Source organism: Phocoena phocoena, chromosome 6, assembly GCF_963924675.1.
Source record: "Phocoena phocoena chromosome 6, mPhoPho1.1, whole genome shotgun sequence".
NCBI classification, from domain to species: Eukaryota; Metazoa; Chordata; class Mammalia; order Artiodactyla; family Phocoenidae; genus Phocoena; species Phocoena phocoena.
In genome coordinates, this window is record NC_089224.1 from 4,073,676 (window position 1) to 4,217,854 (window position 144,179).

Genomic DNA, 144,179 nt, shown 5'->3' on the forward strand with positions numbered 1-144,179 from the left:
GTGGACAAAATGTTCTTTATATCTCTTCAAGGTACATTTGGTCTATCTTGTTCACATCCACTGTTTCCTTACTGTCTGTCTGGATGACAAATGGATATTAAAGTCCCTGACTATAATTGTATTACTGTTTATTTCTCCTTTTAAATCTGTTATGTTTTACTTAATATATTTAGGTGATCCAGTGTTGGGAGCATAAATATTTACAATTTTTACGTCTTCTTGGTGGAATGACATCTTTATCATTATACAATGAGCTCTTAGTCTCTTTTTACCATTTTTAGTTTAAGTTCAATTTTTTTTTTCTGCTATAAGTATAGCTACTCCTACTTTTTTCTTTTGGTTACCATTATCTTGAACTATTTCCATTCCTCATTCTCATCTATGTGTATTTTTAAGGCTAAAGTGAATCTCTTGTAGGCATCATATTGTTGGCTCTTGTTTTAATATCTATTCAGCCATTCTATGTCTTTGATTAAAGAATATAATCCATTTATGTTTAAAGTAATTATTGATAGGTAAGAACTTATTATTGCCATTTTGTTCATTGTTTTCTGGTTATTCTATAGATCCAGTGTTCCTTGTTTCCTAGTTTGCTGTCTTTCTTTGTGTTTTGATGTATTTTGGTATCAGTATGCTTTGACTTCTTTATCATATTCTTTTGTATAATTATCAAATAGCTAATAATGGATTATTGTATTTATGGTTATTTTTACTACGTTTGTTTTATAACTTTTAAACTAGACTTGTAAGTGAATTAGGTACTACTGTTATCATATTACAAAATATATCTTTGACTATATATTTACCATTACCAGTGAGTTTTATGGTGCCTTCTTATGTTTGTATGATGTCAATTAGTGTCCTTTTAGTTCCACACAAAGGACTTACTTGAGCATTTCTCTTAAGTCAGGTCTAGTTGTGATGAACTCCCTCAGCTTTTGTTTGTTCAGGAAAGACTTTGTATCTTTTTTATTTCTGAAAGACAGCTTCGCTGAGTATAGAATTCTTGGTTGACATTTTTTTCTTTCAATATTTTGAATATATCATCTCATTTTCTCCTAGCCTGAAAATTTTCTGTTGAGAAATCTGCTGATGTTTTATGGGGGGTTCCCTTGTATGTAACTTGTCTCTTCTCTCTTGCTGCATTCCTTTGTCCTTGACTTTTGATGATTTAATGATAATGTCTCAGGGTAGCCCTATTTGGGGTCAACCTCTCTGGGGACTTTTGGGCCTCATAGATTGAATGTCTGTTTCCCCAGGTTTGGCTAGTTTTCCACCAGTCCTGCTTTAAATATACCAACTGTCCTTTTCTCTTTATTTTTCTCCTCTGGAATGCCATTAATGTATTGTTTCTTTTGATTTTGTCAAACAAATCCCACAGGATTTTTTCACTTTTTTTTTTTCTCCTCTGACCGAATAATTTCTAAGTCATTGATTCTTTCCTTTGAATGGTTGAGTCTGTTGCTGAAGCTCTGTATAGAATTCTTGAGTTCAGTCATTATAGTTTTCAGTTCTAGGGTTTGTCTTTTTTTATGGTTTCTGTTTCTTTGTTAAACTTCTCATTTTGTTTATGCATTGTTTTCCTAATTTTGTTCAGTTGTCTGTCTGTGTTTTCTTGTAGATCACTAAATTTCCTTTAAGGGGATTATTCTGAATTCTTTGTTTGCTACCTCATAGATTTCCATTTCTTTAGGGTCAGTTATTGAAGCTTTACTAGTTTTCTTCAGTGATGTCATGTTTACCTGATTTTTCATAATCTTTTATTCCTTAAGTTGGTATTTGTGTATTTTAATAAGCAGTCTCTCTTCCAGACTTTACCAATTTGCTTCATTAGAGACGGTTCTTAATCAGTCAGCTTAGCTGGGTTTCTAGATGTGTCTGATAGTAATATCTTTGGGAAGAAGTGGCTTGCTGTCAGGGTCTATATTTTAGCAAGGCCACTGCTCAAGCACTTAAATTGGCAGGCTGACTGATGCTTGCTGAGAAGAGTTAGATAGGACTGCAGGCTTGATTCCCTGCCCAAGCAGGGCTGTAGGCTGTACTTTGAAGTTGCCTGTGTTTTCTGGTCAGACTTACTAGACAGTCAGGACTAGGTATTATTTCAGCTGCTGGTGGGGCACTGAATTAGCTTCTCTGTCCTGGTGGCACAGTTCACTGTTTTGGGACTTGAATCAAGTAAGACTGTGTACTGAATTCTCTCATCAGATGAGGCCACTGGATTTGCTTTGCAGATGGGGAAAGCCACAGGCTAGGCTTTCTGTTCAAGTTCCACAGCTACTTGTGTGCTCTGTTTAGGTTCCCTGGTTGGGCAGTTGAAGGCTGTATTCAGTATTGGGCAAGACTATGAATTAGTTTCCCTGCCCAGGCACAGGAGGAGAACCAGCTTCAAGGCAGGCAAGGCTCTTTGTTAGTGGTCTTGGCTCAAGCCAACCTGTGCCCCAAGTTCCCTGTCCTTGCTGTGTAGACTATGAGCTCTGCCTGTTGGTCTGTCTGCTTGACAGCTGCTATATTACACAGCTTTCCAGGTTGTTCTGACCAGGCTTTCCAGTTGAGCGGGGCTGGGAGCTTCACTTAACAGTGGGAGGGGCTATATCTGAGCTCCTCTGCCTAGGTGGGTTGGAGGGTCCAACTCCAAGAAGTCTCCCTGGTTTTCCTGATCAGGTTTTCTGGTTGGGAGCAGCCTGAAGCTACACTGAACAATTGGCACAGATGACTCAGCTCCCCTAACTGGCAGAGGCAGACCAGGTTACAGGTCAAAAAAGACTGTTTGAGGACCAGAATCAGACAGACCTGCACACTGCTGTGTTCACTGGTCGGACTGTGTCCCAAGTTGGATCTTCAGATGAGCAGAGCTGCTGGTTGGACTACAGTTTGGGTGCTGCATGTAGGAATTCTGTCTGCCAAGACCTGAGTGCTGGTTGTTGCAATCAGATTCCCAGTGGTCAAGCCCTGTACATTCTCCTGCAACCCTAGTGGGGTTAGACTGGAGTAGGGGCTGCCAGGAAGTGACCCACAATGCTGGGCAAGCTGTATGTCCACCCAGGGCTCTCTTTTCACACTGGAGAAATTGCAGGCTCAGGGGAGACTTCTTGGAGTGGTGCTGCACTGCACTGGACTGGGGGAGGGGCAATGAGGTCACATACAGCCACTCCTCTTACCTTCTAATGTGGTCTGTCTTGGTGTCTGTGGTACAGGGGGTGTTTCAGCCTCACCCTCATGTTCTAAAATTCTCTCCATAGTGTCTTGTCCATAAACAGTTATTGGTTGTTCTTCTTGTGAATGGGCAGCAATGTTAGAAATGACGTATGTCATCATCTTGGTGACTTCACTTCCCTCTTTTTACTTTCTTAGGGTGTTGTTTACAGCACATTAAATTATAATTTTGATTAAGTCCATTTTATTTATTATTGTTTCACTTGTGAATTTGATGTCATAATTAAGAAGCCATTGCTTATCCCAAGGTCATGAAGATTTAGACCTAACTTTTTCCTAATATTTCTATAGTTTTAGAATTTAGGTTTAGAGTTTAGATTTTACAGTTAGGTCTTTAACCATTTGGAGTTAATTTTTTATGCTGTAAGGAAGGGGTCCAGTCTGTTGTTTTGCATGTGGATATTCAGTTGGTCCAGTTCTTTTTTTTTTTTTCTGTTTTCCTATGCGTTTATTTAAAAATTTTTTTTGGTTTTCACTTAATTTAATTTTATTTTTATACAGCAGGTTCTTATTAGTTATCTGTTTTATACAAATTAGTGTATACATTTCAATCTCAATCTCCTAATTCACCCCCCCATCCCCCAGCGCTTTGCCCCCTTGGTGCCCATACATTTGTTCTCTACATCCCTCTCTATTTCTGCCTTGCAAACCGGTTCATCTGTACCATTTTTCTAGATTCCACATATGTGTGTTAATATATGATATTTGTTTTTCTCTTTCTGACTTACATCACTCTGTATGACAGATTCTAGGTCCATCCACATCTCTAAAAATGACCCAGTTTTGTTCCTTCTTATGGCCGAGTAATATTCCATTGTATATATGTACCATATCTTCTTTATCCATTCGTATGTCATTCGACACTTAGGTTGCTTCCATGACCTGCCTATCGTAGATAGTGCTGCAATGAACATTGGGGTACATGTATCTTTTTGAATTATGGTTTTCTCTGGGTATATGCCCAGTAGTGGGATTGCTGGATTATATGGTAATTCTATTTTAGTTTTATAAGGAACCTCAATACTGTTCTCCATAGTGGCTGTATCAATTTACATTCCCACCAACAGTGCAAGAGGGTTCCCTTTTCTCCACACCCTCTCCAGTATTTGTTATTACTAGATTTTCTGATGATGTCCATTCTAACTGGTGTGAGGTGAACCTCATTGTAGTTTTGATTTGCATTTCTCTAATAATTAATGATGTTGAGCATATTTTCATTGCCTCTTGGCCATCTTCTTTGGAAAGATGTCTATTTAGGTCTCCTGCCCATTTTTTTTTTTTTTTTTTTTTTGTGGTACGTGGGCCTCTCACTGTTGTGGCCTCTCCCATTGTGGAGCACAGGCTCCGGACGAGCAGGCTCAGCAGCCATGGATCACGGGCCCAGCCACTCCGCGGCATGTGGGATCTTCCCGGACCGGGGCACAAAACCGTGTCCCCTGCATTGGCAGGCGGACTCTCAACCACTGCGCCACCAGGGAAGCCCTCCTGCCCATTTTTTGATTGGGTTATTTGTTTTGTTGATATTGAGCTCTATGAGCTATTTATGTATTTTGGGGATTAATCCTTTGTCCATTGATTTGTTTGCAAATACTTTCTCCCATTCTGAGGGTTGTCTTTTCGTCTTGTTTATAGTTTCCTTTGCTGTGCAAAAGCTTTTAAGTTTCATTAGGTCCCATTTGTTTATTTTTATTTCCATTACTGTAGGAGGTGGGTCAAAAAAGACCTTGCTGTGATTTACGTCAGAGTATTCTTCCTATGTTTTCCTCTAAGAGCTTTATAGTGTCCAGTCTTACATTTAGGTCTTTAATATATCTTGAGTTTATTTTTGTGTATGGTGTTAGGGAGTGTTCTAATTTAATTCTTTTACATGTAGCTGTCCAGTTTTCCCAGCACCACTTACTGAGGAGACTGTATTTTCGCCATTGTATATTCTCCCTCCTCTGTCATAGATTAGTTGACCATAGGTGCATGGGTTTATCTCTGGGCTTTCTATCCTGTTCCATTGATCTATATTTCTGTTTTTGTGCCAGTACCATATTGTCTTGATTACTGTAGCTTTGTAGTATAGCCTGAAATCAGGGAGCCTGATTCCTCCAGCTCCGTTTTTCTTTCTCAAGATTGCTTTGGCTCTTTGGGGTCTTTTCTGTCTCCATACAAATTTTAAGATTTTTTGTTCTAGTTCTGTAAAAAAAAAAAAAAAAAAAAGCCATTGGTACTTTGATAGGGATTGCATTGAATCTGTAGATTGCTTTGGGTAGTATAGTCATTTCCACAATACTGATTCTTCTAATCAAAGAATATGGCATATCTCTTCATCTGTTGGTGTCATCTTTGATTTCTTTCATTAATGTCTTACAGTTTTCTGAGTACAGGTCTTTTACCTCCTTAGGTAGGTTTATTCCTAGGTAGTTTATTCTTTTTGTTGCAATGGTGAATGGGATTGTTCCTTAATTTCACTCTCTGATCTTTAATTGTTAGTGTGTATGAATGCAAGAGGTTTCTGCGCATTAATTTTGTATCCTGCAACTTTACCAAATTCATTGATTAGCTCTAATAGTTTTCTGGTGGCATCTTTAGGATTCTCTATGTACAGTATCATGTTATCTGCAAACAGTTACTGTTTTACTTCTTCTTTTCCAATTTGTATTCCGCTTATTTCTTTTTCTTCTCTGATTGCCGGGGCTAAGACTTCCAAAACTATGTTGAATAATAGTGGTGAGAGTGGACATCCTTGTCTTGTTCCTGATCTTAGTGGAAATGCTTTCAGTTTTTCACCATTGAGAATGATGTTTTTGGTGGGTTTGTCATATATGGCTTTTATGAGCCATATAAGGGCTCATAAAGGAGCCCTCTGTGCTCCTTTATGCTCCTCTGTGCTCCTTTGAGGGAGGTTCCCTCTGTGCCCACTTTCTAGAGAGTTTCTATCATAAATGGGTGTTGAATTTTGTCAAAAGCTTTTTCTGCATTTATTGAGATTATCATATGGTTTTTATGTCAGTTTGTTAATGTGGTGTATCACATTGTTTGTTTCGCATATTGAAGAATCCTTGCATCACTGAGATAAATTCCTCTTGATCATGGTGTACCATCCTTTTAATGTGCTGTTGGATTCTGTTTGCTAGTATTTTGTTGAGGATTTTTGCATCTATATTCATCAGTGATATGGGTCTGTAATTTTCTTTTTTTGTAGTATCTTTGTCTGGTTTTGGTATCAGGGTGATGGTGGCCTCATAGAATGAGTTTGGGAGTGTTACTTCCTCTGCAATTTTTGGGAAGAATTGAGAAGGATAGGTGTTAGCTCTTCTCTAAATGTTTGATACAATTCACCTGTGAGGCTCTCTGGTCCTGGACTTTTGTTTGTTGGAAGATTTTTAATCACAGTTTCAATTTCATTACTTGTGATTGGTCTGTTCATATTTTCTATTTCTTCCTGCTTCAGTCTTGGAAGGTTATACCTTTCTAAGAATTTGTCCATTTCTTCCAGGTTGTCCATTTTACTGGTAGAGTTGCTTGTAGTAGTCTCCTATGATCCTTTGTATTTCTGTGGTGTCCATTGTAACTTCTCCTTTTTCATTTCTAATTTTATTGATTTGAGTACTCTCCCTCTTTTTCTTGATGACTCCGGCTAACGGTTTATCCATTCTGTTTATCTTCTCAAATAACCAGCTTTTAGTTTTATTGATCTTTGCTATCGTTTCCTTCATTTCTTTTTCATTTATTTGGGATCTGATGTTTATGATTGCTTTCCTTCTGCTAACTTAGGGGGTTTTTGTTCTTCTTTCTCTAATTGCTTTAGGTGTCAGGTTAGATTGTTTATTTGAGATTTTTCTTGTTTCTTGAGATAGGATTGTATTGCTATAAACTTCCCTCTTAGAACTGCTATTGCTGCATCCCATAGGTTTTGGATCATCGTGTTTTCATTGTCATTTGTCTCTAGGTATTATTTGATTTCATCTTTGATTTCTTCAGTGATCTCTTGGTTATTTAGTAACGTGTTGTTTAGCCTCCATGTGTTTGTCTTATATGATTTATTCCCTGTAATTTATTTCTAATCTCATAGCATTGTGGTCAGAAAATATGCTTGATATGATTTCAATTTTCTTAAATTTACAGAGGCTTGGTTTTTGACCCAAGATGTGAGCCATCCTAGAGAATGTTCTGTGTGTAGTTGAGAAGAAAGAGTAATCTGCTGTTTTCAGATGGAATGTCCTATAAATATCAATTATATCTATCTGGTCTATTGTGTCCTTTAAAGCTTGTGTTTCCTTATTAATTTTCTGTCTGGATGACCTATCCATTGGTATAAGTGAGGTGTTAAAGGCCCCCACTATTATTGTGTTACTGTCGATTTCCTCTTTTATAGCTGTTAGTATTTGCCTTATGTATTGAGGTGTTCCTATGTTGGATGCATATATATTTATAATTGTTACATCTTCTTCTTGGGTTGATCCCTTTAACATTATGTAGTGTCATTCCTTTTCTATTGTAACAGTCTTTATTTTAAAGTCTATTTTATCTGATATGAGTATTACTACTCTATCTTTCTTTTGATTTCCATTTGCATGGAATATATTTTTCCATCCCCTCACTTTCAGACTGTATGAGTCCCTAGGTCTGAAGTGGGTCTCTTGTAGACTGCATATATACAGGTCTTGTTTTTGTATCCATTCAGCCAGTTCTATGTCTTTTGGTTCGAGCATTTAATCCATTCACATGTAAGTTAATTATTGATATGTATGTTCCTATTACCATTTTCTTAATTGCTTTGGGTTTGTCTTTGTAGGTCCTTTTATTCTCCTGTGTTTCCCACTTAGAGAAGTTCCTTTAGCATTTGTTGTAGAGATGGTTTGGTGATGATGAATTCTCTTAGCTTATGCGTGTCTGTAAAGCTTTTGATTTCTCCATCAAATCTGAATTTGATCCTTGCTGGGTAGAGTAATCCTGGTTGTAGGTTCTTCCCTTTCATCAGTTTAATTATATCATGCCACTCCTTCGGGCTTGTAGAATTTCTGCTGAGCAATCAGCTTTTAACCTTATGGGAGTTCCCTTGTATGTTATTTGGTTTTCTTCCCTTGTTGCTTTTAATAATTTTTCTTTGTCTTTAATTTTTGTCCATTTGATTACTGTGTGTTTTGGCATGTTTCTCCTTGGGTTTATCCTGCCTGGGACTCTGTGCACTTCCTGGACTTGGGTGGCTATTTACTTTCTGATGTTAAGGAAGTTTTTGACTATAATCTCTTCCAATATTTTCTCGGGTCCTTTCTCTCTTCTTCTCAGACCCCTATAATGCGAATGTTGGTGTGTTTAATGTTGTCCCAGAGGTCTCTTAGGCTGTCTTCATTTTTTTCATTCTTTTTTTTTTATTCTGTTCCATGGCAGTGATTTCCACCATTCTGTCTTCCAGGTCACTTATCCATTCTTCTGCCTCAGTTATTCTGCTATTGATTCCTTCCAGTGTATTTTTCATTTCAGTTATTGTATTGTTCATCTCTGCCCTTTAATTCTTCTAGGATTTGGTAAACATTTCTTGCATCTTCTCAATCTTTGCCTCCATTCTTTTTCTGAGGTCCTGGATCATCTTCACTATCATTATTCTGAATTCTTTTGCTGGAAGGTTGCCTATCTCCACTTCATTTAGTTGTTTTTCTGGGGGTTTATCTTGTTCCTTCATCTGGTACATGGTCCCCTGCCTTTCCATTTTGTCTATCTTTCTGTGAATGTGATTTTTTTTCTATAGGCTGCAGGACTGTAGTTCTTCTTGCTTCTGCTATCTGCCCTCTGGTGGATGAGGCTATCTAAGAGGCTAGTGCAAGCTTCCAGATGGGAGGGACTGGTGGTGGGTAGGGCTTGTTATTGTTCTGGTGGGCAGAGCTCAGTAGAACTTTAATCCACTTGTCTGCTGATAAGTGGTGCTGAGTTCCCTCCATGTTGGTTGGTTGTTCTGAGGCATCCCAGCGCTGGAGCCTACAGGCTCTTTGGTGGGGCTAATGGTGGACTCCAGGAGGGCTCATGCCAAGGAGTAGAGTACCTTCCAGAACTTCTGCTGCCAGTGTCCTTGTGTCCACAGTGAGCCACAGCTGCCCCCCACCTCTGCAGGAGACCCTCTAACACTAGCAGGTAGGTCGGGTTCAGTCTCCTGTGGGGTCATTGCTCCTTCCCCCTGGGTTCTGATGCACACACTACTTTGTGTGTGCCCTCCAAGAGTGGAGTCTGTCTTTCCCCCAGTCCTGTCAAAGTCCTGCAATCAAATCCCACTAGCCTTCCATCTTTGGGAATTCTTCCTCCCATTGCTGGACCCCCCAGGTTGGGAAGCCTGATGTGGGGCTCAGAACCTTCACTCCAGTGGGTGGACTTCTGTCGTATAATTGTTCTTCAGTTTGTGAGTCACCCACCCAGTGGTTATGGGATTTGATTTTACTGTGATTGCGTCCCTCCTACCATCTCATTGCGGCTTCTCCTTTGTCTTTCGATGTGGGGTATCTTTTTTGGTGAATTTCAGTGTCTTCCTATCGATGATTGTTTAGCAGTTAGTTGTGATTCCAGTGCTCTTGCAAGAGGGAGTGAGCACACGTCCTTCTACTCCGCCATCTTGCACAACCTCCCATGTCCAGTACCAGTTCTTGAAAAGACTCTTCACACATTAAATTGCCTTGGCACACCGATTAAAAATCAACTGGCCATAAATATATGGGTCTATTTCTGGACTCTCAATTGTATTTCATTAATCTATATGTCTATCCTTATGCAACTACCACATTGTCTTTATTCTTGTACCTCTCTATTAAGTTTTGAAATTTGAATGTATGAATGCTTCAGCTTTGTTCTTTTTTTTTTCAAGATTAGTTGTGTTATTCTGTGTCCCTTAAATTTCCATGTAATTTTTTAGAATTAGTTTTTCAATATCTATTTTAAAAAGTGACATTCATAATTTTGATATGCATTGCATTGAGTCCACAAATTAAGGACTGTTGCTATCTTAATGATGTTACATTCTGGTCCATGAGCATGGATGTTTTCCATTTATTTATATTGTCTTTAATTTCTTTTAACAATGTTTTAGAGTTTACAGAATACAATTTTTACATTTCTCTTTTAAACTGTATTCCTAAGTATTTTATTCTTTTTGATGCCCCTGTAAATGGAATTGTTTATTTCATTTTTTGATATTTCATTGCTGGGTGATTTTTCTTTATTAATCTTGAACTCTGACACCTTGATGAACTTGTTTATTGATTCTAGAGGTATTTTTTACCTGATTTCTTAACATATTCTACACATAAGATTTTATTTGCAAATACAGTTTTAATTCTTTGCAATTTGGGTGTCTTTTATTTCTTTATCTTGTCTAGTTGCCCTGGTACAATCAACATTACAGTGTTGAATGGAAATGACTGTGTAACAGTCACATATTCCTATTTCTTTGAATGTCATGAATTTTTTATAATATATTGTAGCAACTCTGGATACTTATTTACACCTCACTGCTAAAACGTGTTGTTGTTGGTTTACTTGCTTGGCTGGACTATTTCAGTAAAGTCTATTTTTCCGGCAATATGTAATTTCTGATATTGCTCTTTATAGATTGTAGCCTTGGACAGGACACCCTTGGATCACAGTGGTTTGAGCTGTATGCTCTTTGACTGTCTTTCCTTGATCTCATTGTTAAGCTATTCATGACTCTTGGTATCACACTCAGCTAATAGCCACTGATTATGTTATCATAATTACCAGCTCATCGCTTTACTGCTTTCCATAATGTGTAGCATAAATTTCTCCACTGCCTGATCTAATTAAATGGGGCTCATTTTCTAGGGCCTGTGCATTCTACATTTGAACATATTACTAAATATCTTGTGGATAATAAAAACCAGTTCTTGAAGAAAGGAGTTATAAATAAAGTAGGGAGAAAACCAGGAAACCCTGTGATGTTCATGAAATCAGAAATATCAATATGTACTAATAGTTTTAAAATAGGTATATAGACAGATAGATGTGGAAAGAAAACTAGATGCATGTAGACACATACACCTGTTGCTTAGCTATGTCCACTGAGAAGGTAGTAACATATCAATAGCAGTGAGCACATCTAACACTCCAATCTTGGTGTCTAAATGCCCTTCTACAATGAATGGAACTAGGGCTTCTTGGAGGATGATCTGATACCAGGGCTGGGATAAGCAATGTAGAAGATAAACTCATAACACCTTTTTGACCAAAAACTAAGAAAATGCTCAAAAGTAATTGTTATATAACAAAATTGCAAAGAAGTTAGCTTGACAGGGATACTTCTGGCAAAATAGGGAAAATTTTGTATTCCAAAAAAAATGATTACCGGAAAGAACTATAAATTCTTGAATATGCTATTCCCCTAGTCCACTTTAATATAAATAATTTTAATGTAGTGTGACTCAACTCATAGAATAAAATAAATATCCATGAGTCCACATTGGTATAAAGAGATAATTGGATAATCACATTCTTTTTTAAAAAAATTATTTATTTATTTATTTATTTATTTTTTGGCTGTGTTGGGTCTTCGTTTCTGTGTGAGAACTTTCTCTAGTTGCAGCGAGTGGGGGCCACTCTTAATCGGGGTGCGCGGGCCTCTCACTGTTGCGGCCTCTCTTGTTGTGGAGCGCAGGCTCCAGACGCGCAGGCTCAGTAGTTGTGGCTTACGGGTCTAGTTGCTCTGCGGCATGTGGGATCTTCCCAGACCAGGGCTCGAACCCGTGTCCCCTGCATTGGCAGGCAGACTCCCAACCACTGCGCCACCAGGGAAGCCCCAATCACATTCTTTTTAATAGAATAATGTTGGAAAAGAAGATGTGAAATGTCAGATGTCACTGTGAATAACCACAGATTATGACATATTTCTCCAAGTATTAATTTAGCATCTTCTATAATCCATCATTATTTTGTAAAATGATAACTCAAAATTTTCTTTTTAAAATAAAAAAATGCTATTTTCTTATTATATAATAATAGAAAATAAAAATATAACAAAATATAAAAGAAAATTAATAACAATATAAAAAAATGAACTCAGATTCAAATTTGAAATTATTTTCAAGGTATGTATATTACTCAATGCCTCTCTGAACATTCTTTGTAACCAGTAATTTGCTGTACACCTGAAACTAACACAATGTTGTAAATCAACTATACTCCAATAAAATTAAAAGTTAAAAAATTCCCAACAATTATAGTCATTAAACAAACACACATAATTTTAAGTTATATAAGTTTGATTTTTAAATGACAAAGAATAGAAAATGTTATAAACACCATGGTGTAATCTTGCAATAATAGTAAATATAAAACTTATTAAAAAGTTTTTTTCTCTTATGCCTGAAATAAATTGTTCTATTATATACTTCTTGGATTATACTTTAACAACATGCTTTCATTCTGATTATTGACTGCCTACTTAAAATTTTTAACATGCAAATATCTACAGCCACTGTAAATATTATAAATTCTTTATAGATTTTTGCTTTTATTATAAAGTAATCACAGTTATAGGGATGAAATTTCCTTTCCTGTGGTGTTTGTAAATAATAGTAATTTATTGAGATTTTTTAAAGGTCATAATTTCTTTCCAACTCAAGCCATTGTTTGGTATATATTCATCTCAGCACTTAAGGAATTATACCTGGAGCTTCTATTTACATAGAAATAAGTTTATAATAATTCTTTGCAAAATGTTGTTAAAGTATAATCCAAAGCATGTTGTTGAAGTATAAGCCAAGAAGTATATAATAGAACAATTTATTTTATTTCAGGCATAAGAGAAAAAAAATGTTTAATGAGTTTTATATTTACTATTATTGCAAGATTACACCACAGTGTTTATTATGTTTTCTATTCTTTGTCAATTAAAAATAAAAATCAAACTTAGAGATTTTCAAACTTGAATGGAGAAGAATGGTTTGATTTTATTTAAAGTTCTCAAAATGAGGCTGCTCGCCATTTTGTAGTAAATAGGGGACATTTTCAAAAAAGATTCAAAGGCTTAAAAAGTATTAAGTACTTTACTGTGTTGGATAGCCAACAAATTCAGGAACTTTCTGCATAACTGTAAGCTGATGTGAATAGTTTGTTAAATATAATGGATTCAGCTAAGAAAGAAAGCTAAGACACATGACATGTATCTATTCTCTTATTCTCACTCATATTTTTTTGTGGGTTTTTTTTTTACCATTATTCATTGTGCATCTAATTTTCAAAATCTTTCCTCAGAATAATAGTTAAGATTGGTAGAAAAGTTTTCTCTGAATGCAATTTATAATTCCCCTAGCTCAATCTCATCTGATTATCTTTAGTTCTTTTGTATAGTCAATCAACTTGAGCTCTTTAAAAGAGCTAGTGAATGAGTATGATATATGATCCTCAGTGTTATAAACCTGTTTTCCCCTGAAAGCACATTTCCATATGTGGATGGATTCCTGGTTAATTCAAAATTGTAAAAGCAAAGCTGAATTTTAAGTGCTTAGGTTTATTCATTTTTAATTTATTTTAAAAATCAAGGATACATTAAAATAATGGCACGTGCTAAATTTCACTTAGTGGATAGCTTTGGAGGAATGTATTATGAACAAATGTGGAAGTTCAGAGAACTTGTGTCTTCAGAAAGTATATGGAAATTAATAAATAAGTGTAATAATTAATATGAATGCACGTGGCAGAATTTTTTTCTAAAAGGCCCAGAATTTAAAATCATGGGCCTTAGTTTCGGACATACTTGGGTTTAAATCATAACTCAAACATTTAGAGACTCTCATGACCGATGGCGAATTTCTTAACCTCTTTAAACTTTATCTGTCTCATCTGAAGCAATACTTACTAAACCTTAGAGAATTACTTTAAATAATTAATGGGATAAAGTATTTAGCATATAAAGAAATGCTTCCTTTATTCAACAAATGTTTACTGAATGCCAGTTTCAGACACTTTTCCTAGCTCTAAGTATATTGAAAGAGCAAAAGACACAATTTTTGCTCTTTTTAAAATTTTACCACAGACACCAGGATCAGGTATTTTGCAGCTGAGGGCAATCTAACCTTTACGAAGCAAACAATTCCAATATGATTTAATATATTCTAGGTCATAAAAGTTTAATCCTTAAAACTTAGGAAGCTATAAGAAAAAGTTAGATATAAATTGATTTCTAGAGATGCATAATTTTAAAGAATTATAAAATAGAATAATCTACTGTTTGGTAAAGTGTTACATGTACAACAATTAAAACTTGCTCCAGGAAGATATAGTTGTAATCAAGGATTCAATCTACATATTCTATCAACATATTTCCTAAATCAACAAGTTAAGCAAGAAGAAAAAACAATTAATAATAAACTTAGAAATAGCATTCAGTAAAATTCAGCTGAGCAGGAAAAAAAGAAAACTAAATAGAAAGTTTAAAAGTCCTTTAAATAAAATGTAAAAAAAATGGTTTAAGTAAAAACCCAGCAGCAAATATCATAATAAAGTTTGTAACTGTAAATTTTTATTTACTTCTTTATATGTTTTTATGAAAATCAAGGGTAAGGTATAAATAACTTAATTTCCTTCAAATATCACAAATTCAACAGATAAATAAGAATGTGGCTCTAATTAAAATTCAGTAGTGATATTTTGTCAGGAAAAGGCATGGGAGAATTGTATAAAATCCCATAAAGCTATACATGGAAGCTTGATTTCTGAGCATAGCTAAGGATATAAGAAAAATAGAAAAAGGACTTGATTACAAGGAATGAGACTATATTATCAATGTGTTTCAATAAAATATTGGAATAGATCAGTGAAATTTAATATATGGGAGATACACATATTCATATCCCTGTTTAATGAGAATTTAATATATGAAAAAGTGGTATTTCAATTCAATAACAAAATATTTTTAGTCAATTTGCCTTGTGTTACAACTAGCTATGTGTCTGTATGAAAATAAACTAGTTGATTTGGGACCCTACTTTACATATTTAGACATACTTGACTACATGTAATGTAAAAATCCTTAAATTAAAAGTAAAATTTACAAATATTAGTTTGAAAAATACTTGACATGCATTTGAGAAATAGATAATATTTTTTTAATTGCTAAGGAAAGGACAATCCAAAGAAAAATCACAAAATTATGAAGAGAGAATTCAAAGAGGTACAAATCCTAATTCCTAAAATAAAACTTGAAAAGTACCCGGTCTAATTTTTAGTCAAAGAAATACCAATAAGGTAGCAATTAGCTTTTGTTTCTAATTCTCAGAGTGGTAAATATTTTAAATTATAACACCCACTACTGATGGGGATGTGAGGAAAGTCTACTACAAAATTTCTAATGGAATTGTGATTTGTCACATCTTTTGGCATACTCAATCATAATTGTTACTAATTAAAATAAAAATAAAACCTACCATTCAACATGAAATCCAAATACTTGGTAGTAGTCTATGAAAATAAGAGTTCTAGTAAGTAACAGTGTATGTACCCAGTTGTTCAATATAGGATTTTTAAAAAAATTTTATTGGAGTATAGTTGATTTACAAGGTTGTGTAAGTTTCAGGTGTATAGCAAAGTGAGTCAGTTATACATATACATATATCCACTCTTTTTTAGATTCTTTTCCCATATAGGCCATTACAGAGTACTGAGTAGAGCTCTCTGTACTATAAAGTAGGTAGTATTGTTTAAGCTGGTAGAAAATAGCTTTAAAAAATGGTATCAGTAGGTGATTTTTTTTTTTTTTTAGAATATTGTGTTACTCCATTCCAAGGGATGTCTTGAGGCCAAAACAAATAAGCAATACATATAGATATATATTAGGTGAACTGGAGAAATCTCCATTATGTATAATTAGTGAGAAATGCAAGGAAGGTGCCCTGATGATGACTCATTAGAATCTGACCTTCGTTTGGTCAATATTGATACCAATCTCCAACACAGTTTACTTTGTATTTATAACAGACACATGTTTATGCCTGTATATATGTGTGTATGTATAGTCATTTTTATTCATTCAACAAATATGTCTGAAGAACTTCTGTGCTGAACACTATTGTAGCTTCTGAGATAAAGGAAAACAATCCCTGCCTTCCTGGCTTCAGTTAGATGGGGTTGGGTACCATGGGAGACAACAGGACAAGATGTGACTGTGGAGTGCAGGATGGCTGTAGTATTTAACGGTGAGAGACAACACATCCATGCCGGGTATGCTGTCTTCCATCTCTGGTTCTCATGTCAATTCTCAAGTGCTCTTGGCAGTGACATTTCTACATCTGCAGTCTCATTAACTCATCTTTTTAGAACAGTATTCTCTACAGGTTAGTTTTCAAGGCAACCTGCCCATTGTCTGGTTTGTGAATCTGAATTGGGTCTCACTGCTCCCAGCCAAGAAAACTAGCCATGTCCATTATTTTTGTAGGAAGATGTTATAAGGGTCAAAGTCTGAGAGCATTTGTACAGTTATAATATTGCAAAATTGAAAAAAGTTTTCACATTATAGACTCTCTGACTTTTGAGATGTCTCATGTAAATTAAGGCGAATGCAAAGGCTGAGAAAGCTTTCTCCTCACTATGCACTCTTCTCTGACTGCGATGAGAATATTCTTATCTTTGGGTAGAAAGCAAAAACTACAAAAAAAATGTCAGTAATAAAACCAACATGTATGAGAAAATTTGATTAATATAAAATTAGAAAAAATATTTTCATAATGAATTAAAATTACGAAAAGATGTACATCTTTATGTGAGCATTTATGAATATTTATATGAGTCAGCAAAATAGAAATGATGGTTACTCTGTTAAGATGGTATGGAATTTCATGGGCTTTTGAACTTTTAAAATATTTTCTACATTGATCAATTTTGATAACTTAAATATTAAAAAATTCAAAATAACAGAAATATGCTTATAGGATATTTGCTAAACAAAATTCATACCTGTGTTGTATTATATGGGATATAAGGTATAATACACATTATTTTTAAATACTAAGGAATCATTTATATATAAATGATATATAGGTATATATGACAGAATAGAAACTCTAATACATTCTCCAAAATAGAATTTTTATGAGCCAGTTTTGCTGACCACAGTGGTGTAAATATGAGTAAAGAATGACAAGGAGATAAATTATAAATAATGGAATGAGATTATAAATCAATCCTGAGTAAAGGGAAAATAACAACAGAATATATATTAAATAATAACAAAACAATTCATTGACTAAACCAGCAAATATTTAGGAAAGTACACTCCTGTTTGAAGAGTGCAAACTTGAAAAATTTTTTGGAGGATGATTTGGAAGTATACAGTAAATGGCCTAAATATATTGACAGAGCTAGAGTTGCCAGAATTTCTTCCTAAACTAATGATTAAAAATATCTCGAATTATTTGGCTATTAGGATGTTTCAACATATATATAATAAATTTAGTAATGTACTAGAATGTTGATTTAAAACGTAGTATATTTATATGATGCAATAAATATGTCCATTTAAATATCTTAATGTATAAAAGAATCAGTGCTAGTATAAGTACATGGTCAAAAATTTTAACAAGTTACAAAATGTATTTTGTTAATATATGAACTCATATTTATCTCTAACCGAATAGACTTAGAGGTATAACAATAAATAATATTATCTGTTTGTATCTGGGTATCTTACTAACAGCTGGCAGGGTGCAGGCCTGGGTTCACCCCAGGGCATGAGACACAGGGAAATAGGGAACTATTTCTGGGCACTAGAAACCTGGTAACTTACTGGGTCCCTGTCTTGAGTGATTTTTCTTCTTTTCCATTATGGCTTATTACAGAATATCAAATACAGATCCCTGTGCTATACAGTAGGAACTTGTTGTTTATCCATCCTATAGATGCTGGTTTGCCCCAGACTCCCACTGCATCCTCCCCCACCCCCCTTCTCCTTGGCAACCACAAGTCTGTTCTCTATGTCTGTCATCTGTTTCTCCTTCAGAGATAGCTTCATTTGTGTCATATTATAGATTCCACATATAAGCAATAGAATATGGTATTTGTCTTTCTCTTTCTGACTTACTTAGTATGATAATCTCTAGTTGCATCCATGTTGCTGCAAAAGACATCATTTCATTCTTTTTTATGGCTGAGTAGTATTCCATTATATACATGTACCACTTCATTTTTTCTTTAACATCTTTATTGGAGTATAATTACTTTACAATGGTGTGTTAGTTTCTGCTTTATAACAAAGTGAATCAGTTATACATATACATATATCCCCGTATCTCTTCCCTCTTGCATCTCCCTACCTCCCACTCTCCCTGTCCCACCCTTCTAGGTGGTCACAAAGCACTGAGCTGATCGCCCTGTGCTATGCAACTTCTTCCCACTAGCTATGTCTTTTACATTTGGTAGTGTATATATGTCCATGCCACTCTCTCACTTTGTCACAGCTTACCCTTCCCCTCCCCGTATCCTCAAGTCCATTCTCTAGTAGGTCTGCATCTTTATTCCCGTCTTGCCCCAAGGTCCCTCATGATCATTTCTTTTTTTTTTTAATTCCATATATATGTGTTAGCATATGGTATTTGTTTTTCTCTTTCTGACTTACTTCAATCTGTATGACATACTCTAGGTCCATCCACCTCACTACAAAAAACTCAATTTTGTTTCTTTTTATGGCTGAGTAATATTCCATTGTATATATGTGCCACATCTTCTTTATCCATTCATCTGTCGATGGACACTTAGGTTGCTTCCACGTCCTGGCTATTGTAAATAGAGCTGCAGTGAACGTTGTGGTACATGACTCTTTGAATTATGGTCTTCTCAGGGTATATGCCCAGTAGTGGGATGGCTGGGGTCATATGATAGTTTTATTTTTACTTCTTTAAGGAACCTCCATACTGTTCTCCATAGTGGCTGTATCAATTTACATTCCCACCAACAGTGCAAGAGGGTTCCCTTTTCTCCACACCCTCTCCAGCATTTATTGTTTGTAGATATTTTGAGGATGACCATTCTGACAGGTGTGAGATGATATCTCAATGTAGTTTTGATTTGCATTTCTCTAATGATTAATGATGTTGAGCATTCTTTCATGTGTTTGCTGGCAATCTGTATATCTTCTTTGGAGAAATGTCTATTTAGGTCTTCTGCCTATTTTTGGATTGGGCTGTTTTTTTTGGATATTGGGCTGCATGAGTTGCTTGTATCTTTTGGAGATTAATCCTCTGTCAGTTGCTTCATTTGCAAATATTTTCTCCCATTCTGAGGGTTGTCTTTTCGTCTTTATGGTTTCCTTTGGTGTGAAAGCTTTTAAGTTTCATTAGGTCCCATTTGTTTATTTTTTTTTTCCATTTCTCTAGGAGGTGAGTCAAAAAGGATCTTGCTGTGATTTATGTCATAGAGTGTTCTGCCTATGTTTTCCTCTAAGAGTTTTATAGTGTCCGGCCTTACATTTAGGTCTTTAATCCATTTTGAATTTATTTTTGTGTATGGTGTTAGGGAGTGTTCAAATTTAATTCTTTTACATGTAGCTGTCCAGTTTTCCCAGCATCACTTATTGAAGAGGCTGTCTTTTCTCCACTGTATATTCCTGCCACCTTTATCAGAGATAAGGTGACCATATGTGCATGGGTTTATCTCTGGGCTTTCTATCCTGTTCCATTGATCTGTATTTCTGTTTTTGTGCCAGTACCATACTGTCTTAATTACTGTAGCTTTGTAGTATAGTCTGAAGTCAGGGAGCCTGATTCCTCCAACTCTGTTTTTCTTTCCCAAGATTGCTTTGGCTATTCGGGGTCTTTTGTGTTTCCATACAAATTGTGAATATTTTTGTTTTAGTTCTGAGAAAAATGCCATTGGTAGTTTGATAGGGATTGCACTGAATCTGTAGATTGCTTTGGGTAGTTATAGTCACTTTCACAGTGTTGATTCTTCCAGTCCAAGACCATGGTATACCTCTCCATGTATTTGTATCATCTTTAATTTCTTTCATCAGTGTCTTATAATTTTCTGCATACAGGTCCTTTGTCTCCTTAGGTAAGTTAACTCCTAGATATTTTATTCTTTTTGTTGCAATGGCAAATGGGAGTGTTTCCTTAATTTCTCTTTCAGATTTTTCATTATTAGTGTATAGGAATGCAAGAGATTTCTATGCATTAATTTTGTATCCTGCTACTTTACCAAATTCATTGATTAGCTCTAGTAGTTTTCTGGTAGCATCTTTAGGATTCTCTATGTATAGTATCATGTCATCTGCAAACAGTGACAGCTTTACTTCTTTTTTTCTGATTTGGAATCCTTTTATTTCTTTTTCTTCTCTGATTGTTGTGGCTAAAACTTCCAAAACTATGTTGAATAAGAGTGGTGAGAGTGGGCAACCTTGTCTTTTTCCTTATCTTAGTGGAAATGGTTTTAGTTTTTCACCATTGAGGATGATGTTGGCTGTGGTTTGTCATATATTGCCTTTAGTATGTTGAGGTAAGTTCCCTCTGTGCCTAGTTTCTGGAGGGCTTTTATCATAAATGGGTGTTGAATATTGTCGAAATCTTTTTCTGCGTCTATTGAGATGATCATATGGTTTTTCTCCTTCAGTTTTGTTAATATGGTTTATCACATTGATTTATGTATATTGAAGAATCCTTGCATTCCTGGGATAAACCCCACTTCCTCATGGTTTGTGATCCTTTTAATGTGCTGCTGGATTCTCTTTGCTAATATTTTGTTGACGATTTTTGCATCTATGTTCATCAGTGATATTGGCATGTAGTTTTCTTTCCTTGTCTGGTTTTGGTATCAGGGTGATGGTGGCCTCCTAGAATGAGTTTCGCTGTGTTCTTCCCTGTGCTGTATTTTGGAAGAGTTTGAGAAGGGTAGTTTTTTTCTCTTCTCTAAATGTTTGATAGAATTCACCTGTGAAGCCATCTGGTCCTGGGTATTTGTTTGTTGGAAGATTTTAATCACAATCTCAATTTCAGTGCTTGTGATTGGTCTGTTCATATTTTCTATTTCTTCCTGGTTCAGTCTCAGAAGGTTGTGCTTTTCTAAGAATTTGTCCATTTCTTCCAGGTTGTCCATTTTATTGGCATAGAGTTGCTTGTAGTAATCTCTCATGATCCTTTGTATTTCTGCAGTGTCAGTTGTTACTTCTCTATTGATTTGAGTTTTCTCCTTTTTTTTTTTTTTTTTTTCGGTACGCAGGCCTCTCATTGTTGTGGCCTCCCCCGTTGTGGAGCACAAGCTCCGGACGCGCAGGCTCAGCGGCCATGGCTCACGGGGCAAGCCGCTCCGCAGCATGTGGGATGTTCCCAGACCGGGGCACAAACCCGTGTCCCCTGCATTGGCAGGCAGACTTTCAATCACTGTTCCACCAGGGAAGTCCTTCCTTTCTTTTTTGATGAGTCTGGCTAATGGTTTATCTTCTCAATGAACCAGCTTTTAGTTTTAGTGATTTTTGCTATTGTTTCCTTCATTTCTTTTTGATTTATTTCTGATCTGACCTTTATGATTTCTTTCCTTCTGCTAACTTTGGGGTTGTTTTATTCTTCTTTCTCTAATTGCTTTAGGTGTAAGGGTAGGCTGTTTATTTGAGGTGTTTCTTGTTTCTTGAGGTAGGATTTTATTGCTGTAAATTTCTTGGTACTGCTTTTGCTGCATCCCATAAGTTTTGGGTCATCATATTTTCATTGTCATTTGTTTCTAGGTATTTTTTGATTTCCTCTTTGATTTCCTCAGTGATCTCTTGGTTTTTATGTAGTGTATTTTTTAGCCTCCACGTGTTTGTATTTTTTACAGATTTTTTTTTTCCTGTAATTGATATCTAGTCTCATAGCTTTCTTGTCGGGAAAGATCCTTGATAATGATTTCAATTTTCTTAAATTTACCTGGTCTTGATTTGTGACCCAAGATATGATCTATCCTGCAGAATCTTCCATGAGCACTTGAGAAGAAAGTGTATTCTGTTGTTTTTGGATGGAATGTCCTATAATTATCAACTAGGTCCATCTTCTTTAATGTATCATTTAAAGCTCTTGTTTCCTCATTTATTTTTATTTTTGATGATCTGTCCATTGATGAAAGTGCAGTGTTAGAGTCCCCTACTATGGTTGTGATACTGTTGATTTCCTCTTTTATGGCTGTTAGCATTTGCCTTATGTATTGAAGTGCTCCTATGTCGGGTGCATAAATATTTACAATTGTTATACCTTCTTCTTGGATTGATCCCGTGATCATTATGTAGTGTCCTTCTTTGTCTCCTGTAATTGTCTTTATTTAAAACTCTATTTTGTCTGATATGAGAATTGCCACTCCAGCTTTCTTTTGATTTCCATTTGCATGGAATATCCTTTTCCATCCCCTCACTTTCAGTCTGTATGTGTCCCTAGGTCTGAAGTGGGTCTCTTGTAGATAGCATATATATGGGTCTTGTTTTTGTATCCATTCAGCCAGTCTATGTCTTTTGGTTGGAGCATTTAATCCATTTACATTTAAGTTGATTATCAATATGTATGTTCCTGTTCCCATTTTCTTAATTGTTTTGGGTTTGTTATTGTAGGTCTTTTCTTTCTCTTGTGTTTCCTGCCTAGTGAAGTTCCTTTAGTGTTTGTTGTAAAGCTGGTTTAGTGGTGCTGAATTCTCTTAGGTTTTGCTTGTCTGTAAAGGTTTTTACTTTCTCTGTTGAATCTGAATGAGATCCTTGCTGGATAGAGTAATCTTGGTTGTAGGTTTTTCCCTTTTATCACTTTAAATGTGTCCTGCCACTCCCTACTGGCTTGCAGAGTTTCTGCTGAAAGATCAGCTGTTAACCTTATGGGGATTCCCTTGTATATTATTTGTTGTTTTCCCTTGTTGCTTTTAATATTTTTTCTTTGTATTTAATTTTTGATAGTTTAATTAATATGTGTCTTGGTGTGTTTCTCCTTGGATTTATCCTGTATGGGACTCTCTGCACTTCCTGGACTTGATTAACTATTTCCTTTCCCATATTAGGGAAGTTTTCAACTATAATCTCTTCAAATATTTTCTCAGACCCTTTCTTTTTCTCTTCTTCTTCTGGGACCCTTGTAATTCAAATGTTGGTTTGTTTAATGTTGCCTCAGAGGTCTCTATGAATGTCCTCAATTCTTTTCATTCTTTATTCTACTTTGCAGTAGTCATTTCCACTATTTTACCTTCCAGGTCACTTTTCCATTCTTCTGCCACAGTTATTTTGCTATTGATGCCTTCTAGAGAATTTTTAATTTCATTTATTGTGTTGTTCATCATTGTTTGTTTGCTCTTTAGTTCTTCTAGGTCTTTGTTAAATGTTTCTTTTATTTTCTCCATTCTATTTCCAAGATTTTTGATCATCTTTACTATTATTACTCTGAATTCTTTTTCAGGTAGACTGCCTATTTCCTCTTCATTTGTTTGGTCTGATTGATTTTTACCTTGCTCCTTCATCTGCTGTGTGTTTCTCTGTCTTCTCATTTTCTTAACTTACTGTTTTTAGGGTCTCCTTTTTGCAGGCTGCAGGTTCGTAGTTCCTCTTGTTTTTGGTGTCTGCCCCCAGTAGCTAAGGTTGGTTCAGTGGGTTGTGTAGGCTTCCTGGTGGAGGGGACTGGTGCCTGTGTTCTGGTGGATGAGGCTGGATCTTGTCTTTCTGATGGGCAGGACCACGTCCGGTGGTGTGTTTTGGGGTGTCTGTGACCTTATTATGATTTTAGGCAGCCTCTCTGCTAATGGGTGGTGTTGTATTCCTGTCTTGCTAGTTGTTTGGCATAGGATGTCCAGCGCTGTAGCTTGCTGGTTGTTGAGCGGAGCTTGGCCTTAGCCTTGAGATGTGCAGCCTGGCAGTGGCGGGCTACACAGGCTCCCGGGAGAGGAGGTGTAGATATTGACCTGTGGTTGCACACAGGCTTCTTGTTGGCTGCAGCAGCAGTCTTAGCATTTCATGCCCATCTCTGGTGTCCACGCTGATCGCCACGGCTTGCCCCCATCTCTGGAGCTCATTTAGGTGGTGCTCTGAATCCCCTCTCCTTGCACACCGCAAAACAATGGTCTTTTGCCTCTCCGCTGGGTCCAGACTTTTTCTCAGACTCCCTCCCAGCTAGCTGTGGTGCACTAGCCCCCTTCAGACTGTGTTCACTCAGCCAACCCCAGTCATCTCCCTGGGGTCTGACCTCTGAAGCCCCAAGCCTCAGCTCCCAGCCCCCAACCTCCCTGGCAGTTAAGCCGACAAGCCTCTCAGGCTGGTGAGTGCTGGTTGGCACCGATCCTCTGTGTGGAAATCTCTCTGCTTTGCTCTCTGCATCCCTGTTGCTGCGCTCTCCTCTGTAGCTCCGAAGCTTCTCCCCTGCCACCCACTGTCTCCACCAGTGGAGGGGCTTCCTGGTGTGTGGAAACTTTTCCTCCTTCACAGCTCCCTCCCAGAGGGGCAGGTCCCATCCCTATTCCTTTGTCTCTGTTTTTCCTTTTTTCTTTTGCCCTACCCAGGTATGTGGGGAGTTTCTTGCCGTTTGGGAGGTCTGAGGTCTTCTGCCAGTGTTCAGTAGGTGTTCTGTAGGAGTTGTTCCACATGTAGATGTATTTCTGATATATTTGTTGGGAGGAAGGTGATCTCTACATCTTATTCCTCTGCCATCTTGAAGGTCCCCTCCTCATAGTATACTTTGAAACCTCCAGTTTTTACTCAGAAGACAATATTCTATAAAACTGCAGTATTATTGTTATGATAAATAACTACAAGAATAAATGAAACAGAGCAAAGAAATGGGGAGTCAATGATATAGCTGCTGTATTCTGTTAGGGATGATCAACAGCTTATCCAGGCTATTCTCTATAGTCAAAAGGAGTCATCGAGGCTTAATATCCATCTCTGATTGTGGAACTCAGACATTGCTGCATCTTTGTGAGCTCAAGCAGGCAAACCTAAAGCAACCCATACTATTGACATTATGTGAAGTGTCACTATGACATTCATTGGGTGAGTCAGGTAGCAATAGACTACATCGTGTGGACTGCCTACTGTGTCCCTTGTGTTGTGTTAACAGGTTTATTTGCATCATCTTATTTAATTATCACAGATTTCCGTAGATAATCATCCACTTTAATCCTATACTTCATAAGCTTATACTTATGGAAACTTATAGCCTCATGCAGTTAAGAGGCCTTGGATTTGAATACTGGACTACTTGATTCAAATATCTAATATCCATTCATCGATTGTGATTCTTTTTTCAAGGAAAACATATTCCTAGGTGGGCTGAGAATCTGGAATACTGTAATGAGAGCCCGCCATTTCGTTTTTGTGTGGTTTGGGAAAGACAATTTCTTAGGCTATTTAGAAACTACCTCTTACCATAATTTTGAGAAATTACATAGAAGTCAGTGAAATGGTAGTGAGATAGATAATAGTTATATCAAAAGAAGAAAAGGAAGGAAAAGGAAATTGTATGTATCGGGTTGAATTGTGTCCCCCCCCCCCCCACAATGTTTCTCTCTACCTAGAACCTCAGAATGTGACCTTATTTGGAAGCATGGCCTTTGCAGATGTAACTAGTTGAGGGTCTCAAGAAGAAATCATAGCAGGCCCCCGATCCAGTGACTGGTGATGTCTTTAGGAGGGAAAGGAGAGGAGGATTTGTACACAGAGACCCAGGGGAGAGGCCACAGAGAGATTGCACTTATGCTGCCATAAATTAAAATATGCCAGGAGATTCTCTCCTGGAGCCTTCAGAGGGAGCATGGCTGTGCTGACAGCTTGAATTCAGACTTCTGGCCTGCAGAACTGTGGGAGAATAAACTCCTGTTGTTGTAAGCCACTCAGTTTGTGGTCATTTGTTATGACAGCCCTAGGAAATGAATACATCATAGAAATTATTTTATCCCATACAATTCTGGGATTGTTTTAGTGCAACAGGTAAAAATTGAAATAATAAAAATGTGCTACTTTTGATGAAACCCTACAAATAGGTTTATTTTAAATGACCTTATGAATAAAGTTGTCTACACACGTGTATGGCTGTGAAAAAAATTACAACACAATGATTTTTGAAAGTTTAACATAATTTAACAGGCACAGCAGCTACACTCGTGATGCATATTAATTGCTAAGATGTTCCTTATGTGGACTCAGTCTTAACTTTAAGCCAGCTTGGATGGATGGATAGATAGATAGATGGATTAAGTAAGATATAACCAACACAATTAACAAGCTTATCTACTCTATGTATGCTTTTAGCAGTATATATATATATACACACACACACACACACGTACCTATATATGTGTGTGTGTATATACATATATCTGTTGGTATATATATATGTGTGTGTGTATGTATATAATATGAATGACAGGTAGGTAATCAACTGGGACAAGTTTGTTGATTGTGCAGGTTAGATCTTATTTAATCAGTAGACTTATTGATTTTTAGTTGGCTTATTCTATCACTTATTAAATGAGATGGGTTAAGGGCTTTCTTGTGATGGGAAATTTGTCCATTTCACCTTCCGTTTTTTCTTTACATGTTTTGGAAGGTAAGGTATTAAGTATATACAGAGTGTGGATTGAGATATCTTTCTGCAAATTTGAATGCTTTATTCCTATGAAATGTTTCTCTCTGTCTCAATTTTACATTTCCTTAGGACCGTTTTGGCTGTCATTGAAATAGTTACACTGCTTTCTTTTGGCTAATGTTTTAAATGTTTTCTTTCTTATTCTTTGTTGAACTTTCTGTTTACTTAGCTTTAGGTGGTGACTCACATAAGCCTCATATAGTTGCTTTATATTTTTTAGTCCAGCCTGATAATTTTATTATTTTCTGTCTGTTAACTTGCTAATCATCTATTCTTTGATTATCTTCGTTAATCATTATAAAGATGACCAGTTCCTTGAGATATCTCAATAAAATTATCATTTTTACCATCTAAATATGAAGGCATCTTTGAATTCTTAAAATTGATGACCTTTTTGTGCTCTTTGCATTACTGTTGTAATGGACTTATTTCAAGAAATATTTTAAATTCTTTAAGACATTACTGTTATTTTGCTCAGTGAATATGTATTTAGTATGTATTTATGTTTATACATATATTAGCACTTTAACTTCCTTCTTTTTCTTTATAATTTTGTACTGTCTTCTGAGATCATTGTTATTATTCCTGAAAAACCACCTTTTATGTATCCTTTAGTGTCAAAAATTTTAGAGATTAATGCTTTCACTTTCTGTCTTTCTAAAAATGATGTTTATGTTTGCAAGATAACTTCACTGGGTAGAAATCTAGGTTGAAACATTTTCTTTTAGCACTTTAAATTTGTCATTTTGTTACGGTTGGTTTGATAATTACTGAGACACAGTTTGAAGGTAATGTATTTTTTTCCTCTGTCGGCTTTAATATTTTTTTTAAAAAATTTCAACTATAATAGATATGCCTAGGTGTGACTTATATCCACCTGGAAAAAGTAATGACAGGTTCTAAAAACAAAGGCTTGGTTTGGTGATGATTTTATTTAGGATGTCAGAAGGAATGGAAGAATAAATTTTCAAAAGAAAGAATTGGGTAAAAAGAAAAATTATAGTAATATACATTAATTTCTTTTCTAAAAGGGAATACTTTATAAAAGTTTTTGATTTAAAAAATGGGCGGTGCTGAAGAATATTAAAATTTGGAAGGAAATAAAAACAGGTACATAGGGAAAATTAATTGGGATATTTTAACTTTCTGTTACCTTATTTTTAACAGTAATATTCATCTAAATGCAGAAGACCCCTACTTCCTTCTCCACCAAAATGCCTTTTAATTAGGTAAGTCCAAATTATAGCTGTTTTATTTTTCAATGTTTAAAATGGGCAAGTATGAGATATAATTGTTTTTCTTGCATAATATCAAAGTGACTTTCTTTTTTTATTGAAGTAGAGTTAATTTACAATGTGTTAGTTTCAGGTGTATGGCAAAAATGATTCAGTTTATATATATATATATGTGTGTGTGTGTGTGTGTATATATATATATATATATATCCATTTTCAGATTCTTTTCCATTATAGGTTATTACAATATATTGAGTATAGTTCCCTGTGCTATACAGTAGGTCCTTGTTGTTTATCTGTTTTATATATAGTAGCTTTTATCTGCTAATCCCCAAATCCTAATTTGTCTCTCCCCCTCTTTCCCCTTTGGTAACCATAAGTTTGTTTTCTATGTCTGTGAGTGTATTACTGTTCTGTGAATAAGTTCATTTGTATCATTTTAGATTCCACATATAAGTTATATCATATGATATTTGTCTTGAGATATAATTTTGAGGTAGCATATCCAAGACTGCATGATGGATTGGATGTGGGAAATAAAAAAAGAGAGAGGAATCAAAGTTTATACTAATAGTTTCTGACTTGGCCAACCAGGTGGATGGTGGTGCCATTTACTAAGCAGAAGAAAACTAGGGTAAGAAAACACATTTGAGGTAGGAAATAGTGAATACTTTCTGAATATGATAAATTTTCCATATGTGATATATAAACATAGCTTTTAGGTTATTAATTATAATCTAACTTCATGGCCTTTCCTTGGGAAATAAGTAGAGTCATCTGATTGTATTTGAAATAACAGAATCAGTTGAGGGCATCCAGGACAGGTTACAGAGAAAGGAGCATAGAACCTCATGACTAAGCACCCAGAATTTAGAGACCAGAAAGAGCAAAGTAATTCCAACACTCCAATTAGCAGGAAAGGAAGGGAGTCACAGGGACTAAGAGGGGGGAGTGTTTCAATAACAAGTGAGTGTATGACTTTGAACAACAGAGAACAGAGTACATAGATCATGTTCCTCAAGTGCCTGCTAAGAATTGGCACCCTGGAGACCATCAACTTTCCAAGAGGACTTCCAGAAATGCGGTGGAACAGAAAAGCAGGTACTGGGTTTATGAATTAAAAATGTGGTCAACTGAAAACTATTTGGAAATAATTGTATTGTAAAAATATAGAAAAAAGGAACCTGGAACAACATGTGTGTCAACGGAGAACTTGTTTGTAAGATGATATTCTACGCTAGAGAATAAGAGATCTTGGCTGTTTAGGAATGAAAACGTATAATTTAAGGTGTTAAAGTCTGAGTCTACAGCACAAATGGAGAAACTTACATTTGATAAGGGAGAATCACATGCCCATTGTAGTTCTCATTGTGATTCACTGTAACTTACTGAAAAGAAGAAGACAGGTAGATTTGCACGTTTGGTGGTGGAAAATAAGAATAAGATGTAAAGATTTTGGATTGCTTAGAAAGTAAAAGACAAGTTCAGAAGCTAAAAGTGATGCATGTGAAGAAGGGGTGATAAATGAGAATATGAGAAATAGTCATCACAGTAAGAGCAGATGTTCCAGAGTAAAGGTAGGGCAGTTGCTAGGTAGGGTTGAGGACCCATGGAGATCAGTGATCATGAACATAGAGTGAGACGGTTTTGTCCAACAGGTGATCTTTTCCAGCAAAATTTTCTGCACATGTGTAAGTTAAGACCCTCCAGGAATGGAGAGTTTCCACATGATTGTGAAAGAAGAAGGTTACAATTTATGAATTTTTGAAAGAAACTGAGGATCTCAGTGATGTCAAATAATTAATAAAGTTAATGCTTATATACATACAATATAGGTTATATTGGAAGACTCTGCAGGTTAAAATTAGTTTTGAAGGTAATGTGATTTCTGTGGATAAGATCCATGATATAACATGGGAATAAGGTAGTTGGATAGAATGAAGCAAAAGGTCACTAGAGATCTACAGGTCAAGGGTCTTAGAGGCTAGTAAGCTGGATGGTTTAATCACATGTAAGTTGAAGTCACCAAGAGAACAGAAGAGTTAGTTATGAGCCAGGTGCTAAATCTTTCCAAGATAATACAGAGACCAGATAGCTGTGGGTGACCACCCCCCCACACACAAAAAAAAAAACGAAGAAAAAATGTAGAGAGGGTGGAAAAGCAGAATGTCATGATTTTAATTGAATGAAGAGATCTTATAAGTGGAAAGAGACAGGTGGTTTGGAGACAGCATTGGATGAGGAGAATAATCCCCTAAGCGCACCTCATTATTCTGATGTACAGGTTCTACTTAAGAGAAGATTATCCTCTTTTCAATTAAGGTAGTGGAAATACTGAAACAGTCTTGAAGAGGATAAAGATATAGTAGAGCGATTTGGTCAAAACCAAAAATTCCCTGGGGCATAGTGAAATACGTTTGGAAGCAAGGGGAGGGTGGTAGGAAGGAGATGATAAACATTTATAATAAGAGATAAGGAAATTATGCAGAACGTCAGAAACCTATAGACTCCTGGTGGAATTGAGAAAAACTGGGGAGCAGTATTAGTATTTATTAATTCAATGAATATTTATGGAGTAACTTCAATTGGCAATTATCAACATATAGCAAACAAAACAGAGTAGCCCTTGCTCTGATCGAGCTGACAGTCTAATGGACAGTAGCAGAATATAAATAATTATAGAGGGGTAGTGCTCTGGACAAAAGTGCAGCAAGATGAGGGATATGGAGTGTTAACGTGGTGCTGGAGTGTTATTTTACATACAGTATTCAGGGAAAACTCTGTTTAAGTGATACTCGAACAGGATACGATGGGTGTCAGGTTTGTGGTAGGAGATAGAGTGGGAAGAAGTTAGGAGCTAGAATGTGGAGGACCTATGAACTACTAAAAGTCCTTAATGTTTACTTGGAGTGAGTGGGAAACCACTGCAGGATCTGGAGCATAAGGGGAATTTTATCGGAAAGACATTTTAGATGTGGTATTGCGGTCACTTCATTGAGAATTGACGATGGTTTGGACCAGCCTGATAGTGGAAGAGGTAGGAGAAAATGTTGGCTTCTTCCTGTACTTTGAAGGTAGAATCAGCATCGTTTGGTGCTGAATTGCAGGTGAGGCAGAAGAGAAAGAAAATCATCCAGGAGACCCCTCTGTGTAGGTGAGTATGGTTTTCCCTTTAAGAAGGTAAAATGGAATCAGTCTATACTGAGGTGGAATTGACAAAGAAGAGAAGGTGTGTGGTTTGGGAATGAGGAGTTTGTTTTAGGACATCTATGTACAGTTGTCCAGTGGGCTGTTAAGGAAATAGGTGTACACTGTAGTTATAATTTGAAATGAAATAGCATGTAGTGGTTTTTATATCCAAGAGACTGGTCGAGGTCACATGGAGAGTAAAGAGAGAGATTTCGAGAATATAGCCTGGGAGATTCCATATTTCAGAGATTAGGAAAGGAGGAGGAAACAACAAACTGGTTGACAGAGATTGACTTAAGTTGAAATAGTAGTTCCTCTTTCTTATATCATTCCTTCCATTCCTGTCCTTTTCCTTCTTATTTCTTAGCTCATTTATTTTTAAAAGAACTCTATTAGGAGTTTCCGAGATTCTAGTACTCACTGTTTCATTTAATATGGTTTATATTTAAGACCTCTCTGTTAGCATTTGTCTAGCATACGTTAATAAAGATCAAAGACTCAGGCCTTTTGCAATTATTTATCCACATTTTGGCATGGCCTTTCAAAGTGATTATTGCAGTTTTGTTAAATGGGATTAATTTTGCATGTGGCAGAAACGTGGAATTAGAGAAAAATCCTTAGAAGGATACATTTAAGATGGTACTACAGCACAGTTTTTGAATGATTAAAGATGGATAATAGTCTGCAGTTACAAAGGAGAATTGTTCTCACTGGGTAATTTTAGAAGAGAAAAATAAAAATCCACAAACTACCAAAAATATAAAAGAGTTGAACTATTCATAATTTTGAGTTGCTGTTAAAAATTTCCAAAGCTCCATTGAGCTGGAAACACTGTATTTGAAACGGAGAAAACATTTCTACACTTTGCATCTTTATATATGACTGTATTTTTTGGAGGGAGCTTAATTTAACAGATTGAAGCTAATTTGGGGGAAAATATTCTGATTTGCTCATTATCCTTCCCAACTCACAAGGGAACATGTGACAAATCTTCGTAAAACCTTTCTATCTGAGCGCTACATACATTCCACATATTAATGAAGCTCTGTAATGGGAATGTAACTCTGGAAAAAATCTGGTTATTAGAAATAATAATGTCTCAGGGGAATTAAGAAACCCTTGGCTATGTGTTGAGAATTAGAATATCTCAAGGCCATAATGTTGCCTGGCTACTGAAATAATACACTTTTATTCTAAAATACTCCTTTTTAGAGGAATGTGAACTATATTTAAATTTCTGTTCAAATTTTATTTTAAAAAATATCACATTATTTCTCTAACCATAGTTGCCAATGGTTTGTAAAATAATTTAAATTTAGACACTTAAATTCATTAAGAAGAAACTGGTCATATTATTTATGATTAAAAATATTTTCATAGATCACTTCATAAACACTGATTATATATTTATGCATGCATATCTAATATGCATTTATATTCCTTGGCTATGTATATAATGTAAGTTTGTTGAAAAGTCTGTATTTATACTTCTCATGTGTACTACTGCCTGGATATATGTATGTGCTGTAAAGGTGCTAGGCTTATCAATAGAAGAACTTTTAAAGTTCTACTTCCTGTCCTATTCCTAGCTTTTTGCATGTGGCAATCTTTATTCTTGGAGATACCTTTTTCTTAGGTGTAAAGTAGAATTAGGATTAAAAGTACTCTTCTGCATATTTAAAACAACTGTTATAAGGATGAAATTTGAGTTTTAAAGTACTATTGAATATATCTACATAGGAAATTAATTCAGAGTTAAGGGCTAGGAAATATAATCAGAATAATTTATGAATAACTCCAAGGAGACAAAATTATTCAGTAAATATTGAGTATTGAGCATACGACTGAGTATACTACGTACTGAGGAGTCAGTGGAAAAAATATTCTGATATCATAAAACTTACATTCTGGTGAGTTGGGACAGTGGTGAGTTGGCACAGATGATGAACAACATACAGTATATTGGAAGATGATAGATTATTTGAAGAAAAAAATTTAACGGGGTAAGAAAAATGATGTGCCTAGAGGGTTAAAATTTAAATAAAATGGTATCACTGGGAAGATAACATTGGAATGACTTGAAAACTTGAAGAAGAAAACTGTAAGGACATTTGGAGGAATAACATTACAGAGAAAGTGAAGCTCAGTGCAAAAGTGTGAGATCATAGTGGTAGCCTAAGGAAGTTTTTAAAAAATATTTTGAACTGAACAAAAGTTAAAATGCAACATATAAAAATTTTGGAAATGCAGCTAAAGCAATGCTAGGAGGGAAATGTATAGCACTGAACACATATTTAAAAAGAGCAAAAGTCTCAAATCAACAATCTAAGCTTCCATTTTAAGAAACCACAGAAGGAAGAAGAAATTAAAACCCAAAGCAAGCAGAGTGAAAGAAATAATTTAGATAAAAGAAGAAATCAATGAAATTGAAAACCAAGCACATTAGGGAATCATCAGTGAAAGCAAACCTGTTTTTTGATGTCAATGAAATTGATAAATCTCCAAAGATCATGAAAATGAAAAAATGAGAAGATGCAATTCAATGATATCAGAAATGAATTATGGAACATCGTGACTGACTTTAAATAGTAAAAATTAGGACCCAAAAAACTGTGCCCATAACTTTGGCAAATTAGATGAGATGAAGAATTCTTTAAAAGACACAAACTATAAAACTTCCTCAAGAAGAAAGAGGTACCCTGAATAGTTACTTACCTATCAAAGTTTTAAATTTGTGGTGCAGATTCTTCTGTGAAAGAAAACTTAAGTCTAGTTGGTTTCATTGCTGAAATCTACCAAATAGTTCTAAAGGAAATATACCAATTATTCAAATATAATTGCTATACCAAATTGGAATATTTCTCTTCAGAAAATAGAAGAGAAGGGACACTTCTGAAGTCTTTTATGAGACCAGAACTATCCTAATATATCATGAGCAAGCAGGATTTATTCCACAGATACCATGATCAAGCAGGATTTATTCCATAGATACCAGGATGGTTCAGTGTCCACAAATCAACCAATCAATGTGATACAAAATCGTATGATCATTTCAATAGATGCAGAAAAAGTATCTGTCAAAATCAAACATTCATTTATAATTTAAAAAACCCTCAACAAGTTAGGCATAAAAGAAATGTACCTCAGTGTACTAAAGACCATATATGACAAATCCATAGCCAACATCATTTTCAACAGTGAAAAGCTTTTCCTCCAAGACCAGAAACAAGACAAGGGTGCCCACTCTCACCACTTGTATTCAACATGGTACTGAAAGTCCTAGCCATGGCAACCAGCAAGAAAAAGAAATAAAAGACATTCAAATTGGAAAGAAAGAAGTATAACTTTCCCTATTTGCAGACGGTATGATATTATATACAGAAAACCCGAAGGACTCCACCAAAAACTGTTAGAACTAATAATTGAAACATCAAAAAGAATACCCAAGATTAATTTAAGCAAGGAGGCAAAAGTTCTGTACACAGAAAAGTACAAACATTAATTAAAGAAATTAAAGGCACAAATAAATGCAAAGGTATTCTGTGTTCATTGATTTGAAATTAATACTGTTACAATGTCTGTAACCCAAAGCAATCTTCAGATTACATGCAATCCCTCTCAAAATTCAAACAGCATTTTTCACAGAAAATGGACAAACAATCCTAAAATTTGCATAGAACCACAAAAGACTGAATAGCCAAAGCAGTCATAAGAAAGAAAAAACAAAGGTGGAGGCATCATGCTTTCTGATTTCAAACTATATTACAATGCAGTAATAAAATAGCATGGTGCTGGCATAAAAACACACACGTTGAACAATCAGTCAAATAGCCTATTAAAAAAATCACACATACGTGGTCAGTTAATTTACAACAAAGTCGCCAAGAATACACAGTGGAAAAGGACAGTCTCTTCAATAAGTGGTGCTGGGGAAACTAGGCTGCCCCATGCCGAAGAATGAAGCTGGATCCCTATCTTACACTGTACACAAAAATCAAGTCAAAATGGATTAAACTTGAATGTAATATCAGACGCTGTAAACTCCTAGAAAAAAACCATGAGGAGTAAGGTCCTTGACGTCAGTCTTGGCAATGACTTTTATGTTTGACACCAAAAGCAAAGGCAATGACAACAAAAAATAAGACAACCTCAAGCTAAAAAGCTTCTGCACAGCAAAGGCAACTATCAACAAAATGAAAAGGCAACTTATGGAATGGGAGAAATTATTTGAAAACCATGCATCTGATATGGGTTAATAGCCAAAATGTATAAAGAACTCATACAATTCAATAGCAAATAATAATAATAATCTGATTAAAAATGGGCAGAGGAACTGAATAGACATTTTTCAATGAAGTCAAGTGGCCAACCAGTACATGAAAAGATGCTCAGCTTCACTAATCATCAGGGAAATGCAAATCAACACAACAACGAGACATCACCCCATACCTGCTAGAAAGGCTATCATCAAAAACACAAGAGATAACAAGCGTTGGTGAGGATGTGGAAAAACAGGGACCCTTATTCACTGTTGATGGAAATGTAAATTGGTGTAGCCACTATGGAAAACAGTATACAGGGTCCTCAAAAAACTAAAAATAGAACTGCCATATAATCCAGCAATCCCACTCCTGGGTATACATTTGAAGGAAACAAAAACACTATTTTGAAGAGATATGTATACCCCCATATTCATTTCAACATTATTTAAAATAGCCAAGACATGTAAACAACCTAAGTGTCCATCTATCGATGGATGGATGGAGCAGATATATATACACACACACACATACACGTATGCAATGAAATATTATTCCACCATAAAGGAAATCCTGTCATTTTTGACAATAAGGATGGACCTTGAGGGCATCATGCTAAGTAAATAATTCAGGCACAGGAAGACATACAATGTATTATCTCACATGTGGAATCTACGATCACTGAGTTTATAGAAGCAGACAACAAATTGGTGGTTGTCAGACATGAGGGGTGGAGGAAATGGATGAAGGTGCTCAAAAGGTACAAACTTCCAGTTATAAGATAAATAAGTTTTAGGCATGTGATAGTCTGATGACTTTAGTTAACAATATTGTTTTGTGTATTTGAAAATTACTGTAGATTAGGTCTTAAAAATTCTCGTCATACAAAAAATCTGTAATCATGTGAGGTGACAGATGTTAACTTATTGTAGTAATCATTTCAAATCATTATGTTGTATACCTAAAACGAATATACCATTATACAACAATTGTATCTCAATAAAACTGAGGGAAAAAAAGAAAAATCAACAAAACATAAAAATAAGCATTTTAAAGAAAAGGAAAATTGAAAGGCCAATCATCACTTGAATAGATCTTCATAATAGGCATATTAAAACTACAACTTACATCATTTTATTGGCCGCATGGCAAGGAGCTGCTGGTGGCCTCAGGATCTGAGTATTGTCTCCATCAAGAAACTGAAACTTTCCACCTACAACCATAATGAAATGAATTCTCTAAGAACCTGGATGATCTTGGAAGCAGACCTATCCCCATTTGAGTCTCTAATGTGAGGGCATCCCTGACTGTACCTGCATTACATCCCAGTAAGCCCCCGACACAGAGGATTCAGGTAGACGGTATGCCAGGAACTCTACCTACAGAGACTGTGAGTTAATAATGTGTGTTGGTTTAAGCCACTGAATGTGTGGTCATTTGTTATGCATAACTAGAAAACAAATATAATCTTTTTTTTTTTTTTTTTTTTTTTGCGGTACGCGGGCCGCTCCCTGTTGTGGCCTCTCCCGTTGCGGAGCACAGGCTCCCGAAGCGCAGGCACAGCGGCCATGGCTCACGGGCCCAGCCGCTCCGCGGCATGTGGGATCTTCCCGGACCAGGGCACGAACCCGTGTCCCCTGCATCGGCAGGCGGACTCTCAACCACTACGCCACCAGGGAAGCCCCAAATATAATCTTTGATCTCCATTTCATCAAATGTAAAATGGAGGTAATACTCTCTAGTTCACAGTAGGATTTTGGAAATTAAATATACTGTTTATTTATATTATATTTTTAAATTGTTATACTTTTATTTTTCCATATCTGAATTTAATTTCTTTTACGAGTCCTCATTCCTTTGGGTGTTAGCAATGTAAATTCAGTTACTCCTCCATTTTTCTCTGGGATATTGGTTTTTGAACCTAATTACTAGGGTAGGTACAGACTTGCCAAGATCTTGGGCCCACAGGAGGTTATCTGGTTTATCATCAATGCATGAGATGTGCTCTCTCCCACTGAATGAAACTGGTGTTTTGCAAGAGTATCTTTTGAAAAATGGATTTGGAAATTAACTTTCTTTCTGAACAAATGCTTTCCTTTGCAGTCCTCTCAGCAATAATGTTACTTTAGCTGTTTTTGCTGGATCAGTGCAATTCTATGTAGTTTCGGATTCTACTTTTATAGAGAGAAATTTAAAAACCGTTATCCCAGAAGGCACTGTTGTGCACTTTCTCAGGAAAAAAAAAATCAAATGGCTTACCAGAAAGTCCACTGGGTTTTGTTAGAAAGTTGCACAAAGTGTTGATCCTCTGTTCCACTGTTGGATAAAGCATCTTAATAGTCAATGCACTGGAGACTGCTGGTCCAGTAAAATCCATTTATCAAGTATACACCCTTCTTTCTTCCTCTGCTTCTTTAAAAAACATAACTCGAGTTCCTCCAGCACATACTGATTTGCAATGTTCAATGTCATTGGTGTCTTGATTTTTTTTTTAATTTAGAAAGTCATTCTTAACTATTATCGTGGCATACACTCTAACAGTTATTATTGATTTATAAATCAGGCATGCGATGCAACAACTGTTAATAAGGAAAAATACAATTAATCTTACATTTAAAATGTGTGAAATATGTAAAAAAATTATATATTTTTTTCTTTTTCTCTGAAACTACTAGTTCATAGACTATACAAAACCACCTGTGTTCTTTGGACCAATCTTGCAGAAAGCTCCTCATGGGGGAGAATAAGAAACAGTCATCTGTATCCTTGGTCCCTGAAACATGGTTTGTATATGTGGCACGGTAATTTACTGAGACACTCCTTTCTGTCTCCTTACATGTGTGAAACAGAAAGGCTGAAAAGAATATTTTCTGTTATTCTTGTTCCTATCTCTCACCTATTAAAAACATTCTAATCACACCTAGGTTTTCTAGGGTCAAGGCTTTTCTTATTGCCAAAGGAACTGTCTTTGAATTTCCAGGGCCTATTAAAAGAAAATCTTCAGGCAGCTGACAAGTAGCTCAGCATCATTAAAAGCAGCAAGAAAAGGTATGGTCTCCCTGTCATGAAGAAGCTGGTGTGAAGGGCAGATCTGTGCCTAAATGATGTCAAGGGCTGGCAGAGAACAGAGGACAGGCCAAAAGCTTCTTGTAGCAGAAGTGGCAAAGGCTTCTGTGCTGAGGCCTCTTCCCGTTGACAACACAAACCCCCTGGCATCATTTCCTATCCAGTAGAAATGGGTAGGGGCCCTGAGATTGACTCAATCCAGATGTCCCGATATCCACACTAAGTATGTAAAGTGCTCACACTGGGTTTAACTTCCCTTAGAAATTTTAAAACGTGGTTATGTTTCTTGCCTATGAGTTCTAAAAAACAAATTCTTGTCTGCTCTTATGTCAGATACCTGAAAATAAAAGAAAAATATGAGTGGAGAAATAAGGGTTGAAAGAAGGAAGGTAGAACATTTAAATAAGAAAAAGGTCCCTTGGCTGGTAATAGGGGACTCATTAAGAATAAGACTGGAATACTCAGTTTTTCTTAGGAACAAATGATTCTTGATTCTCCGAAAGTTTTGAAATAATGTCATCTAGGGATAAGAGTGTGGTAAGAGGTTATAATAACTGAATTTTTATATGATTACACATTCTACAAAATAATTCTCTTGGATTCTTTGGTTATAATAACTGAATTTTTATATGATTACACATTCTACAAAATAATTCTCTTGGATTCTTTGCCAGATGTAATCCTAACAGGATTTTAGGATTACATAAAATATACAGATGATATAGATTTAAAAAAAAATTTTTTTATTCCTCACCAGGACTAAATAGTACTTCTTTTAGGAAGCAAGTGAATAGTCTCTGGTGAAGCTCTTTTAAATTCCCTGTGTAGAGTGAAGTAAGTCAGAAAGAAAAAGACAAATACCGTATGCTAACACATATATATGGAATTTAAGAAGAAAAAAAAAATGTCATGAAGAACCTAGGGGTAAGACAGGAATAAAGACACAGACCTACTGGAGAACGGAGTTGAGGATATGGGGAGGGGGAAGGGTGAGCTGTGACAGGGCGAGAGAGAGTCATGGACATATAAACAAACACTAACAGACGTAAAGTAGATAGCTAGTGGGAAGCAGACACATGGCACAGGGATATCGGCTAGGTGCTTTGTGACCACCTAGAGGGGTGGGATGGGAGGGTGGGAGGAAGGGAGACGCAAGAGGGAAGAGATGTGGGAACATATGTATGTGTATAACTGATTCACTTTGTTATAAAGCAGAAACTAACACACCATTGTAAAGCAATTATACCCCAATAAAGATGTTAAGAAAAAAAAATTCCCTGTGTAGGTGCCTCAGTGGTTTTAGTGATGACTGGGGACATATTTAATTCAGGATATACTATGATTTTCATAGATAACCTACACTCTGTATTCAACTAGGCAACAGGATAATTTGAAAAGTTGTTTGATTACTGTCTACCTAAAATGTACCTTGCATTTTTGGCAAATGCAACTTAATTGTAATTTTGTTCACTCACAGTAAAATGCTAATTATATTCTGTTACTTATTTTATATTCATGACCTTAAGCAATGTAGATGAACTGAAAAATTAAAACCAACGGTGAATTCTGAAACTGAAATACATGATTTTTATACTCTGGTCAGTTCTGCCCTTTTCCTCCTAAGAATACTATCCCTCCAGATGTCTTTGATTCAGAAATTTATATAATGCTAATAATATTCCACATATTGGTGTCTAGAAAAACATACAGAAATGTTGAGTGTGGGAGAATTAATTCAAACCATCATGAAAACTAATCAAATATGTTAACATTAAGTTTTTAAATACAAGAAACAAGTACAAAAATAAATCTGATAAAGTACAGTTAACTCATCACATTTCATGGAAATACCTCCCCATTTTGAATTGTAGGTAAGGTGTCTTCTTCCGTATTTCAAGTTACAATTTGAGGATAACCAATTTTTCCGAAATCTTTGGAATCTCGATTCTTCTGGAAGCAAATAAACTAGCATAATTGTAATTTTTATGTTAAAAACAGTAAAATGAATTTAAACTTTTCTGAGAAACTAAATCGGGGCTTTAAAATCATGCAAAGTATTAACAGAAGATATATGGGGCTTCCTTTATCTGCTTGAGGCACCCTAGTTTAATGGAATCAATTAACCAACTGTAAACTCAAATATAAACATACCAACAAGAATGAATGAAACGTAAGAGCAATGTTTCAAAGAGACAACAGAAAATGAACACCTAGACGCATTTGATTGAGCTCAGAGAAAATCAAAGAGAAAAATATAAAAACAATTACCTTCACATGACTGACATCTGACAGCCAGAGACAGTAAAATGTCTTCCATCTGTTGAAAAAAAAATGGCCAAGTTAGAATTCTGTAACCAGTGACAATATCTGTCAAGTTTGGAGGAAAAATGGCATTGAGATAAATAAAAACTGGGAGATTTCACTGCAGGAGACCCACACTAAAGCAAATTGTCTAGGATGTATTTCAGGCAACAAGAAATGATTCCAGTGGCAAGTGTCTTTACGTGAAGTAATGAAGAGCATAAAACTTAAACAACAAATCCAAACGATAAATAAAAATCACTGTGTGTGTGTGTGTAAAACAATGATGGTGATTCTTGGTAACTTATTCTTTCTCTCCCCACAGAGATAAGAAAATGAGAGTAGCAACTTAATTCATGATTAAGGATTTTAAATTATGTGGTGGAAAAAATATTCCTCAGGAGCTATCACCATGAAGAAGATTTGTGTGTGGTCCTCGACATTCATGAGTGACTCTGCTAAAATGTTGTTTACTGTCATTTTTTTTTGCAACTTGAGATAGTGGAGTCCTGATGTGCATCAAGATAATGTTGTAAATGAACAAGGTAAGTGATCAGCATCGTAACTTCAGATCCTTCACTGCAATTCTGGTAAACTGAAGTACTTGACATTCAACAAAGAGCTCAATCAGAGGGAACACATTCATTCATTCTAGTTGAAATATAGTTAATGTACCATGTTAAGTTAGTTTCTGGTGTACAGCAAAGTGATTCAGTTATACATATGTATAAAATATATATACTTTTTCACATTCTCTTCCATTATAGGTTATTAAAAGATACTGAGTATAGTTCCCTGTGCTATACAAGAGGACCTTGTTGTTTATCTATTTTATGTATAGTAGTTTGCATCAGTTAATCCCAAGCCTCTAATTCATCGCTGCCCCCTCTTGCCCTTTGGCAACCATAAATTACTTTTTCTATGTCTATGGGTCTGTTTCTGTTTTGTAAATAAGTTCATTTGTATCATATTTTTAGATTCCACATATAAGCGATATCATATGGTATTTGTCTTTCTCTGACTTACTTCAGTTAGTATGACAATCTCGAGGTCCATCCATGCTGCTGCAAATGACACTATTTCATTCCTTTTTATAACTGCGTAGAATTCCATTGTATTTATCCATTCATCTGTAGACGGACATTTAGGTTGCTTCCATGTCTTGGCTGTTGTAAATAGTGCTGCAGTGAACGCACGGGCGCATGTGTCTTTTTGAATTAGAGTTTCAGAGAGAACACTTTTAATAGATGACAGATGTGATTCCCTTTAAGAAAATATGATAGCCAAGCATATAAATATAATTGGTTCATTTGCATTGTATAACATTTATTTTAGATGTAAGTATAATTCCTCTTTTATAAAGCAGGCTTCTTAGAGCAAGTTTAAGCATTTCTCACAAACCATTTATGTTTTAAAAGGGTGAGGGCCAGAGAAGCATGTGAGTTCCAAGAAGGGGATTTCTTTACTACTTCAGTAAAATGACTCATTTTTGAAAGAGTGAGCACTTTTTAAAATCTTCAAACGCATTTATGTGATTAACAGACAACTCATGCTTGGATTAGAACTATTCACATCAGCAACATGTCCCAAATACCCATCACTGAATGAAATTTACTAATGTCACTTCTTTAGTATTTATAAACTATTTGATTGAAGAGTAATTGCTTGCTTATAAATATAATCTCTTATGCTTTAGGATATTTGATTAAAGTACTGATTAAAATAGCATCTATATAATGCTTCTCCTTATTACATTTAACTTAAACTCTCAGACTTTTTTTATTCCCTAGAATCTCATGAAAGGATTTTTACAATTTAGTCTTGGTTTGGTAACAAGATGTATGGCAGAGAGAACAAATCACTTTGAGCTGACAGGACAGCATAAGTAAAGGCAGGAGGCAAGAAGAAATGGCATTAAGGAGAGGGCATACTCTACAGGGAAAAAGGGTGAGGGGTGAGTATATGGTCTTTAAGGCCGGTAATATACTGCAGACTCGATATCATGTAACTTTTAAAAGTCAGGTTATTTGTATGTGGTTTGATAAGTAACAGAATTAACACTGAATGAACGGAAGGAGATATAAAATAAAATGAGTTTGGCAAATTTAAGCCAATGAAGTAAAGGAAGAGAGAGAAAGACTAATTTGGAGCCCTCTGCAACAACCCAAGATTGAGGGGTATTATAAGCTAAGGAAGTAAATGTGATGTTTTGAGTTATAATAATAGTAGTAGTAGTAATAATTTTAAATAATATCTGAGCACTAAAAGCTACTACATGATTAGTATATGCAGGCATTTTTGAAAAACAAAAATACTGAGAGGCAATTTCAAATGGGAAGTAAAACATAGAAACTGTAAATGTTCTCCAAAAAAGGAGACTGGGAAAATTGAGGCACCACTAATAGAAGTGAAGGACTTAAGAAAAAAGCTTCATTCATTCTTTCAACAGGTGTTGATCTTCTAATATACACAAGGAATTGTGGTAAATAATGGGGATGAAAAGGTAAAGGAGACTAGACATGTTACTGCTTCAGTGGATTTTAAATTTGGTGGGCAAGACAAGCATTAATTAAATAAACCACACAGAGAAGTGAAATTACAACCACGATCAAGTTTACAAAGGAGAGGCTCCTGATTCTAGAAAGCACATTATAGGGAGACTTGACCCTGTCAGGAAGACTGAGAATTGTTGTTTGAAGATGTGAATAGGGAATTTACTTTTAGAGGGTTACAGTAGGGAAAAGCACTGGGCTATGATCGAACCCTGAGGAGCGCCCACAGCTGGGCACAGCAGTGAAATGTTTCAGTGCCAAGGACCAGGTAGGTGTGTTTTGAGACTGAAGAAAGAACGAAGGAAGGTTGGTGTTAAATCACTCACTGGCCAAATAAAACTTATATTTAAATGAAAATCTGTTAAATTTTGACCTTCCTTAGTCTCATTAAATATGGCATCCCACTAAACACTGAGAACAGATGAATTATATATAATTCACGTGTATTATATATACTTTACCCTTGCTAGTCTTGTTTGATAATAACATTTTTGCAGATATCATTTTAACACTCTCCAAATATCGTATCTAGAATTTCAGGCTGAATGACACAAATAATATTATTATTCCTGCTATAATTTCTGTTATAACACAATATACTCTTCACCTGCCAAGCATCTTATATAAATTACTGCAGTCTTAAATGTTATTTTAACACTGTTTGGACTCCAACAGAGAATTCTACTAATTATTATGAGCCCCTTTCTATGTTATTAGATAATTCTTTGAACATGAGATAGTTGGGGTTACTTCTGGTCATAATGTAGCCACCCTTTGCCTTACCATTTACTGTCTATTTCCATAACTTAAATATCTGTCATCTTTATTAAAAATTAAGCTAATTTAATCAGCACTGATTAAGACAACTGTTAGATTCGGATGAGGCATTGATTAGTACTGAAGTCATATTACCATGCAATTTGTAAATTATCTTTTATCAAAAAGAATATATTCAACTCATCTTTCAGAGGGATTATTTATGGTAATATAGATTTTAAATAATTTTTACAACTACATTGACTAATTTATGGCCTTTTCCTTTTTTACGATATATTTACAACATACTGCGCAGTCACTCTTCTACTCCCATTGTATGTTACGTTGGCTTTATAACTGTACATAGAAACAAATCAGTAGGCATAATACTACAAGCAGGGGTGAGTCACATCTTCACACTGACTAAATTTACATAGAATATATACACATAGGCATTCTTTAGTATATATTATAAAGTTTAAATACATGTAATCATCTTATTAGTAAGTTAATTTGTAATGTTAGCTTCTTGAAGCCTATTGAAAGAAAAGTCAAACTTCTTGAAATGTGTTTAATAATTTATCAGATGAATTTTAATAGCTGTATGGTTTTAAGCTCACATTTCAGTGTGTGGGAAGAATCAAGATATTTATCACCTAGGCCAATTTCAGATTTTAATTTTTCAAAACTATTCTTATTAAACACATGGGAATATGTGACTAGTACAAATTATGTAAATATATCACCACCACTGTAATATTTCATACAGACCCTTTAAATTAGAGCTTTATATTTGACTTGACTAATATTTTGATGCCTATTTTTGTGATCATTAAATGCTGCAAGCTCATTTAAAGGGAAGGTTGCCCAGTAATGAAAAATAAAAAGCTACCTGCATTTTGATTATTCAGGGAAGACTTAGAGGAAAACGCAGACACAACAGTCTTTGACATAAATCACAGCAACATCTTCTTTGATCTGTCTCCTAGAGTAACGGAAATAAAGCCAAAAATAAACAAAGGGGACCTAATTAAACTTAAAAGCTTTTGCACTGTAAAAGAAACCATAAACAAAATGAAAAGACAGCCTGCAGAATGGGAGAAGATATTTGCAAATGATGTGACTGACAAGGGATTTAATCTCCAAAATTTACAAACAGCTCATGCAGCCCAATATCAAAAAAACAAACAACCCAATCAAAAAATGGGCAGAAGACCTAAATAGACATTTCTCCAAAGAAGACATAAAGATGGCCAAGAGGCACATGAAAAGATGCTCAACATCGCTAATTATTAGAGAGATGCAAATTGAAACCACAGTGGGGTATCACCTCACACCAGTCAGAATGGCCATCATCAAAAAGTCTGCAAACAATAAATGCTGGAGAGGGTGTGGAGAAAAAGGAACCCTCTTGCACTGCTGGTGGGAATGTAAATTGGTGCAGCCACTATGGAGAACAGTATGGAGGTTCCTTAAAAAACTAAAAGTAGAGCTACCATATGATCTAGCAATCCCACTCCTGGGCATATATCCAGAGAAAGACATGGTTGGAAAGGATACCTGCACCACAATGTTCACTGCAGCACTGTTTTTACAATAGCCAAGACATGGAAGCAGTCTAAGTGTCCATCGACGAATGAACGAATAAAGATGTGGTGCATGTGTACACAATGAAATACCCCTCAGCCATTAAAAAGAAAAGTGAAATAATGCCATTTGCAGCAACATGGATGGACCTGGAGGTTATCATACTAAGTGAAGTGAGTCAGACAAATATCATATGATATGGCTTATTGCAGAGTCTAAAAAAAATGATACAAATGAACTTACCTACAAAGCAGAAAAGACTCACTGACTTAGAGAACAAACTTATGGCTACTGGGGGGGAGGGATAGTTAGGGAGTTTGGGATTGACATGTACACACTGCCATATTTAAAACAGATTGCCAACAAGGTCCTACTGTATAGCACAGGGAACTCTGCTCAATACTCTGTAATAACCTTAAATGGGAAAAGAATTTGAAAAAGAGTGGATACATGTATATGTACACCTGAAACTAATAACATTGTTAATCAACTATACTCCAATATAAAATAAAAATATTTTTAAAAGCTATCTGCATTTTGAGTATTCAGGAACACTTACTAATTTTTTGTGTCATTTCATTAGACTTTTTCCTGTGTAGATGAATACATAATGTAGCTTACAGTCTGCAGTTTGCAGGTTACAAAACTGAGTGTTCTTTTGTTGTTCATCATCTGTTTTCCCTACTCCTATTCATGCCTTCAGACCTGCTCTGATATCTTCCTTCTCACTGACTGAAACCACCTTAGGTTGAATCTATGACCTTTCGCAACTTTCAGGGAAAACCATCTTCTGTCCTCTTTTCCTTCATTTATAACTTCAATTCATATCAGCTTTTAAAAAATTTATTTCCCTCTCTCCCCTCCAGCACTGAACAGGATATGATGACTTATTAATTTCATTCATTTTCTTTTTCCTTTTCTGGATCCTTTTCTACTGGGGGAAACACGAATAAGGAAACAAAAGAAAGAGCCTTTTCCCTAATGTATCAAGAAAACAACATAATAGAAGTCCAAGTCAAAGTGAAAACTGAGAAAAAACACTAGAATTCACATATCACAGAAAACTATGTCTTAAAACTGAGGTAAGGGAACAAAGTTTATGTAACAAATGAGCAAAATATATTAGAACAATTCAAAGACAAAGATACACATATCCATTAACATATTAAAAGAAAAGAAGTAAAACTGTCATGATTTGCAGATAACATGACAGTATGTATAGAAAACGCTAAAGACACTACCCCAAAACTGTTAGAACTAATAAATGAATTCAGTAAAACTGCAGGATATAAAATCAATATAAAAATATCTGTTGCATTTTGATACACTAATAACTATCAGGAAGAATTTAAGAAAACAATCTCACAACTGCATCAAAAATAATAAAATACTTAGGCGGTGAAAGGGCTATGCACTGGAAACTATGAGACATTGATGAAACAAGTTGAAGAAGACACAAATTACTGGAAAATTTTCTTTGCTCATGGATTGGAAGAATATTGTTTAAATGTCCATACCACCCAAAGCCATCTACAGATTCAGTGCAATCCCTATCAAACATCCAATGGCATTCTTCACAGAAATAGAACAAACAAACTTAAAATGTGTATGGGATCATAAAAAGACACTGACTAGCCAAAGCAATAATAAAGATGAACAAAGCTGGAGTCATCACACTTTCTGATTTCAAGTCCTATTACAACACAATGTTAATGAAAGCATGTTATTGGCATAAAAACGGATACCTAGAATAATAAGTCAAAATAGAGAACCCCATTAAAAAAATCACACACATATGATCAATTAATTTACAACAAAGTAGCCAAGAATACAAAATGGAGAAAGGACAGTCTCTTCAATAATTAAATGGGACAGCCGTGTGCCAAAGAGTGAAACTGGATCCCTGTCTTATACCATACACACAAGTTAACTCAAAATGGATTAAAAGCTTGAGTATAAGACCTGAAACCATAAAAGTCATAGAAGAAAACACAGCTCCTTGACATCAGTCTTGGCAATTATTTTTTGGTTTGACACCACAAGCAAAGGCAACAAAAGTAAAAAGAAATAAGTAGTATTACTTCAAACTAAAAGGCTTCAGCACAGCAAAGGAAACCACGAACAAAATGAAAAGGCAACCTATTGAATGGGAGAAAATATTTGCAAATTATATATTTGATAAGGGGTTAGTATCCAAAATACATAAAGAACTCATACAATGATACCCAAAAAATCAATCCAATTAAAAAATAGGTAGAGGATCTCAACAGACATTTTTCCAAAGAAGACATACAGCTGGTCAACAGGTATATGGAAAGAGGCTCCATATCACTAATCATCAGGAAAATGCAAATCAAAACCACAGTGAGGGCTTCCCTGGTGGCGCAGTGCTTGAGGGTCCGCCTGCCGATGCAGCAGACGCGGGTTCGTGCCCTGGTCCGGGAAGATCCCACATGCCGCGGAGCGGCTGGGCCCGTGAGCTGTGGCCACTGAGCCTGCGCGTCCGGAGCCTGTGCTCCGCAACGGGAGAGGCCACAACAGTGAGAGGCCAGCGTACCCGCCCCCGCAAAAAAAACCCACAATGAGAAGTCACCTCACAATTGTTAGAATGGCTATTATCTAAAAGACAACAAATAACAAGTATTGGCGAGGATGTGGAGAAAAGGGAACCGTCCTCCACTGTCGGTGGGTAGGTACGTTGGTGCAGCCACTATGGAAAATAGTATGGAAGTTCCTCAAAGAAAAATAGAACTCCCATATGATCCAGCAATTGATCCAGCATATGATCCGTATTTTCTGAGTATTAATCCAAAGAACGGAAAACACTAATTCTAAAAGATATACTCACCCCCGTGTTTACTGCAGCAATATTTACAATAGCCAAGACATGGAGCAACCTACGTGTCCACTGATGGAACAATGGAAAAGAAAAAGTGATACGTGTGTGTATATATATATATATATATATATACACACACACACACACACATATATGGCCAAAGCAATATATATATATATATATATATATATATAAACACACATATGCACACACACACAATGGACTATTATTCAGCCATAAAAAAAAATCTTGCCAGTTGTGACAACTTGGATGGACCTTGAGGGCATTATGTTAAGTGAAATAAGTCAGAGGAAAACAAAATACTGTATGCTCTCATTTATATATAGAAGATCTGTCTATATGTATCTCATAGATACAGAGAACTGATTGGTAGTTGCCAGAGACACAGATATAGGTTCAAAAGGTACAAACTTCTAGTTATAAAATACGTCTTGGGAATGTAATACACATCATGGTGACTATAGTTAATAACACTACTGCATATTTGAAAGTTGCTCGGAGAATAGATCTTAAAAGTTTTCATCACAAGGAAAAAAAATTGTGACTATGGTGATGGTGATGGATGTTAACTAGTCTTATCTTGGTGATCGTTTCACAATATGTACATATATTGAATCATTATGTTTTACACCTGAAAGGAATATAATGTTATATATCAATTTTATATCAATTCTTTTAAAAAGTCAGCTCCTAAAGCCCATAACTGGTGGCAGGGACCGTGGATGTAACTTATAAGCAATCAGCAGATGAGGGACAAGAACATCATAGACTTTTTACACAGACCAGTAGTTTTTGTTTTTTTTTTTGCGGTACGTGGGCCTCTCACTGCTGTGGCCTCTCCCGCTGCGGAGCACAGGCTCCGGACGCGCAGGCTCAGCGGCCACAGCTCACGGACCCAGCCACTCCGCGGCATGTGGGATCTTCCCAGACCGGGGCACGAACCCGTGTCCCCTGCATCGGCAGGCGGACTCTCAACCACTGCACCACCAGGGAAGCCCCTGGACCAGTAGTTTTTACCCCACTATGTTTTTTTCTTTGTTCATGTGTAGAAGAAAACATACACACACAAAAACAAAAATAAACAAGGAAATTAAAACAGGACCTTTCTGCTAAGAAGTGGTAACACCAAGCTTCATCACGGTAGAAACCTCAAGGCCTGAATAGTTGCCACCTCTGAAGACTGTTCTTACTGTGCTGTTCTAAAGCACACCACCATCACCACAGCCACCACTGCCTTTTGATTAGGTATTAAAATGCAGAAGGAAAAAAGAATAATTTCAAGGATCAGATTAAATTATACTGGATAATGATTGAGGAACAAAAAGATACCGAATTGAATTGTACCCAGGTATGCATATTTCTTTAAATCTTTCTAGATTTGCTTGATATTTTCTATGAATAAACTATGAAGTGTTTGAACTATCATCCTAAAGAGATACATATTGGTCAGAGAAAGTATCAAATGAATGGAAAAATGAGCTGAAACTCAAGTTATCCACCCGTCTGGGAAGCCAGGGTGTTTAATCAAGCAGACCAGTGTCTAGGCACCACCTAGTGGCACATTACTCACATTACAGCAACAGTACTTCAGAGTCATTAATATAGCATGTAGGAGTTCCTGCAAACGCCAATCTCTTTATGATGGGAAGGACTGCATTTTTTCTCTATCCGGCCATGTATCTGCATGATATGCACCTTAAGGCAATAGGAAGTTTTGAAGTCACCTAGTCCGTCCATTCATAGCTATGCAGAAAGTATTCAGCATGTTTTTAAATTATGTCTATCTTACATTGCAACGTCTTCAGAATCTTGCTGGCCGAACTCACAGACATAGAGAACAGATATGGTTGCCAAGGAGGAGGGAGGGAGGGATGAATTAGGGAGTTTGGGATTAGCAGATGCAAATTATTATATATAGAATGGATAAACAGCAAGGTCCTACTGTAGAGCACAGGGAACAATATTCATTATCCTGGGATAAACCGTATGGAAAAGAATATGAAAAAGAGTGTATGTATAACTGAATGACTTTGCTGTACAGCAGAAATAAAAACAACGCTGTAAATCAACTATATTTCAGTAAAATTTTTTTTTTTTAAAGTTTTGCTTGCCAAAAAGAGACTGACCCCTTCAGGGCTAACCAATTCTTGGAACAAAGGGCTCCCCGGGAGCGTCACTTTTATATGCAAACAAACCAATTCTGAGTCTATATCCCAAACCACACCCTCTAGCTCTCACACATCAAACCGAGATCGCCCCTGCCCTGAATCATCCCAGCGGCCAGGTTCAAGGCAACTGGACACCACTCCTACAGGCCAACCCACCAGAGCTGTTAAAACCGGCCAGTCTTAAAGTGTTCGCTCTGCCCTGCCCAGCCTTTCCTTTGGAAACCCCAGTAAAGGCTCTGGTCCAGGCTCTCCCCTCGTTCCTGCTTTGCCTCCTGACCCAAAACCTGCTGCTTTCCCTGAGGCATGGCAGGGCTTGGCGTGGCATGTTCCTTTCTCTTGGGAAAAGTAAGCAACAAGTTATTCTTTTAATGGCAAAAAAGAAAAAGAAAAATTAAGATTTCCCTGAGATACTATTTCTCATGCATCACATAGGCAAACATTTCAAAAGTGTGGCAATACCTGAGAAATCTTCAGGAAAAGGCACTGTTATGAGCTGCTGAAGGGCGTGTAGCAATATCTAAAAAGGGTACATATTGATTTACTCTTTGGCCCGACAATCTTGCTTTTAAGGATGCACCATAAACACAATTTTTATTTGTAGAGGTATATGGCTAAACAAACACAAACAAAATGTGCACAGTTATTCACTGTATCCTTATGTGTAAATAGTAAAGGTTGGAAAGCATCCAAACTCCCAGTCACAGGAGCTTACAATAGAATCGTATGCAGCTATAAAAAGGGATGGGTTAGCAGCACACTGAGAAGAATGAGACTAAGACTGTACTAAGCATTTCTTATTATTCCTTTTGAGAGTGGAAGCAAGTTTTACATGTTCAAAAAATAAACCTAAATTGTTAAAAACTCAGATTATAAAATCACATACCAAAGAGGACCCCTAATGGTTTATTAATTTGATACCATGAAGCTATATATTCTGTAGCTTTGAGCACAGTTCTTTTCCTACATTATTTTAGAGCTAGAGTCTAAACCAAAATCAACTCTAGAGCAGATTTACGTGTTACCTAGCAGGTTATTTGACTTGTAAAAAGCTTTATTTCTTTGATCATGAACGTTAGGTGATATAACACGTTACATGCGCACAAAATATAGTTAAATTTTTCCTCAAATATATTCAGTTTCAGAGGCAGTTCTTCTGAAAACCTTTTTGACTATGAGATGTTGTTATCTTTGTTTTGCACATGATGTTGTTGTATTGGTGGTGCCCACTTAAGGAACAATGAATGAAAACCAAGTCACTAGTTTTGGCAAGGTTATGCTTTTAATTGTTCAGATACATGTCCGTGCAGCACGTCAAGAACTAAGACACTTGCTGGGTTAAATAGGTTTCTTAGACATCTAGTCAAAATGAATTTTAACCAGCCTCATTTCCTTTTCATATTCCCTGAGCTCTGAAAAAAACCATTTTGCTCTCATATGAAGGAAATCTTTCCCCTTTCATGTTTCTTTGAAAAGTTCTGTTATGTTAGTGAAGTTGCTTCCCTTGAGAAGTCAGTCTTTTTTATATACTGCGTACATAACTTAATTGAAGTTATAATAATAGGAACAGCTATGGCCAAATTTGTATGTAATTAATAGCTATGTTATTATTATTGCCTGGCAAACAGGATTTATGAAAGCAAGCAAGCAAATATGGACTGGAGTAATTTTGCTTACTTCAGATATTAAAATGTGAAAAAAATGACATTTTGAATTTATGAGTTAGGGTGATTCAGTTTCCAAATCTTGTTTTAATACTCTGGAATACATCACATGGTTGTAAAATATATAAATTATTTCTTCATTAAGTATTATTCATTCATTGAAGGTTTGAAGAATTGCTTAGTCAATAATAATTACTGTATATACTCTTAAAAATTTCAAGATCTCCCCGTTCTATTAGACTTCCGGAGGAAGATTATTCTAGACTTCCGGAGGAAGATTATTCTAGACTTCCGGAGGAAGATTATTCTAGACTTCCGGAGGAAGATTATTCTATGCTTAGGAGCAGCCAGTGTCAAAGCTGTGAGGCAGAAGGCCAGTAGCAAATCAGGCAGAGCTGACAATAGCAGAATTGTTCTGATAATTACACATTTTTCAGATTGAACAAAAGGAAATTGATTTAAAACTCATGATTTTTGCCAGTGGTAAGGTTTTTCAATTATCTCTAGAGTCATGCTGACTCTAGGGTCTATGTTCTTGGTCACCACCCTCAGTTGTACAGGTGGGAGGTGGTTATCACAGCAGTGTGTTCTCCTCCTTCCCCTTAGATGTCTGACTTTTTCAAAGTTGTCTGGACTTTACTAGGCATATTCAAAAACCAAGTAACTGACATCTCTCCTGTCTACTCTGTGTTGAGAGAAAAATAGTACAACAGAGATTGCTGGTGTACACTGACTACATAACCCCTGGGACTGAAATATCATGGACTGTACTCCTGTAGCTTGTGGTTTTTGTTATATGACACAGCTGATTTTAAGAATGGGAGATTATCTTGGGTGAATCTGATGTAGTCAGGTTAGCCCTTTACTAGCAGAGAGTTTACTTGGGGGGCTTGCAGAGGAAAAAGAATGATGCTTCCAAAGTAGCCTAGAAGAAAGTAAACATGCATGTTGTGAACTTCCTATGGGGCCCCCTGGAAAGGAATGTCTAGGAGTCGGGAGTGATCTCTTGGCTGACAACCAACAAGGAAATGGAGACCTCAGCCCTGTAGCCAGAAACAGCTGATTCTTGCAATAGCCATGTGAGCTTGGAAAAGAATCCTGGACTTCTGGAGAAAACTCAAACCATGTGATACTTTGATTTTACCTTGTGAGGCCCTGAGCAGAGAATCCATACACTTTATACCCATACTTTTAACCTAAAGAACTATGAAATAATAAATGGATTTAAAAAAATATTTTAATATAAAAAAGAGCCAGTTAGAACTGATGTATAAAATAACTGAAATGAAAATCACACTAGAAAGAATTAACAGCAGATTAGGTAATACAAAGAACACATAAGTGATCTGGAAGATAGAACACTGGAAATCACCCAATCAGAATGGCAAAAAGAAAAATAAAAGAAATGAGCACAGTTTGTGGCCCTCTCAGACAACATCAACTGTTCCAACATTTGCATTATAGGGGTCCCAGAAGGAGAAGAGAGAGAGAGAAATAGGTTGAAAATGTATTTGATGATATTATGGCTGAAAAGTTCCCAAAGCTGAAGAAGGAAACAAGTACAAGTCCAAGTACAGGAAGCACAGGGAGTCCCAAAAAAGATGAACTCAGAGAGACCCACACAAAGATTTATAATTACAAAGGCAAAAGTTAAAGAGAGAATTTTACAAGCAGCAAGAGAAAAACAAGGAGCCACATACAAGAGAACCCCCATAAGCCTATCAACTGATTTTTCTGCAGAAATTTTGTAAGCCAGAAGGGAGTGGCATGATATATTTAAAGTACTGAAAGGGGAAAACCTACAACCTAGGATTCTCTACCCAGCAAGATTATCATTCAGAAGTGAAGGAGAAAGAATTTCTCAGGCAAGCAAAAACTAAGAGTTCATCAATACTAAACCTGCTATGAAAGGAATGTTAAAGGGTCTTCTCTAAGTGGAAAAAAAAAATGCTACAAGAAGAAGTAAGAATCTATAGGAAAGGAAAAAACCCACAAGTAAAGGAAAGTATATAGTAAAGCCTGTGGATCAACCACTAAAATAAGCTAGTACAAAATTAAAAGAATATTATAAAATCAACTATAATAAACACACAAGGAATAGATATGAAGATGTAAAATATGACGTTAAAAACACAAAACCTCAGGAATGGGAATAAAATATGTAGGTGTTTGTAGAGTGTGTTTGAAATTAAATGACTATCAGTGTAAAACAAGTAGATATAGTTATAATTCAACATATATGAACCCCATGGTAACCACAAATCAGAAACCTACAAGAGATACGCAAAAACTACAGCAAGAGGAAAATAAGCATACCACTAAAGAACATCATCAAACCACAAGGGAAAAAGCTAAAAGAAGAAGAAAAAAACAGAGGAGCATTATACAAACAACCAGAAAACAAGTAAAAAAATAGCAGTAAGTATATACCTATCAATAATCACTTTAACTGTCAATGGGCTAAAAAATACTCCAATCAAAATACATAGGGCGGCTGATTGGATTAAAAAGACTTTGTTGCTACAAGAGACTCACTTTAAAGCCAAAGACACAGACTGAAACCAAGAGGATGGAAAAAAGATATTTCATTCAAAAGGAAACCACAGAAAAGATGGGGTAGCAATACTCATATCAGACAAAGTAGAATTTAAAACAAAGTAAAATTTAAAACAAAATTGAATTTAAAACAGAGTCTATAACAAAAGACAAAAGATCAGTTATATAATTATAAAACAGTCACTATAAGAAGAAGATGTAAGATTTCTTAACATATATGCACCTAATATAGGAGAACCTAAATATATAGAGCAAATATTAACAGACATAATGGGAGAAATTAACAACAAAATAATAGTAGGAGACTTTAACACCCTACTGACACCAATGGACAGATTATCCAGACAGAAAATTTGTAAAGCAACAGTGGCCTTAATGACAAATTAGATGAGTTGTACTTAATAGATTATCTACAAGACATTCCATCGAAAACAGCAGAATACATGTTCTTTTCAAGTGCACATGGAGCTTTCTCCATGATTGATAGCATGCTTGGCCACAAAACAAGTCAACAAATTTAAAAGGATAGAAATTAAACTATTTTTCCAACAACATGGTAAAAAACTAGAAATCATTAACAGGAAGATAAATGGGAAAGGCACAGACATGTGGAGACTAAAAAACATACTACTAAAAAAAAAAATGAGTCAATGAAGAAATCAAAGAGTAAATCAGAAAATATCTTGAGACAAGTGAAAATAAAAACATAAGACTCCAAAATCTATGAAATGCAGCAAAAGCAGTTCTAAAAGGGAAGTTCATGACAATACAGGCCTACCTCAAGAAACAAGAAAAATCTCAAATAAACAACCTTACTTACCATCTATTAGTAAAGAACAAACAAACCCAAAGTCAGCATAAGGAAGGAAATAATAAAATCAGAGAGGAAATAAACAGAGACAAAGAAATAGAAAAGATCAATGAAATCAAGAGTTGGTTATTTGAAATGATAAAAAAGTTATGTGTTTAGCCAGCCCACCAAGCAAAAAAGAGGGGACCCAAATAAATAAGAAATGAAAGAGAAGAAATAACAACCCATACCACAGAGATAAAAAAAAAAATCATAAGAGAATATTATGAAGTTATATGCCAAGAAATTGGACAACCTAGAGAAAAAAAAGGATAAATTTCTGGAAACATACAGTCTCCCAATACTGAGGAAGAAACAGATCATATGAACAGACTGATCAATAGTAGTGAAACTGAATTTGTAATCAAAATACTCCCAGCAAACAAAAGTCCAGGACCAGATGGCTTCACAGGAGAATTCTACCAAACATATAAAGAAGACCTAATGCCTATCCTTTTGAATTATTCCAAAAAATCGAAGAGGGGGGAACATTCCCAAATTTATTCTATGTGGCCACACCACTACCCCAAGACCAAAACCAAAGACATTGAAAAAAGAAAATTATAGGCCAATATCTCTGATGAATGTAGATGTAAAAATCCTCAACAAAATATTAGTAAACTGAATTCGACAACATACAAAAGTTATTATATACCATGATCAGGTGGGTTTTATTCCAGGGAAGCAAGGGTGGTTCAACATCCACAAACCAATCAATGTGAATTGCCACTTTAAAAACAAATGAAGGATAAAAACCATAGGATCATAGCAAGAGATGCAGAGAAAGCAACTGACAAGATTCAGCATCCATTTATGATAAAAATTCTCAATAAAAGCGGGAATGAAAGGAAATATCCAACTTAATAAAGGCCATTTATGACAAACCAATAACTACCATCATACTCAATGGGGGAAATCTGAAATCTTTTCCTCTAAAATCAGGAACAAGATAAGGATGCCCCCTTTTTACCACTTCTATTTAACATAGTATTGGAAGTCCTATCCATAGTGTTCAGACAAGAAAAATAAATAAATGGCATCCAAATTGGAAGGGAAGAAGTAACTCTATCACTATTTGCAGATGACATGATACTATATATAAAAGACCAGAAAATCTCCACCAAAAAACAACTAGAAGTAATACATGGATTCAGTTAAGTTGCAAGATAAGAGAGTAACATACAGCAATCTGTTGCTTTTCTATACACTAACAGTCAATGATCAGAAAGAGAACGAAAAACTTCCTGTTTAAAATCACATCAAAAAGAATAGAATACATAGGAATAAATTTAATCAAGGAGGTGAAACACCTATAATCTGAAAACAATAAATCACTGATGATACAAAGAAGTAAAAAAATACTATGTTCTTGGATTGAAAGAATTAACATTGTTAAAATATGCATACTACCCAAAGCAATCCACATATTTAATGCAATCTCAATCAAAAGACCCAAGACTTTTTTCACAGAAAGAGAACAAATAATTCTAAAATTTATATGGAACCAAAAAAGACTCCAAATAGCCAAAGAAATCTTGAGAAAAAAGAACAAAACTGGAGGTATGTTACAAGATTTCAGACTATATTGCAAAGCTACAGTAATCAAAACAGTGTGCTACTGGCACAAAAAATACATGCACATAGATCAGTGGAAAATAGAGAGCCCCAAAATAAACACATGCACATATGGTGAATTAATCTATGGCAAAGGAATCAAGACTACACAATGGAGAGAAGCCAGTCTCTTCAGTAGTGGTGATGTGAAAATTGGACAGCTACATGTAAAAGAATAAAATTAGAACATTTTCTCACACCATATACAAAAATAAACTCAAAATGGATCAAAGACTTAATGTAATACTGAAAACCATGAAGTTTCTAGAAGAAAACATAGGCAGAACACTCTGACATAAATCATAGGCAAAATCTTTTGGATCTGTCTCCCAAGACAAAAGAAACAAAAGCAGAAATAAACAAAAGGGACAGAATTAAACTTAACAGCTTTCGCACAGGAAGGCATCCATCAAACAAACAGAAAAGACAACCTCCTGAATGGGAGAAAATATTTACAAATGATATGACCAATAAGGGGTTAATATCCAAAATATATAAACAGCTTATGTAACTCAACGTTTAAAAAACAAACTGATTAAAAAATGAGAAGACTTAAATAGACATTTTTCCAAAGAACATATACAGATGTCCAACAGCACATGAAAAGATGCTCAGCATCACTAATGATCAGGGAAATGCAAACCAAACCACAGCGAGATATCATCTCACACTTAGCAGAATGTCTGTCATCAAAAAGTCTACAAATACACATGCTGGAGAGGTTGTGGAGAAAAGGGAACCCCCCCCCTACACTGTTGATGGGAATGTAAATTGGTACAGCCACTGTGGAGAACACTATGGTGGTTCCTCAAAAATCTAAAAATAGAACTACCATATGATCCAGTTATTCCACTCCTGGGTTTATAGCTGAAGAAAGCAAAAAAAGTATTTCGAAAAGATACATGCACCCTAATATTTATCGCAACATGATTACAGTTGCTGAGATATGGAATCAACCTAGTTGTCCATCAACAGATGAATGGACAAAGAAGATGTGGTGTATATATAGACAATGGAACTTTACTCAGATATAAAAACAAATGAAATTTTGCCATTTGGAACAATAGGGATGGACCTTGGGGGTATTATGCTTAGTGAAACAGGTCAGACAGAGAAAAACAAATATTGTATGTTATTACTATTTGTGGAATCTAAAAAATAAAACAAATGAATATACATGACAAAAGAGAAACAGAGTCACAGATATAGAGACCAAACTAGTGGTTACCAGTGGGGAGAAGGAAGAGGGGAGGGGAAAGACTGGGGTAGGGGATTAAGAGGTACAACCTATTATGTATAAAATAAATAAGCTACAAGGATATATTGGGCAGTTCAGGGAATATAGCCAGTATTTTATAATAACCTTAAATGGAGGATAATCTGTAAAAATACTGAATCACTGTGCTGTACACCTGAAACTAATAAACTATTGTAAATTAACTATACTTCAATAAAAATTTTAAAAGAAAAAATAAAATATATATTTTTATTATTGTTGCTTTTTGCAGGCAAGTAATACAGATGCAACAATAGAAAACTAACACTCATACTGAACAATAGAAAAGTACGTGTATTTAGAAATAAGTTTGAAAGTCCTCCTTTATCAACACCTCAACTCCTAATTTCTTCCACAAAGCTAAGAACTGTTAATGGATTGAAGTCATTTTGTTTTATAAATTTATATACACACTTATGTACATATATACATTTAAAAAGGGGCCAAACTGAAAGTTATTCTGTGATTTCACTATCACCTAAATGTTATAGAGCTCTTTGCATTTCAGGATATGGAGATCTACCTCATTCATTTTAATGGTAGCATAGTACTCCATGGAAAGGGAATATCCCATAACTTATTGAATGAAATCTCCAATCTACTCTCCCCTCCTCACCCACCCCCAAGCTGATGGACTTCCTCTTTACATAAACTTTTATTATTATAAACATTTTGTCAGAGAATATCATTTTAAAGAGATTTAGGTCATATGTAATGTTTCTTTTGGATAGAATGGATGAAGTACAATTGGATCAAAGCAGATGCCTATTGAAAACTGTAACAGATAATCGCCAAATTGCCTTACAAAATAATTCACTTGTTTACACTTCCAGCAATAGCCAATGCTGTCTCCTCAGATACCTTCAACAGCATTTGAAGTTAATAGTTTTTAATTTTGCTAATCTGGTAGATAAAAAATGTTATAACAATTTGAATTTCTCTTATCATAAGGAGTTTAAATATTTTTTGAAATGCTCGTTGGTCCTTTAGATTTCTTTTGGATTTGCCTTCTAGCTTTTGGTGTCATGCGATATGTATGCATGTGTAATTTTCATGAGATCAAAGCTGTTACTCTTTTCATACATGGCTCCCATCTCTTTTGTTCCTTCAGTTCTTAAATTCCATTCACTGTGGCCACAATAAGAAAGTGAAAGAAAAGATTGTTAAGCTTAATAAATTGCTCTACCTTCACTGAAAGCTAGTGGCCTTCCAAAGATGGCAGTGGTGTTTTTCATTATTTCTAAAAATTATTTGATTAAAAATTTTAAATTATGATTAAAACCATAATATTATGGTTCATATTATTAAACTGTACACTGAAAAATGGTTCAGGGCTTCCCTGGTGGCGCAGTGGTTGAGAGTCCGCCTGCCAATGCAGGGGACGCGGGTTCGTGCCCCGGTCCGGCAAGATCCCACATGCCGCGGAGCGGCTAGGCCCGTGAGCCATGGCCGCTGGGCCTGCACGTCCGGAGCCTGTGCTCCATGACGGGAGAGACCACAATGGTGAGAGGTCCGCATACCGCAAAAAAACAAAACAAAACAAAACAAAAAAAATGGTTCAGAAGACAAATTTCATTTTCTGTTTTCAACCATAACTTATCTCCAGAACATGTTAATCTTACAAAACTGAAACTCTATACCCATTAAATAATTAACTCTTCATTTCAACCCCCCTGCAGCCCCTGGCATCCACATTCTACTTTTTATGTCTATGAATTTGACTACTCCAGATGCCTCATATAATTCCAATCATACAACATTTTTCTGTGACTGACTTATTTCACTCAGCATAATTTTTTCAAGGCTCGTCCATGCTGTAGCATGTACCAGATAAGTAATATTTCATTGTGTGTACATACCCCATTTTGTTTATCCATTCATCCTTTGATGGATATTTCTCTTGCTTCAACCTTTTGGCTCTTTTGAGTACTGCTGCTATGAGTATGGGCATTTAGATGATGTTTTAAACTGCTGAATTTGTGGCATTTTGTTACACAGCATGAGAAAAACTAATAAACCTGGTTTTACTTTATTTAATGGTGTCAGCATCAAGATGCAAAACAGAGTGTGGGAAGTCACCAATGCATATGGTAAAATACGACTTGATATGTTATCTAAAGATTGGAGTTACACACTAGTCAAAATAATACATAAGATACTTTTTAGGAGTACTAGCAAATATATTCCAGAAACCAATTTTACTATCAAAAAAGAAGCATACACGCTCTAAAACAACTTAAGTGACTAAAGACACACAATTATATTTTGAATGGTACTGAGATGAAAACAAAATGAAACTCTGTATCTATACAGCTACTCACTACTCATCAGAGTAAGAGAAAGGTATATGAAATTAACTGACCCAAATGGTTCACAGAGTCCATCATTATGCTTCTATTGCTTTAAACAACAGTGTTCTAATTTTCACTTGAATGACAGTTCTTATATTTTTGTTTTAGGTGTTAAGCTAACGAACATAATTAAAATTTTAGTGTGATACATGGATGCTTCAGTCAGCCTTCTACCTGGAGAGTTTTGAAACAGTTGTGACCCATACAGCTCAATGTTTTGGTATTTTAACTTTAAATAAAATGTTAAAACATTGCTAACTCAATGAACATTGGAATTATAATTTTATCAGAGGATAACAAATAGGAATTTTTAGTTTTTGATCATTTTAAACAATTCCAAAGTAGTCCTTAAAATTTAGGATATGTAAGCATCCCTTCTTGAATTCATACACATTTGCCTTAACTTATCCCTCGCTTCAGGCACCCTAAAGGTTCTATGTTCTGGCATCCACCTAAATTTTCCTTCATGACCTATCTCTTTTCTTGTCCCTACTTCATCTCATTGGCTCTAAGGAAAACACACTGAAGTAGAAGCAAGGCACAGTAAACAATCCAAAACTGGCGAGCCTTTCTCTCCATTTTAAGTTTCCATACCTGCCCCATGATACTGTCCACCATGTTATGAACTACTCAATGCTAATATTTAATTGCTTGTCTTATCATATCCTCAAGGCTTTGTTTATATCTTTGCTTTCATGTAGCACATTAATTGCTTTATAGCCTCTACTAGTTATTCCAGGAGAAACTTTGTCCATTTATCAAAGACTAGAAGACAAAGCGTTATTTCTGTTTCTGAACTGACAGTCATAGCTTCCCCTCCTCTGAGATGCACTAGCAATCCACACTCTAAAAAAGTTCAATCCTTTCTTCTACAGACACGGCAAGGATCTTGAGTAAACATAGATCCGAAGGAAATTAACCTAAAGATAGAAAAGTGGGCTAATATAACAAAGAGTTAGGAGAAAGAATATTTTTGTATTTCACACAGACTTCCTTTTGTGGCTTCCATCTTTTCATGAACTGGCAAGGAATATAAGGGTATGTTGTGAAATAAACAACATACATAGCAAATATAAACATATAAGCTACATACACATTTATCTCAAAAGTGGATTAAAACCGCTTAATGCCGTATGCAAAATACTTGTGGATATGTTCAAGAAAATAAAATATATATGATATTAGCTGCTGAGATGAATCAGCAGGTGTTAGCTCCAAGCAGTCAAGCTGTTTCTGAAATGTCTTTTAGGCATCAACAACAGTTAAACAGACTTCGTAGGAATCTGGTTCCTGGGGAGAGTTTATGGAAATTTTTGCTATCCTGTTGTTTCTGTAAGAATTATACTATGTTTCTTCTCTCTGATGAAAATAAACTGGGAATATTCCGCTGAATGTGGTGCATTTTCAGAGGTTCAAAAGCCGAAGTGCAATAATGCTTATTCTGTCACACTGAAATCACAGATGCCACTAAATGATTCTAATTTTCATGTGTAACATCTGCCTGAAAAAGTTTCTGTGTTAGATAGACTCTCCGAAGCCTGGGGGTATCGAGGAGAAGAGGGAGGAAAAGTCCCTGCCTTCAAGATGCAGGCACACTGGGCAAAAGTCAGCCAACCAGCAAACAAATAGCTAATATAATGCGAGGTGGTGCCGCGTGTACGAAAACGTAACAGAGAAAGGCACCGGAGTATGGAATCATGACGAGAGTGCAAGGGGTAGGAACTTTCAGACAAGGGGTGGATTTAAGCCTCCATGAATCAAGAGGTGTGGTCCCTGGGAGAATGTTCTGAAGAGATGAAACTGTAAGGTGCCCCCTCAGCGGCCAGGGTGCTTGCCTGAGTGACCAAAGCAGAGTACAGTAGACAAGGGGAGAGACGCAGGTAAAGGGTACCGAGTGATGTCTGGACACACAGGTCATGGGACGGTATTTGATTTCTTTTCTGGGAATATTTTGGGTGGTTTTGCACAGGGAAGATGATAATCTCATTAGCATTTTAAAAGATCCATCTGCCCACCACCTGGAGTACTAACTGTTGGAGGAGAGTAGACTGGAAGCAGGGAACTTTCTTAGGAGGCTTGGCAGTATTTTGACTAAAATGCTGGGGGCTTCAGCAGCAGGGACAGCCGTGCAGATTATCTCATACAATCTGGAAGAGTCAGCAGCCTGGCTGATGTATCGATATGGGTTGCAAGAAATGGTGAATTTATGGTTGATAAATAGATTTTTGCCCAAGAACTGGCTGACTTTTTAATTTAAACGTGGGAGTTTGGGAAGAGCAGGATCAAGGTTAGGGTGAGAACAAGAGGTTTGTGTCAGACAAGCTCCGTTTGAGACGCTTATCAGGTACCAGTGAGGATGTCAGACAGGTGTTTGGATATAAGAGTGTAGGGTCGGGCTTCCCTGGTGGCGCAGTGGTTGAGAGTCCGCCTGCTAATGCAGGGGACGCGGGTTCGTGCCCTGGTCCGGGAGGATCCCACGTGCCGCGGAGCGGCTGGGCCCGTGAGCCATGGCCGCTGAGCCTGCGCGTCTGGAGCCTGTGCCCCGCAACAGGAGAGGCCACAGCAGTGAGAGACCCGCGTATCGCAAAAAAAAAAAAAAGAGTGTAGGATTATGGGAGAAAAACTGCAGTTGATATGATGTTTAATGTAGATGTTTGATGACACGGGCTAGGTGAGATTATTTTGAGAGTGAGGATAGGACAGTAAATGATTTTTTTCAGAATTCTGTGTACACATCAAAGTTAAAAACACAAGATACATAGAGATCACTATTATCATTATGTAAAATGTGTATGAAGAAAGGAAGAAGAAAACAGAAAAATATTGACTTCACACATTTGGACTGTGCAGAGGTCTGGAATTCTTATTATTTTTTTTTGCCACGCCTCATGGTTTGCGGGATCTTAGTTCCTCAACCAGGGCTTGAATCTGGGGTCCCTGGCAGTGACAGCACTGAGTCATGACGACTGGACCACCAGGGAATTCCTGGATTATTTTCCAAAGTTCATATAATGTGGTCATGCTTATACCACAGTAAATTGATGAGAGTTTAGTCAAACGACTTATATTGCTGCCTCTGTGTCTATTCTGTGCGTCCAAGCAGCCTGCAGGGCCCTTGACCTGGATTTAGCCCCTCCGCCTAGAGAACAGCCTGCAGAGTCATACGTAAATGTACGTTCCTGAGATGACTCCCCAATGGCCTTTGGGATAAAGTCTTCCCCCCACTCCCAGGGCCTTCTGTGTGTGTGTCCCTTAGATAAGACCCCACGGAGCTCACCAAAACCCTGCTCTTTTTGGTCTGAACTGACCAATCCGATCTTAGCCTGGGAGCCCCAAATCACTCCGCCCAGGGACCCCAATAAAGGGCCCCAGGTCCGGCCTCTCTCTCTGCCGGCACCTGCCTTAACCTCCCCTGAGGGCGCTGAGTCCTGCTGTGCACCTCGTCCTCCAGGACCCGTGAGCAATAAACTTCTCTATTTCAGTTTCCTTGTGCTCACCTCGGACACCCCGGAACTCGACTTAATACATGTTCATTGCATCCAGTCGCAACACCTGGTGTCAAATCAGGAGGGACTGAGTCGCCCTTGCAGTTGAGCGCAGAGAACGCCTCTGGGCTGCATGTGGCTACTGACCAGCCCTCCCAGGACTGATGGTGACTCTCTCCGGAGGGTCCTCCCCCGATGGCCCTGGCTGCACTGCGTCACCCCACTGGGTGCCACTTGTGCATCCCATCTCAAAGTGCCAGCTCCACGAAAAGCACCCACGCGTCCTCGGAACCTTGGGGCATTGCTCATCAGAGCTGATTCAGGTGCCAAGGACGTGTTGTCCAGCTGTTACTACCACTCGCGGGTAAATTCCCCCAGCAGGTCATAGACTTGGGGTGTGTTTCCCAAAAGACTCTGTGGCTGCTGACTCTTTTAGTTGCGGCATGCGAACTCTTCGTCGGAAGTTCCTGCCAACTCTGAGGAGAATTAGCTCGGCTTTTCATAATGTCCCGGGATGTGTTGGTTAATGGTCGGGACACAGAAGTGGCAACCCTCCCTCATGTGAAATACCGGACACAGGTGCCAGCATGGCCCTTGAAGGAGGAGAGAGAGAGAGAGAGACCCCTGCCCTGACCACTGTGCTTGAGGCTGGCCCTGGGACTCTGGGATTCTGAGTCCTAACCAGTACAATCCAGTATCCTCCCTGGAGAAATCAGACCCCTCCCAAAGTCAAGTGCGGCTGGCTCTGGCTCTGCATAACCCGTTGCCTTCACTCCTCACCCCCGTGCCAAAGGAGAGCTTGGCAGAGGCAAAGCATCTGATGGCACAGTATCCAATGGCCCAACACAAATGGCTGTGCCACATAACATGCCCAAGGAAGTTAGCAGGCTCCTGGCTAAACGTAAACCACCCCCAGTATAACAACCTCTAAGTCCAGACATTAGAGAACAGACTTACGGTTGTCAAGAGAGAGGGGGTCAGGGGAGGGAAGGATTGGGAGTTTGGGAGTAGCAGATGCAAAGTAGTAATATATAGGATGGATGAACAACAAGGTCCTACTGTAGAGCATGGGGAACTATATTCAGTACCCTGTGATAAACCATTAATGGAGAGGAACATGAAAAAGAATTAATCAAAAAAACCCCGAAGGGCACTGCTCAACACCAGCACCACTGTTGCCAAGGTGCCGTCTCTGTTTCCAGGATCTAGGGGACCAGCCCCAGTGATCCTGCTGCTACCGTAGCTCCAGTGGAAGCTGAGCCCACCCCCATGAGGCCAATGGGACACCCTGCAGGGGGAAGTGGCTGCCTCCTGCCTCCCAGTTCAGCCACTGGGGACGTCCCCTTTGGTTCTTGCCAGTGACAGTTGGTAAGGTCAAACCAGGGAGAAAATAGAGTAGAAACTGAAACTTGAAACTTTATGCATCTCAAGATTCAAAATATTTTATAAGAAAAGTGAACATATCTACAAAACAGACTCACAGACATAGAGAACAGACTTGTGGTTGCCAAGGCGGAAGTGGGGTAGGGGAGGGATGGACTGAGAGTTTGGGACTAGCAGATGCAAACTAGTATATACAACAAGGTCCTACTGTAGAGCACAGGGAACTATATTCAATATCCTGTTAAAAAAACATAATTGAAAAGAATATGAAAAAGAATATACATAAGCTGTCACTTTGCTGTACAGCAGATAACATTTTGAATGAACTCTACTTCAATAAAATTTTTTTTAAAAGAATTGATGGTGTGAGATTTGAAGGGCAGGAGTGAAGCCACAGACATAATTCCTGAAGGTCTCCATGAGCAGACACAGTGAGGGGAAGCTGGTGAATTGCTTGGTGTGTTTCCCTTTGTCCTTGCTCTTCTCTCTGCATCCAGCTTTCTTCCTAATTGCGGGCCCTGCCCACCAAAGGCAGCCCTACTGTGAGATGCTTGGACAGACACCCATAATGCTCATGGCTCCACTGACCTCTCCTTGACCTTCCATTTTCCTTCCCCATCTCTGCTACTTGACATGCATGGCTCTGAGTTGTTCACCTGCCTCTGAGGACTGGTTTAGTGTCTCCTTTTCCAACTCTCCACCCCTCCCTACCAAACTGTCCCTCCTCTATCTCATCCCACAATTACATTAGAGTAAATCCCTTAATCCATAACACTCAGACTGGCTCTGCTTCCCTGACTCATCCCTGATTTCATCATTCAGTCTGCTGCTTAGGCTTTTACTATTTACTACTCAGTTTTCTTCTTTGGTTCGTATTATGTAGCTTTAAGCAATGACATCCATTTTCATACTGTGATAAAAAAGAACATCTACTAGCATATAATTTGGTAGTATTTTGATTAATATTTTCCATGATAACTTTCATGGTAAATAAATAAGTTGAAAAATGAATAGTTGAATGATAAATCAGAAATGATTGATATTAAAGTTCATTTAGAAAAGAGTGAAATTCTTTTAAGAATATAGTAGAGGTAAATAAAATATACGATATGACATTAAGTTTTGTTCAACACACCATATAAATCATTACTTGTGTTGTTGGGTATGCATGTCATTGTGAACTCATACATGTGTTTGAAAGTTTAATAAGTTGCAAATTTGGTCCAATCAAGACCTTCAGTAGCTACATTTTAGAATCTAATATAGTTAAGGCAAGTTTTACGGAAACATGATAACGCAAGCTTGTAATTGAAAATTATTTAGTCATTTCTTAATGACAGCTGCTTTCTCAAAACCATAAATATTTCATAATATACAAAGCACTAAACACTTTCTGAAATCATTAAAATTACCATTCACTATAAATTACTTCTAATTAAGATTGAACTAACATTGTCACTAAAAATAACCCCCCCCCCAAAAAAAAAGATTTGGTTTGGCTATACTGTGAAAAGAATTGTCAATGATAACTTCTTTTTTTTCTTTTTTTTAAATTGGAGTATAGTTGCTTTACAATGTTGTGTTAGTTTCTGCTGTACAACGAAGTGAATCAGCTATACGTATACATATATCCCCTCCCTCTTGGGCCTCCCCCACCATCCCACCCACCTAGGTCATCACAGAGCACCAAGCTATGCTCCCTGTGCTATACAGCAGGTTACCACTAGCTATATATTTTACACATGGTGTAAAATATGTCAATCCTAATCTCCCAATTCATCCCACCCACCCCTTCCCCCACTGTGTCCACCTGTCCATTCTCTATGTCTGTGTCTCTATTCCTGCCCTGCAAATAGGTTCATCTGTACCATTTTTCTAAATTCCACATATATGCATTAATACACGATATTTGTTTTTCTCTTTCTGACTTACTTCACTCTGTATGACAGACAGTTTCTGTGTAGAAAAATTTTGCATTTGATTAGAAAATTGCTGGCTCACTTTTTTTATCAATAGTTCTAACCTAGTTTTAAATATTTTCTTCATATTTTTATATTAACAAAATTAAGAAAATAAGAAGATCCCACTGAAAATTTATATTACAGAAATGTAAGTAGAGGAGAGTAATGTCAGCAGGGTGGCAGAATAGGAAGTCCCAGACTTGTTTCCCCTGCAGAATACCATTTTACCAGTAATATACAGACAAAAATACCTTTAGGAAAAATCCAGAATCCAGTAAGAAGTTGCAATACCCCAGATAAGCACAAAACTGAGAATAGTCATATTGAAATGGCTAAGAAGCTCAATTTCACTTTACCCACCTCAGCCCCTACCCCAAGTCAGCACAACTTAATGCTGAGAGAGATTTTCTTTGCTGGCAACTTCTCTCATGGGGAGGGAGGGTAGGGGAAGAGAGAGTGGGACATCCATCCAATGTCCCTGACCTTTTTATGTGCTATCCAAGGAGCTGCTTTCTGTCTCATGACTAAAGAAAATCATGAAACCACAAGGGAAGAAAATAAAAGAAGAAGAGAAGAGCAGGGGGGAACTATAAAAACAACCAGAAAACAAGTAGTAAAATGGCAGTAAGTACATAACTATCAATAATTAAATGTCATGGACTAAATGCTCCAATCAAATGACATAGGGTGGCTGATTGCATTAAACAAGACACATCTATATGCTACTACAAGAGATTCACTTTGGAGCCAAAGCTACACACAGACAAAGTGAGGGAAGGGAAGAAGGTATTTCATTCAAAGGGAAACCATAAGAAAGCTGGGGTAGCAGTACTCCTATCAGACAAAGTAGACTTTGAAACAAAGTCTATAACAAAAGACAAAGAAGATGATATAATGATAATTATATCATTATATAATGATAAAGGGGTCAATACAAGGAGAGGATATAATGTCTTATAAAATATATGCATCTCATATAGGAGCACTTAAATATACAGGGCATGTATTAACAGACATAATGGGAGAAACTGACAATAATACCATAATAATAGGACTCTTTAATACCCCACTTACATCAATGGACAGATCATCAAGGCATAAAATCAAAAAGGAAACAGTGGCCTTGACTGACACATTAGAAAAGTTGGACTTAATAGACATCTCAGGACATTCCTTCCAAAAATAGCAGAATACACATTCTTTTCAAGTGGACATGGAATGTTCTCCAGGATAGATCACATCCTAGACCACAAAACAAGTCTCAACAAATTTAACAGGATAGAAACTATATCAAGCTTTTTTTCATGACCATAATGGTATGAAACTAGAAATCAGTTACAGAATTGAAAATGGGAAAAGCACAAACATGCAGAGATCAAATGACATGCTACAAAAACAAAAAAAAGTCAATGAATAAAGGAAGTAATCAAAAAATACTTTGAGACAAATGAAAATAACTACACACATTCCCAAATCTATGGGACACAGCAAAAGCAGTTCTTAGAGGTAAATTTAGAGCAATACAGGCCTACCTCAAGGAACAAGGAAAATCTCAAACAATCTAACCTACCACCTAAAGGAATTAGAAAAAAAATGCACAAATGAAGCCCAAAGTAAGCAGAAGGAAGGAAATAATAAAGGTCAGAGAGAAAATAAAAGAGACAAAAAATAGAAAAGGTCAATGAAACCAAGAGCTATTTTTATAGGAAAATAAAAATGATAAGCTCAGCCAGCCTAAGTAAGAAACAAAGAGAGAGGACCCAAATAAACAAAATAAGGAATGAAAGAGGAGAAAGAACAACCAATATTACAGATATAGAAAATATCATAAGAGAACACTACAAACAGCTATATGCCCCAAAATTGGATAATCTAGAAGAAATGCATAAATTCCTAGAAATATGTTCTATCCTAGGACTGAATCAAGAAGAAATAGATAATCTGAACAGACCAATCATTAGGAGTGTAATTGAATCAGTATCAAAAAATTTTCCAGCAAAAAAAATTTCAGGTTGCTTTTCTACACAGTAATAATGAACTCTCAAAAAGAGAAATCAAGAAAATAATCCCATTTACAATTGTATCAAAAAGAAAGAAAAAAATTTAGTAATAACCTTAACCAAGGAGATGAAAGAGCTATACTCTGAAAACTATAAAACAATGATGAAGGAAACAGAAGATGATACAAAGAAATGAAAAGATATCCTGTGTTCATGTATTGGAAGATTTAATACTGTGAAAATGTCTATATTACCCACTGTAATCTACAGATTTAATGCAATCCCTATCACAATACCTGTAACATTTTTCACATAACTGGAACAAATAATTCTAAAATTTATATAGACCTAGAAAAGACCCTAAATAGTCAAAGCAATCTTGAGAAAAAACAACAAAGCTGGAGGAATCACAATCCCTGACTTCAGACTATGCTACAAAACTCTAGTAATCAGAACAGTATGGTACTGGCACAATAACAGACACTTAGAGGGAATTCCCAGGTGGTCCAGTGGTTAAGACTTGACACTTTCACTGCCGTGGGCCCAGGTTTGATCCTTGGTTGGGGAACTAAGATGCCACAAGCCATGTGCATGGTCAAAAAAAAAAAAAAGTTAAAAAAAGACACTTAGAGCAATGAAACAAAATAGACACGTGAGAAATAAACATGAACATATGGTTAATTAATCTACAACAAAGGATGCAAAAATATAAAATGGGGAAAAACAGTCTATTCAATAAGTGGTGCTGGGAAAACAGGACAGCTACATGTAAAAGAATGAAATTACAACATTTTCTTACACCATATACAAAAATAAACTCAAAATGGATTAAAGACCTACATATAATATCTGAAACCATAAAACTCCTAAAAGAGAACATAGGAAGAACACTCTTTGACATAAGTTGGTGATATTTTTTTGGATAAGCACCTTCAGACAAAGAAAACAAAAACAAGAATAATCAAATAGGATCTACTTAAACTTATAAGCTTTCATACAGCAAAGGAAACCAAACACAGCAAAGGACAAAACAGAAAGACAACCAACTGAATGGGGAAACTATTTGCAAATGATGTGACCGATAAGGGGTTAATATCCAAAATATATAAACAGCTCATACAACTCAACATCAGAAAACAAACAACCTGATTAAAAAATGAGAAGACCTAGGGGCTTCCCTGGTGGCGCAGTGGTTGAGAGTCCGCCTGCCGATGCAGGGGACACGGGTTCGTGCCCCGGTCCGGGAAGATCCCACATGCCGCGGAGCGGCTAGGACTGTGAGCCATGGCCGCTGAGCCTGCGCGTCCGGAGCCTGTGCTCCGCAACGGGAGAGGCCACAACAGTGGGAGGCCCGCGTAACGCAAAAAAAAAAAAAAAAAAAAAAAAAAAAAAAAAAATGAGAAGACCTAAATGGACATTTTTCCAAAGAAAATATACAGATGGCCAACAGGCACATGAAAAGATGCTCAACATCACAAACCATCAGAGAAATGCAGGTCAAAACCACAATGAGATATCACCTCACACCTATCGGAATAGCTAACATCAAAATGTTTACAAATAACAAATGTTGGCAATGGCAAAGGTGTGGAAAATGTAAAGCGGGGCAGCCATTATGGAAAACAGCATGGAAGCTCCTCAAAAAACTAAAATGATAACTACCATATAATCCAGCAATTCCACTCATGGGTATATATCCAAAGAAAACAAAAACACCTATTCAAAAAGATATATGCACCCCAATGTTCATAGAAGCATTATTTACAAAAGCCAAGATATGGAAGCAACCTAAGTGTCCAGCAACAAATGAATGGATAAGGAAGATATGTTATATATAAATATATGAAACAGAATGTTACTCAGCCATAATAAGAATGACATTTTGTCATTTGTAACAACATGAATGGACTTGGAGGGTATTATATTTAGAGCAATAAGTCAGAAAGAGAAAGACAAATACTGTATGTTATCACTTATATGTAGAATCTAAAATAAAACAAACTAGTGAATATAACAAAACTGAAACAGACTCACAAATATAGAGAACAAATTAGTGATTACCAGTGGGAAGAGGCAAGAGGAGAGGGACAATATACGGGTAGGGGAATAAGAGGTACAAACTACTAGGTATAAAATGAATAAAATACAAGGATATATTGTACAGCATAGGGATATAGCCAACATTTTATAATAACTTAAATGGATTACAATCTATAATAATATTGAATCCCTATATTTTACAACCTATAAAAATATTGAATCCCTATATTGCAAGCCTGAAACTAATATTATATTGTAAATCAACTATGCTTTTATAAAAAATGAAAGAAAACATAAAACTCACTGGTAAATGTAAATATATAAACAAAATACTGTTATAGTGTACTATGCTGGTGTAAGTCACTTTTTAGTGATTTAAGACAAAAGTATCAATTATAACTATAAGTAGAAAATATGTTAATAGTATATCATATTATAAAGATTTAAATTGTGACATCAACAACAAATTGATGGGAGGAGAGAAATAAAAGTGTAGTTTTTGTATGTGACTGAAATTAGTTTGTTACCAGCATATAATAGACTGTTATTATTACAAGATGTTCTATGTAAGCCTTATAGTATCCACAAAGAAAATACCTACAGAAATTTACACATAGACAAAAGAGAAAGGAATTGAGGTATATCAATAAAAATAATAATGAAACACAAGGAAAAGGGAGAAAGAATGGAAAAGAACAAAAGAACTACAAGACAGGCGAAGAACAATGAACAGAATGTCAGTAGTAAGCGCTTACATATTAATATTTACTTTTAAATTAAGTGGATTAAACACCCCAGTCAAAAGACAGAGGTTGAATGAATATATATTAAAAAAGCCAAACTATATGCTATCCATAAGAGACTCCCTTTAGATTTAAAAACCCAGATAAGATGAAGTAAAGGAATGGAAAAAGATATCTCATGCAAATGTTAACCAAAAGAGAGCAGAGGTGCCATCTTTTTATCAGACAGAAATAGACTTTAAGTCCAAAACTGCCACAGAAGGCAAAGAAGATCATTATATAATGATAAAAAGGTCAATTCATCAGGAAGATAAAACAGATAAATATATATGCACCCATCATCAGAGCACCTAAATAAGTAAAGGAAACACTGGCTGAACTGAAGGGAAAAATAGAAATACAATAATAGTAAGAGGCTTCAATACCCCACTTTCCATAAAGGATAGATTATCCAGAGAGAAAATCAGTAAGGAAACAGTGGACTCGAACAACACTATAGACCAGAGAGACCTAACAGACATATACAGAACATTCTTATCACCAGCAGCAGAAGACAGCATTCTTCTCCATTGCACGTGGAATATTCTCACAACACATGTTAGGTTACAAAACAAGTCCTAACTAATTTAAGAATATTGAAACCATACCATGTGTATTTTCTGACCACAATGAAATGAGACTAGAAATAAGTAAGAGAAGAAAAACTGAAAAATTCACAAGTATATGGAAGTTAAAAAACATACTTGAACAGCCAATGCATCACAGCAATATCAGAAAGTATCTTGAGATCAATGAAAAGGAAAACACAACATACCAAAACTTATGGAATGCTGAAAAAGCAGTACTAAGAGGGAAGATTATAGCAATAAACACTTACATTAAAGATCTCAAGTACTTTCTCAAAATCTCCTAATACTTTCAGCAACTAGAAAAAGAACAAACTAAGGGTAGAGTTTGCAGGAGAAAGGAAATAAAAATGAGAGCAGAAATAATAAAATAGAAAAACAATAGACTAAAAATCAATGAACCTATGAGTTGCTTTTTTTTGAAAATATAAACATATTTTCAAATCCTAGACTAACAAAAAAGGGAAGACTCAAATAAAATCAGAAATGAGACAAGAGACATTACAAATGATGCCACATATAGTATCTAAAGAGACAACTATGGACAATTTTACCCCAATAAACTGAATAACCTAGAAGAAATGGATACATTTCAAGGACCATACAACCTACTAAGACCAAATCACGAAAAAATTGATAATCTAAACAGATCTTAGATAATAATCACAAACTTCCCAACAAAGGAAAGCCCAGGAGTTTAATGGTAAATTCTACTAAACTTCTAAAGAAGAATTAAAGTTAATTCTTCCTCACTCTTTAAAAAAAATTGAAAAAGAAGGGACACTTCCAAACTCATTTTATGAGGTCAGCAGTAACTAGATAGCAAAGCCAAAGATACTATAAGAAAAAATAAACAAACAAAAAAACCCTTACAAATCAGTATCTCTGATGATCACAGAGGCAGATATCCCCAACAAAATATTGGCAAACCAAATTCAACAGCACACTTGAAGGATTGTACCATGACCAACTGGGATTTATCCCAATGGTTCAGCATGACATTAATTAATGTGTTAATGACATTAAAAGAATAAAGATAAAAATCACATGATTTTCTCAATACACGCAGAAAAATGCATTTTACAAAATTCAACGACCTTTCATTATAAAAACTCTTAAACTAGTTAAAGAAGGAATGTGTCTCAAAATAATAAAGGCCATATATGATAAACCCACAAGTAAAATCACACTTAACAGTGAAAAACTGAAAGCATTTCCTCTAAGATTAAGAACAGAGAAAGGATGCCCACTCTTGAAACTTCTATTCAACATAACACTGGAAGTCCTAGCCAGATAAATTCGGCAAGAAAAAGAAATTTTAAAAAATAAAAAGCATTCAAATTGGAAAGGAAGAAGTAAAATTACCTGTTTGCAGATAACATAATCATATATGTAGACAACCCTAGAGTTTCTGTCAAAAAAAGAGAACTAATAAATTCAGTAAAGTTGCAGAATATAAGATCAACAAACAAAAAATCAGTTTTATTTCTATACATTAACAACAAACTATTCAAAAAGGAGACTAAGAAAACAATTTCATTTATAATGACATCAAAAATAATAAAATACTTAGGGTTAAACTTAACCAAGGAGGTGAAAGATCGGTACACTGAAAACTACAAAATATTAATGAGTGAAAAAAAAGGAGAGACAAATTTAATGGGAAACCATCCTGTGTTAAGGAACTGGAAGGGTTAATATTATTAAACTGTCTACACTAATCAAAACAATCTACAAATTAAGTGTAATCCCTGTGAAAATTCCAATGGCTCTTTATTTTACATAAATTTTAAAATTGTAAAATTCATATGGAACCACATTAGATCCCAAGTAACCTAAGCAATCTTGAGCACAAGGCTGGAGGCATCACACTTCTTGATTTCAAAATGTTTTACAAAGCAATAGTAATTAAAACAGTATGATACTTGCTAAAAACAGACATACAGACTGATGGAATAGAATAGGGAGTCTTTAGAAACATTTTAAAATATGTATATTTCTCTTCCATTATCTTGAAATAAATATATTGATGAAATAAAATCAAGTTCTTTTTAATTATACTAAAGAGGGCTTCCCTGGTTGCACAGTGGTTGAGAGTCCACCTGCCGATGCAGGGGACACGGGTTCGTGCCCTGGTCCGGGAAGATCCCACGTGCCGTGGAGCAGCTGGACCCGTGAGCCATGGCCACTGAGCCTGCGTGTCCAGAGCCTGTGCTCCGCAATGGGAGAGGCCACAACAGTGAGAGGCCCAAGTACCGTAAAAAAAAAAAAAAAAAAAAAAAAAAAAAATATATATATATATATATATATATATATATATATATATATACACTGAAGAAAAATATCGCCATACTTTTGTGTGCGTGTGTGTGTTCATGTGTATGAGTGCATTTAACTGCTTGGCTTCTGTTGGACAAGATTTAACCCAAAGTAATCTTGAGGAAATTAATGGCAAACTTCTTTTTTAAAAACTCAGAACATATCAAAGAGTGGACTATTTCCTTTTAAAGTAATTTTATAGTGTGATGTAGTTTTATTTTAAAGTTACTGAAATACAATTTTTAAAGCAAAAGATAAACATTGTTAAAATTCTAGTGAAGGAACAGTGCAAAAGGTTTACAAAAAAGATAACACACAGGGCTTCCCTGGTGGTGCAGTGGGTATGAATCCACCTGCCAATGCACGGGACATGGGTTCAAGCCCTGGTCTGGGAAGATCCCACATGCCGCAGAGCAACTAAGCACGTGTGCCACAACTACTGATCATGCACTCTAGAGCCTACGAGCCACAGCTGCTGAGCCTGCTTGCCACAACTACTAGAGCCCGTGCTCTGCAAAAAGAGAAGCCACAACAATGAGAAGCCTGCGCACCGCAACTAGAGAAAGCCCATGCGCAACAATGAAGACCCAATGCAGCCAAAAATAAATAAATAAAACAAATAAATTTTTTTAAAAAAGATAACACACAAATTTAAAGTAATTGGAAGAACATGTAAGTATGTTACTTTAAGTTTTTCCCTTATGGTATTCACAACCACATCATATGTAGTAAATATTTCACATTATTTGGTACTCATATAATTCAGAGACATAGCTAAGGTTGCATTTCAGGGACATCACAAAAAGAAAGTAATACAATGGAAGATGGAATCTACTCCAAAAGACCTGCAAAAAGAGAAAAGCTGTAATTATAAAGACTGAAACTTTTAACCAGACTGCAACTTTTATTTTTCTTAGAAAGCAGTTGGTTTAATCAGCTTAAGCTACCATAACAAAATACCGCAGACTGGGTGACTTAAACAACAGAAATTTATTTTCTAAGTGTTCTCAAGGCTGAAGTCCAAGATCAAGGTGTCAGCATGGTCAGGTTTGGTGTGAACTCTCTACCTGGCCTCCAGATGGCCACCTTTTCACTGTGTCCTCATGGCAAAGAGCAAGATTGAGTCCTCAGGTATTTCTTTTTATAAAGGCACTAATTCCATCATGAGGGTCCTATCTTCATGTCCTCATCTAAACCTAATTATCTCCCTAAGGCCTCATCTCCAAATATCTTCACACTGGGGGTTAGGACTTCATTATATGCGTTTTGGAGGACATAATTCAGTCCACAGAATGAGTCAGCACTTTTGCAAGTGTGTGTAGTTGTTAAAACCTGGTTTGCACGTCTGGTTTGACAAACCACACTGTCAATGAGTATCTTAAATCTCACCTTTCCGTATTTTAAATAAAAGCAATATCTCAAATCTGCTGTGAGATGTAGGTTACTGTTGACTTACTGAAAGCTATTTGACACAGAGTGGATAAATTATGCTTACATAAAAAGTGTCAATCACTTAAATCTTAATTTATGATCCCTTTGAGATATTATATAATCTCAAAATTGCAAATACCTCATAACATGGAATCAATTTAAATATCCATTTTAAAAGAGTTTTAAGTTTTATTTAGCATATCCAGTTTGATATATAAAGGAAATTCTGCTTTAAAAAGTAGTTGTCAAATCCCTATTTTTTTAAGCTGAGACAGTTGAAGAATGTTGTTAATTGCTCAATGTTGATCTGTTGATTTTGCAAAAACACCTAAAGGTAAGTAAATGAGCATTGCTTGCAAATTAGTTTACTATCTGATGATAAAGGCAACTGTTTTGTATTTCTCAGTAGAGAGGGTACTTCTAGATTTTCTGGTAGAAAAATTTTACTTTCTGACTTCAGACATGGCCTGATTTCTTGAGCTCTGTATTACTATTGCAGGATTAAAATTGTGGTCATCAGATTGTTTTAGTTCTACTCTAAACTGTTAGAATCTTAAGATAAGAGAAATTTAAGCAACCTCAGTTATATATTTTGTCTGCTCAGTATGGAATGACTTTTTCTGATACGCTTGCCCTTGTACACTCAAACTTAACGATTAAGAGCATAGTCTCTGTCTGCAAACACACTGCACATGTACAAAAAACCCTGATGTCTCCACTAGGTCTGATTTACAGCAAGTTGCTAATCTCTCTCTGTCTCAGTTTCCTTATCCATAAAACAGGGATACTAACTGAACCTACAATATGGGACTGTTAGAAAGAGTAACTGATTTTATATTTGAAAGTGTTTAAGCATAGTACCTATACCACAGTAAAAATTATGTATTTCTTAAGTAAATAACTGGCATTTTGCCCCAGTCCATGTTGTTTAATCTCATATTGGGTCTGCCTGGTTCCTCAGAACATTTGAGGACTGCTTTTCACTTCAATAGACCAAAACTTTTAAATACTATTACAAAACAAACTGAACTACTTTAGAAAAAGATGCTAAAAGAATTTTTAAAACTCAGAAATAAGATGAGAGAACTGAGAAAGAATTATAAATGAGAAAAAAACTAGAAATTGAGGTTAAATTAAGGACTATACAAGTGAATAGACATAATGCTTTAAGATAAATAGAATAAAGAGGAAATTTTAAAAATTCAAAGTGATAAAAACAATGAGAAAAAGGTCTATTACTGGAAACAAAAAAAGAAGAGCCATCATATAGATAATAGGAGTCTTTAAAAAATAAAAAAAAAAGGGGGGCTTCCCTGGTGGCGCAGTTGTTGAGAGTCCGCCTGCTGATGCAGGGGATGCAGGTTCGTGCCCCGGTCCGGGAAGATCCCACATGCCATGGAGCGGCTGGGCCCGTGACACAACACAACACAACAGTGAGAGGCCCGCGTACCGCAAAATAAATAAATAATTTTTTTAAAAAAGGGAAAAGAACAAATTTTAAATTATAATTCAAGAAAAATTTCAAGCATACAGGAAATAAAAAAAAAACTGTGTCTTCTAGGACTCCACCTTGTATTTGGAAATATTAAGCCAGAATGATGACCATCAAAGCATACTGCAGTACCATTACTTAGCTTAAAAATATATAAAAATATAATCCCTTTCTATAGGCAAATGAGGCACATGCCTTAAAAGACAAAAAGAAAACTGGAATCCTATCAGACTTTTAGACAATATCACTTCATGCCAGAGAAATTGAAGTTTGAGAAAATAAAATGTGAGCCAAGAATTTTTGTCTAGGAAAAACTGTTTTTAAGTATAAAGGGCATAGGAAGACTGTTTTTGACATGAAAGAACTTGAAAAGAGTTTCTATGAATCTCCCGAAGAATGAACTTCGTGCAACCAAAAGAACAGAATGACATCAACAGAAAGTGGACCTTAAATATATAGTTATTACTAAAATAAGATAAAGAGAGGGTAAAGGGAGAGAGTACAGAATTGGTTACATTCTCTGACAATGCAGATCTAGTACCACCCTTAAAGTGTGAGGTGAGACTGGGGTTCAAATATACACAAACTTTGCCTGTTTTCAGTAATCATAATGGATTGCGGTGGTATACGTATTATTACTTTTTTCAAATCAAATCATTATGTTCCACACCTTAAATTTACACCATGTTTTATGTCAATAAATTGGAAAAAAGTATTATTTTTCTGAAATTAATGTGGGTAATGTGGGTTACAGCAAATGAGTGATTATGAGATATTCTAAATTTTCCATTCCCTGTATTAGTGAGAATCAGGGTCATTGAGGAAGAGAGGAGACAACATGTAATACACATATACGTATATGGTTGTGTTAAAAAATTATGTAGTATTTATTTATTTATTTATCTGCTGCTCCAACACAGCATGTGGGATCTCAGTTCCCTGACCAGGGATCAAATCCGTGCTCTGTCAGTGGAAGTGCATCGTCCTAACCACTGGACCGCTAGGGAATTCCAAAAATTATGTAGTTTTAAATTTGAATTGGGAAAATCAATGTGAATTCACATGGTACATTATCTTTTAAAATATATAGATTTTCCAGTTCTCTCCATTGCAAAAACCTAGAAACATCCTTAGGCCCAAATTAACTGTATATTGGCTAAACAAACATGGTGAGAATAGACATCTTCTTATATAAGTATTCCAGCTAATCAATGACAACAAATGATAGAATATCCTCATTGTACAGCCCCCAGTGAATTAATGGGTCTAAGCATTGAACATCAACGGTTGCTAGCACGTGCCTCCTGATGGGAGAACTCAGTTCCACCTCTGCTTTCACCAAAGGCATCACAAATCCCAGTCCACCCAGCCTCTGCACCCAGGGACAAACTGTAGAGTATACAGATGGTGGAGAATCGTGTTGAACTGCATTGTGATTAGGCGATCAACACACACACGCACCGCACACACACACGCACACTTGAGGAAAATCTGCAGCTGAGATAGCAGTGATGATTCTTCAGCATATGAATTACAAGTAGAGATATAAACTGATGCTTTACAGACTCACGATATAGAACAAACTAGTGGTTCCCAGTGGGGAGAGGGAAATAGGAGGGGCAAGATAGAGGTCGGGGGAAAAGGGTTATTATGGGATTATATGAAATCATGTGTGTGAAACGGTTGAAAATTGTAAAGTCCTATAGCATTTAAAGAATCTTTTATTCAGTAAAAAATAAATTGATGCTTTAAAGATATGACTTTAACGGGCAAGATTACATCATATTGTCACGTGTATGGTGAAATCATAAAGGCCTGCAAGGAAGCTAAAAATCAGGATGGTGATTACTTTTGCAAGATGAAAAAGAGGCATGATTAGGATGAAGTTTCTGGGGAGTCTGACAAAGTTCTTTTCTTGACCAGAGTTGTGATTAAGAGTGTTTGTTCTATAATAATTTACTAAGTTATATATATATATATATATATATATATATATATATATATATAATTAAACACATTAAAAGTAAAATATATCTTAAATAGGTATGGGGGAAAATATCTATTAATTAGGTGATAAAGGAAGGAATATGTTTTCTCCAGCATGATTTTAGAATCTAATTCTTAGATTTGTACATTTTTATATTTTCTCTATGTACAATTATATCATAAAATACCTTACACTTAATTAAATGAAAATAGGGTCCAGGTTTTTTTTTTTTTTTTTTTTTTGCGGTACGCGGGCCTCTCACTGCTGTGGCCTCTCCCGTTGCTCAGGCCCAGCGGCCATGGCTCACGGGCCCAGCCGCTCCGCGGCATGTGGGATCTTCCCAGACCAGGGCACGAACCCGTGTTCCCTGCATCGACAGGCGGACTCTCAACCACTGCGTCACCAGGGAAGCCCAGGGTCTAGTTTTTAAATATGTATATTTGTTTAAAACGGATAAAGTATATTACACTTTGCAAACAGTAGAAGAAATAAAATTCCAGTTCACTTGTTAATGCAAAATGACAAGTGAAAGAAACAATAAGGACTTTTGAGTTTTGACATCATTGGTCATATATGATAGAATTTTTAATGATTTAAGAAATGAAAATCAAAAGAAATCATGAAAAATGATGCATCTGATCACAAGGGCAAGCCAAATATTTATCTACTAGGACAAATTCAAAGGATGAGAAAGTTTATTTATTTTTAATTCTGGAGGCTGACAGTGGTATGATTCCAGAAAGCTGTTAGGAAGTAATATCTCAGTAGGAGGAGTTACGAATTGTCTTGTGAATGTTATTGCATGTGATGGAGTTAAATGGATCAGTGTATCAAAATGTTACTTCTGAGACTATTCTCTATCATGTCACAGTGTACAATTAATGAATTGTAATTAAGTGTCTGTAGGGTAAAATTTTCATACTAAGTAAAACAGTTAAACAGAAAGTTAAAAATAGCACTTCCATGTTATTTATTGGAGACCCTACAGAAATGTGAAATTAACATGACGTTAGCAATCTCATGGAGATGACTCTGTACCCCCCAAAATTGTACTCTGCCTGCTATTGTGTGGGGTTATTTCTGGAGGTGACTACATTTTGGGGTCCCTCTGCACAACACAGCTGGGTGTGGCCATGTTATAATAATAATTATTATTATTACATATAATATATATAATTATTATATTGTATAATATATTATTATTATTCTATGAATAAATATCTATTCATAGAATAAAATTTAAAGAATTATGGCTGATTTTCTGTTTAGGACTTCTAAAAAGTGGGTTTGACACGTCCATTTATCTTTTTCCTTCTGCCACTGAATGGAGGGAATTGTTAAGGTCCCACAGTCATGGCTGACAGAGCCATAAAATGGAAGAGTTAGGTTCCTGAGTCACCACGTGCACTAAGCTGCCTCCTAACAGTGAATTCACGTGGGACCTTAAATGAAAGAGAAATAAAGTTACATTGTATCCAACCACTGAAACTCAGAAGGGTTCTTGATCAGGGGGCCAGTGTTTTTCCTCATTAATACAAAGTCTGACAGCTCTCAGTCAACAACTGGTTATCATACTTAACATTCCTAAAAAGCATATTCTCATCTATGGAATGAAGATAAAAACAGTACTTTCTGTGTAAAATTGTGTGAAATGTAGAGATATACATAAAGCATTGTTACAGTTCTTGCTATGCAAGTGGCTCTCAGAAAATGACATTATTAACATTATCTTATAAAGCAAGCCAATATTCCCACAATTCCTTATTTCTTAATTTTCTGGTGATCTCTTTATTGAAAAAAATTATAAAATTTTACAAAGAGGATAGTTATTTTTATAAAGGACATTGGATTTAGACATTGCATGACTCGTCTCCTTTAAGAAATAGTAAACTGACAATCATGCCTTTATATTGTTCTTTCGTGTCCCCTAAATCCCCTAACACAACACCTGACACACAATCATGAAACAAAATAGGAAGCATATATTAGTAACATTATCTGATAGTCATCTATCTACCTAACATAGCATGAGTAAATGTTAGGAATTTGACCGAACAATCCAAATTAACATGTGCTGAAACTCAAATGGTTTCTGTCACTATGTATCCCAACCACTTAATTTGCATGTGATTATTCTCAGAAAGTTTTCAATGCTACCGTATTTTAAGAACTATTTCCAATTATTTTCTCCATTCGTCTTAAAAAAAAGGTGAAATTCAAATTAAGACCACAGCGTTCTCATCTCCAAATAGAACAAGTTTGACCTTGTTTGACAGAGACATCTTTCTGTTGTAAATCTTTAAGAGTTTGGTAGCACAGATCTCCCTAGACACTGTTCATTCTCAGAGCACTTCATCACCAGCATATACATATATAATCAAGAATTAGACTAAGTCAGACACTCTTGCATTTCTATTTTTTCTTCCTTTTAATAAGCATTCAACTTACTTCCAAGATGATTCTCCTTCACTTACCAAAATAGCTCATTTTACAGCAGAGATTCCCAGCCTTTATATCCCAGAGCTCATCTATGCATGTGGTGAGTCATATTAGAGTATGAATTGGGGAGATACAGAGGTAAGGAGAAGGAAGAGAGACCATGATATTATTACACTTTAAGACCTGCCATATAACTCTGGAGTAATGAAACATTTTATAGCTCTCATGAAGGTTTTTTTAAAGAACACTTTTGAAAAGGAAACTATTAAAAAGCTCTTGAACTATGTTAGCATGATTCAAAATACACTTTGGTGAAAAACTTTCATTTAGCAGTGAAAGATTTAGGACATTAAAATCGATTATACTATTTCAATTACATTTTGAATTCAACCTCAAAACTTTTACAATGATCATATAGAGTTTTAACTTGTGGTCAAGAAGTTTTGACAGTTGAGTGAGTTCTGATACTTCCAATTTTTAATTGTTCGACATGGAATTAGAAAGATAACTAACTAAGCCTATTAATAAAGATAGGAGAGTCAAATGTTATGTCACTAGGATTTGTCAGGAATACACCAAAATTTAAAGGCCAGTGTTGAGGGATTAAAATGTAATGTCAGAGACTACTTAAAACTTTCAGAAACAAATTATGTAAGTGAACAGCAAGGGGTCTACTATTGAGACCAACCTGTCTCTTATGGAGGGCACAGAGGACATTCCCTTCACTGGTGAGGGTACCAGAAAATCTCTGGGAAATCAGTGATGATTGTCCTAAAAAAGGCTGAGAGTGGTGACTATAGATGCTCCAAGGAATGGGGCTCTCTAGATTTACTTGAGATATTTGTAACTGGCAATTGTATAGGCCAGGAGACAAAGCTTAAAATTCAGGGTCAGCAGGTCTGGAGGACAAATCATGCGGCCTTGAACTTCAGAGATCTCTGAAGATGCCAAAGAGGGTACAGTTCTAAGATAAAGATAAATAGTAAGCTAGTGTTGATTGATTTGCAACATAATATTGATAATTAACAATAACAAAGTGTGCAGAAGGCTCACATCAAACCGCAACAGAAAATCTAAGTCTGGAGTAACATCATCAAGATGGTGACGTAGGATGCCCCTGACTTCAATCTCACTGACAAGAAAGCTGGCTAGCAACCATTCATAGACAAGACACCACTGTGAAACCCTAGAACTCAGAGGTGAGGCTGAAGAATTTCCCTGGACCACAGAGACCTTAAGAATCTTATTAAGGCTGAGAGAAATGGCTACATTCTGACTGCACTGCTCCTCCCTCAGACTAACACAGTCTACACCAAAAAAGAACCCCTGGGTCTACACTTTCCCCAGTGGGAAAAATAAAGCTCACACCCTCTCCAACACTTGTTATTAGTTGCCTTTTTGATAAGAGCCATTCTAACAGGTGTGAGGTGACATCTCATTGTGGTTTTGATTTGCAATTCTCTGATGATTAGTGATGTTGAGCATCTTTTCATGTACCTGCTGGCCTTCTGTATGTCTTTGGGAAAATGTCTATTCAGATTCTCCACCCGTTTTTAATCAGGTTGTTTGTTTTTGTTGTTGAGTCATATGAGTTCTTTATATATTTTGGATATTAACCCATGTTCATCATGGAATTATTTACAAGTGCGAAGGTAAGGAACCAACCTAAGGCACATCGATAGATGAATGGATAAAAGAGACGTGATATATATGTACAATGGACTACCACTCAGCCAGAAGAAATGGTGAAATCTTGCCATTTGTGACAACGTGGATGGACCTTGAGGGTATTATGCAAATGAAATAAGTCAGATGGAGAAAGACAAATACCACATGACTTCATTCCTATGTGGAATATAAAAAACTAATAAACAAACAAAAACAAAATAAATGAAAATAAAAACACGTAGATACAGAGAACAGAGTAGTGGTTACCAGAGGGGAAGGGGCAGGGAAGAGGGCAAAATAAGTAAACTGTTTGGTGATGGATGGAAAATACATTTTTGGTGGTGAGGACATTGTAGGGTATACAGGAGTAGAAATATAATGCTGTACACATGAAACATGTTATAAATCAATGTTACTTGCATTAAGAATTAAAAAACAAAGCCCAAGGTGGACATTCAGCCCCCCAGCATTGTGTGTTGGGGGTCACTTCCCAGGAGGCCCATCTGGTCTCAACTTACGGGGATGGTGTGGGAAAATCTGTAGGGCTTGACTACTGGAGATCAGACTGTGACAGAGATGTGGGGAGGGGATTACAGCAACCAGAGTTTGGAGCTTGGCAGACTGGGTTCCTACTCACAGTGGCACCCAAGTGGAAATCTCAGCCAGTGAATCTGCTCACCTGCAGAGGCAACATGCTGACTCTGGCTGACCAGGGAGCTTTGTGTATACTTCTGCCTCATTTTGGACTTCAAATGGTAAGTCTTCTGGCCTCGGAGGCTGTGCTGCCACCTTGCCCAGCAGAGAAACTAGTTCACAGCCCAGCCTACTGCTGAGTGTATCCTCCTGGCCACCCCATTCCAGGAAGCCTGGCCAGAGCACCTGACAAGCTGCATAGACCAGCAGCTCTCAAGCTGAGAGCCTGGCCAGTGGCTTTGCCTGGCGGAAGAGCCAGCGTGGTGGCCTGTCTTGCCAGGTGACTTGGTTCTCGGTTCTGCCTGATTTAAGGCACCAAAGAATGAACCTTTATAGCCTTGGGGCCTGTTCTGCTGTCTTGCCTGAGCAGGGAAGTTAATTCATAGCCCTGCCCATGCAGAGTGCCACCCCCAACCCACCTGACCAAGAGACCTGGCCAGAACACTTAGGAAGCTATATAGCCCACCAGTACTTGAGCTCATTGCCCAACCCGTGGCCCTGCCCATCTGCAGAGCCAAGCCAGTGGCTCTTTCGGTCCAGAGAGCTTGGTGTACAATTCTGCCTGATTCAACATTCCTAAATAACAAGACTTGCCAGTCTTGGAGCTTGTTCTGCAGCCCTGCCCAGGCAAGGAAGCTAATTTGTAGCCCTGCCTAAATAGGAAACCTACTCAGAGCACCCAGGAAGCTGCATAGCCCATCCTACAGCCTCGCTTACACTGGCATTTGAGGCAAGAACCAGACAGAGGCTCTACCCGTCTGCAGAGTAAAGCTGGTCACCCCTTCTGACTAGGGAGCTCAGTATGCAGGTCTGCCAGATTCAGATCCCCAAACAATGAGCAATGCTGGCCTTGGGACCTATTCTGCCACCCTACCCAGGCAGTGAAGCTAATTCATAGCCCCACCTGCTGTTAAATACAGTACCAGTCCTGACTATTTAGGAAGACTTACCAGAAAGTCTGGGAAATTGCAGACCACATCCTACATCTGCACTTAGAGAGAACCAAGCCAGCAGTCCTGTCCAACAGTTCTCAGTCAGTGGCAACACCCCGCCCGCCACTCCAATCTCAGAGATTGAGCAGTGGCATTGCCCAAAATACACCCTGCTAACAAACCCCAAACTGCCCAAGGATCCTATCAGCTGACCCATCTAGAACCACAAGCTGAGCTGACTGGTAAAGTACTCTCTCTGCCAAAGCAAACCTATAAATTCTGGAAGAGGAGACCGCTTACTCAAATGCACAGAAACCAATGTAAGGGATCAAGGATCACAAAAAAATCAGGTTAACATGATACCACCAAAAGAGACCCAAAAAGCACCAATAACTGACCCTAAAGAAAGAATGACCGATGAACTGTCTGACAGAGAACTCAGAACAATATTTTTACAGAAGTTTAATGAGGCAGTGGGGCACACAGACAACTAAATGAAAGAAAACAATGCATGGACAAAACAAGAAGTTCAACAAAGAAACAGAAGCCATCAAAACAAAAACAGATCTTATACCTGAAGGTTACAGTGACTGTACAGAATAATCCAGTAGAGAGTTCAATAGTAGGCTCAGCCAAACAAAAGAAAGAATAAATGCACTAGAAGATAGGTCATTTGAAATTATCCGATCAGAGTTAGAGAGGAAAAAAAAGCCTATGAAACTTACGGGACAGCAGATTTTAGTATATGTAAAACAATAATGGTAGAAAAATTTCCAAATCTCGAGAGAAAAATGGGCATCCAGATTCATGAGGCCCAAAGGACTCCAAAGAGATTGAACCCAGAAAAGACTAGACCAAGATGTATTATAATTAAATTGTCAAAAAGACAAAGTGAGAATTTTGAAAGTAGCAAGGGACAAGTGACATGTCATACATCAAGGAACCCTCATAAGACTATAGGCAGATTGTTCAACAGCAAGTTTTCAGGCCAATAAAGAATGGGATGATATATTCAGACTATTGAAAGAATAAAATGATCAACCAAGAATGCTATACCTGGAGAGCTGTTCTTCAGAAATAAAGGAGAGATAAAGACTTTCCTAAACAAACAAAAGCTGAGGTAGTTTTTCACCACTAGACCTGTCTGACAAAAAATGCTAAAAGGAGTTTTTCAAGCAGAAATAAAATGATATGAATAGACCTCATAAAAACATATGAATGTTGGTGTAAAGCTCACTGGTAAGGGTAAATACAGAGTCAGATTCTCTAATACCGTAATGGTGGTGTGTGACACACAACTCTAGTTTCAAAGTTAAAAAGCAAACATTTTATAAAATAACCACAACTGAAATAATTTGTTATTGGATACACAATATAAAAATATGTAAATTGTAACATGAAAAACTTAAAATGTGAGTAGAGGAAGTAAAAGTGTAAAGTTTGAATGCTATCAAAGTTAAGCAGTTGTCAGGTTAAAATAGATTATTATAAATATAAAGTACTTCATGTAAGCCTCATGGTAACCACAAAGGAAAAACCTGTAGTAGTTACACAAAAGATTATGATAAAGGACCAAACCATACCACTACAAAAAGTCCTCAAATCCCAAAAGAAGACAGTAAGATAAAAAAGCAAGAAATCAGGGAACCATAAAACAGTCAAAAACAATAAACTACGGCAATGGTAAGTTCTTTTCTATCAGCAGTTACTCTAATGTAAATGGATTAAATTATCCAATGAAAAGACATAATGGCTGCATGGATATAAAAGCAAAATCCAAAGATATGCTGCCTACAAGAGACTCACACTAGCTTTAAGAACACACATAGATGAGTGAAGGGGAGGGAAAAATGTATTTGAAGCAAATAGCAACCAAAAGAAAGCAAGGGCAGTCGTTCTTAGGCAAAATAGACTTTCAACTAAAAACGGTCAAAAGAGACAAAGAAGGTCATTATAAAATAATAAAGGGGTCAATCTATCAAGAATTTATAATAATTTTAAGTATTTATGCACCCAACATAGGAGCACCTAAATATATAAAGCAAATACAAATAGAACTAAACGGAAATATAAACAGAAATACCATTACACTTAGGGACTTTGATACTGAACTCTCAACATGGAGAGATCATCCAGAGTTTCAATAAGAAAACAACAGATTTGAGCAACATGATAGACCAAAGTCAGCATAAGGAAGGAAATAATAAAGATTAAAGTAGAAATAAATGGAATAGAGAACAGAAAAACGATAGAAAGTGTTACAAAACTAAAAGTCGGTCTTTAAAAGATAAACAAAATTGACAAATTTACCTAGCCTAACCAAAAAAAAAAAAAGGACACAAATCAATAAAATTTTAAATGAAAGAGGAGACACTGCAATTGATACCATAGGAGACTACTATGATCATAAGAGACTACTATGAAAAACTATATGCCAACAAACTGGACAACCTAGAATAAATGGATAAATTTCTAGAAACATACAACCTATGAAGATGGAATCGTGAAGAAACAGAAAATCTGAACAATTGTTAGTAAGGAGACTGAATCAGTAATCAAAAACCTCCCAACACAGAAAATCCCAGGACGAGATGGCTTCACTGGTGAATTCTACCAAACATTTACAGAGTTAATACCAATCCTTATCAAACTCTTTTTAAAACAATGAAGCAGGGTAAACACTCCTAAACTCATTTTATAAGGCCATCATTGCCCTAATACCAAAGCCAGATAAGGACCCCACAAGAAAAGAAAACTACAAGCCAATATCCTTGATAAATATGGATGTAAAAATTCTTAAATACTAGCAGACCAAATTCAGCAGCATATTAAAAGACCCATACACCATGATTAAGTAGGATTTTATCCCTGGGATATAAGGATGTTTCAACATATGTAAAATAATAGATATGATAAATCACATTAATAGAATAACAATACAATTCATGTTATCATCTCAATAGATGCAGAAAAAGTATTTGACAAAATTAAATATCCATTTATGATAATAGCTGTTAACAAATTAGGTATAGAAGGACAGTACATCAACATAAAGGCCATATGAGACAAAGGCCATATGAGACACAGCTAACATTATACTCAATAATGAAAGGTTGAAAGCTTCTCCTCTAAAATCAGGAACAAGATGAGGGTGCCCACTCTCACCACTCGTATTCATAGAATAGAATTGTGTTTTGTGCTGGTCTCAGCCTATCAATAGTAATGCTATTGGCTAGAAATGCCAGGGGTCATTCATCCAGGCCTACAGTGTGATCCACGTATAGGCCCCCTTTCAGAGCCAATGTTGTGTCTGGACCGGCCTTTGTTCTTATTATGATTACAAGGTGCACCTCAGCAACAAGCATCAGGGAACGTTAACATCAGACAAAGTTTATTACTTATGACTCCTGAAGGGTATGTGGCACACCTGGGGCCACAGAGTCAGGTCACAGACAGAGAGAGCACAGAGTATAGACCCAGAGTTCTGCTTTTATTGGTGTGTGTGTGTAGTGGTAGGGGCTAGGGTTTCACAGGTTCACTTGTTATTGGTGAACTTGAAACAGAAGAGTGGAAATTAAAGCACAGGAAGGGAAAAACAAATGGCTAGACAGTCAGTTATCTAAGTCCACAAGAGATCTGTAAAAGAAAAGAAACTTCAGAGTGGGATGGCCTAGCTCTTTATTAAGTCATGTGGCTGGCAATGTTTCTTCCGGATAGCTGCCCTTGAGTGGAAGGCTTAATGTCAAAGTCAAAGGCTTAATGTCATGTATTTGCATTGTAATTAAAAAAAAAGCCAAGTGTCAGGTGCTTCTAGTACTGGAACTTGTAGCCTGAGCAATCAGGCAAGACGAATAAGTAAAAGTCATCAGAATTAGAAGGAAGAAGTAAAGTTGTCTCTATTTGCAATGACATGATTCTCTATGCAGAAAATCCGAGAGATTCTACTAAAAAGTATTATATCAAATCAACAAATCCAGTAAAGTTGCAGGATACAAAAATCAACATACAAATGTCAGCAGTATTTTATATACTAACAATGAATTCTCTGCAGTATCTGAAAGAAGACCCCATTTATAATAGCATCAAAAACAATAAAATAATTAGGAATAAATTTAACCAAGGAGGTGAAAAATATGTCCACTGAAAACTGTAAGACACTGATAAAAGATATCTCATGTTTATAGTTTGTAAGAATTAATATTGTTAAAATACCCAGACTGCTCAAAGCTATAGATGCAATGCAATTCCTATCAAAATTCCAATGGCATTCTTTACAGAAATAGAAAACAAAAAATCCTAAAATTCTTATGAAACCAAAAAGACCCCAATTAGCCAAAGCAATCCCAACAAACAAGAGCAAAGCTGGAAGTATCCCACTTCCTAATTTAAAGATATATTATGAAGCTATAGTAATCAAAACAGTATGGTAGTGGCATAAAAAAAGACACATAGACCAATGGAACAGAATCAAGAGCCCAGAAATAAATCCATGCATATACAGCCAGCTAATATTTGACAAGGGAGCCAAGAATACTCAATGGAGAAAAGATAGTCTCTTCAACAGATGGTGAGGCAAATTGGATATTCTCATGCAAATGAATGAAACTAGATAAGAATCTTACACCAGTCACAAAAATTAACTTAAAATGGATTAAAGACTTTTTCCATTGCGGAGCACAGGCTCCAGACGCGCAGGCTCAGCAGCCATGGCTCACGGGCCCAGCCGCTCCGTGGCATGTGGGATCCTCCTGGACCGGGGCACGAACCCGTGTCCCTGCATCAGCAGGCGGACTCTCAACCACTGCACCACCAGGGAAGCCCGGATTAAAGACTTTTTAAATGTAAGACCTGAAATCATAAAACTCCTAGAATAAAACCTAGGGAAAATTTCCTTAACATGTGTCTTGGAAATGAATTTTTGAACATGACACTTAAAGCACAAGCAACAAAATTTAAAAAAAAAAAAAAAATGGGATTACACCAAACTAAAAATCTTCTGCATAGCAAAGGAAACCATCAACAAAATGAAACAAACCAACCTACCAGATGGGAGAAAATATTTGCAACTCAGGTATTAACCCTGATAAGGGGTTAATATTGGGGGAAAAAATGGTTTTGAGGAGGAAAAACATCAGAATATTATTGCATAATAAAACTAAACTGAGAGCTAGAGAAATTAACAATGCAGGAGAGGCTCTACTTTTAGAAAATATTCCCTGATAATGTGAGAGGGGGAATTGGAGGTGAGACATTATCATATCTGAGCCCTGAGCAGTTGGTGTTTAGAAAGAGCTGAATGCCTGCCTGTAATAGGGGAGGAAGCTACTCTACAAAACAGACAGAGCCTCATTCCTTATATGGAGATAGGCAATATGAGTTATTTTCATATGCAGTGACTTTTACCCAACTTCATATAGGTACTTTTTGTATCCTAAGTTTAAGGTTATAATTAGTATTAACTGAGAAACTCAGAATCTTCTGGAAATAAATGAGGTAGTAAGAATCATGTACTGAAGGAAGAAAGGGAAGAGCACTATTTTAGAAGGAAAATTGAGACTTACTTTTATGAATTTCTATTAAAGTACTGGGAATGAATAATTCAGGCTTGAGTTCCATCTAAAAGTTATCATCTTCCGCCAGCATTCTAGAGAAGCTGACTGTAAGCACGATTGTGTTCAACTTAAAACCTAAGTAGGATGAAATGTGGTGTTCCCATAGAGAGCATACTGGGATTGAACTACAAAATTAGGAAAATAAAAGAAGAATTTTGAGCACTCCAGAGCCATAGATCAATGTTTAAAACGTCTTTGGAATTCATAGCTGAATTAGTATTTTCAGCAAAAACAGAAAAAAATGATAATTGAATCAAATTATATTTGCAATACTAGTTATAATTCTTAAAAAGACATACTAGGTTGTTACTGGCCAATCCTGAAGGTATATAAATAATACTTACTTTCACAATTTGTTTTGTTACCTAATCTTCAAAGTTTAGCACTGAACAATAACAAGAATAGGAAATTTCATCCATTTAATTTTGATGAAAATTACTTGTTTTCACAGAAATAAAATTCTCTTTAAAATTTTAATGCAAAAATCTTATTACAGAATATATAAAGAACTCTAGCAAGTCAATAATAAAATGTCAATAACAAATCAATAATAACATTAAAAACTCTTACACGCCAATAATAGTAAAACTAAATTTGAATTTTGTCATTTATAAAACAGGCAAAAGATTTGAATAGACATTTCACCAGTGTATGAAGGGCTAACATACGTGAAAAGATGCTCAGCATCTTTAATCTTTAGGGAAATGCAAATTAAAACAATGAGATGTACCACACATCCACTATAATAAGTACAATAATATTTCATTACTATCTTGATAAGAAGATATTCAATACCAAGTACTGGTAAAGATACAGAGAAACTGCAACCCTCATATATTCCTGATGATAATGTAAAATGAGTAACTTTGTAAATGAATTTGGCAGTTTCTTAAGAATAAACTACCATACAAACCAGTAACTCCATTTCAGGATATCTACCACATGAAATAAAGACATGTCTACATAAAGACTTGTAAGCAAGTGTTCCCAGTAACATTATTTAGAGTAACCAAAACCCAGAAGCAATCCAGACACCCATCAGTTTGTGAACTGATAAATGTGTTCTCCCTACAATGGAATACTATTCAACAATAGAAAAGAACAAAATACTAATACGTGCCATGATGTGGATGAACCTCAAGAGCGTTACACTAAGTGAAAGAATCCAGGAAGGCTACAGGATTGCACTGATATGAAATGACCAGAAAAGACATGTCTATTGAGCCAAAAATCACATCAACAATTGCCTTGGACAGGGGTAGGAGCAGGGATTGATCGCAAATTTGCACAAGGGAACTGTTAGGTGAGTAAAAGTATTCTTAAACTGAATGGCAGTGATGACTGCACAACTCAATCAATGTACTAAAATCACTGAGTTGGGTATTTAGACGAAATCTGCTATAAGTATTGCTCAATAAGGCTCAACAATCAGTGTTGAGTGAGGGGTAGGGAATGGTGTGCTAAAAATTAATGTACACAATGAAGTTCCAGAATCATTTTGTAAAAGGCAGTATAAAAGACAGAACACACGTTATAAATCAATCCATGAAAATATATCATGTAACCACAGAACAAACTCTCTTTTGAACCCAGCACTAAGATTTGTAGTCTGGAATTTTTTTAAATTCTGCCCTCCTACACCCAAATAGTATATATTCTTTAGGTGAATAAATCATAGTTTAGATGGAAAGCAGAACTAATTATCTCCTAATGAGTCATGTGACTTAAGTCAAAACACCTATGATGTAAATTGTTGCAAGTATTAAGGAGTAAACCAATTCCCCCTTATTCGAGACAGAGCAAACCAACAAAATATAATATCTAGGGAGTGTTCTAATTTCATTCTTTTACATGTAGCTGTCCAGTTTTCCTAGCACCACTTATTGAAGAGGCTGTCTTTTCTTCATTGTATGTTCTTGCCTCCTTTGTCGTAAATTAGGTGCCCATAGGTGCGTGGGTTTATCTCTGGGCTTTCTATCCTGTTCCATTGATCTATATTTCTGTTTTTGTGCCAGTACCATACTGTCTTGATTACTGTAGCTTTGTGGTATAGTTTGAAGTCAGGGAGCCTGATTCCTCCAGCTCCGTTTTTCTTTCTCACGATTGTTTTGCTTATTCGGGGTCTTTTGTGTTTCCATATGAATTATAAAATTTTTTGTTCTAATTCTGTGAAGAATGCCATTGGTAGTTTGATAGAGATTGCACTGAATCTGTAGATTGTTTTGGGTAGTACAGCCATTTTCACAATATTTATTCTTCCAATTTAAGAACATGGTCTATTTCTCCATCTGTTAAGATGTGGCACATATATACAATGGAATATTACTCAGCCATAAAAAAAGGATATTGAGTTATTTGTAGTGAGGTGGATGGACCTAGAGTCTGTCATACAGAGTGAAGTCAGAAAGAGAAAAACAAACACCATATGCTAACGCATATATATGGAATCAAAAAAAAAATGCTACTGATGAACCTAGTGGCAGGGCAGGAATAAAGAAGTAGACATAGAGAATGGACTTGAGGACATGGAGGGGAGGGTGAAGCTGGGATGAAGTGAGAGTAGCATCGACATATATACACTACCAAATGTAAAATAGTTAGTTAGTGGGAAGAAGCTGCATAGCACAGGGAGATCAGCTCGGTGCTTTGCAATGACCTAGAGAGGTGGGATAGGGAGGACGGGAGGGAGGCTCAAGAGGGAGGGGATATGGGGACATGTGTATGCATATGGTTGATTCACTTTGTTGTGCAACAGAAACTAACACAGTATTGTGGAGCAATTATACTCCAATAAAGATCTATTAAAAAAAATACCTAAACTCAATTTAAACATACCCAACAACTTCCTCTACAATGAATTTTATTTATTTATTAAAAGCGATTTTGATTTTAGAGATATTTGTGTGAACTGCTCAGTTAGGGGTTTTAAACAGGATATCCTTAAACAGGACATGGATGCTAACTAAAGGAGAGAGAGCTTACATCTTCAAACTGCCTTCTCTGTTCTGCATGTGTTCTTAGGTCCCTCCATCATTTACTTTAATCTTAAGATATTTTATAGGTTCCTTTTGCGATTAAACTATATTTTGAGTTACCTTTTATACATTTGATTATATAATGTGTGTGTGTGTATAGTGCTGTGTTTGGAAGAAATTTATCATCTATCTTAGGATGAGTGTTCTTTAAACCAGACAAGTCAGTGCTAAATTGACAAGGGACTATGAATAATTCTTTAGTGTAGACAGAAATTTTGAGTATATATTTATTTTTTCTAATTTTAATTTAATGAAAGAAATTTCACATTATTCCATTGATGATTGGAAGTGCATTAGGTAAATGGCATTCTAATAATCTGCAACTCGACATAGTCCCTGTCTTACCTATATTCTTTCAATTTCTGGGTGTCTGAACAAAGTTGTTTATTCCCATATTTACACTCCATTAAGTAAAGTAAGACTTTTCAGAGACCTCTACATTAAATATTACCTAAGGAAGAAACTCTTAGAAAAGGCTTTCCTAAACCATGGCAATGTCATTATTGTCTTACATAAATTTGTTAATCAAACAAAAAAGTATGAGGTACCATGAATTATCAAAGCATCTTTGTTTGTATGAGTAGTGTGATGAAATGTTTTAGATGGGTTCTTTTTTTGCCAGATTTGGAAGTTTAGATATAAAATTAGAATGAAGACACTGTCGCTGTATTAAAGAAAAAATTATAATACCAGCTGAATGTCAGTGTAAATTTCAATAACTGGTTCATTACATTTTAACAAATCCTCCAATTTTTCTCTTAAAGTTTTAAAATATATCAACTCTAATAATTTAACTTTCATATTTTTTACAAGGTTTAAAACTGTAAGAGAGGATGTTTGGTCTGGACAAGATGACTTATAACCTCATTTATCCCTGCTCTTCCTTGCTAAGTACAACTGCAAACCCCAGAAGCAATGCAAGAGAAAGCAATGCAAAAGAAAACAAAAGAGAAACTGGAAAGGTGGAGAGAGGAAAGTAAACTGTTAAAGATCCCAGTACTGGAGGAACTACATAGTAGTGGGGTGTCTGACTCCCTCAATCTTGGTAAGAAGGTGATTCAGGCTCAGCATTTAGTGATAGCCAGTTATACTTCTTCTCCCTGGTTGAATAGGATTGACCGCTGACAACACCAGGCAAGCCCAGCAGCACCTGCCAGGGGGATCGCTATGGAGCCTCACTGACAATAAGTGGACAGGTGAAGTGCTTTCCTTCCCTGCTAGGCCTGAGACTCCCCTCCCCAAAACAGAGGCACTGGGTGGCTGAGGGGCACTGGCACAAGGAATGCTAGCACAACGAGCACATGACCTAGGAAGCTTCTTTGTCCCCCTGGGTCCAAGACTCCCCTAACCAGGGGCACTGGTAGCCAGAGAGCAAAGCTAAGGGGAATCAACCAGAGAAGAATTCCTCAACCAAGGAGTACGCTGTCACCCACATACTGCGGTCAGGGGGTTCCCACCATAGTCAGTGCCTATGTTCTGGCAGAGCCTTAGACTCCCTTTCTGCATCTAAAGGCACTGGCCAACCTGGCTGCAGATACTCCTCTACCCTCCTCAGGCAGCAAAAGCAGGGAATAATGGGAGCCTCAGCTGTACCAGATAAACCAAGCAGACCAAAATGGTACTGCAAGGGCTCTGGAAGTTAAATTGGCATTTGAATCGCAGCCCACAAAAGTAGATGGAGGTCTGTATGCTAAACATACAAAGGATGACTGCCTGCTAAGATAGAAGACTTAAATAGGATCCAGAGTCTCCTAACATTAAAGACAAGATGACAGTTAGACAACCTAAAATAAATGGGTGAATTTCTGGAAACATGCAACCTATGAAGACTGAGTCATGAAAAAATAGAAACTCTAAACAGACTGATTACTATCAAGATTAAATCAGTAATCAAAAACTTCCCAAGAAGCAAAAGTTCAGGACCAGATGGCTTCACTGATGAATTCTGCCAAACATTTAAAGAAGAATTAATACCAATCCTTCTCAAACTCTTCCAAAAAATTGAAGAAAAAGGAACACTTTCAAACTCATTTTATATGAGGCCAGCATTACCTTGATAGCAAAACCCGTCACAGCCAGCAGAAGAAAATTACATGCTGATATCCTTGTTGAGCATGGATGCAAAAATCCTTAAAATATTAGTAGACTGAATTCAATAATACATTAAAAGGATCATACACCATGATAAAGTGGGATTTATTTCAGGAATGCATAAGTGGTTCACCATCTGCAAACCAAACAATGTGATACAGCACATGAATAAAATGAAGGATAAAAATCATATGATCATCTCAATAGATGCATAAAAAGCGCTCACAAAATTCAACATTCACTTATGAAAAAACTCTCAACAAAATAGGTAGAGAGGGAACATATCTCAACATAATAAAGGTCATATGTGACAATCCCACAGCTGACATCGAACTCAATGAAGAAAACCTAAAATCTTTTCCTCTAAGATCAGGAACAAGGCAGGATGCCCTGCCTTGTTGCCAATTTTATTCAACATAGTACTTGAAGTCCTAGCTAGAGTAATTAGGCAAGAAAAAAGAAAGGCATCAGAATCAGTAAGGGAGAATTAAACTGTCACTATTTGCAGATGACATGATTGAATACAGAAAATATCTTAAAAACTCACTGAAAAACTGTTATAACTCTTAGAACTAATAAACGAGTTCAGTAAAGTTGCAGGATACAAAAAGCAATATACAAAAGTCTACACACTAATAACAAACTGTCAGAGAAGTTAAGAAAGCAATCCTATTTACAAGGGCATCAAAAAGATGCACTTAACTAAGGAGGTGAGAGAAATACCTGTACGCTGAAAACTATGAGACACTGATGAAAGAAGTTAAAGATGAAACACATCAATGGAAAGATATTCTCTGCTCATGGATTGTAAGAATTAATACTGTTAAAATGTCCATACAAACGAAAGCAATCTACAGGTTCAATGCCATCCCTATAAAAATCCCAAAGGCATTTTTTTCACAGAAATAGAACAAACGATCCTAAAATTGTATGGAACCACAAAAGACCTTTAATAGCCAAAGCAATCTTGAGAACAGAGAACAAAGCTGGAGGCATCAGGCTCCCCAATTTCAAACTACATTACCAAGCTCTAGTAAGCAAAAGAGTATTGGCATAAAACAGACACACAGATCAATGAAATAGAATATAGAGCCCAGAAATAAATCCAAGCAAACATGGTCAATTAATTTATGACAAAGAAGCCAAGGTTATACAATAGAGAAAGGACAGTCTCTTCAATAAATGGTGTTGGAAAAACTGGACAGCCACATGCAAAAGAATGAAACAGCATTACTGTCTTATACCATACACAAACAGTAACTCAAATTGGATTAAAGTCTTGAATATAAGCCCTGAAATCATAAAACTCATAGAAGAAAACACAGGCAGTAAATTTCCTAACATCAGTCTTGGCAATGATTTTTTGGATTTGACACCAAAAGCAAAGGCAACAAAAGATAAACAAGTGGGACTACATCAAACTAGAAAGTTTCTTCACAGCAAAGGAAACCATCTACAAAATGAAAATGCAACATACAGGATGGGAGCAACTATTTTTAAATCATGTAACTGATAAAGTGTTAATATCCAAAATATATAAAGAACTCATACAACTTAATAGCAAAAAATCAATCTGATTGAAAAATGGGCAGAGGACCCAAATAAACCCTTTTCCAAAGAAGACACAAAGATGGGACTTCCCTGGTGGCCCGGTGGTAAAGAATCCGCCTTACAATGCAGGGTCATGGTCAGGGAACTAAGATCCCACATGCTCTGGGGCAATTAAGCCCACGTACCACAACTATTGAGCTTTCATGCCTCAACTAGAGTCCATGTGCTGCAAAGTACAGAGCCCACGTGCCCTGGAGCCCACGCGCCACAAGGAGAGAAGAGAAAACCCACGTGCCACAAGTAGAGAAAAACCTGTGTACCGCAACGAGGAGCCTGCACACCGTGAGGAAAGACCCTGCATGCCTCAGGGAAGATCCTGTGGGCAGCAACTAAGACCTGATGCAGCCCAAAATAAATTAAATAAATAAAGAATAAATCTTAAAAAAAAAAAAAGAAGATGCAAAAATGGTAAATAGGCACATGAAAAGGTGTTCAACGTCACTAATCATCACGGAAATGCAAATCAAAACCACAGTGAGATATCACCTCACACCGTTAGAATGGCTGTTATCAAAAGACAACAAATAAATGTTGGTAAGGACATGGAGAAAAGTGAGACCTTTTGCACTGTTGTAGAAATGTACATTGCTGCAGCCGCTATGGAAAACAGTATGGACCTTCCTCAAAGAATTAAAAATAAGAACTACCGTATGACCCAGCAATTCCACTTCTGGGTATTGATCCAAAGGAAACATAAATACTAATCTGAAAAGATATATGTACCTCTGTGTCCACTGAAGCAGTATTTACAGTAGCCAAGATATGTAAGTAATCTCAGTGCCCATCAATGGATAAACTGATAAGGAAAATGTGATTTACATATATAGTATCACATTTTCCTTAACTATCTGTATCTCTATCTACCTCTATATCTATCTGTCTATATCTATCTATCTATCTGTCTCTATCTGTCTATCTATCTCTATCCATCTATCTATCTCTATCTACCTATCTATCTATATCTATCTCTATCTGTCTTTCTCTATTTTTATCTATCTCTATCTGTCTATATCTATCTATCTGTACCTATCTATCTATCTATCTGTATCTATCTATCTATCTGTATCTATCTATTTTTCTATCTATCTATCTGTGTCTATCTGTTTTTCTATCTATCTATCTATCTATCTAATTCAGGCATCAAAAAGAAGAAAATCTTGCCATCTGCCACAGTGGATAGACCTTGAGGGCACTATGCTGAATGAAATAAGTCAGACAGAGAAAGACAAATATTGTATGATCTCATTTATACATGGAATCTAAAAAACAAAATAAAACAAAAAAACCCAACTCATAAGTACAGAGAAGAGATTGGTGTTTGCCAAAGGCGGGGGGCGGGGATGGGCAAAATAGGTGAAGGTGGTCAAAAGGCACCTACTTCCAGTTATAACGTAAGCCCTGAGATGTAGTACACAATATGGTGACTAATGCTAACAATACCGTATTGTACACTTGAAAGTTTCTAAGAGAGCAGACGTTAGAAGTTCTCATCACAAGAAAAAGGTATAAATATGTGTAACGATATATATTAACTAGATTTAATGTAATGATCATTTTGTAATATATACAAATATCAAATCATTTTGATGTATACCTGAAACTAATATAATGATATATTTCAAGTATATCTCAACTTTTTAAAAAGCAGGAGTCACTATATTCGTATCAGTTAAAGTAGACTTTAATCCATGAGGAACATATATGATCCTAAATGTATATATGCCAAACAACAGAGCCTAAAAATACCTGAATCAAAACAGATACAGCTAAAAGGAGAAATAGACAAATCTGCAACTCTCACTGAAGGCTTCAGTACCCTCTCATCAGCAACTTTTAGAATTATTACACAGAAAATCCGTGAAAATATGGAAGATATGAATAGCACCAGCAAACAAGACCATCTGACATATGTACTTCACTGAACAAAGGCAGATACATATTACTTTTAAGTGCACTTGGAACATTCACCAAGAGAGAAAAATATCTGGTATTATAAAAGAAACCTCAACGAATTTAGAATTGAAATCACATAGTATCTTCTCTGACTATAATGAAATCAAACTAAAAATCTATAACAGAACGAACAGGCACATCTCTAAACATCGGCAATTAAACAACACATTTTCCATAATTCAAGGGTAAAAAATGGAAGTTTGAAAGAAAATGGAAAGACATAAAATGGAAAGAAAGTAAAAATACAACATATCAGAGTATGTGGAATGCAGCTTAAGCAGTGATGACGGTGGATTTGTTAAACTAAAAACTTACATTCAAAAAGACAAAAGATCTGAAATCAATAATCAAAGTCCCTATCTTGAGAAGCTAGAAAAAAAAGATAAAAATGAACCCAAAGCAAGAAAAAGAAAACAATAAAGATATGCAAAGAAATCAATGAAATAGAGAAAAATCAGTGAATCAACAAGTTGTTTCTTCGAAAAAAATCAATAAAAACTGATAAATCTTCAGCAAGACTGACAACAAATTTTAAAAGAAAATACAGAAATCATCAGTATCGGAATGAAACAGGGCCTACCACTATAGGTAGCTGGCCATTAAAAGGGTGATAATGACATACTGTGAACAACTTGACAGTCTTAAGTTTTAAAAATTAGAAGAAATGGAACAGTTCCTTGAATATACAAACTACTAAAATTCAACCAAGATCCAACAGACAACATGAATGTTTATTGGACTGTAACCATCAACTAAATTAATGATTAAACAGCTCCTGAAAAAAGCATCTCCAGTCCCTGATGGTTTTGTTTGTTTGTTTTTTATTGCGGTACGCGGGCCTCTCGCTGCTGCGGACCCTCCCGCCGCGGAGCACAGGCTCCAGACGCGCAGGCTCAGCGGCCACGGTCCACGGGCCCAGCTGCTCCGTGGCACGTGGGATCCTCCCGGACCGGGGCACGAACCCACGCCCCCTGCACCGGCAGGCGGACCCCCAACCACCGCGCCACCAGGGAAGCCCCCCTGATGATTTTTTATACTGGAGGATCCTATCAAACATTTAAACAAGAATTAACACTGATTTTACACAATCTTTTCCACAAAAAAGGGGAGAAAACACTTTCCAACACATTCTATGAGGCTAGTATCACCCCAATACCAAAACCAGATAAAGATATCATAACAGAAGAAAACTACAGACCAATATACCTTATGAGTATAGATTCAAAATTCCTCAGTGAAATACTAGCAAATAAAGTCCAACAACATAAAGAAAAAATACATACTATTGTCGACCGGCATATATCCCAGGAATGCAAGATTGGTTTTACAACTGAAAAATCAGTTAATAGAATTAATATTAATAGAATGGAGAAAAACATAAGACCGCCTCAAAAGATGTAGAAAAACACTGGACAGAATACAAACACTTTATTGATTAAAAAATACCCAAATACTAGGAATAGAAAGGAATTTCCTCAACATGAAAAAGTGCATCTATGAAAAATCACAATGTATATCATACTAAACGGTGAAAAACTGAATGTTCACCTCCTAAGATCAGGAATAGTAAGAAGATGTTCATTCTTGCTACTTCTATTTAACATTGTACTGGAGGTTCTACTAGGAAAATTAGGCAAGCAAAAGAAATAGATGTTATCCAGACTGGTAAAGAAAAAGTAAAGCTCTCTCCACCTATATATGACAGTATCCTGTATATAGGAAATCCTCAGGAATCTACCAAAAATTGAGGTTTCTAGAAGGAATAAGCAAGCAGTAGCATGCAAGCTCTCTATACAAATATCAACTGTACACTGGCAATGAACATTCTGGAAATAAAATTAAGAACACAATTCCATATGCAATAGCATTAAAAAATAAAATATTTAGGTATAAATTTAACCAAAGAAATGCAAGACTTGTAGACTAAAAATTATAAAATTGTGTTTAAATAAATTTTAGAAGACAAATAAATGGAAAGACATCCTATGCGCACGGATCAGGTCACTTTTAAACAAACTTCCTGGTTAGTCTGTCATAGGATTGCACACTTTTATGCACTCTGACTAAACTTGGGGACAAGAGAAATAACCACAGTTTGGGGTCTGAAGGGCCACTGGACCCACTGTAAGGTAGATGTGGGGTAGAATGGTATTCACATCACGAAAACCCCGCTCCAACTGTAAGCCCACGAAGCCACGGCAGAGCTTCTAGTGTTAGTGTCGGCTCAGGTTCCAAATTCAAGACGTCTGAAAAGGTCTGAGTGTTTTCCTTGTCTAGGAAGTAGGTGCTTAGGTAACGAAGTAGAGCTCACTCTGGGGAGATGTGAGATTTGGGAGGAATGTTTATCGTGCCTGCTTGTGGTAGAATTGCAGGGGACTTCCTCAAAAGAACTACTTCCCCTTCCCACCTATGTGCTCTCAGTTTGAGAATTGATTGCATTCTAGAAACTGAGTGAAGAATGGCCATTTTCCTTTCTAATGCTGATATCAGCTTCTTGTTTACATGCCATGGATGTATTTTGGTTACACAAGTCAGTCAAGACCCTATTCTGAGGTCTGTGTCACTCCTGGTAACACCACCATCTTGACAGATCCCTCTGGGTTAAAGCACCCTACCCTGGTTGCCACTCTTGCTGGACGTTTTATCAGTGACATCCATCTTGTTTTTGACAGTTAAGTGCTCCCACATTGCCGCTGCTGTTTTGGAAACTGATCTGTCTCGTTGATACTAGGGAGCCCAGTTTTTGGCTGTAGCCAAAAACTAATATAAACTCCAGCCAACAGAGAACAATGACTGAATTTAATCAAGAATGCAATACATCCTTTAGTGCTTTTATGCACGGGTCAGCAAACTTTACGCAAAGAGATACACAGTAAATATTTTAGGGTTTGCAGGTCACATACAGTCAAATATTTTTTCTCTTATTTTTTACGACCTTTTAGAAGTATAAAAATATTTCTAGCTCACAGACATACCAAAAGAGGCCACCTTCCAGGTTTGGTACAGGGCCATAGCTTGCTGACCTCTACCTTAATGAGATGGGTGTATCCTCAAGAGAATACATCAGAGGATGGATTTTCTGGTCTCTCTATAGAACAGCATTTCTAACATTCAAACAACCCTCCTGATTTCTTCTTCAATACCCTTCCAAGTAAGTTCTAGCATTCCCACTTCATTTACACAGGCATTACTGACTCCCAGTTTTAAGCAGTAATCACAGAAGTAAAATAGGACAGACTGTAGGTGTAACTTAACAGGATATTAAATCCTAAGTGATGATAACCTGTTCCCATGGTAACAAACCATCCTTATATTATACTCCACACTCTGTCCATCACTGTCAAGGAAGACTCATCTGCGTTTGCCTTTTCCTGCTGGTATTCATTATCCCGGCCTGTCAGTAATTTTATTTCACTGGCCAAACTATTTCCTTGAGTCAGGGACTATACTTCCTTTGTGGGGGGAGGCGGTCTAAGCCTATTCTTTTATTGGCTTGGCACAAAAAGGAGAGATTTAGGGAGTTAACAGTCGAGAGGAACCACCATCCTCTAGTAAAGGGCCTTGCGGCCCAAAGCACTCAAGAAGATCTGCATGTTCAAGGTCATCAGGTACACCCACCCAAATATTCTCATCGCATCCCTCAGCGAACCAGTCTTCTCTTTAAGGCCCCGAATTTAGCATAGAAGACTGTACATTCCATTTCCTTTGTTGGCTTAACCTCATTTACAATGAAATTCTGGGCCTGAGTTTCTGCAAAGTCTGCCCTCCAGATATAGAAGACAGTGATTTCTTTAAATGCTACTGTGGAGGCTTTGTGATTTTTACAGCACTTTCCAATTTAAGAGTTCGATGACCTGGGTCTGTCATTTCCTCGCTTTAAGGCTTCCAAGGCATTTAACAAAGCCAGCTGTCTTTACCATTTCAATTATAAAAATGTGTCAATTTCTAGAACTACTGAAAAAGCCAAAGCTTTGATTTTAACCTGTATTTTATCGCAAACCACTTCAGATGATTATTTTAATTTGTGTGATGCTGTGGCAGCCTGAGGGTTACCAGTACTACACTGACGACTAACAGTGGGGTTGGTGCCACCTTGGTGTGGGTAAGTGATCCATTTCCATACCATCTTGAGGCTCTGCTTTCTAGGGCCACCTCCAGTCCCAAATATTTTAAACTGTATCCTCAAAGAAGCAGAGCTAAAGACATGGATTTGGATGCAGTTGAGATTTCCAAGAAATAAGAGATGAGCGAGTGAAAAAGGAAAAGTCACTGAAAGGGATAATTATTGAGTTGCTGCAATGGGCAAAAAGGACTCAGCTACACCGAGGCATTTTAAGGAGCAGAACAGGTGCCCAAGATTTGTCCATCTGATGCGCGGAAGATGGGGGTGCATATCCATCCACTCTTGTCTCCTGAGTGGATGGCTTGCCAAGGGGCTGTTAGCACCTCACTTGTATGAGAACTGAGTGGCTCCAGTAGTTTAGAGAAGGCCCTGAAACAGAAAGCAGAAACACGTGCCCTGTAGGCTGGGATGTGGCACAGAAAGGCTGACTAGAAGCGTTCACTGCAATTATGGCTAATTTGAGGGGAAGGCTGAGAGCAAGTGAGGCAGCTAAAAAAAGTCCCACCATTGTGCTCCTATAATTAATATAAGCAGAAAACTACTGAACGAATAAAGAATAAATTAAGGACCTGTACTGTTTCAGCACTGGTCATTTTCCTGGTAGTGATCAAGGAACAAGAATGACAGCTGGCTTCTCTGTGGGGTTTTGGTGATTAAATCACAGGGTTATTTGTTCATTTTCTCCACTCTTTAATTCATTTAAATATCACATTTTTTTGAGTGCCTGCTAATAACCCATACTGATTGATGAGAATTCAGGGATGAATTTTCAGACTTATTTAATTAATTAATTTATTTTTAAAATTAATTTTTATTGGAGTGTAATTGAGTTACAATCTTGCATTACTTTCTGCTGTACAGCAAAGTGAACGAGTTATACATATACATATATCCACTCTTTTTTTTAAAAACATCTTTATTGGAGTATAATTGCTTTACGGTGGTGTGTTAGTTTCTGCTTTATAACAAAATGAATCAGCTATACATATACATATACCCCCATATCTCCTCCCTCTTGCGTCTCCCTCCCACCCTCCCTATCCCACCCCTCTAGGTGGTCACAGAGCACTGAGCTGATCTCCCTTTGCTATGCAGCTGCTTCCCACTACCTATCTATTTTACGTTTGGTAGTGTATATATGTCCAGGCCACTCTCTCACTTCATCCCAGCTTACCTTTCCCCCTCCCTGTGTCCTCAAATCCATCCTCTATGTCTGCATCTTTATTCCTGTTCAGACTTATTTTAAAGTCTAACATATAGATATTAGATATATTTAGACATATTTTATCTATCTATCTAATCTCCCTCGTACTGAAAAAAATATCATTCCTTTTAGGTACATTTTATAACATGTCACAAAACACTCAGCATACATAACTAAAATTTCCCTAGAGGCTCTGAAAATTCTCAGAAATGTAATGAGGAGAAAATAAACTTCCAAAAGGTCCATGAAATTCAAGAAAAAAATTTCTTTAAAGGTAAAATAGATAAAAGACCACCTTTACCTTCTGTTTTACGGATGACAGGATAAAGCTCAATACTTTGAGTAATACGGACATATTTCTAAGACTGTGAAAGGCCATTGCAGCAGGGAAAGTAGTCAATAAGGTTTATATTGCTTGCAAAGGGTAAATCTACATGAGTTCTTTCAGGGCAGATGAGCAAGAAAAAGTTGACAGTTATTATGTCTCCAGATTTTATTTCAAAATAGTGTACACATTCCTCAAAGGAGTATTACTTGGTCTTTCACTTAAGCACATATGTATACCTGAAACAAGTTTCAATAAATGGTTGGTACTGTATTTCCAAATTCAAAACTGTTTTGTTCACTCAAAATAGCTATGTATCTTTCAACAAGTGCCGTTTTTCTATTTAACTGTCATTCTTTACCTCCTACTTCATGAAGAGAATGCCTGATTGTCATTGACTCTAAATCAGAAACCAGTCTTAAAATACCAATAATCACTCTCATTTGTAGAGGACCACAAATATAAAGTGATAGTGAAAATAACTGTGGAGAAAGTAGTTTGAAATTTTGTCAGATATCCTTCCAAACAAATCATCTGAGGATACCAAAAGATGGACCCTTATTAAAGAAAGGATGCATTTGCAGAGAAAGCAAAAGATTCTAAATTCTTAATTCTGGAAAAGTGGCAAAGTCTTAGCTCATAGTGTTATTCTACAAGCCTAACTTGTTGGACTACACAGAATTGGTATATATACATTTTTTTTTTTTGCACATCCAAATAAGTTTTTCTTGCTTGCAATTAATCATGGATATGTGTTGAACCTCATTAATAATCAGGAAATACAGACCAAATTTACAATACCATTCTACTGCAACCCATGTGGATAGCTAAAAGTTGTAAATAGTGAACATGACAAGTGCCGCCAAAAACGTGGAAAAGCTGGAACTCTCATCTAATGCTGTGAGAACGAAAATTAGTATCATCTGTTTCAAAAACTGACATGTCTGCTAAATTTCAAATGTGTGTGTATCCTGTAACAATCCCAGAAATATACCCACCTAAACTCACACACACATGCTTCAGAATTTATATTTAAGAATGTTCCTAGAAGCAGTTTTGGTGGGTGATAAACTGGGACTGTACAAGCTTTCATCAACAGTTGAAGGAATATATAGATGTTGTTATATCCCACACCTGAATAATTTATTGCAACTAAAATGAATGAACTACTATGTTAGCTATCACACGGAGAAATCTCACAAGTATAACATTAAGTAAAAGATGCCAGATACAAAAGAATGCATTTTGCAAGCTTCCACTTACGTAAAGTTTAAAAGCAAGCAAAATGTTACTGGGGCGGGAAGGGGCCATATAGGGGTGGGAGAGGGAGAGGTATAAACTATCGGGTGTAAGACAGGCTACAAGGATGTACTGCACAACACAGGGACTATAGCCAACATTTTGTAATAACTGTAAATGGAGTGTAACCTTTAAAACTTGTATAAAAAATTAAAAATTTAAAAAACCAAGCAAAATGGACCTATGTTAATGCAGGTTATGATAGTGGTTCTTTGGAGGAGGTGTTATCGATTGGGAGGGAAATTAAGGAGGCATCTGGAGTGCTGGTACAATTTCACTTTCTGATCTGGGCTGTAGTTACACCACTGTGATCACTTTGTAATAATTCATCAAGCTACACACTTGTTTGCAGACTTCTCTGTTTGTATAGTTCAAAAAAAGCTCATTATAAAAAGCTTTTTCAGAGTGAAGTAAGTCAGAAAGAGAAAAACAAATATCGTATACTAATGCCTATACGGGGAACCTAGAAAAATGGTACAGATGAACCGGTCTGCAGGGCAGAAATAGAGACACAGATGAGAGAACAAACGTATGGACACCAAGGAGGGAAAGCTGGGGTGGGGGGGTGTTGGTGGGATGAATTGGGAGATTGGGATTGACATGTATACACTAATACGTGTAAAACGGATAACTAATAAGAACCTGCTGTATAAAAAAATAAATAAAATTTTTTAAAAAAAGCTTTTTCTTTCATTCAGTTAATATCTCCTGAGCACATATTATATCCAAGGATAGAAGTGGTGAGAGATACAAAAATCAATCATGTACTCAACACCATGTATTCAGACTTGACTATTTACAAGGCACCATTCTAAGAACGGAGCAAACAAAAATCTCTGTTCTCATTTCTCCTCTAAAGAATTTTCATTTCTTGTGGAGGAGATACACGCTACACATCCCAATATTTGTGATTATAATAAATGCCATGTTGGAGAAGTATACGGTTCTACTTAATATATACCAAGAGACCAACCCACATCTGGTGAATCAGGGGAAGGTGTTTTCAAAGGAAGGAAATTTTAGCTGAATTCCGATAATGAAAGAGAACCAACCAACTGAAGATAGAAAGAAAACTGATCAACAGTAACAAGCATGCACATGTGAGGACTTCACAGAAGGCCCTTCTGAGAACAATCCGTGTGTGAATTGAATTGGGCAACAGGATCCTGAAGAGGCCCAGAGAGCCTGGAGACCACACTGAACATTTTATTGTTTCTCCAAAGAGTGGTGGAAAGCCTTGAACAAGCATGATCCAGTAGGGAGCGTATCAAATTTACATTTTAATACATCACCTCTACTACAGAAACGCTAATGATTAGAGCAAGGGTTTGCAAACACTTTTTGCGAAGGGCAAGATAATACATTTGTTAGGACTTTTCTGGGCCACAGGGTCTCTCTCATAACTACCTAGCTCTGCTTTTGAAGTAGGAAAGCCGTCATAGCGAATCTATAAATAAATGCATGTGGCCATAGTCCAGTTAAATTTTATTTGTAATAATAGGTGGGTGGGATTTCAGGCTGTAGTTTGCCAAACTCTGGATTAGAGGAAGAGAGAAGTACATGGGAATATTTATGAAGCGAATGGGCTGGTCTGGTTAAGAAAGAAAGGTAACTTGGTCTGAGGTATGAGTGGTTGATAAGAGAAAGATGCAAATGCAACCCATGTACTGGCTGTGTTTCCTAGCCCGCCCACCCCTGACCAGTTCATAAAAGATGTATCACATCCTTATTTTACTATCTGAAAATGCCAACACACTCCCCAAGATCTGGACAATTTGGAGGAGATCACATTAATGTGGTTATTTTTGGCTCTGAAGTCCTACCTGCAAGCAATTTATTTCAGTGTATCATCACACCTTCCTGATCAATGAAGTATTTTTTTGTAGAGTAACTAAAGTTCAAGTCATCCCCATTCAGTAATTATGCATCATCATGTCTGCTTACAAATGATTTTTGAATGTGCAAACATCACTGAAATTTGTGGGAAAAGAGGTGGTGTTTATTATAGGAACTCTAAAATTACTATGCATAATTTTCTTAATGTATCTACATCCACAATGTCCTATGCACAGCATCCAACCTCCCTTAAAATTCTTTAGCACATTAACAAGCCCTTAAAATAATTTTAGTTAACTTTAATTGCATGTATTATGTAAACCTGGATTTTCCATGATCCATCTAAACTTAACTGGGATTGTAGGCAATGGCAAGTTTTAGCTCAGTTTTCTCCTCTGTGCCTACTTTCTGTGTATTGTTCAAGAATTTCTGTTTATATTTTGGGGTTTTTTTTTTTTTTTTGGTTGTTCTGTTTACTTCTTTGTTTTTAAGTCAAGATTAAGAAAGCTACATGTTAAACAGATACAAACTACTATATATAAAGTAAACAACAGGTCCTACTGTATAGCAGAGGGAACTATATTCAGTATCTTGTAATAATCGATAAAGGAAAACAATCTGAAAAAGAATAAATATATATATGTATAACTGAATCCCTTTGCTGTACACCTGAAACTAACAAAACACTGTAAATCAACTATATTTCAACAAAAGAAAGCAATAAAGCAAGGAAGGAAGGAAGGAAGGAAGAAGACAAACCATGTGTTAGATATTTTGGCCTACTGAAAGTTATCTAAGATTAGGAACAAGACAAAGATGCCCACTCTTTGCACTCTTATTCAATGTAATATTGGAAGTTTTAGCCAGAGCAATTAGGTAAGAAAAAGACTTAAAAGGCATCCAAATTAGAAAAGAAGAAGTAATACTGTCACTATTTACAGATGATATGATTAAATACAGAAAACCCTACAGACCCCACCAAAAAAATAATACTAATAATAAATGCATACAGTAAAGTTGCTGGATACAAAATCAACACACAAAAATCTGTTGCATTTCTATACATTAACAATAAGCTAGCAAAAAAAGAAATTAAGAAAACAATCCCATTTACAATCGCAAAAAAACCCCACCAAAAACCCAGAATAAAATACCTAGGAATAAATTTAACCAAGGAGGCGAAACACTTGTACACTTAAAACTATGTCACTTTTGAAAAGAACTGAAGAAAATGTAATAAATGGAAAGATAATTCGTGTTCATGAATTGGAAGAGTTAACATTGTTAAAATGTCCATACTACCTAAAGCTCTCATGGCTGCATGGCCTGCTCCCTTGGGGAAAAATCAGTTATGCCCTTATGAATTAATAACTAAAGTCTACAAATAAGGATGTTACCTCTCATACTAAACTCTGCCTTGCTGCACACAAACATGGCAAAATATCGCAAGAGACTCACGAACTGGACCCAGTTTTATCCTTTCTTATTACCATTCTTAGGTCAGAATGTAATTATTCCAATGCCATTCTTAGATTATCCCAAACAGTAGTCACTGCCCTCAATCTTACCAACTGCTGGATTGTGCCATTCATTTTTGGACCCCCATCTAATTATAGCTAAAGGAATTTCCATTTGGAAATGACTTAGGCGGACAAATAACCTTAAACAAATCAATCTATGATTCTGTAGTGTCCCTCTCTCTCAGAAAAAGAACAGATAAATATATTTTATCAGCATAATATATTAATTGTATTCTATTAGTGAAAATGCTATATTTTATTATTAATCAAAATTAATTCTAATTTTGAAATCAACACCTTTCATGAGGCAATGGGCCAATACTTACTACCTGGAAAAGAGTAACAGAAATTCAGATATGTAACCCAGGTGACGTAAGGCATTGCTTCTGACCTGGTGTCATGAAAATTTCCATTAACAATTTCTTCTGGATCCCCATGTACCTCTACCTGATACTGTTTTCTTTGTGACCAGGATCTGGTCCTGTTCGCCTTAGACCAACACCTTAGCACTTAAGGAACAGTGTTCTGAGACTTGTCTGTACATAGAAGCCGTATGTGTTTTGATTGGTGAATTCAGCCCATTTACACTTAGGGTCATTATTTACAGATGAGGACTTAGTACTGCTTTTTTACCTTTTGTTTTCTGATGGCTCAATATCTCCATTATCTCTTTGTCCTTGTGTTTCTGTCTGCCATTTTGGTTTGGTGGTTACTATGCTTTTCTGTTTCCTCTTTTTAATGTTTTGTATCACTGCTTTAGATTGATGTTGTGTGGTTACCATGAGGTTTACATAGAATGTCTCATAGATAAAATAGTCCTTTTTGTGCCAATACTACCTTCTCTTCGTTGACCTTTATAGGTTCCAGCCTTTTCCCCTTCCTCTATTGTGTTTTGTTGTCTGAGATTATCCCTTTTTACGTTGCAATTTTTTTTTAACCAAATTGAAGTGGCTATAGTTATTTTTTCACTTTTCCCCTCTTAATCATGCTATAATAGTATTTAAAATCTATTTGGATAAAAAGAAAATTGCAACTCTTTATCACCTTATGCAAAATTTTACTTTTGGCTTTTTGTTTCTGGTTGAATAGCTCTTTCCAACATCTCTTGTAAGGTAGGTCTAGTGTCGATGAACTCCTGCAGCTTTCTGTTGCTGTTGTCTAGGAAAGTATTTCTCCTTCATATCTGAATAATAACTTTATTAGATACAGTGTTCTTGGCTGACAGTTTTTATCTTTCAGTATTTGGAGGGCTGTCATTCCACTCCCTCCTGGCCCATAGAGTTTCTGCTGAGAAATCTGCTGATGGTCTAATGGGGGTTCCTTTGTAGGCTACCATCCGTTTTTCCCTGTTTTTAAAATTCTTTGTTATTAAATTTGACAGCTATAATATAATGTGTCTTGGCAAAGGTCTTTTTGCGTTGAGGTAATTAGTTGGCCTCTTAACTTCACGGACCTGTATATCTGGTTCCTTCCCAAGTTTGGGAAGTTCTCAGTTGTTATTCCTTTAATAAACTCTCTGCTCCCTTCTCTGTTTCTTCTCCTCTGGGATACCCATTACTGTAATTCTTTAGCTGTTCTTTAGCTAAAAGACTCAGATAGCTCTCATAGAATTTCCTCGTTTTGAAAAGTATCTTATTTCTCTTTCTTCTTATACTTGTATCATTTCTAGATTTCTATCATTAAGCTAATTCTCTCTTCCATATTCTGCTCTATTTCCAATGCTTTGTAATACATTCTTCATCTCATTTGTCGAATTCTTCAGCTCTGGAACTTCTTGATTTTTTTTTTAGAGTTTCAGTCTCTTTGGTAAAGTATCCTTTACCAAATACTTTCTGGTAAAGTATTTCTCTGTTCATTCATTTTATTCCTGGGCTCAATGAACTACCCTTGTGGCTTTTCTTGTAGATCATTGGGTTTCTTCATGACAGCTCTTCGGAATTCTCTCTCAGATCGCAATATTCTGTGACTTTAAGTTTGGCTTCTGGAGAGTTGTCATTATCATTTTGTGGTTTAGTGTTACCGTGGTTCTTCAGCTGTTCATGGTGCCCGAGCAATTGCTTGTCCGCAGGTGCATTTGAAAGAGCTAAGACCTTTCTGCTCGATTTTCATTCGTTAGAAATTAGAGGCCTTTCTTTTATTTTCCAGTGGGTGGCGCTAGAGCACAAGCTTTTTTTTTGGTTTCTCTTGCCTGACCCGCGTCTAATTTTACTGGAGCACTGGCACTTCCCACCCTCCACTGCCTCGGTCAGAAGCGTCACCCTGCACCCCTGCTATTGCTTCTTTGCCTTTGGGGGTCACTGGCACTGCCTCCCGCAGCTCCAGGATGGTGGGCTCTTCTGCAGCGTCTGGGATCCTCTGCGTCCCAAACTCTAAAACACAGGGGAAGGAGGGGAGGGGAGAAGGGAGCCGGGTATGCTTGGGCGCCTCTGCTATCTCCAGAGCTGTAAACTCTGTGGGCTCCGTTGCTGCAGATGGGGGACAGGGGGCCGGAGTCATAGGCGCCGCCATGCTGAAGGGACAGGGTCGCAGGCCCCAGTGCTTCCATTGCCCGATCCCCAGGGCTTCAGGTGCTGCCGTGATCCGGGGGCCAGGGTCAAGAGTGTCACCTCCCCGGCTGTCCCCAGGCTCTCTGGGGCTGGGGCTCAGCTGCCCCAGCTGGAGGCTGGGGGTCACAGGCACTGCCTCCACTGTGCCCCTGGCCCCATCTCCCTGATGGGGTCCAGCCCACCCTCCTTAGACACATAGGTGTGTGGGACTCTCCAGCGTCCCGGTGTGCTGGCAGAGGTACGTTTGTTGCCTTGTGGTTGTTTGACTGGTTGTACACTGAAGGGAAGAGACCAAGAAAGCACCTCACTCTGTCGTGCTACTGATGTCACTCAGGGCCGTAGGTTTTCTAAAAGGAAATCCTTTAATCCATCTGAAAACATGCAATAAATACATGCATACAAACCCTTTGAAGGTTGGAAGGCAGACAGTCTCTATCTGAAGGTGTCCACAGTATCCTTGAGGCTTTGGTTTCCGACAATGTCTCAGTTTTACAATTTTTCAAGAATTATCTTTTTGACAGGTGACACATACCCCAAAATAACCTCACTGCCTTTTTAAAGTTCCCCCACCAAAGTCGCATTAAGAGAGCAACCAATTTGTACCCTAATAGGCAGTTTCATGGAGAAATTTAGCTAACATCCATTTGAAATCCTGTGGAGTCACTGCACTAGCTTGTGAGGGCTGCCCTAACATAGTTCCACAATCTGAGTGCCTCAAACAACAGAAACCGATTATCTGACAGCTCTGCAGGGTGGAAGTCTGAGACTGAGTCTTTGGCAGGGTTAATTCCTTCCGAGGCTGCGAGGGAAGAACTGTTCCAGGCCTCTCTCCTTGGCTGTAGATGGTAGACACCTACCTTTGTCTCTTCAAATAGTGTTGTGTGTGTGTGTCCAAATTTCCTCTTCTTATGAGGACAACAGTCATACTGAATTAGGGCCAATGACATCATTTTAACTTGATTACCTCTGTCAAGACCCTATCTCTAAATAAAGTTCTTTCTCTAAATAAGAATATGTTAGGGGGTGGTGGGTTCATAAGCACTTCAATCTATGAATTTGGGAGGGATAAACACCAAGCATCTGACTTGGTGATATTAGAGATTATCTGAGTGAAGATGACAACCAGATTTTTTCCATTCTTCCTTTTCCTGAATCAGGGGCTAAATATTGAGATATTTTAATGTCCTTTTCAAATCCCTTCGGAGATTTATCCTTTGGGATTTTAGGTTGGATCATAGCCTTGTTTAAGGTTGAAATTTGGCATAGTTATCTGCTCAAGCACTTCCTTAGCTTCTAGAGTATCTCTTTCTTCACGAGACTCAACCTTTACACTACCTACCCCTCTAGGAATGAGAAGTGTATCTAAAAGTTCCTTAACTTGTTGCACATTTCTGAGAGGGATTCCAGCAGAGATGAGAAGCCCCCTTTGTTATCAGAGCATCCCAAGGTCAAACAATCCTCCGAAAGCATACCTGCTCTTCGTATATACTTTTTCTGGTCACTAGTTGACAAGCTCTAGTAAAAGTATTAAGCTCTAACAGCTGTGATGATTTAACCTCAGGTAACTCTACTTTGTAAGAACCATTATTAAAAGCATTGCCTATGATAGCTTCATCCTTGACTTAGCTGCAAAGCTTCTCTTTGTTGTCTTAGTAAAATAGCCCTTTCGGGAAAATATTGAAATTGATAGATACTACTGAGAATTAAAGAGATAACAATTTTTTGATAGCTATTGAGTCAATTTTTTTTAATACTAAGGAGCTGAAAGCGTTATGAGGGTTAGTGGAGGGTATGACATATCCTTTGGCTCTAAGACCTTCAACAATATGGTTGAAGTTTTTCTTTTCTTCTGAGAAAAGAAAGAGATATTGAGAAAGTCTGGGTAAAGATTTGGTAGGCTCTATCTCAACCGTAATAGGTTTTGTTCCAACATTTTTTTTCTACATTAGTAAAATTTTTAACTATAGAATGTCCGATATAGGGCCAATCTTTATGTACGGTACTAATCAAATATAATGGAGAAGGAAACCATATATATATACATGGCAAACAAAACTTGAATATGAAGGGAGAAGTTCTCTGGAACCTCAGAAAAACAGTCCATCTGGTGTGCACTTAATTTTACAATTTTCATTCGTAAAGTGAGTCCCTATGTATTAGTTTGCTATTTCTTCTGTAACAAACTTAGCATAAAACGACTCAAACTTCCTACAGTTCTATAGCTTAGAAGTCTGACAGTGGTCTCACCAAACTAAAAAATCAAGGCTAGAAATCAGCAGGGTGGCATTCTGTTCTGAGGGCTCCAATGGAGAATGTTTCCTTACCTTTTCCAGCTTGTGGAGGCTGCCCACATTCCTCGGCAACTGGTCCCCTTCCGCCATCTTCAAAGTAAGCAACGCTGCATCTCTTTGTTCGTCCTTGGTTGTGTCTCGCTTTGAATCTCTTCCGACTCCCTCTCTTACTTTTAAGGATGCTTGTAAATAAATTGGGTCCACCTGGATAATGCAGGCTAACCTCTGTATTTTAAGGTCAGCTGGTAAGCGGCCTTAATTCTCTGTGCAACCTTAATTACCCTTTTATTAGGACATGGACATCCTTGGGGGGCATTATTCTGCCCACCATACCCTATTAAATTTACTAAGGTGGTATTAGAGAATAAGAAGGGACGTGTTTAGTGAAGGGTCCGAAGTTTGTATGTAAGGGCTGGGAGATAGTGAAACCGTGGATTATTGGAATAGTTACCACCTGTGTTGCATGTTTACTCTGAGGAAGAAGATGAGCAAAACTGGGAGGAGTTAACTAGTGTGGAAAGTGTAACATCTACCAGGCTGTGTGCTTCTCCTTACAACAAACAACGTGTTTACCCAGCAAATGCAAAATGGAAGCACACAAGAGAACCAAAGGGGATGAAAAGAGATGGCCTGATTCCTACAAGGGTGCCCGACAAAAACCACGAAGCGAAATCCAGAAATAAAACTGAGAATAAATAACTGAGGAGCTGAATGCAAAGGGCAGAGTTGGACTTGCTGCTGATTTGCCACTTCGGGATGGACTCATCAAGCCACGAGTCCAGGCACAAGGGGCCTCCATGGGTCCCCCACCGGGTTGGAGGCTGAAGTCAGCAGCAAAGAGAAGGGAAAACCTTGTCTTGGAGCCTCTGGGAAACATGCGGACAAAGACCTTCTGAATGAGAGCAAATTGAGCCATTTGAGAGTTTGCTACCGCAAGACACAGCCACCGTAACGGACTCAAAGGCGGGCAGAAGAGTCAGAAAGCCTTACAGTGAGCACAAGGGAGTCATCAGATGAGTTTTGAGTGGAGGTTGCTGGCGGTGAAGATGGAAATGGACTCATTTAAAAGGGGCCTCAGAGCATGTGATTGGTTTGGGAGGCATGTTTGTATATTGGCTGCATCTGGCTGTTTCTTGTAAGGGGGGATAAATACTAGGGAGACTGGCAGTTCTTTACTAATCTTAACTGTTCTAGAAATACCACTACAATTCCCAATAATTCAGAGTTCACAAAGTTCTGGTCACTATCCAAGGCTCATTTATCTTTGGCCCTTGACAAACAGACCCACAAAATGGGGATGTAAAAGGAATCAATATCTGTTCACCTTTCACACTTTTTTTTTTTTTTTTTTTTTTTTTTTTTTGCGGTACGCGGGCCTCTCACTGTTGTGGCCTCTCCCGTTGCGGAGCACAGGCTCCGGATGCACAGGCTCAGCGGCCATGGCTCACGGGCCTAGCCGCTCCGCGGCATGTGGGATCTTCCCGGACCGGGGCACGAACCCGTGTCCCCTGCATCGGCAGGCGGACTCTCAACCACTGCGCCACGTGGGAAGCCCCTTTTCACACTTTTTACGTGACACTACTTTCTCCAACTCCTCCAGAAACCAGGTCTTGCTGAGGTCAGAGCTGTTCCAGGTCTTTCCACTGGCCCTTCCTATCATTCTGATATCCTTTATTCTGACTGAAGTCAGAAAACCCATTTGTATGACAATCTCTTTCAATCCTCTTAAGCCCACAGAGGATAACTATCAGAAATCTCTTCAAAGACCTTCTCTTACCGTTGCATTTAAAAACTCTAATAGAGGGGCTTCCCTGGTGGAGCAGTGGTTGAGAGTCCGCCTGCCAATGCAGGGGACGCGGGTTCATGCCCCGGTCCGGGAAGATCCCACATGCCGCGGAGCGGCTGGGCCCATGAGCCACAACTACTGAGCCTGCGCGTCCAGAGCCTGTGCTCCGCAACGAAGAGAGGCCGTGACAGTGAGAGGCCCGAGAACCGCGATGAAGAGTGCCCCCCGCTCGCCGCAACTGGAGAAAGCCCTCGCACAGAAGCAAAGTCCCAACACAGCCAAAAATAAATAAATAAATAAATTTATAAAAGATCTGAAACAGATCTTCATGAAGTGAAGGTCCGTATAAGGTCAACACGACTTTGTCTTAAAAAAAAGAAAAATCTAATAGAGTATCTACCAAATCTTCTAAGTGTAGTTGGTGAATGGGTGAATGAGTTTCAGCGAATAGGCCCATTCCAGTATTTCTATCTCCCTGATTCTCTTTATTTTTTCCTTCAAAAAAAAAAAAAGCAAAAAACAGGAAAGTCTTTCCATGTAACCATGTTGATTATACGCATTGAGTCAAGAGTTTAATTAGCCACACTACTAGATCATAATGCCATGCCCAAAAGATTGAGTACCACATGGTAAATCTTTAACTCTGAGTGGATGTCCACTCAGTATATAATGACAGTGATATTATCTTAAAACTCCTTGAGTATAGAGGGTATCTCTCTTTAAAGAAGACCTTGCACAACTCTGTCTAGACTCTTTTAGCATCTACATTTCATTAGGGGCCTGAAAAAAGAAGATGGTACGTGTTGGGGATGGGACCTGAGGAGAAATGGTACCAGCTTATGAAGCAGGTGCCCCAAGTGTCATGACTGAAAGGCTTCTGTGCAAATGGTGGGTGATTCAGACTAGAGAGGGAGTGACAGGGCTGTCTCTGCCAGTGAAAGAATTTGAGGGAAATCTGGAGGATCCAATTCTATACATTTCTGTCTTCTCAAATGCCCCGACCCCGTATCTCTGAAGCTCACTCCCTTCCTGCCAATACCCTTACCGTAGCATAAGTGGCACCCTTACCATAAGTGGCTTTCATGGGATTTTGCCAGTTTATCATCATGCCCTAGGCTTGGTCTCCAGTCCCAAATGACCTCTGATTACAAAGTCGTCATTGGTCTTTTGTGTTACCATTTACTCTTAATTGTGTATTTATAGATATTAATTCTTCTTTTCCCCTTATAATTGTCTCTAGGGCTACAGTAAGAAGCAAAGTGATTACATAGTGTTTATCACCACTGTTGCTCCATGGCAACTGTTCCAGAGCAGTACACCGTATGCTAAGACCTGTAATAACTTCAGAAAACTTGATGCCGCCTGCGTTTATGGATTAGCCGTATCCCCTCAGCAAACAGGCTATCCCTGTTCTTCTCTAATACATGAACAACCCAACTGGGTAACCCTATTTTGATGGTTTGTTTTGGGTGGGCACATTGATACCAATTAAAGTATCAGTAAGAGTCCCAGCAGGGGCAGTGATACTCTCACATTAGGATAATCACAGGTGGATTTATTAAAGGAACTTAACAAATGTGTGGGAAGGGTTTAGGTAAAACACAAACTAAAGTTTCACCTCCCAGGATTTGTAAAGCAGAGTTCTTCCTGTTCTTACACCTGAAAGCATGAAGGGGACGAACAGCTCTTGAAATGCAGGAGAGAGATGCTTGGAGAAAGTTGGGAGATGGATAGCTAGGATGGATGGAGGTGCACGCAGTCAGGAGACACAATGGACCAGGGGCAGCTGCACAGAGAGGAACTGTGGAAAATAAAGGGAATGACGCTCTCCTCCTTCTTCATCAGGGCTTCTTATTGTCAAATGGAAACTAAGAGGAAGAATGAAAGCCAGCCCACTGAGGTAGCCTGTACAAGTCAAATTTCTGGCTCACAGAACAGGCTGGAGAAAGGTGGAAATGGATCTAAAAGGGCAGTTGGAAGATACCCTGAAGAAAGTATTTATGCTCACATTATAGGTAGAATTTCTGGAAACTCCAAACAATATTTCCATTATATTAAGCAATACTCATTTACACGACCACACTTAGCTTCAAATGCGACTACTGATTATATATTGTTTTAGTTAAGTGGCAATGTGACCCCTTGAAGACTCCATCCTTTCCTCCATCTGAATCTGGTCAGGCTTATGGGACTAGGGTGGAGGATGTAGTCAGCATGGGGAGGAAGCCTGGGCTGGACCAGAGTGGGTGGTCAGGGCACAGGAGGTGGATGGGTCCTGTGGGGCCCAAGTGAACAGACTGAGAGGGAAGTTGAGGCTTAGGAGGCTGGCAGGTCTGATGGGATCAAGGCTGAAGAGGAGTTTGGGGTGAAGAGGCAGAAGGTATTTGGAGCCAGTGGGTATGGGCTGAGGAGGTTGCTGGGACTTGGGGGGCAGCTTGTGTGGTTAGGAGTTTGGTTACATAAGGAGGTGCGAGCATTTACGTACATATAGTGAGGGTAATGAAATGGAAGTCTCCCATGGCCACAGAAGGGGGAGGGCTAGAATGAACTCTCGAGTTTGATTGGAATTGGAGGCATTTGTGTAAACTCATAGTCGTAAGTAGCTAGACAAGTAGGTAAGTGGATAGATATATAGATATAGATATAAATATGGTTGGAGGTGAAGATTTATACACATATTTACATGTAAATGTAAGGGAGTCTGGAAAGTGTGTACTTGCTTTCTCAACTTTATAGCAGAGGAAAAAAAGAAAGCTAGAATTGTTTGAAGGCATGTAGAGCAAGAAAAACTATGTCTGCCATAATTCAATCTAAACTGCGAGACCTCTCTTTGGAGAGAGTTTGGTACACTCTTACTGAGGAAGGAAAACATACAGGCTATATAATCCACTACACATTTTTTTTTTTTTTTTTTTTTTTTGTGGTACGTGGGCCTCTCACTGCTGTGGCCTCTCCCATTGCGGAGCACAGGCTCCGGACGCGCAGGCTCAGCAGCCATGGCTCACGGGCACAGCCGCTCCGCGGCATGTGGGATCCTCCCGGAACAGGGCACGAACCCGTGTCCCCCGCATCGGCAGGCGGACTCTCAACCACTGCGCCACCAGGGAAGCCCCACTACACATTTTTAAAAAACGAAGCCCAATATATCTGGAGAAGACCATGATTCGAAAAGATACATGCACCGCGATGTTCACTGCCTCACTATTTACAATAGCCAGGACGCGGAAGCAACCTAAATGTCCATCGACAGATGAATGGATAGAGAAGATATGGTATATATCTACAATGGAATATTACTCAGCCATAAAAAAGAATGAAATAATGCCATTTGCAGCAACGTGGATGGACCCAGAGATTGTCATACTGAGTGAAGTAAGACAGAGAAAGACAAACATCATATGATATCACTTATATGTGGGATCTAAAAAAATGATACAGATGAACTTATTTACAAAACAGAAATAGAGTCACAGATGTAGAAAATAAACTTATGGTTACCAAGGGGGGGGGATTAATTGGGAGATTGGGATTGACATATACACACTACCGTATATAAAATAGATAACTAATAAGAACCTGCTATATAGCACAGGGAACTCTACTCAATACTCTATGGTGACCTAAATGGGAAAAGAATCTTAAAAAGAGTGGATAGATGTATATGTATAACTGACTCACTTTGCTGTACAGCAGAAACTAACATTGTAAATCAACTATACTCTACGCCAATAAAAATTAATCAAAAAAATTGAAGCCCAAGCAAGTTTGGTAATTTTCTAATGTCACACACATATAAGTGACAGAGCTAGAAGTCTTACCAAAAATCTTATCAAGACTTTCCAATCTTAATGCCACAAACGGATAAGTCTGTACTTGTGAGATGACATTTTTGCCTTTGTCAAAAATGGGGGGGGAAAAGTCTTTTTTTCTTTGAATTTTCAAGCTTTCCATTATATATTTAAATAATTAAATAGCATGTAAAACTCAAGTCTTTCATTCTTAAAGTCTTCATGATATAAAAGATCTTAGAAATATGTAATTAGTTTTCACTGTGGAATGCTCCTGGCACATGTATCCCCCTGCCTATGAAAAAAGTACCTGCTTCCACAGGTAACAGGATACTTTCTTTTTTTTTCGTAGGCTCAATCACGAACAACCTTGGTGTCTGAGATTTAAAGTCAGCCCCATCAGATCTGGGATGGTGCCACGGACACAGTGTTCTATAAGCAAATGCTCCCAAATGACCTGAAGGTATGATCACTTTGTTTTATGTATCTCATTGTGGCAATTAACAATTTCTCAAAATATATTTTCTTTCGTTTTCTAATTTTGCAAGTGTTTTGGCAGGGATATGAATATACATTTAATTTCAGAATGTCAGTGAATGTTCATCTCGCCACTTGGCTGCCTCACCCTACAGAAATGCGAAATGATTTCAAAAAGGGCTGCCTCGCCCTACAGAAATGAGAAATGTTTTCAAAAAGGGCTGCCTCGCCCTTTTTGAGATAAAACCTTGGATCTTGAACTGAATTTCACTACTAGAGGAAACTTTAAATTTATTGCTTTTTTTCCCCTTGGCTTTTTTTTTTTTTTTTGGAATGAGCGGCAACAAAGCAGGTTTGAAAGTCAGTGGTCAGTACACTCAGCAGTATAGATTTGGTCACAGTCAAACCACAGGGGAGAAAGAGTATATTGGATTTTGATGTTAAATATTCCCAGAAGGACAGTTCACATACTCCTGTCTAAAGAGGGACTACTTATGAAGGCTTCAGTTTCTGTTGTAATCTGTGATGCAGCTCGAATCGAGGGAAGGATGGCTTTAGAAATGAAAGATGGAGTTGCACTGACACTGCCTTACAGTCACTCCGCCTCAGATTGACAGTATCAGGTTATCATGAGGGATACAGGGTTCATGACACAGAGTTATGGGTCCTTTCTTTCCTTGGCTGTGGAGTTAAATTACCTGCACAGGATCCATCTTTAAGGTAGTGTATGGAACATCATTTAAAAACATACCTTAGTCCATAATACAAGATCCGGCATACTATTCTTGCCTTTAAATTTTCCAGTTTTCAAAATCAATAAACATCAATAAAATGGTTAAAATTCAGATGAAGATTTTCTATTTATACTGAAGAACACTTGTACTTAGAGTAGCAGTTCTCTCTATTATATGCACCGAGTATACATACAACACGTACAATGTTCTAATCTCAACTGTGCACATTTTAGAATCCAATTTATTAATAATTTGCTTTTACTATTACTCAATTTTCATACACAGCAACAACCATACACTTTCATAGTCTTAATAGATGAAAGACCATACAAGCAGTATTCAGACATAAGACATTTATAAATACACTATTAGTTAAATTATACAAAATACAAGTTATTGCATTTTATATACTGAAATTCAAGCACTAGGCAGACTGTTTAGAGGTATAGTACCTAGGTTTATGTTTGTCTATTTGTAATCTAAAGAGTTCACCTAAATTAATACTCACACTTGTATTTTGTTTTCAAAATTGTGAATGTTGTCATTTTAACGTATGTGAATTTTAGTAAGATATATTAAATTATAAATATAATCAATGTTACCCACTGCCTTTAATTACCTTGAGATTACACTGAATAATATTAGTGGACATTTTGCATAAGTTGTAAAAGTCTCAAATTATATATTATTTTATTTCCATAAAGTATCATAATTTTAAATGAAATTTGTTAAGTAACAAGTGAAGATTAGTGCTGTCCCATGAATTGTAACTCATTTTTTGTCACATTTTAACTTATAAAAGTTGGCAAATTATATTATCATTAATGTACACATTTCTATATCTTAAATAGTGGGGAATTCATAAACCTTTTCGTAATTCTGCTTTAGGATGATTGATTAGAATGCCACACAACCATCTCGCTAATTGAGTGTCCTTTATAAAATAGTTCTTAAAAGCATATGTTACATAATTAACTACCAAACCTTCTATATGTCTATGTGTTCATATACATTGACATTCACATATATACATATACATGTATATACATATACATGTATGTGTGGGCATGTGTAATAAAAGCAGACATATTAATATTTGTTAACTAAGAATGTTTTACTTCCAAATCCATAAATTAGACTTGAAAAATATAATTTTTCTAAGAAGTATTGAATAATAGCAAATGCACTTCTTTACCTTTGTGGCTATCTAAAGAAAATCTAATGGCATATTATCTCTACAATTTTATACTGAAATGGATTAGGGAAAGTCAGACAGAAGAATGCATTTCTATGTGATGAAAAGAAACTCCACATTTGCCTCCTGTGTCAGCACCACCCATTGTTGGGAAAGGCAAGCGCTCATTCTGAAATGCCAAGAAGCGGAAGAAGTCAAGGATGGGAAACAGAAGAAAAAGCACAGGGATAGGAGCTGGAGAGAAAGAGGTCGAACGCGATAAAAGGGAAAATGCTGGTAACAGCGTCAGAAAGAACACAGCACAGATGTTTGAAATGATGGTGTCAAAGGTGTGACCTTGGCGATTTCGAAAAGACAACATCTAAAGGGCTGTACCAAGAAATGCCTCAAGTGGCCTTAGAGGGCGCGGCCGGGGAAAGAGTCATCAACGCAGCCCACATAATGAAGTCCTGAGAGATGAAGACAGGGAAAGCGAAACGGCAGGACTGGACGGTGCAGGATAATCCTAAGGAAGCAGAAGGAACTTAGAGAAGGGATATTCCTGTTTCATCTCTGAGATCAAAACCTCTCTACTAAAAATAATTCTTAAGATAAGTTCACACAGTTTATTGTCTTTGGTGATTTTGAGACTAGAGGCCAATATTGAGGAATAAAAAAAAATCATCAATTAGGACATTTTCTACGAATCTTTAGCTGGGAGCCCTCACCCTTTTGCCAAAGCTAATTTTTTTCAGGGAGGGTAAATTGATAAAAGAGGTCGATGATTTTAAAAATACAGGCTCCATTATGTATTATTTTCTCACATTTAAAAGATGATCTCGGGCTTCCCTGGTGGCGCAGTGGTTGAGAGTCCACCTGCCGATGCAGCGGACGCGGGTTCGTGCCCCGGTGCGGGAGGATCCCACATGCCGCGGAGCGGCTGGGCCCGTGAGCCATGGCCGCTGAGCCTGCGCGTCCGGAGCCTGTGCTCTGCAACGGGAGAGGCCACAACAGTGAGAGGCCCATGTAACGCAAAAAAAAAAAAAAAAAGATGATCTCTTTGGTACAGTCAGAGTTTGGGAGCTGTTGGATGATTGGGGTACTCTAGCAGAGGTTTTCCCAAAAGACTTTCCACCCCAGGTATCAATCATGCTTTATAATCTTTCCCTCCTAATTCTGGTGTTTAATTTTTTTGGCTCAAATGTCTGTCTCCTTTTATTAAGGCTGATCATACTTCACCTGCTGACACTTCTCCTTTATCCAGGGTAGAAAAAATGTTTCTATTCCTTACACATTTTCTTACATAAATCTTACACATTTCACACACAATTTGTGCTGGGAACCATATGAATCAAGCTCTATTGATTCAGTATTTTCCTCTGTAATGTTCCTAACATGAATTTATACAGGATTTTCTTAGAAATACAACCAAGGAGGTATTATTTATTAAGCAGTGCATACTATCTCTCCGTAGTTCTAATTTCTAGAAATTGCCCCCATTTATCTTTTTCACCCACTGGTCTTCAGCTGGTTTTAAACATTTAAGTATCTACCATTGGCTGAAAACTGAACATAATATTGAGAACAAATCACAGTTCCGGTCTTCAAAACGCTTAAAATTTAAAAGAGGGAGGCATAATACGAAACATTCAGAAAAATAACCAACACAGATGTCAACTGAACTCTCCATTTGTTTTCCATTTATGAATGCTTTCCTTTCAAATACGCAACTGATCAGAAATGGTTGATATAGCTGGATATTATCTTAGTGTTTCACAATACAATGGATCATGAGCTTTACACACATTTATCTAGATTTCATACACGGAACACAACATCAGCACATCATTTGTGTGTGTGTGTGTTAAAAATAGAGTGTTCTGTTTGTACTATTTTATTTTTGGAAAACTTGAAATAATTGCAGGAAATACAGCCAATTTCAATTGTATTCTTTTAGTCTTTTGGCTAACATATCACTTAGTTATCAGGTCATTTATAAAATGATAATGGAAAATTTGTTTCTTTCAATTCAAAAATAACACTGCACCATAAATTCAGATTTCACTCTCACAACTCATCATTTAGATGACTTGAAGTAGATTTAAAGATAACCAAAAAGTAGAGTAGAAAAAAGAACAGCTATATCTTACAGGCTCACAAGGTTTTAGTAAAATCCATTTCCCACAACTGCGATGGAAGGAATGAAGATTATGAAACCTTAAAATACTAGATGAAGTTAAGCAACAATTTATTACAGCCAAAAAGATGATATCTGTATACTTATTTAATATCTGAGTCACATAAAATAATTATCTTATACTATTATAATCAAAGTAATAAGAATTGGCAAAAAATAAAAACTTAAGTTGTAGTGCCACTGATTTGTTAATTTTTATTTAATGTGCTTTGCACAAGACCAAGCTCATATGTCATCAAACACGATGAACTCTACGTATGATCTAAAGTCGTTTATAGTTTTAAATATTTTGGTCTTAGTCTCACGACTCTAAGTGATAACACCGAATTGAATGTAAGAGCATCATTGCATAAATGAGTGTATTAGAACTTTTGCAGAACAAGCATGTATTTCCACAACTGCATGAACGATATTAGTCGTAGAATAACATTTTTATCATAATTTTGGCTTATTGTCTTAAATTTCAGGATAAAATTAAATATTGGTGATATACTGTACTATGTGTTGAAAGCCAACTTTCAAAAAATTTTTAAAAAAACACAAGCAAAATATGCAAATAAAATAAACTGCCTAGTTTCCATGATTTACCTTTTAGAAAGAAGAGATAATAAAATATTAACTGACGTCAGGTGTCTCCGGGCTTAGATCTATGCAACGTGTGACTGTTTTACGCTGAAAACATGCAGAGAGGCCATTCCTTGCCATGTCCCAGCAAGGGCACCTTGAAATCCTTTAGTTGTTTGGTGAAAAACCAACTGCAGAAAGGACTATGCAAAGAGCCTAACTGATTTTCTTTGAAAGAGCAGGTGTTCAAGCAGCCCCCGTATATTTAAAAATTAGACATGGAGAACTGAAAAGTATAATTTCCAGACAACAATCAAATTCATTAAATCATACAGGTATAGTATTATTCTAAAGCACATTTTCTTCATATGTATCTGAGCTATATTTTGAAGATTTTTTTGATGTGGACCATTTTTAGTCTTTATTGAATTTGTCACAATAGTGCTTCTATTTTATGTTTCGGTTTTTTGGCCGCAAGGCATGTGGGATCTTAGCTCCGCGACCAGAGATCGAACCCGCACCCCCTGCATTGGAAGGCGACGCCTTAACCACTGGACCCCCAGGGATGTCCCTAAGCTATATTTTATATGCTTGACCAACTGACAAAATCTGTATAACAGTGAAATATCATGAAGCATTGGGATCAATGGAAGTAATTTCTGCAAACTCATACTAATTCATTACAGGTGTTTTTACAGGGGAACAAAGGCAGGCACACAAAGGATGGCTGGTTGAAATAATCTGTTTTGACTTCTAAGTCATTTTACAAATTCTAACAAAGATAATTTAGGTTTCACTTAGAACAGGATGTAAGTGGTGCTGATAGGCATTAGGGAGATCAGAGCATCACTCAGTGTCACTCAGTCACTCATTTGCTCCAAAAACATTGAATTTCTACCAGTACCAGGCACCGTGAATCCACAGGTGTCTGTAAGCAAGACATCGTCTTCTCAACAGAAGCCCAGTGTAGCAGGAAACACAAAAGAACTCAATACGTGTACTATAAAATTACAGCTACCAGAGTGGAATGTATAAAGTGAAATCCATCCGTACATTCGACAGATATTTAGGCTCTGGGGCCAGGCACTGCTGGAGGTGCTCAGGATCTATCAATAAAGAGCACACTGACATCTACCCTCCAGCATCCCACTTTTCACCAGAGGGAGGGAGATGATAAGGAATGAATACACTCAATGCATATTTTTGTAGTATGTTAGAAAATGATAAGTTCTATGAAAAAAAAAGAAGCAGAGAAGAATAAGAGGAGCTGGGAGTTCTAGGACAGAGACAGAGAAGGATACAATATTAAATAGGCTTTTTTGAGCCAAGAAAATAATTCTGAGCAAAGACTTGGAGGAGATGAAGAAGTTAACAAAGCAGATATTTGGAAAAAAGTATTTCAAGCAAAGAAGCAAAAGGGCAAAGTTGGGAGTGTGCTTACCACGTTCAAGGAAGAGAAAGTGAGCTGGAGAAAAAAGTAACCAAAGGAGAAAATGCAGTTTGTTTAATTGATACAGAACTACTGCAGATATCTAACTATTCTTGAGTGAGCTTTGTTAGGTCGTGCCCTTTAAGGAATTTGTCCATTTGATCTAAGTTGTCAAAGGTATGGGCATAAAGCTCTGCATAATAATTCATAAAGTTATTCTTTTAATATTTTTAGGATTGGTTGTGTTCTCATCTTTCTATCTTGATATTGATTATTTGTCTTTTAACAATGTTTTCCTAGTCTGTCCAATTAATCTTTTCAAAGAATCAGAAATGTTTTCTTTGGTTGTTTTTCTCTTTGCAATTTGATTATTTTTTTATCTTATCTGTATAATCTCATTCTTTCTGCTTACCTTTTTTCCTTCTATTTACTTACTGTGACATTTAGATAACTGACTTCAGAAATATCTTCTTTTAGAATCTAAATATTTAACATTATGTTTCCTACTAAATACTATACTATTTGCATCCCACAAAGTTTGATTCATAGCATTTTATTTTAAGTCAATTCAAAATATTTTCTAATTTTCTTTATAATTTGCCTACAGTGCCATATGGCTTTTAGAAGTGTGTTAATTTCTAAATGTTCAGGGATCTTTTGTATAACTTCTGTTATTGATTTCTAATATAATTCTTTCATCATCAGAAAACAGACACTGTCTTATTTCTGTTCCTGTCAATTTCTAATGGATTGTTTTATGTCCCAGAACTCCATCTATCTTTGAAAATGTTCTACGTGCTTGTGGAAAGAATGTGTATTCTGCTGTGATTGGCTCAAGGGTTCTATAAATATCCTTTAGGCTTAGTTCATTCACAGTACTGATCCTGTGCTCTATAGTCTTACGGATTTTCTATCTACTTATGTTTTTCAATCAATTATGAGAGATAATTGTAGATTGATCCACTTCTCTGTATTTTATCATCTTTAAAATTCATGTTAGCTGAAACTCTGTTGTTATGTACAAACACTTAAGGTAGTGATTTCTTCTTAGTGACTTTAGTCCTTTTATCATTACATAATGGCCCTCTTTGCATTAATATTACTTGCTTAGATGTCTATTTTTCTTTTACTTATGTGATTACTCCAGCTTCTTTTAATTCATGTTGGCATGGTATATCATTTCCCAGTTTTTACTTTTAACCTGCATATGTCTTTGTATTTAAATTGGGTTTCTTATAGATGATATATGGTTGAGTCTTGCTTTTTCATCAAATTTGATTGTCTAAATGTAAATATTTAGACTATTTATATCCATTTATTAATCTGTTGAAACAAAATTTCCCATTTTGCTAGTTTTTTAAAAACTTGCTCCATTGTTCCTCTGCCGCATTTTCTTCCTGCATATGAAATAATTTAATATTTTTAGGATTCCAGTAAATTTTAATAAATTTCTATGATTCACTACTTACTGTTTTTTCAACTACTTTTAATGATTGTGTAGAGTTAATAAAATACATCTTTAACCCATTACTTAATAATGGTCTGCCTTCACATGTGGTATAAGAATTTTACAATCAAATGCTCCTAATTCCTTTTTTCTATGTTTGCGGTAAGCGGGTCTCTCACTGTTGTGGCCTCCCCCGTCGTGGAGCACAGGCTCTGGATGCGCAGCCTCAGCGGCCATGGCTCACAGGTCCAGCCGCTCCACGGCATGTGGGATCTTCCCGGACCGGGGCACGAACCCGTGTCCCCTGCACCGGCAGGCGGACCCTCACCAATGCGCCACCAGGGAAGCCCCTTTTTCTATGTTTTGAGTTGCTATTTAAATACATTTTTACTTTTATATTATATAAGGCTACCACAGTTTGCTACTATTTTTTATCTGTACTCAGTATTTTATTAGAGAAAATAAAAGTGTCAAAATAACTTATATTTACATTTTAAATATGAACAGTGGTTTTCATATCTTAGCATTGATCGAGTTTTTATCTTATAACATGTTATTTCTATCTGAAAAATTTGCTTGAAATTTCACCATAGAGCTATTCTGCTGGTAATGAAATTTCTCATTTTCTATTTGTTTAAAACATAGTCTTCATTTCTCCTTAATTTCTAAAAATATCTCACCGGTCTTCTATTTAGGTCTTTAATGCATTTTGAGTTTGTCTTTGTGTATGGTGTTAGAGAATGTTCTAATTTCATTCTTTTACATGTAGCTGTCCAGTTTTCCCAGCACCACTTACTGAAGAGACTGTCTGTTCTCCACTGTATATTCTTGCCTCCTTTGTCTAGATTAATTTACTATAGGTGAGTGGTTTCTTTCTGGGCTTTCTATCCTGTTCCATTGATCTATATTTCTGTTTTTATGCCAGCAAATGGAACCATAAACAAAACAGAAAGACAACGTACACAATGGGAGAAAATATTTGCAAATGATGTGACCGAAAAGGGATTAATTTCCAAAATCTACAAACAGCACGTACAGCTCAATATCAAAAACACCAAACACCCAATCAAAAATGGCCAAAAATACTGAAATAGACATTTATCCAAAGACATACAGATGGCCAAAAGACACATGAAAAGATGCTCAACATCACTAATTATTAGAGAAATGTAAATCAAACCCATAGCGAGGTATCACCTCACACCAGTCAGAATGGCCATCATCAAAAAGTCTACAAATAATAAATGCTGGAGAGGGTGTAGAGAAAAAGGAACCCTCCTACACTGTTGGTGGGAATGTAAATTGGTGCAGCCACTATGGAGACCAGTATGGAGGTTCCTTAAAAAGCTAAAAATAGAGTTACCATATGATCCACCAATCCCACTCCTGGGCATGTATCCAAAGAAAACCATAATTCGAAAAGATACATGCACCCAATATTCATAGAAGCACTATTTACAATAGTCAAGACATGGAAACAACCTAAATGCCCATCCATCAGCACGTGAATGGATAAAGAAGATGTGGTACATATATACAATGGAATGCTACTCAGCCATAAAAAATAACGAAATAATGCCATTTGCAGCAACATGAATGGACCTAGACATTATGATACTAAGTGAAGTCAGACAGAGAAAGACAAATATCATATGATATTGCTTATATATGGAATCTTAGAAAAGACACGAATTTATTTCCAAAACAGAAAGAGACTCACAGACACAGAAAACAAACTTATGGTTACCAAAGGGGAAAGGGGGATGAGGAAAGGGATAAATTAGGAGTTTGGAATTAACATACAAATACTATTATGTATAACATAGATAACCAACAAGGACCTACTGTATAGCACAGGGGATTATACTCAATATTATGTAATAACCTATAAGGGAAAGGAATCTGAAAAAGAATATATATATATATATATATATATATATACACACACACATATATATTTATAGCTATATATATAACTATATAACTGAATCACTGTGTTTCACCTGAAACACACAATATTGTAAATCAATTCTACTTCAATTAGAGAATTTAAAAAATACTTTGAACACTTGACAAATTTTAAAAAATCATGATTTTGTATATTGTGCAGGCTTCTCTCTTTGTTAGAATGGGAACAAATCTCTTCCTAGCTCTCTACCTCTTAGTCTAAAGATGGAAGCCCCCTGCTCCATTTCTTAAATGTGTACATGAAGAAAAGCAGCAGCACTTTCCTTACATATTACGTTATGTAATATGCTGTCTGTATCACCTCCTACACTAGCTAAGAGAAAGAACAGTGTCTACCTTCTGTTTATCTTTAATATATATTTTACCTGCAAGTGTCTCCCAAAGGGACATTCTCAATACTGTTAAAATGCTTTCCAATAGCTAGTTTTTTTAATATACACAACTTTGTCTGAGAAAGTAACTAAAGGTTTAATGTTGTAAGACTTATTTATAATAGAAGCAAATTTGTCTCAGCACCTCAAGGGAAATTTTCAACTAATACTTTAAATTCAGCTTCTAATGAATCAGAAATTTCCCATATACCTAGAACCATACACCTCTTCACCCAAGTTGCACTTTATTGGACCAAGTTTCACGTGAGGGGTGCTGTCATGCCATAGTTGTTTAACCCTCTTTACCAATACGTTGTTTGGGATAATTCCTAGAAAGAGGACTGACTGAGGGAAAGTCAATTCTGTCACTTAGCTAAAAGCAACCTATTTAGCTTCACTTAAGCTATCATTTCCTTAACACATTTAACTGAAATTCTCCTTCCCCTAATTTGGCAGAATATTTTTTTAACAACTAACAGAATGCCACTCTTCATAAGAAAAGAGTTCAGAAAAGCTACTAGATTGATTTACAGTAAAATGAGGATAAAACCAACGTGGAAAACATGTTATATAATCTTTAAAATTCATGAGATAAACCCAATGAAATTCTGTTCCCCCTCTGCGGCATGTACCTTTGTCTGCCTTATTGGATACTTATTTGATAACCATTTCATCCTATCCACACCCCCCCCACCACCACACACACTATGTTATAAATACAGTGTCAAAATCAGGATTATGTATTTGTGGTGCCCAACCCTGTTCCTTGCTAATGTTCAAAAAAGAGGAATTAATATTGTGAGAAACATAAACTCTCCATTCGGCCTCAAAATGCATACACCAAAGTAGCCCTTGCAAATAGTAGCCAAGAAATAGGCCTGATCAATTTTTCTTTTTAAACTGATAGGATTGAAGGAAGAACTTTCCCAGCCAGTTTTGAAACTACTACTCCCACTACATGCCTACCCTGCTGTTATATAGATTTTTTTTAAAAGACGGAATGAAACAGAATTTTAAAACGTTAGAAAAGTTGGCAGAAAATAATAAACATGGTAAATTTCAAAAGTAGGTTATGAAAATCAGAAAACATGTGGGAACAAAGATATGGCTAAGGAGACCAGAAGACTGGCCCTGAAGTGCATTTATGTAACAAGATAAAATATGTGGTTCTGTGTCATGTTCATTTTTATAAGGACATGATAATTTCCAACTGACTTCCTCCCCACTCCTCAGAACAAACTGCAATGCTCTTGGATTATAAATGCAGCTTGTGTAAGACTAATACAACTATGTAACTAATGGGGTGTATACTTTTATTGTCAGGATTTAATGCATTTGTATATATTTTAAGGTGTATTATTCAGCAGTAAAAATGGAAAGATGCATTCCCCAAACAGAAAATTATACATGAACTAAACACTTAAATCTTTCATCATTAACATGGCTTTGACAACAAAAGAAATTAAATGATTCTGGTATATTTTTCTTTGCCAAATACTATCTGTTACAGTCCAGAGTTGCTTTGTTACTTTGCAAAGTATCACTTAATATGTAGAATAAAATTCCTTGATGTCCCAGTTTATAAAAGCTAAATAAAGTTTTGCATTTTGTAGTGAATTTGAGAAAGTGGTTATAGATAATTTAAAACAAAGTTTTTCCCTCCTCTTCCAGTTTCTTAAGATATTATGGTTACGGGGTCTATTTTTGTTTAACTCTTTAAGCCATTTTGAGTTTATTTTTGTGTATGGTGCGAGGGTGTGTCCTAACTTCACTGATTTACATGCTACTGTCCAGCTTTCCCAGCACCACTTGCAGAAGAGACTGTCTTTTCTCCATTGTATATTCTTGCCTCCTTTGTTGAAGAATATTAACCATAGGTGTGTAGGTTTGTTTCTGGGCTCTCTATTCTGTTCCATTGATCCATATGTCTGTTTTGTGCCAATGCCATGCTGTTTTGATTACTATAGCTTTGTGGTATTGTCTGAAGTCTGGGAGAGTTATGCCTCCTGCTTTGTTCTTTCTCTTCAGGATTGCTTTGGCAACTCTGGGCCTTTTATGGTTCCTACTGGGTCTCTTTTTGAATGAGTGTCCTCTCTTCTATGTTACAAGGCAATCTCCCTGGGTTTGAAATATCAACCAGACCTTAAAACCTAGAAAAGTCTTCCTGGAACCACTTGGAAGAGAATTGCTGAGACCACCCATAGCCCGTGTTCCTTCTAATTGAAGATCAGCATAGCTTTTAACATCCAGCTACTGAGGATGATAAAATATAGAAAAATAAAGTCTGAAGATACTCTAAGAATTAAATGAAGTATAGTCATCATCCCGAAATGGGACTCCTGACAAGACAAGCCTTCCTCTAGCCCCAGCACTACCTTTGGCCGGAATGAAAAGAAAGCCCCTAAACCCCTCCTCGTTTACAAGGAGACCCCCGTCCCACCCAGTGTTCATCATCTCACCAGAACCACTGCCTGTGAGACTCTTCTCAGGTAAAAGAGTATAATTAGATCTGTTTTCCACCTCCATCGAAGAGACCATCAGGTCTAATCTCATCATAATTTACAGATTTAGTTACCCAGGTCACCATAAAGCTTATTTTTCAACAACTTTACCTTTATCCTGATAAACTCAGTAAATCCACTAATTTGATCCAATCTCCTGTCCTTCCTCAATCATCCCAAATTCCTTCATGGGAATTAACTGTCTTTCATCAGAAAAATGATCACTTCTCTAAAACTCTTCTCCAGGTAGAGGTGAATGGGTCCTTTTATCCTTGAAGGCATTGCCTTCCTGCAGAACTGTCCAGTTTAGCCTGCCTTTTCCCTTTCTCCTACTCGGGTGGGGTGTGGGCAGCTTTCCTCCAGAACCTCCCTGCCACCAATGTCACCTCAAAAACAAAGGCAATCAAATATTACTATGGGCTACAGCTTCTTATCGTGGTCATCTATGTGCATCCTTACTCTTTTTACATTAGCTTCTAAATCCATCTCCTGCTCCACGATTACTAATTACCAAAATCCCTGGTGATTTCAGGATCCACATAGACCCTCTACATTAGGCATGTGCACTTGTGCTATAAATAGGATAGCTACCAAAAAAAATCACATAATGTGTATATGTGTACCTAGAGTATGTAAAGGGATCTCTTTCTTTGGTGGAGAAATGCTCCTGAGTGTTGACAAGACTGGTCCTCCTTCTGTTTATATCCTTGGCATCATCAGGCAGCATGTATACTACATTTCAAGTCACCACTTTGAGGAATTAGGGAGTCGTCAGAGAACTCTATTTACTCACTCACTTTCGTACATCCCTTGCACTGATTGTTTGTAGCATCCATATTTAAATGAATAAAAATCAATGTTGGCTGGATCCAAGTCATTGTTCTTGCCCATCTCAGAACCTGACATAGTTTAGCATCTCTGACTTGGCTTTCTCCTGTCCAATGAGCTTGTCCTCCATGCCTCCTCCATCATACCCTGCAGGCATGACCATTTGGATACCACCAATATCTGCACCATGTCAAAAATCTAAATTTCAGACGATATCGGGCACATTCAGGGTGGTATGGGATATTACTCAGCCACAAAAAAGAAGAAAGTAATGCCATTTGCAGCAACATGGATGGACCTAGAGATGATCACACGGAGTGAAGTAAGTCAGACAGAGAAAGACAAATATCACATGATATCACTCATATGTGGAATCTAATTTTTTTTTAATTATATAAATGAACTTATTTACAAAACAGAGACAGACTCACAGATTTCAAAAACAAAGTTATGGTTACCAAAGGGGAAACGTGGTGGGGAGGGATAAATTAGGAGCTTGGGATGAACAAACACACACTAACTACTATCTATAAAATAGATAACCAACAAGGACCTACTATATAGCACAGGGAACTCTGCTCAATATTCTGTAATAACCTATATGAGAAGAGAATCTGAAAAAGAATGCATATGTTTATAGGTACAACTGAATCACTGAAACTAACACAACATTGTAAATCAAATATACTCTGATAAAATTTTTTTTTAATCTAAATTTCAAATAATTACTCTCATCATGTCCTACTTGTCTTTTCAGTACAATTTTCTAGAACTCATATTCCCACAATTTTCACCCCAATTGGGCACTCGAACTTACTGAATCTTCCAGCTTTTGTGGCATAACATATACCATAATTAATATCCCTTTTTACCTGGCTCATCATTTATAATTAAAATCATAGCCTTGAACATATTCTCAGTTCCCACACATTTCTTTCTAGAGAATTTATGTGCCTACAACTCCAACCCTAGTTTGTTCAACTTCCTGCCTTTTCCGCTTCTGAACCTGAACAAATACATAATGCTTTTCACACTTTAAATGCATCACTACAAGTTCAAATGTGCCCTTAGTTCTATTCTAAAATACTGTTATTTTTTATAGGTCATTCACTCACCCACTCTCAGAGAGTTATTTAAAATTTCTCATCTCCCTATTAATATTCAACACATTTCTCCTTCCTCACTCTCAGCTGATCTTTGCCTCTTAGAAAACTGAAAAATAACAAGCAGATTTCATCATTGTATTTCTAAATCTAACAACTTACCCACATTTAGATACATGTACCTTTTTATAATAGATGCACTTCCTATGTTCCAATATAAACTCCATGTGTCATTCTCTCCTAAGAAAAGAACTTAATTCCACATTCTCTTTCTCCAGTTTCATCAATTTTCCTCTGATGGATATATTGTCTCATCAGTATACAAACATGCTATGGTAGCATTAATTCTTAAAAAAAAAAGATAATCATATTATTTTCAGTTTACACTCCTCCTCTGCTCTTCATTCCAGTAAAATACCTCGTAAGACTTGTTTATGCTTTCTGTCTTAAATTCCCCACATTCCATTCTCTCGTTATCACTTAACCAAGCACTCATCCCAACCACAACAAAAGCAGATTACAGGTCTTATCCAAAATGTAATTCTCAGTCCTCACTTCACCTCTCAGTAGTATCTGGCAGTGTTCACTCCTTTTCTATGTGTTCATTCAATTATTACCTTGGAGAAGTGGTCTAGTCCATGGTGTTATGTATCATCGGTATTCTGTTGCATCTCGATTGACCTCTTTTCTCCCTGGCCTCCTACATAAAGTCCAGGTTCACTAACCCAGCTGCCTGCTTCGTTATTTCATTTGAATACTTAATAGACATCCTAATCTCAGCATGTCCAGAGATGACTTTTAGGTTTCCAATCTACACCAATATTTGTCTCCTACATTATTCCTTGTATCAGTCAATGGCAATTTAATCATCCACTTAGGCCAACAACTCTGAGTCATCCTTGACTATTCTCTTTCAACATGCATTTAATTTATCTGCAAATTCTGTCGACTCTCTTAAAAATACATACAGAATATGAGTACATCTCACCACTTGTGTGATCTTTTCTGCTTCTCTGTGTTTTAAAAATATGCTTGGCCTTTCCTTCTCTGGTACAGAGATATCAGCATCCTATCTGGTGACCAATGAAATGTGGAAATTTGGCAGGGTTAAGGGGTGCAGAGGAGGCTGTGAGGCACTGGCAGGAAGCCAGCCTGAGGGATAGCTGCGATGCAGCTAGAGTTGGTGGAGATCTGTCATTCTGGCATGGTTGAGATGTTGGTTATATTGAACAAACTGATTGTGTAAACAAGTAAACGTTGAGGTGACAGGTTTCTCACTGTGGAGAAGGGATAAACACGGAAATACTGATACATATATAAATACACATGTATTACAGAGACAAACACATGAGCACATAAATACACACAGGTAATTATAGTGATAGATATTATATATATATATATATACATATGTAATAGTAATAGATATTATATACATACACACACACACCACAATGAACCAGATCTCACTGTCAACATAATCTCAGTATCAGTGGGTGATTCCAGACCTGTGGCAAGAAAAGGTCAAGTTGAATCTGGATCATCTTGTTGCAAAAGCAAAGGATGCTCAGAAAGTCATGAGGATATGTCAAACAGATACAGAAACTAGCTAGAAGTGGCTTCTAATGACAAAATTTGGACACTTTAAGCATCAAGAAATACATTACGTGAAACAGGAATTCATGAGTCCATATGAAAATAAATAGATGAATGAGTAGAAGTGGCAAATAAAGGAAAGCTCTTCCTTGAAGAAAAGTACCAATTAATACATTTAGAAGGAATGACAGACTTAGAAAATCCTCAACGGCAGACATCAGCATGGTGGTTGATTCAGGTAGGAGTCATCAATGAATGCTCCAGCTGGATAGGGGTCAGAGCACAATGTCTCTGAATACCTCCTCACACGGTGCTGGGTCAGTCGTAATGGGAAACAGTGATGACTCGTGATGGTGGGGATGTTCAGCAGACAGTGACGTAAAGAGAATGCAGGACAGGAGCCTGATCATAAGGAAACACTGGGTGGACACAAGTTGAGGGCCAAAGCTTTTGAAACTGTACAAATAGGAGGGATGTGGAAGAAGTGAAACGCTGCACAGTGAAGGAACCTGAGGAGACACAGCAAGTGAACACTGCACATGCTCTGGGAGGGGCACTGGACCAGAAAAGGAAAGAAGCATTGACGGAAGGATTGGTGAGATCTGCATGCAGCTTGTTGATTGGATAGCAGTTTGGCCTCAGTGCTGATTTCCAACTATGATAGGCATTTAGGCCAACATTCTTGTCCGTGGTAGATTCACAATGGAGTGACCAGGGATAACGCAACAGCAAGTTTACAGTTTTCTCATGAATGTTTTCTAAAAGGGTATATCTGAAGGAGGAGATGCAGTAGAACCCTGGCAGCAGTAAAAATAAATTATTAAGAATTATTTTAAAAATATGCTAACTTCAAGAAAAGAGCCAACAAGATAGAAGGACCTAGAGATTATCCTAGTAAGTGAAGTAAGTCAGACAGAGAAAGACAAATATCATATGATTTCACTTATATGTGAAATCTAAAAAAATGATACAAAGGAACTTAATTACAAAACAGAAACAGACTTACAGATATGGAAAACAAACTTATGATTACCAAAGGGGAGGGGGGAGAGGGAGTGATAAATTAGGGAGTTTGGGATTAGCACATACCAATTATTATATATAAACTAGATAACCAACAAGGACCTACTATATAGCACAGGAAACTATATTCAAAATCTTGTAATAAATCTTGTAATTCTTGTAACGTAAAAGGATCTGAAAAAAGAATATATATATATGTATAACTTAATCACTTTGCTGTACACCTGAAACTAACAGAACATTGTAAATCAGCTATACTTCAATTTAATTAGAAGAGCAAAAAGAAAAAAAAAAGAAGAAAAAGAGCAAAAAAAAGCAAAACACCCTGATTAATTTTACCTGACCATTATTGTGTGGGCCAAAAAGTGCCTGTGGTTTTCTAAGTAAAAGTAAAAGACACCTTTTTCATTTTCACCAAGAACTTTATTGAACAACTACCTTCTGCCATTTTTCAGGCAACTGCATAATTCCATCTTCCCAAAACTTTTTTTTTTTGTGGTACGCGGGCCTCTCACTGTTGTGGCCTCTCCCGTTGCGGAGCACAGGCTCCGAACGCGCAGGCTCAGCGGCCATGGCTCACGGGCCCAGCCGCTCCGTGGCATGTGTGACCTTCCCGGACCGGGGCACAAACCCGTGTCCCCTGCATCGGCAGGCGGACCCTCAACCACTGCGCCACCAGGGAAACCCCTTCCCAAAACTTTTTATCTTTTTGAGCAAAGAACTGTTCCAGGTGCCTTCTATAGTCTTCCAGGGAATTGAAGTTTTTTCCATTAGAGAATTTTGTAAAGACCTAAATCAATGGAACCCCGAAGGTGCAATGTCTGGTGAATACAGCAGATGAATCAGAACTTCCCAGCCAAGCTGTAACAGTTTTTGCCTGGTCATCAAGGAAACATGCGGTCTTGTGGTATCCTAAGGCAAGATTATGCATTTTCTGTTGCTTAATTCTGGACGCTTTTCATCGAGTGCTGCTTTCAGTTGGTCTAATTGGGAGCAGTACTTGTTGGAATTAATCGTCTGGTTTTCCAGAAGGAGCTCATAATAGAGGACTCCCTTCCAATCCCACCATATACACAACATCACCTTCTTTGGATGAAGACCAGCCTTTGGTGTGGTTGGTGGTGGTTTATTTCACTTGCCCCATGATCTCTTCCATTCCACATTGTTGTACAGTATCCATTTCTCATCACCCGTCACATTTTGTTTTAAAAACAGAACATTCTCATTACGTTTCAGTAGAGAATTGCATGGGGAAATACGGTCAAGAAGGTTTTTTTTTGGTAACTTACGTGGAACCCAAACATCAAAATGATTCAGGTAACCAAGCTGGTGCAAATGATTTTCAGCGCTCGATTTGGATATTTTGAGTATATCGGCGATCTCCTGCGTGGTATAACGTTGACTGTTCCCAATTACTGTTTTGATTTGATCACTATCAGCTTCAACTGGTTTACCCAATCACGGATTATCGTCCAGCGAGGAATCTCCAGCACGAAACTTCACAAACCACTTTTGACACCTATGATCAGCCATAGCACCTTCACCATAAACTGTACAAATCTTTTGGTGCGTTTCAGTTGCATTTTTACCTTTCTTGAAATAATAAAGCATAATATGCCAAAACTGCTGCTTGTTTCTTCCATCTTCGATATTAAAATGGCTACAGAAAAATTCACGAATTTTGATGTCTTTTTTTAAATGCATGCTGATATGACAGCTGTCACATACAACTAAAATTGTTTCAAATGAAGTTAAAGACAACTAAGTGCAAAATAAAAAGACAACCCTCAGAATAGGAGAAAATGTTTGCCAACAAATCAACAAAGGATTAATCTCCAAAATATATAAACAGCTTATGCAGCTCAGTATTAAAAAAACAAACAACCCAATCCAAAAATGGGCAGAACACCTAAACAGACATTTCTCCAAAGAAGACATACAGATGGCCAAGAAGCACATGAAAAGCTGCTCAACATCACTAATTATTAGAGAAATGCAAATCAAAACTACAATGAGGTATCACCTCACACCGGTCAGAATGGCCATCATCAGAAGATCTACAAACAACAAATGCTGGAGAGGGTATGGAGAAAAGGGAACCCTCTTGCACTTTTGGTGGGAATGTAAATTGATACAGCCACCTTGGAGAACAGTATGGAGGTTCCTTAAAAAATTAAAAATAGAATTACCATTTGACCCAGCAATCCCACTACTGGGTACATATCCAGAGAAAACCATAATTCAAAAAGACACATGCACCCCAATGTTCATTGCAGCACTATTTACAATAGCCAGGTCATGGAAGCAACCTAAATGCCCATTGACACATGCATGGATAAAGAAGATGTGGTAATATATACAGTGGAATATCATTCAGCCATAAAAAGGAAAGAAACTGGGTCATTTGTAGAGACGTGGATGGACCTAGAGACTGTCATACAGAGTGAAGTAAGTCAGAAAGAGAAAAAAAATATCATGTATTAACACATATATGTGGAATCTAGAAAAATGGTACAGATGAACCGGTTTGCAAGGCAAAAATAGAGACACAGATGTAGAGAGCAAACAACAAACGTATGGACACCAAGAGGGGAAAGCAGGGGGAGGGTGGTGGTGGTGGGCTGAATTGGGAGATTGGGATTAACCTGTATACACTAATATGTATAAAATAGATAACTAATAAGAACCTGCTGTATAAATAAATAAATAAATAAATAAAAAGACAACGAAGTGCTACTAGAGCCATCTTAAAGAAAAAAACAGAGAAACCTTTTGGCCCACCCAAAACACTGTAAATACTGAACATATAAAATACAAGTATTCCATTCACAATTTAGAAGTATAATTTTTGAATTCCCAATAATAAAAGTATTTGAACAATACCCCATCAGTCTATTAACATTCATATTTATCATGAAAAACTACTCTAAGATTGGAGTAGTATGAATACAGAAGATCAAAGACATAACAAAATCACACATACTTTAAAAAAAATTTTTTTAGATGCATTTGTTTTGCTTAGGTGCTCAGGTAAATGTACGTACTTTGGCTTTTTCTAGATGGCCTATCAACTCTACTTACTAATAATCAAGAAGGAATGAACTCCTGTGTTAATGATGAGGGTGCAGGAAGATGCCTTAGAAATTCAGGTGTTTGAAATACACAGCTAAATGTCTGAGACATCTGGCTAAGCCTCTGTGGAACCTGTCAATTCCCTTTCCAGCTGGATCACAGTGGAATGTATAATTCCCACAGCACTTTGAGCAAGAGACAGACCTGTTTCTGCAAACATCGGTCATCCAACTGGAAATTCCCAGAGAGTCTGAGTCAACACTTTTCTAAAAAGTTCTAGGAAGTCTCCATGTTTCTCTTTTATTAAAAAGGAAGACTCTTCTATAAGGAGCAAAATTTAATTATCTCTCTACATCATAAACAGACATGTTCCTGAAAATCATGCCTCTTTACCTTCTATCAAATCTACTTTTCCTTATTTTTGATGCACACTATAACATCATAATTTCACCTGCCATCACCAAGTCCCATTAGACAACGATGACCAACGATTATACAAACCAATGAGTATTTTCTTTTTAAAGATGAATCTGGCAGAGCGAGTATAATAACAAACATACCGCTGCATGATAGCAGTTATAGATTAGTGAGAAAGTATTCCCAGTTGCTTCCAAATTCAATCATAAAAACATTTTTCATTGCACTGATGCATATAGATCCACCTTCCTTAGTGGCATAAGATTAGAGACTGATTGAAACAAACATTTATTGAATGCTCACTCAATCTCCTAATTTGTGCAATTGTGGACAATAATAGCACATACTTCATAGAGTTGTGAGGATAAATGAGATAAGTGCTTAATAGATAGTAAGAGCTCAATGTATTAATTGCTATTATTAATACTATCCTAGATGCTGTTGACCTAGACGTAAAATACACATTCCCTTTCCCTGGGGAATTCACATGAAATTTATACAGAGAGTGAGTTATCTATGAATTCATATCAAAGTGTATTTAATTACTGCTCAACTCTAAATAAGATTCATTGGATTAAAACGACTAATCTGAGAACTTTCAACTGCCTAAACATGTTGCTGAAAATAGTAGGTAAGCAGATTATAGCACTGAATTGAGGTAAAATAAAAATATGGCCTTAACAAATGTCCTCAAAATCCCTATAGAAGAGAGAGTACAGGTAGAAGAGAAGAAAAATTTGATGAAGATGTCTATTACAGCTTCACTTAAGTTACTGATCTAGCTGTTCAACAAAGCAAAGCAGAGAACAAAACCACGCGGTTGTCATGAGGATGTACCCGTTAATCCACCTTTGTTCATTACAGTGACTCAGTAACCAAAAGGTACCTGCGATACATTCAGCTAGTCCACAAATATTCTCCTGTTCATTTTGGTCACTTTACAACTATTCCCTAATGCGCTAACATCTCTCTGGAGCTGCATATCAGGGAAAATTAGGAGAAAGCATGAAACACAGTTTCTTCCTTAGGAGAAGTTCGAGTTTGCCCACTCATGAGCCCTAAGAGAGTTTACCAATATGTTAATGAAAAAGTGTTTATCGGGTGTTTACTAGACTCTCTCGTAAGGGCTGTGCATTGCAACCAATGATAGTGAAATGATTTGTCATAACTCCTCATTATATGTAATTTACATGTCACATAAATTCTCCAGGGTTTTCAAGGGAGGCAATTCCCTTCTTGACTATCTTTACTCATTTTGATGAATAGATGGGAAGAAAGACAATGAAAGAGAAAATATCTATTGATCTTTTATTTTGGTTCTGGAAATGCAAACATCATTTAAGAAGGATTATGTCATGTAATTTTAGCAAATAATTGAATAAAGTAAGTATTAATATTCCTATTTAACAGATAACCAAACTAAGAATCAGAAAGATTCAAAGACATTCTCAAGGTCACAGGGCATTTAGGTGGCAGATTTGTCATGACGTCACGATATATTCTGAATAGAAATTGATGTTCTTGGCATTCTGGAGAATACGACGTTGATCTACGTTATCGATGAGATAATTTGATAATTTGACCTAATGAGTAGATAAAGACAGATATTCTGGATGCCCTGGCAAGATGCTTGTGCCCCAAAAGGTCATCCAGATTCATGGGCATCTGACGTGGTACACACTGGTCTTATCATACACAACACCATGCAAAGCCTCAAGCCTGACAGAGCACTGGCCAAGCCTGTTGAAGGCACAGGGGAGGCACCATCTTAACCAGGTGCTGTCACTCGGGATGTGGCATATCCCTTTAATGCTTGGCCATAATGTAGTAGAACCCATGGGTCCAGGAACCATGGCGGGAGTAGGAGTGGCCCTACTTACCATCCTATTCAGGGACCCCACCTACTGCTTTCCAATACCACAGCTTTCAATTGTTTGGGTCCAAAAGTCCTGTTTTCCAGATGGGGGACACTTCCACCATGCACAGAGTACCAGTTTTGTTAACATAAAGCTGTGGCTACCA